The sequence below is a fragment of the Molothrus aeneus genome, chromosome 15 (genome assembly GCF_037042795.1).
Source record: "Molothrus aeneus isolate 106 chromosome 15, BPBGC_Maene_1.0, whole genome shotgun sequence".
NCBI lineage: Eukaryota > Metazoa > Chordata > Aves > Passeriformes > Icteridae > Molothrus > Molothrus aeneus.
The window spans coordinates 8,865,252-8,975,129 of record NC_089660.1 but is presented as its reverse complement, the minus strand read 5'-3'; the positions used below and the strand labels follow the sequence as shown (position 1 = coordinate 8,975,129).

The window sequence follows — 109,878 nt, the reverse complement described above, 5'->3', positions numbered from 1 at the left end:
GTGTCAGGAGGCAGAAGGGTGAGCTTGGACCTTTCCAAAGCCTCCCACCCCCAGTGCGTGGTATTTGATGTCCAAATGAGGCAGGAATTTCTGCTTCCAGGGGGTGAAGTCATCAGAGCAGAACCAGCTCAGAGCAGGGAGAACTGTGCAGTTATGTGCTGAATAGATCTCAGTAATGAAAAATTAAGTCAGTCTGTCCTACCAGATATGGATGTTGAGTTGGACACTACAGGCTAAGACTCGGTGTTGGAAAGGCTACCCACTCCTGGGATTTCTACAGGGAGTTTCTTTCCCCAAAATTATTCAATGATGTTGAGCCTAGCAACATATTGGAAAACCAGCTCACATGCACAGTGTTTAGGGACCCCAAATGAATTTACAAACCCTCTCTGGGAACTGGTCCAGTATGTAATTTCCTCCCTGACACTGGAACTTTGAGTAACATTAAGGAGTCTCACTGCACATTTATCAGCTTGGAATTTGGATACCACTGCTCTTGGGAAGTAGAACTGTTCTATAATAATATAGACCATAATTTTTGAAAATCTTTGTAATTAGGATGTGTACAGAAATGGCAGAATGAGTGACAAGGTATTTAGAGATCCTGTGCATGACACTACAGCCTAGATGATGACTCCTGAATAATTCTGTTCCAGCAAGGCATAATCTTCCACCTTTTAAATGCTCAGAAGTTGCCATTTGCAGTAGTTCTCAAACTCTTTGCTTCGTACTTACAAATTCATTTTGTGTTGTATTTTGCTTACTTATGGCATTGCTTTACTTGGATTTACTGAACTCACCCTTCCATATAGCAGGAAGCTGTTTGTGCTGTATCTTGTAATCTGTGTACTTGGGTTAATACTTCTTTTATTATTCACAGTTCCAGACATTCTGCTGGTGGAATGTACTGGTGGAAGCAATGCCTGAATTGAGGATGGAAATTGTCCTCTGAGTTATGAGAAACACACACAACCCAGCCCTGCCTTCTCAAGAAACTCCCTGACAGCTGTTGGAGCCTTGCTGTGCTGTCCCTCAGTGCCACACGCTGTGTTGAGAGAACTTTCTAAGAAATAAGTGACATATAGTAAATATCTCCTCTCTGAGCTTGCAGGAGCCTCAGGATCCTCCATGGCAGCAGAGCCCAAAGGTGATGTCCTGTGCTGTTCCTACCAGCTGGCTGAGACAGAAATCTGCTGTGATGTGCAAAAATATACAAAGGAGAGGATTCTGGTTTATAGCTGAAACCACAGCCTGCCACTGGAGGACATTTATTAGAAGTGACTCAGACATTGCTTGCCCTCCTCATTTTGAGTTGTCCCTTTCTCTGTAGTGGAGTTCATTGATTTCATCAGGGCTACTCACATCCTTAAGTACAAACAGTTCTAAGTGAGGGTGAGAGAATTGTACCTTAATCCCTAGACTGTTTCAGACCTTTTTGTCCATCCCCTAAAATTTTTCTCCCACCAGAGTAAAAAAAAAATTATTTGCATCAAAAGTCTTCATCTTAGATAAAAGATTTGAGTCACTGTTTAAAAAAATAAGTGACACTACCTCTCAAATAGCTGCAGATTTACTTTTCAGATATGCAATTTTCATTCTATTGAATTTTTTGACATATGGTTATGTAAAACATCTAAAGCAAACTCCATCCATTTACACCCTCCAGAAGGCAGCGACTTCAGGAGTTAATGTGGGATTATTTTTAGCATGTATTCAAGTTTATTCATGCTGAAAGGTAGTACTTATCTTTTGTAATTTTAGAGTAGTTATTTGAATAAAAACATGAGTATAATTCTATTTTAACTGTCATGTGACATCTGGGAACTGGTTCAAACCTCTCTCTCTTGAAGAGGTGGAAATCTCAGCAGTTTTTCCTTCCAACATCTCAGTGGTACACACAATACCTGTGTATGTGTTGAGACCTATGTCTGTAAATAATATGAGTAACAAAATATGAGTAATCTTCTATATGCTGAGAGAACATTATACCAGAAACAAAGAAAGCATCGACCAGAGAAAGTGCAATTTTCAGTGTTCTTTGTAGGAAAAGCTTGTTGAAGTTAAATTACCCCTTTGAGTACAAATTCCATGTTAAGCTGTCACTAGAGACACTGTTAGATAAAAATCTGTGGCTGAGTATTTTCCCTCTAGCTGGGTAAATATTTCTGTTAGCCAGCCAACTGAGCCCTTTTGCAAGTTCAGAGATGATCTGTGCAGAGGTTGAGAGTTTCTCATGTTTTGGGGTCACTCCTTATATAACTCTTATGCTGTTTCTACTCTCCAGTGGAATAATAAAACACAAGGGGGCTGCAAATCTAGTGTGTAATTTTGGTGGAAGGACTTGGACTGTTTGTCCAAGAGGACACACAGGGATTTGGCTGGGGCAGGCTAATGCAGAAGCAACAGCAGGAGGTCAACAAAATTTCACAAAATTTTATTTGTTCCAAGTTTGATTTACAGGAAGAGGAATATAAACCTCTTACTTAGAGATGATTGTGGGTCTGACACTGGGAAAAGCTTTGCAGTAAAAATAATAATTAAGTTACAATGATAACGAGGCTGTAGTCACACAATGCCAAGTGATCTTTTTGCCTTTGCAGGCGATGCACAATTGTACATTTTGATATTCAAGATAATCTGGGTTGTTCCCAGGCCTTGGGGCTTGCGTTGATAGGTCTGTGCTGTATCATCCTGCAGAAGAAAATATACCAATATTCACAGAATAATGCCTTCCACAGTCTCTTTCTCAAGCAAACATGCCATAAAAGTATTTGTGATACTGGGTCTGTTGACAGTGATGTTCAAAAAGTCATTTTATGATGTATTTTGTGGTTTATGGGTAAAACCTGACAAGAGAAAGGCTTGTAAAATCATGGTTCAGGCCTTGCTGCTTTGGTTGGGTACAGCTAACAGCTAGCCTGATAAGTTCCTGTTAGAAAGGACTTGTAACAGTGAAAATCTGCTTGGATATCAATCTATTCCTGTGGGAACCAATTTACACCTGTGAGAAGAAAGATTCTACCTGTGTGGAACACCTTTTTCCCAGGAGACAAGAGTGTAAACACCTCTGGAGAGGAAAGTTTTTGATGGACACATACAATAGTCATCACTAACCAATGAACTGAACTGCCATTAGTTTCTAACCAACTAGAATTAAGCATGATGCCTTAGAAAGCCATTAAAATATGAGCTGTGAAGAATAAAAAATGGATATTCTGGATGAAGAATTTTTCCATCCTTTTTTTTTCCATCCTTACTGTGACAGTATTTCTTCTACTGATCTATATTTCTATTCAGTGCATTTTGAAAGCATTTTCCAGCTCTGAGTCCCAGTGAACCAGCCCTGAATGTGCCCCTTCCCTCGATGATAAGTCTGAACCCTCAGGCAGTGTTTGTCACACAGCTCAGTCCATCAGTGGAGAGCAGATTCCTGCCAGTACCGTGGCACAGGAGTGAGGGAGTGTGCTCTGTTTTGCCCTCGCAGTAGCAGAGAAGTTCAACAGAGCCATTCCTGTAGGATGCCCCTGTTTCCTTCTAGCGTGAGCTGTGTGCGGGGCTGGGGTTCCTCTGACAAGGGAGGTTGGAGCTCAGCTCCTTCCCAAGGGCTGCACCCACCTCCTGTTGGGATCCCAGCCCCTACATGAGCCTTGAGGTCTTCTCAGCATCTGGTCTGACCCCCAACAGATGCTGGGCAGAGTGGGTGACTCCTTCAGCTCCCATAAAACATGAATTTGCCCTTAATTTCAGCTGCTTGAACCCACTGATGCCTGCAGATTTGGTGGCAAGGTGGAGAGGAAATAATAATTTTGTTCTCATGAGCTGCTAATTTTCACACTGAGTGTGTGTATCTTCTCCTAATCCTTTGCCTGAATAGAATATTTCCATCACTTGTTATTGGAACTAATTCCAGAAGACTGTAAAGAGATCCTGAGCTGAGTGATCTATTGTAATTCACTGAGAAACGACTCAGCAACCTACGTGGATACAAAAAGAACTGAAGTAAATCCCCTTTGTCTCAGTTACAGGTCTTTTCTCTTGAGTTTGGAATTTATTAGTGAGAAGAAGCTCCAAGAGATGCTCTGTCCCTCTTAGCATTGCTGCTGCTTATGAAATAAACTTTGGTAAAAGAGTTATTTAAATGAAGGAGCCACTTTGCATGGATGCTGTCAGCTTTGTTACCATTTCTGATCAAATTGGTCTAGTGGGAGGTGTCTTGGAACAGGATGATCTGTAAAATCCCTTCCAACCCAAACCATTCTAGGATTCTGTGTTCTTTAACACTCCTCTGTCCTACATCTCATTTGGAGAGTGGCCACTTGGGCAGGTTGCTCCTGGGAGTGTCAGGATCCAGCCCTCCAGGTTTTGCAGAGATGGATTGAAAGGAAACACCTCTGTGCCCAGCTGTCTCATCCCTGCTGCCAAGCCAGGACAAGCACTCCCCTGGCCATGGAGAGAAATCAGACCAGTATTTCTCCACTTCTTTTGGGAATACTCACTGGTACAATAAGATAGTGGAGTCTAATAACTCTTTGATGTAGTGAGAAACAGTTGTTATGTGCTTGTCTTCCTTGGGAAGGTGCCAGTGCCATCCCTCTTGCCCCTCCAGTGTCCAGAAATGCCCTTTCATCCTCAGACTGGAGGCACAAACAAAAGGGTCTGACACTGATCCATCCTCCCCAGGGGTGGTGTTCCACCCTCACTGGTCCACCCTGCCCAAAAGTCAGAGGAACACCCCAGTTATCAGAAGAGCTGCACTTTTGATACCTCCTTGAGAGCATCTCTGCCCTCCATCCACCCCTCCCCATGGCCCACCTGTGCCCTTGCTGGGAGCCCAGCCCTCCTGCATGACCCAGCAGGACCAGCAGAGCTCAGCAGCAGCCAGAACTTGATTTCTTTACCCCAGGCCTTCCCCATTTTGTTACTCTGTTCATCGCATCAGTAACTGATAAACTGAGGCAATCTCCTTCCTCCTCTTTCCACCTGCATCCTTCCTTTCCCTCAAGGGCTTCATCACTGCTCCTGCATCACAGAAATTGCTCTGCTCCTACTGTTGGTTTCTGCATTCAGTTTTTCTGCATTTCTGAAACAGAGTTTTGGGTGGAATTGCCTAAATCTGAAGAAACACCCCCATGAATCAGACCCATTTTATCCTTTTGATTGACTTCTCTTTATATACACTTGGTGGGAAGTGACATGGTGAGACAGATCCAAAAAGCCAGCAGTGACTTGTCCCCAGGGAAGCCCTGCTGCAGCTTGTGACTCACACACACTGGGCCCTGCCAACCCCTGCACTCCTTGCTGCTGACAGTTTTAAGTCTGTCAGTAGTGAAAGCAAGGCAGGAGCTTGTCCCTGACCCTGTTAAAAAAGTCTTAATACAAAAATTCATCCCTGGTGGGCTCCAAGCACATGGCAATTGGCAGGAGCTGCTGGCAGCAGGTGGATGGCAGCTCTGGGGCTTTGGAGACCTGTGTTACACATTGCTTTGGTTTTTAGCTTCAAGAATCAAGAGAACAGCCCAACATCTGCTTCTGCAGTGAAAATTATAGTAAGTTCCTGGCAGTGCCAGGGTGTTTCTAAATTGATTCTTACTCCCTCTGCCTTCTTGTGTGAAATAAATTGATATAATTTGTTTGTGGATTAGCATAAGGTGGCTTTAGAGATACACAAGGTCTTTGCCAGGCTTAATCCATTTACAGCTCGTGAGCAAATTGTTTAATTAGTGGGAAATATTTATACTAAGTGCATGTGGGAACTTCAGACAGGCTCTTACTGCAAGCTATGGGCAGCCCTGAAGAGCCCAGAATGAGCCCAGGATAAAGGGCCATGATGGATCAGGTCCTTCCTTGGACATTGTCTCTCCAGATGAGATCTGGTGTTTGATATGTCAGACACAGCTCCATATTCCAAAGGTCAGGGTGAAAAGGGGTTTTTCTCCACCTTCCTGGCAGTGCCTGCAGCGCAGGGCAGGAATGAGCCTGGGCTGGGCTGCGTGTGCTGGCTTGAGGAGGGGCAGAGCCCAGCAAGGCAGCCCTGGCTGGAGGAGCAGGGGCTCTGTGCTTTGGGCTGGCCTCAGTGGCTCCCAGTCTGGTGTCCCAGGGCCACACTGGGAGATGGAGGGAACTGGTCCCAGAGCCCTGGGGGGGCTCCAGCCTCACCCCATCCCCTCCAGCCTCCTGCCTGCATCTGAGACAGGACACAGGGGGATGTGGCAGGAAGGACCCCAAAGCAGTGATCCTGCAGGTGGTGTCTTTTCTTACCTCTACAAGACACCCAAACACTTGAGAAGATTTAGGGAAAATAGAGCTGTTTTATTTATTGACTTGCATCTTTGGTAAACTCAGAAAAACAAGGAAAAAACCTAGCTCTTGTTTTTTTAATCTCTGTATCTGGCTTTATTTATGCAATCCATCAAGAGGTATCTCATCAACAACATTATTTAAGCTGAAATAGGAGACTCACTATTAGACTTAAAAATTCATAGAATAAACAGGTTCTGACATTTAATTTGTTGTAGCCAGTAAAAGAATAAATTAACCAGCAAACATCATGCAGAAAATATTTAAGCAAAGTAGAAATCAGTGTTCTTTATATGGGAACTTAAACAAGAACCATATATTTTGTGTGTTCTGTTTATTTTTGTGTGGGGTAAGATGAAGTGTGCAGTTTGCATTGTTTGCTTAGGGAATAATTTAAGCATGGCTAAGAATGGAGCATGTGTCGAACAACTCTTTGGTCAGCAAACAGTGTAAGATATTTTTTATTAAACACAGCCCTGCCCTCCCCCTTTCCAGGGATGGATGAGAACAGCAGGCACATGAATTTTCCCCAGCAGCAGGACCAGGCTGAGCTGAGCAGGAAGAAATGGCTGCTTTGGTTCAGAGCTATGCAGGCATCAAAATGATTTGTGCTGTGAGGAAAAGAAATGAGGGGTAGAGCCAATGCAGCTGGGCTCCAGAAAAAGTAATGAATGGCAAATTAGTGAATGCCTGAGGTAGCATGCTCCAAGAGAAAGCAGAGTGGAACTGGGCTGGTGGATGCTAGGATTTCCATTAGTTTACCCAGACTCATCATTTCACTGAGTTGATTTTGGTACAGAAAGGACAATCATGTCTCATTTAGAGATCTACTGAAACCCATGAATGGCCAATGCAGAGAGAGGCCATGCAGGACAAGGTGTTCTCAGGGCAAACATGGCCAAAACTCAGGAAACAGCTGGCTGTGGTATCAAAGGGCAGCTTGGGGCTGGTGGGACTTCACCCTCTTCATCAGAGAGTGCTGGAACTGCCTGACTCCAGTGCTGCCTCCTCCTGCTCTGGCTCTTGCGCCAGAAAACACCCTGGCCTCAGTATCGGTGATAAATCAAACATCATGGTTATGGTTTTAAAAGCATCTTCTTTAAAACTTATGAATTGTTGAGAAAATATGTTATAAAAACAGGTAAGACTGCTGGAGGTAAACACACTGCTCTGATAATTTACTTCTGTTTATATTTCAGTAGCTTTTAAAAAATGTTAATAATGAAAACCACACTCATATAGTTGTGGTTCTTATTCAAAGGTATAAGCCTTGGAATTTTGCCTATTTTTCCCTGTTTTGCTTTCCCATCCCTCCATTTATTCACCTGCATCTCTCACTTGCTTCTGACCTGCAGAGATGAGCTCCCAGGGTGAGCTGGGCTCCTGGCTTTGCTGCCCTGCAAAGAATGACAAGACATGGCCAAAAGGTGTTTCCACACAGAGCAGAGCTACTTTGATTATTTCTAACTATGTTATTTCTAACATTTATTTAAATATGTTTCTCAGTGAAACTTCCGAGTTCAGGTGCAAATTAATGAATGTTCTCGATTTGGTCTAATGGGAGCTGTGGTACAGACAAGAGAGATGAGGCTGGGACTGAGCAGCCTGTGCTGGGATCCCAGGGTGGGGCAGCACATGCTGGAGGTTGTGCTGAGAGATTGGATTCAATTTGCTCTTCTGCACTGAGTGCTCTGAAATTGGGAGCTGGGTGAGCCACACCAAAGCAAAGAGGTGGCAGATGGGATGAGGGCAAGATGATTAATTGAAATATACCAAGCAGCCCTGTATTAGCTCCTGCTGCATGTTCTCAAGTGTGGGATTGTGAAGATCATCTCTGGTTTAGGGGCAAATCTGCTTCTCTGTGGTAGCAGTCCCACTGTGGCCTTCAGAGGCACCTGACTGTCCACAGTGCTTACCAGGCTGGGAAGTGAAAGTGGAAAAGAAAGGCAAAGAAAGGCAAAGAAAAAGAAAAGGATACACAAGAACAGAGTCTCCAACTCCCTGAAGCAGGCTGAGAAAGAGGGACGGGAGAAGAGGAGCTGCAGTAGGAAAGCATTAAATAGAGACCCAGACAGGCATAATGGTAGAGACAGACTTTTAAATCAGTAAGAAACTGTAAAGAAAAGCCTGTTCAATAAAAAAAACCTGCCATCAGTGAACCACAGGGACAGTATCCACTAAATGACATCATTTACCACTCTGCTTGTTATCACTCATTATGCTGCAGATCCTATTATCTGCTGCTTGATGTGAATCTGGCCCCCGCTGTGTCAGGCACAACACACAAAAGAGGGGAAAAATAATTTCTTGCCCCAAGGGGTTCATGGTGGAGAGTAAGGAGTATTCCTATGAAAGATTGCAGTATCAGTTCAGTGCTGGAGGTTCTGGAAGACAGTGACAGGTGGACAATAAGTTTCTCAGAGTTCAGAGTTTTACAACAAAAGCAAATTGTATATATGTAAAGTAGAAATTAAATTGTCTGAGTGCAAGAAAACCTTGGAGCTATGGCAGTTTCATTTTGTTGAAGGGAAGTGATACATTTAGTGGCATAGGGATGCTGGAGATTTCATTAGATCTTAGATTTTAGTAGGCTACAAATCTTCACAGCTCTAACTCCTGTGGGATTTGGGCTTTCATTTGGAACCCAACAATCCTTGGTAACCACTCTTGCTTTGATATGGTTGCTGCTTCTAATGAAGAATTCAAAAATTCAGCAAGTGATAAGTGCCATAAAATAGAAGAATTCAGGAAAAGTCTTGTTAATCAAAATGATCTCTTTTTAAATAGCTAATAGGAAAGCTTTATAACAGCACTGCAGTCTCAGGGAGCAGCAGGAGTCACCAAGAAGGATTGGCCAGAGGAGGCTGTAGTCAGCCCTGCAGTACCCACAGGCTGGCTGAATTTAGGATAAATAAGACTTACCCCCTCCTATGATGGACCTTGACTTGTCCTTTTTAGGAGGGGGTTTGAGGTTATGTTGTTGGTTTTAAGCAGAATTTGTTTGGGTTGTTTTTCTGTTGTTTTTTTTTTTTTTTTCTGTTGTTTTGGTTTTTTTTCCTTTGTTTTTTGCAGGGAGCTTCATTTCCAGTTAATAGGGATCTATTTGATGATAGCAGGGGAGTGAATTTGTGAAGGAATGATTGCCAGCAGATGGCTTGTAGCTACAGAAGGATGCATCCCAAGCCTGAGGTGTCCTTAATTACCCCAAGTGACAAAATTATCCTGAGACCCAGGAGAGTGGCCTTCTTCTAAATTCATCTACTGTGGTAAGTGGGGCTGGGTGTTCTTTGCAAGAATGGCAGGGTAAGAGACAAAGCTCAACAAATTTCAGGGTATAAATTAAACTCCACAAAGCCTTGTCAGGCTTCTCCATATGTAAATGTATGTTTAATTCATACATCTAATGGAACAAATTCAGGAATGTGTAACAACACAGGACTTGGCTGCCCTGGACTCTGCCACCAACTCCTGAAAGGAAATCCAAGCCTTAGGCTCTGCCATTTGCATATAAAATGTATTTTGGAGTTGACCACTGACTGGCTGTGAAGAAGGTGCAAATATTTCAGAGCACAGGATTTCAGTGGGAAATTCACACCAGGACTCTCCGGCCTGGACACAAGAAAATTCTTGCTCAGGAGAGAGAGGCTGAGGCCAGACTAAACCCCAGTGCTTTGTTTAGTCATAGGGACATTGCTCTGACTCTTTCCTCAATTTAGGGTTAATTTGATTTATTTTGAAGAAAGCACCTTTTTCCATAGAATTTACCATATTCCATTTATTTCCCAAAGTCCCCATCCAGTGCAGAAATTTCCTCCTTTGTTTCAGTGCATTCGACAATAGAAGAGAATTTTCCTCTCTCCACTGGCAGATTAACCATTATAGCTAGTGAAAAATACTGTCCAACAGGGGTAAGTCATCCCACTCAGATGGCTTTGACTTTGCCATGCCAATTACTAATTTCCATTAAATTCAAAATATGTTTTATGCTGATAAAGCTTCTTAAAGCAGTTTCTCTCAAACTGCATTAAAGAAAGTGGCGCTTACATAAGTCCTTTGGAATACCTAATGTGCCATGACTTTTGCTATAAATATGTGCCAGTTCATTATTTTCACTAAAGTTCACAAGTGGGTAGGTATAGATTACTTGACAGTTAAAAGGGAAAAACCTTGGATACTTGCACATGGTCTGGATAAGCTTCCAAAGCAATCTGCTGTTTTCAGTCCGGCCAAGTGGGTGATTATTTTCCTGGATTTCCTACTTTCTGTTTCCTCTTGGGTTTTTATATTTTTTATGCTGGCCAGTAATTTGCTGCCTGTAAAAGGGGCTTTACTGTTAGGATTCAAGTAGAAAACTCTCTCCCCAAAGTCCAAATAGGTTTTTCACACCAGGGAAGAACTTTAAAAAATGTGAGGCTGAGAAGAACTTTACAAAAAATGTGAAGATGGGGTGGGGAGGGAATGTGAGTGCTGGCAGCTGGCTGTGGGTAGAGCTGCCCCACAGCAAATCTCTGCTCTCTGGGACAGACTGGATTTATGGATTTATCTGCACAATGGAGCAGCATCTCACACAGTTTGCCCAAATTTGTCCTTGTTTGTCTCTGACTTCTCCCTTAAATCTCCTGCAGCCTCAAGGCGATGGGCTGCTGGTCCAGCCTCTACTGTGGGCTGAGAGAGGCTTTGGGGTGTTAGTCCACACTGTACATCACTTAATTAGCCGGGCTGCTAATTGATTCCCTGCTGCTCTCATTAACAGGTCCAAAAAAGCCAGTGGAGGGCTGTCAGTCTGCTGTGTTTTGGGCACCTTGGAGCAAATGCAGCGTGCCTGGCTGCTAATGAAGCTGCTGTCAGCTGAAGGACACTGTGCCTGCTGCTCTGGGGCTGAGCCATCAGCTCTGGGGCACTTTGCTTTTCCCTGTCATTTTCTCATACAGAAATTATTTCCAAGGTCTTGTGTTCTGTTATAAAAGTCTATAAAATCATCTTTCTCTGACAAAAATGATTCAATACTGTCCATGGTCTTCTCACCTCTTCCATGGTTCAGGAGGGTTCACAGCCATGCTGGATGTGACCTCCAGTTAATCCTGAAATTTTAGAGTGTAATATGTCCTTTATTTCTGAATACCAGAAAGGAATTTGCTAATTAGGGGGGAACCAAGGTCTCTCACATGGGGAACATTTTAAGAAATCAGAAGTGTCATTCTGCTATGACAAATGACACTTAACAATGATAAAATAACATTTCATAGCAGCAGAGGTTATTTGCTGCTGATATTGCAGGAGTCTGGAACTTTGAAGGACTCGAAAAGAAGGAAAAGTAAAGCATGATTCATTACTTAAAATAAGAGAGGGGTAGGAAGTGAAGGAGATGACATTCCCACCTCCACAGGGAGAGATGTCCAAAGACCAACCTGGAATGTCTGAAGGAGCAGCAGAGCTGATCCTGCCAAGTTGCAGTTTTCACACTAATTTCCATCACCACACCTTCCCTCCACTCTGAAATTGCCTTTGGGTCACTGAGCCCAGTTCACTGTGTATCTGGGTTAGGCTGAACAGGGAGATGTTAATTTTGGTGGGGAGAAGGAGGACCTAAGGCAAAGGCTTGTGGCACTGATAATTCACATCCTGGCTGTTTTGTACTGGTTTCTCAGTAAGGGCGAGCCCTGGGGATGTGACTCTGATTATCTGAATCAGGCAGCTCCAGATTACCTTAATGGGGTGCTGCCTTCATCTGGAGTGCTGTGCAGAAAGGGTGATTAACCACCCAGCCCAGATGGGATCAGCTCCAGCTGCTTGGGGAAATGCTGGGAGATGGCTTAGTCTGCTGTGAAACTGCACCAGGGCAGGCTGGAACAGCAGCATTTGCTCTTGATGGATGAGCCCTAATTTATTTCCACTGCAAGAGGCTTTGGTGACAAGTTTACCCTATAAATAATGCTTAAATTGGAATTTTGTTAAGTACCCTTCTCCTTTAGGGGAAAAAAAAATAATTGCTGCCTTCGTTGATTATTCCAGGTATTCAGTAAGCCATCCTCATGCCCAGTGCTATCAGTTATTTTATACAATATGTCTGTATTTTTGTATAATGTATGAATCTCTGTATCTATGTATTTATATATACACACATACATATATGTGTATATAGATATGTTTATCAGCAGAAAGATAATTCATGGAGTGATGCCTGATCCACTAAGTGGCACTTGATTTTGAGAGCAGCTCGCTGTGAAATATCTGCTTATATTTTAAAATATTTTTTCTACTAAAGACCTTTGCTCCTCTTTTGTAGCCTCACAAAGGATGTGTCAGCCAGCAGAAGATATCTCTGCTGAGATATCAGTAGAAGTTGGCTGATGTCTCAGATCCAGGCTTTTTGTCTTAAAAAAATTAGAAATATTAACATAAAATTGGGAAGTAAAAAGTGTGTCATTTAAACAAACTTTGTGGGGAGGATATTTGTTTAAGTTTGTCTTCAACACTTTAATAGACAGATTAGGAACCTTTCTGCTGAGGTTGAGAGCTTGCAGCATCCTGCCAAAAGCAGCATCACCTGTTTCACGAGTGGGGGTACTGCAAACTCTGTCAGGAAAAGCTGTTCAGAGGGATGTCACCGGGGTGTTTCAGCCAGGATGACACTGGGGGAGCAGGGTTAGTGCCATAACCAGGATTGTTTCCTGGGCCCTGCGGCCCCCTTTGCCCGAGGCTTGCCCCCGTCTGCAGCGCTCACACAGCGCTCACACACACAGCTCCTCCCCAGCTCTGCCAGCCTCTGGGATCAGTCTGCAGGGTCATCTCAGGGGTTCTGGCAGCTGCAGCACACACGGTGCCTTGCACTGAAGCAAGCCTGTCTGCTGTTCCCAGCCCGGGCTGTGTCTCCTCTTGGATCAGATCCAATGAATGCTGTTTGCCCTCAGAGAGAAGCACCAAGGGCTGGATGGGGATTTCCTGAGGAGCACCAGGAACTGGCAGCAACAATTGCTCAGCACCTCCTTAGAAGCCTGCCCAGTGCTTGGAGGATGTGGAGATGCACTTGGAGTGACAAAGGCACCCGTGGCAATGTGACATGGGGATGGCAAAAGTTCCCAGATACCTACTGGGAACTTACACTGGTGTGTCTATCCAGGCAGAGGGGAAAGCAGTGTGCTGATATTAACAGCCTTTAACTCAATTCTCAGTGTGAAATATTATTCATCATATTTACCTCAAAAAATCCCCTTCCAAACAATCAAAAAACCTTTGTAGGGAAACCAAGGAATTTCTAAGGGGATGTGGCAATAGGGCAAGGGGGAGTAGCTTCAACACTTCCTTCAAACAGAAAGGAATAGCTTTGGATTAGGTGTTAGGAAGAAATTCTTGCTTGTGAAGATGGTGAGACCCTGGCACAGCCTGCCCAGAGCAGCTGTGGCTGCCCCATCCCTGGAAGTGTCCAAGGCCAGGCTGGACAGGGCTTGGAGCAACCTGGGGCAGTGGAAGGTGTCCCTGCCCATGGCAGGGGGGTTAGAACAAGATGATCTTTCAGGTTCTTTCCTACCCCAACCACTCTCTGATTCTGCAGTTCTTTGAAGTACTGGTACTAAGAGAAGATGCTTGCAAAGGTTAAACAAGTGAGTTGTCCTGCCCTAGAGAGTCAAGGAAAATTCAGTTGGGTCATGATTGATTTTTGTCCATGGAAGAAGTCTGAGACAGACTCTGACAGAAACATTCTGTCCACTCAGACACCAGGGAAAGACTTGTTTCAGTCTCAGGGAAGTGACTGCACAGGACTCACAGCACTGAGGGCTTGAACTCCCTGATTCACTGCAGTTATCTAATGGGAAGAGTAACGTGAAAGGTGGGAAGGGTTCTCAATTATCTGTTTATACAACTAAAAACTGCAGTCCTGCCTCTCTGGAGCCCTGCTGCAATGAGACACTCACCAAGGAGCAAAGTGCAGAAGTTTTGGTTCAGCAGGTCCCATCATTGCCTGGTTAGAAGCCTGGAAAATCACAGGTTGCAGAAGCAGACTGCCTTAACCTAACTACAGATGTGCTCTGTAATTACTGGGCTGTTTATGTGCAGAGCCAAGTCTGCTGTGGGACACTTTTCTTGGCTGGAATCAATGAAAGAATCCAGCAGCCTCATTGACTGAGCAAATCAGGAGTCAGGTAAGCGCATTCTGTCAGCAGAAGGAGATTTTAATGCTAGGCTTTGGTCTATCATTAATTAAAATAAACATCTATTATTTGGTTTTGAGATTCTTTCCAAGAAGGAAAATAGAGTCTGGAAAGGTTTTCAGAGCTGATTACTTTGCACAGCCTGGACTGTGCTTGAGACAGGCACAAAGAGGATCTGGGGAAGGAAGACAAGGATGAGGAGGAACAAAAGGTGTTGAAATCAATGTCAGAAATTAGAGAAAGAACAGGCAGGGAGGGAACAGAAAAAGAAGCAGAACAAAGCCAAAGAAGACAGACAAAATGTGATTGATGGGGAGGGAGGGTGGCAAGAGACGGCTGAGTGACTGGAGGGGGTGAGAGCACAGGATGGAGCTGGGGAGGTGGCTCTGGGACATTGTCCCTGGGGTCTCTAAGGGCAGGCTGGGCAAGCCTTTGCCAGGCATGGTGTTGGTGTGGCCATTGCTCCCTGGGGTGGAGATGGATGAGAGGACCCTGGACTCCTCCAGCTCTGGCTGTGCTCAGGCATCCCCTGGCGCCCTGTGCCTGCCCTCCCCTCACCCAGAGAGGAGATTTCACGGGTCAGATCTTCTCCTGGGTCTCTCCAGTTCACACAGAGGCAGACAGATGCAGGAAGGGCTTGGAGACTCCTGCCTGGCCAACATCACCCTGAGCACACACACAGAGCCCAGGGCCAGCTGCAGCGTGTGCTGCTCTTGCCCTGCTGGGGTTCTCTGGCAGCAGACACCAGGTAAGCACATCCTTCTGCTGGGAGTGGAGCAGAAATCCCTGGCACCTCCATAAAACAAGTTCATAAAGCATCTGTGTGTGCAGGAGCTGTCAGGGGAGTGCTCCAACCCCAACCCTCATCCCTCAGAGGCTTCCTTCACTCAGCAAATGAGCTCTTGTGGTGGTTGCTGTGGTCCTGCAGGGACCTTGTGTCTTCTCCTGTGGCTGCAGGAGAGACAAGCCTGCACTTAACCATGGTTTCTGCTCTCTGTTTAGTTCCCAGCAGAATAAAGAGCTGCTCTTTTGTGGGAGGCATAAGGCAGATTTGAGGGCAGGAGGAAAATGTCACAGAGCTTCACACCATCTCTGTAGACACACACACACACACACACACAAAAAAAGCAACTCCCTAAAATCACAGTTTTTCTTATTGCTTGATGCTACACCTATAGAAATCTGAGGATAATCTACCATTGAAACCAGATTAAATACTGATACTGTAATTTTGGATTTTATACTGACCAATAATCAAGAGTAGACCATATGTAGAGAGTGCAAGTTCTGTAGGCAGAATTTTTTTTTAATTGATCTGGTATTACCAGAAAATTCTGAGGGCTTTTCACCATCCAAGTGCTTGTAAATAGGAACAGCAGCCTTCAAAACGAAATAGGAACAGAGAAGAGTTATTAAGAGCTTACCTGATGTGTGTCTCAGGCCATGGTGGGAGGGGAAGAAGCAGGGGTAGCACTGGTGAGCAGTGAGAGCAACACCTCAGCAAGGGCTCCATGCCTTGTGTGCTCTTCTGAAGGTGCCTCAGGCTGCTGTAACCTTTGTGCCTGCTGCCTGGGAGAGACAGGCAAGCTGGGAAATGGGAAATTCAGATGGGACCTTGGCCACCTCTGGGCAATTGAGGTAACCCAGAGGGAGATATTCCAGTTAATGGGATGGGCACAAGATGTCCTGAGAGTGTGAAGGGCTTGGCATGTTCAGGTGGTTGGAAGATTGGAGATCCTGTATCCAGGTGCAGATTTCAAGGACCCACAACCCCAGAATGGCAGGATATTTCATGCCTTCCAACTTCCACCTGCTCATTCTCATTCCTGAACCCCCTGGGACCCTCAAGCCCAGGGAATCCCATGCTGTGTATGCATCCATGTCACAACTGAGCACATTTCCAACATTTTCCACCGCTGCAGAAAAGCCTTCAGGGATGCCTTGAGATTCCCAGGTGAGTAAAATACAGCCTGAGCTGTGTGGCTCACATGCCATTTGATAAATTCTCAGATAAATTCCTTAGCAATATTTAATTCCCATGGTGTTTCTAGTCTTTGGTGTTGGAGCCAATGGGAAACAGTAGCAAAGAATCACCACAATATCAAATGTGACATCAGAGATGTGGCATTTCTTATGTGCTCTAAACGAGTGACTAATTTCAGAGCATTTGCTCAGATGTCCTGTTGATGGGGGAATGTTTTCCTTCCATAGGGAAGTCAAAATCTGCTGTCCTTGAGCTACAGACACCGCCTGTTTTCAAGAAGGTGTGAAACAGAAAAGAATAGAAAGATGCTCAGCACCTCCTACATGGTTCCCTGCTCTCCTTGAGCAACAGCACCGTGCAGGATGAGGCCCCGTGTTGGCACCAGTTTCTGAGTAAACTGCCTCTATAGAAATCAAGCATCTGTTTCTCTTAGCAACAGCTGCTTCTGCATGTAAGAGTGTGTTAGTGCATTTAAACACCTCATTATTAAATGGAGTTTGTCTGTGGGTTTGGAAGTGGTGAGGAAGGGGCTGGTACAGGTTACCTTTGGTGGGAGAGCACGATTCCTACATTCACCTGTGCAAGAGCATCCTCCGCAAAGCTCCAGTAAAACCTCCTGAAAACAGGGTGCTACGTCAGGCAGGGATGTGCCTGACACACAGAGAGGAGCAGAGGCTGAGCCCTGTGCCCTGCTGTGTGTCCTGCTCCTCCCAGCCAGCCAGGACAGACGGACACTGCGGAGAGCAAAGGGAAAGCACTGGCGGGGCAGTTCTCGTTGAGAACAACAGGATGCTGCTGCCAGGGTGCTCCTGCAGCCATTCCCAGCAGGTCCAGGGGCACGGAAATGCTTTGTGCCACAGTGCCTAGAGCAGCACAGGAGGAGCTGTGCCTTACCCTGCCACAGTGCCTAGAGCAGCACCAAGGAGCTGTGCCTTACCCTGCCACAGTGCCTAGAGCAGCACCAAGGAGCTGTGCCTTTACCTGCCACAGTGCCTAGAGCAGCACCAAGGAGCTGTGCCTTACCCTGCCATGGTGGCTGAAGCAGCACAGGAGGAGCTGTGCCTTACCCTGCCACAGTGCCTAGAGCAGCACCAAGGAGCTGTGCCTTACCCTGCCATGGTGGCTAAAGCAGCACCAAGGAGCTGTGCCTTACCCTGCCATGGTGGCTAAAGCAGCACCAAGGAGCTGTGCCTTTACCTGGCACGGTTGTGGCCATGATATTTTCTGAAAAATCCCTTTGCCAGGATTTTTCTCCAGAGAAGCTGAGAAACCTCAGAGGAAAAGAAAAACAATAATTATCTGCTGCTGTGCAATGCAACAGGTGCATCTTTGATTGGTCCTTCTTGGTTGTTTCTAATTAACGGCAAATCACAGTCCAGCTGGCTCGGACTCGCTGAGAGTCACAAGCTTCTGTCATTGATTCCTTTCTATTCCTTTCAAGCCTTCTGATGAAAACTTTTCTTCTATTCTTTTAGTATAGTTATAATATATAATTTTCTTTTAATATAATATATATAATAAAATAATAAATCAGCCTTCTGAAACATGGAGTCAAGATTCTCATCTCTTCCCTCGTCCTGGGACCCCTGTGTACACCATCACACATGTGAGCAGCACGAAGGAGCTGTGCCTTTTCCTGCACAGTGGCTGAAGCAGCACAGAGGAGCTGTGCCTTTCCCTGCACAGTGGCTGAAGCAGCATGAGAGGAGCTGTGCCTTTCCCTGCACAGTGGCTGAAGCAGCATGAGAGGAGCTGTGCCTTTCCCTGCACAGTGGCTAGAGCAGCACGAGAGGAGCTGTGCCTTTCCCTGCACAGTGGCTAGAGCAGCACGAGAGGAGCTGTGCCTTTCCCTGCACAGTGGCTAAAGCAGCACAGAGGAGCTGTGCCTTTCCCTGCACAGTGGCTGAAGCAGCATGAGAGGAGCTGTGCCTTTCCCTGCACAGTGGCTAAAGCAGCACAGAGGAGCTGTGCCTTTCCCTGCACAGTGGCTAGAGCAGCACAGAGGAGCTGTGCCTTTCCCTGCACAGTGGCTGAAGCAGCACAGAGGAGCTGTGCCTTTCCCTGCACAGTGGCTGAAGCAGCACAGAGGAGCTGTGCCTTTCCCTGCACAGTGGCTGAAGCAGCACAGAGGAGCTGTGCCTTTCCCTGCACAGTGGCTGAAGCAGCACAGAGGAGCTGTGCCTTTCCCTGCACAGTGGCTGAAGCAGCACAGAGGAGCTGTGCCTTTCCCTGCACAGTGGCTGAAGCAGCACAGAGGAGCTGTGCCTTTCCCTGCACAGTGGCTGAAGCAGCACAGAGGAGCTGTGCCTTTCCCTGCACAGTGGCTGAAGCAGCATGAGAGGAGCTGTGCCTTTCCCTGCACAGTGGCTGAAGCAGCACAGAGGAGCTGTGCCTTTCCCTGCACAGTGCCAGCTCCAGCGCTGTCGGGCAGGGTGGATGGGACTGAGCCAAGCTCTGCTCGCTCAGAGCCAGGGATGGAGCTCAGCATCTGCTCTGCCTCGTCTGCCGCCTGCATCCGCAGCAGGAAAATAAACACACCCTGGGGACAGGCTGGGTGTGGGACGGTGGGAGCTGCTCAGCAGGAGCAGCTTCAGCAAAAGCAGCTCCTGTTGGCAGAGCAGCCAGCCCAGCCAAAGGAAAGGCTGGAGAGCAGCCACAAAGCAGCCGTGGAAGCTTTTTCCTATTTAGCTGCGGGGATTTTGTTGCAAGTCTCTAGGAGACTTTTTCATTTCCTTTGGAAAATAGGCTGCAATCCCCCAGAGAAATGGCATGTGACAAGATTAGGGCAGGAATCACCGGTGAGATGAGCACCCAAAGTGAGCCAAAGGCTACATGAGCATGTTTCACTAAACGTTTCACTACAGGTGTGAATATTTCATTCTGCTGTGCTAAAGCATCTCTTGAAGTATCAGTATTCTCTCATTGGAAAAAAAAAAACCAAACCAATGAAATTCGGAGAATGCACAAGGTGAAAATTACACTGAGGTTCCTCTCAGGCTCTGAACTTCCTTGCATACAAGCTTTGTCCAAGTGGAATTTATAATTTTCTGCCATAGGAACACTAAATTCTTCTGACTCAGAAAGTTGTGCTGGAAGGAGTAAAAGTAATCAGACAGGACTGTTTGGTAGCTTATAGCAAACCCTAAAAGCTGGGCCAAGCTTGTAGCAAATTCAGCTAAGCAGATTAACATGTATGGGTCCTGCAAGCTGTCAGTCCCTTGGCCAGGATTTGTATCGGGCAATTTGGAACTCCTTGGAGAATCGCTCCTGGGTGTCACTGCCTGCTCACTCCAGATTCACTGAGCAGACAAACTTTGCTGCTCTTCTTGGGCTTTTGTACTTCAGCTAGTTTCCCTGAGAAGGGGGAAGGGAAACACATTTACGTATTGCCATGGTTGCAAAATCTGGCATTCCAAAGGCAAATCAGCTCCCTTTGTGTGTTATTGGGTCAGCTGTGGTGAAATGAGGGGCAAAGAATGTGTCTGAGCCCTTCAGCTTTTGAATGTTCAATGAGAGAAGCATTTAAATGGCAGCAGGAGGTCGGCTGTGATCTAGAAGAAAACATCTCCTTGATGCTCCCATCTCCTCAGCTGATAATAACCACTGTCACAGCTAAAGGTGACAGAAATTACATAAAGGCTACTGTTCCTGCACAAAACCAGCTGGTTTATTTTGGCAACCTTCATTGGTACAATTAGTGACCAAAGCCTGTGAGCCGAGCTTGGATGGAGGGGTGGGAGGGGGGAAGGTGTGCAGGCAGTGTTGGCATCTCCAGGTCACAGCAAGCAGCCCTAGGGGTGGGCTGGAAGGAGGGCATGCATGCAAACTCCTTAAATTCCTCCAGGCAAGTCTCCTCTGGAGAAATCTGGCACAACACGGGTGCTTTTAGAGGTGTTTTAGTCGTCTTGTAAAAACAGCACAATGGTGAATGCCTGGAGAGAGCAGCACCTCTGCTGTTTGGGAAGAGGTGGCAGCTGACTCCTGTGGCTTTCCTGCTCTCTGAGCTTTGCTCAGCAGGCAGCTGAGGGAACTTTCTGATACGGTTGCTGAAAGATCTTGCTTTTGCATGATGTTAAAAAGATAAGAAAAATTGCACCTCTCATGTACTCTGGCCTTATTGCTGTTTAAAACTGAATATTTGCTGGTTTTCTCTTCCAGTGCTAATCCTGTGCCTTGTTGCCGACTTCTGTCAAGCCCCTCTGATGGATGCCGTGGATCCTCTGCCCGGTACAGCAGGTGATAGCCAGGAAAGCACACTCCTGTGAGACCCTGCTCCAGAAAAATCCACCCGGAGGGCGCTGCCCTCTCTGCTGGCTGTCCACAGCCCTCCCCGAGGGTGGAGCACAGCTGGGATCATTGCTCCCACGTATCCATCTCCAATCACCCTCACTCTCTGCAGTGGGAAGGAGCTGATGTTGGAACCTATTTGCCTGGAAATGAGCTTTTCCTGAGCAGCCTAATGCTCAGCTTCTAGGTGAGCTACTATAAATGTGTTTATAATGATTTGCCTAATTACAAGTACTTTCACAAACGATTTTAGTAGCACTTACTGGGACTACAGTAACATCTGAGGTTGTAGTAATGAAGATGTAATGTGATAGCATGAAAACACCACCAAAAGGTTCATCTGAGAGGGATTAACAGCAAGATCCCAGTTGTGGGTGCTTAGTTAGGAGCCCTCAGTGCAAGGAACTGCTCTAAAGTGTGGACAGGCTAGAGCCATGGGGAGAAGGGAGATGGTAGGGGTGTAGAAAAGAGCAGGACACCAGGAAACCAGGAGCCTTTCTTAGAATCTTTGTCAGGGGTCATGGGCACTGACAGAAAGAAAACATTTTTTTTTTTTAAGTGACTGAATAAAGCACCCTGGTTTTCCCTGTCTTTTCCTCCTAAAATGACATGAGTAGAATAGAGAATAGAGACAGTGTCAGTCTAGAATGCAGAGCCCATGGAGGGGAGCTCTGTGCAGAAGGTGCAGAGGAACAGGTGTTGAGCATCACTGGGGCAGGGCACAGCCCCTTGCAGGTGCCCCTCCCCATCAGGTGAGAGTGGAGCTTTGTCCTCTGTGGGACACATTCAGAGGGACCATGGAAGGTGCAGAGGTGACATTAACCAGGCAATGAGGACATTTGGTCTCTGCCTGGGAGTACTTTTGTTTATAAATCTGTATCCACTTCCCAGGAAAATATTTTTGATGTTGACTTCAGACATCCTCTCTGGGAGACGGCCCAGCCTCCTGCCTTGCCCAAGAGACAATAGAAGGAAAACAAGCACAATAGGTGCATGTGCTAAACACTTTAATGAGCACTTCCACACCATTCTCCTGCATTTCCCCACATGCCCATGAGTCAATAAGCACCTCATGCAGCTTTCTAGATAGTGTGCAATAAACTGACAGAGCCACGGACCAGCCCCAACATCAGCTCTCGTTCGCTGAATAATTGATGGAGATGTGAACTGATTTTGTGCTGTGTGTGTTGTCTCAGTGACTATTCCCACTAATCCCTGTGCCTGTGTGAGCTTCCTACAATGAGATTATGCTTCAAATATTTCAGATACAATTATTCCCATTTGTGTAAGAGGCACTGTGACCATTTTTGCGCATGCTCAAATGCCCAGTAGATTGATCTGCACCTGCAAACAGAAAAGGGCCCTTGAATTTGTTGCCCTGTGGCTCTGGAGGATGTGTGCCTCTTGCTTTCTCTGGTTCATTTTGAATGGTAAGTTAATGATAGAGCACAAATCCCCAGTGATTATGCTCTGGTCTCCATTGTCACCCAACATAATGTCCTCCTGTGGCTCTTTGTGATGATGCTCTGTGATGCACAGAGCATTCAATAGGAAGTGCTGTAAGTTCTGTACTAGAAAATCAGCATTTATAGAAGTTACTTGGGACAATTTTATCTCCTGGAGACAGGGCTTTTAAATTATGACTAATACATGGTATCTGGGAGTCTTTCATCTCCAGCTCTCTCTCAGATATTTAGCCCAGATATACTTGCATTACTCCCAAACCACTCAGCCTTTCTATTTCAATGCTCACAAGAGAAATTTTTATGATTTATGTAAAAGGAAAATTATCAGGCTTCAGAAAATTTATTTATTTTTTAATATTGTTTCCATACAACTGGTGGCAGGATCTGGACTGAGGGATGTGGATAACAGAGGCTTGTAAAGCGAAAAGAGGTGAGCAGAGAGGATTTACTTCCCATTCATTTAGACATTAATAAATAATAAAAATGCTGGTTTGGGATGAAATTGTGCCTCCATGTCCACCAAGACCAGCTGTTTCAATGGAGTTGGTCTGACTCTGAGCTCTGTGTTGGTTGCACCAGCTCAGGACCTGTTCTGATCATTCCTGCCTCTCTGCTGACTCTCTCTGACAGTTTGCCAACAGCTTTTCAATTACCTGAGCCTGTGAAAAGCTCATGTAAGTATCTGATTTCATGTAGTGCTTTCCATCATGCTCTAGGTTACACTCAGTGCTCATTATCTTTGTATGTTTTGGAAGCATGTGACTACAAATATAACTTAGTGTGAGTATTCAGAATGAAGGTTTGTTGGGAATTTTTCAATGAAATAGTTTTGCAGAAGAAAAAGAGTTCTCAAACTGGCAATGCAGCACTAAAGCCAAAAATTGTACTGGGAAAGGTGATTGTGCAGGGTATTGGAGAATGGGATGCATTTTACAAACTGCTTTCAGTAAATACTCTTAACTGGACCTTTGCACACCTGGGTTGGAATCTGAATCAGCTGAACCTATTGGAACAATTTTATTATTGAAACAGGGATTTTAGCCTTAACGTCTCAGACCACACCCATGCTAATATAATCAGCAATGCTTCCTTGCTCTGGGCACCCTACTCTAGCAATATCCTTTCTCCTCCCCTCTGGCTATATTTCCTCTTGCACAGGCAACCCAAGACTGAGGGCAGAGATTTTCTGCCCTCAGTGGCTGCTGTGATGTGTCTGGTGCATTCTCAGCCATGTCCCACAGCCTGCTGGCCCGGCCTTGCTGCTTCTGATGCAGGGACTTCCATTATTTCTGCTGGGGAAAATGAAAACAAAAAATTGGGGAAGTCCTTAATTTCATCCCTCTGCCAAACCAGACCTTTCTGAGTGCTTTCGATGGTCCGAAGACTTTGGCAGAATGAAGCTGTTCCTCACTGCCTTTGTAGCTTTAATCACTGTTTTCCCTGTTGTTCATATGATGAACTCCAAACCATAGCTTGGTTGGCAGCTCAGTATCTCTTTAAATCACTACTGGTTTCTCCTATGTCATTAATATTTTATTTATGTTGTATTAAATTTCGCATCAGTCTCCATGCCAACAGTTCATGCCAGCAGCAATGTCTGACAGAATAATTTAAACCCTCAGAGATATGAGCAATTCCTTTTTGAAAAGCATCACAAAGTTGGATTCATTTTGTCCTTGTTTAGCAGTGTCAAAGAGTCAGGCCTGGACACAGAATCAGAGTGGCTGGGGTTGGAAGGGACCTTAAAGAACATCTCAGTCCAATCCCCTGCCATGGGCAGGGACACCTTCCACTGCCCCAGGCTCCTCCAAGACCCTTCCAACCTGGCCTTGGACACTGCCAGGGATGGGGCAGCCACAGCTGCTCTGGGCAAGCTGTGCCAGGGCCTCCCCACCCTCACAGGGGAGAATTTCCTTCTAATATCCCATCTAACCCTTCTCTCCTTCAGTTTGAAGCCATTCCTCCTTGTCCTAGCACTACCAGCCCTGTAAAACAGCCTCTCTCAGATTTCTTGCAGCCTCTTCAGATACTCAAAGGCCACAAAAAGACCACCCCAGAGCCTTCCCTCTCCACACTGAACAATCCCAATTTTCTCAGCTTTCCATGTTCCTCCTCTGGCCCACGTCTGTGGGGACACCAACAGGGGCATCTTCTCACAAAGGGGGAGCTGAGGACTAACACTCAACCTGGCACCAAATGTCATCTACAGCTGACACCAAATCCTCAGGGAAAGGCAGAGCCTTTTGCTAGACCAGATAATAATTCTGGGAAATCAGAAGGTTTTGAACAGAAATTCCTTTCCTCAGGACACTTGCAGACTCTTTCTTGTGGAGTTGTACTACTCTATACACCCCCCTTACTGCTCTCATTCCCATGTAAGTGCAATCCATGCAATTATTTTATTGCATATTTATTGTTCCCATCTGCTTGGCTGCTGCCAAGCAAATCTCTTTGATGCTGGCCTGGAGATAAAGCCACTGAGAGGGAAAACCAGCAGCCAGCTTAACTCCCCCTTAACCATGTGCAGTATGGTCTCAATTTGGATTAATTTATTTATTTATTGTCATTTCAGCCCTTAGCAGATCTCCAGTAAAGAGCAAGGAATGGTACTCAGTCCCAGAGGTTCAGCAAGAGCAGACAGCTCTTTTGGGACTGCAGGGCATCCATCCTGTCTTCTCTGGAATGTCACACCAGCAGCAAATGCAAAAACCAATACTAAAACAGTGAAAAATTGAGTAGAAATAAAAAAGAGTAAACTATTCATGTTTAAATAAGAGAAGAATATGTAGGAGAGTACAGCCAAAAATGGTTGGAGTCTCAAGGGAAAGAGCAGCAAAAAAATTTCAGTGTGTTTCTTCATCTTTTCATTCAAGGGACCCCTAAAGACTCGCTAATTGAAATGGAGAGTCTGGATAAAATAATGTGTAAATGGGGATAATGTAATGCCACACAGGGAAGATTTGACACAAAACACTTTAGACTCCTGGGGCCTGACAAATACAAATTTTCTCCCACCATATTCTCAAAATCCCAAATCTGCAAGACTTGGGGAACGCCATTAATCACAGGTGTAGCCAAAGGCAGAGATCCAGGAATCACAACTGCCTTCATAAGCCTCTGCACCAGAGGGGATTAGAGAGAAATGAGTTTACTGGAGGAACTGTGGAGTTAGCACATATCATCCCAAGGAGCAATTTGTCAATAAACAGCACATCTCTGCCAGTGGAGGGGAAGCAAAGAAAGACCCAGGCAACAACTGCAGCTTATAAACGTGGCTGTATTGATTTTCCATGCCAATTAATGCCAGCAAAGAATACATCCCTGGAGACCACACAGCACAAACTGTAGGCAAAATTGCTTCTCCTGAGACTGCAGCTGCCTTTGCAGCTTCATGGTATCAACCCTCCTTGTTTGCTTCTGCTTCTTTTATTAAAAATCCACAGTGGGAAAGAGATTGGTGCATCTTCCTGCCCTTGAAATGTAGTTGAGGGAATATCCATCTGTTTCAACAGGCCAAATCTATTCTCTGTCTTGTTATTTTTTGTGTTTTGTTTTGTTCTTTGTGAAATATAATGAATGGTCTTGCTTATTTCTCCCAACTAGCAATTACTTCAGAGATCAAATCACAAGCAGCCCTATAACCTTCTGACAAGGCAGGATTATGAAAGACCTGCAGAAGTGCCATGCAGACTCTGCTGTGAAATCTGACAATTTAAGAGGTTCCATCCTGGTCCAGACAGTGATGATTTTTGATACCCTTTTAAAATATCCTTCCTTTTTTTCTGCTCTGACGGCTATTGGAGAAATAAATGAAATCTGCAATCCTTTCTGCAGATGGGAGGGCATCTGACAATTCACTGGCTTGGATGGTGCTAACAGCCATCCTTTACATGTCTTGTCCTGGTTTAATAGGTGGTTGCAGCTGTGGGATCATTGCTATATTTCACAGTTCTGTTCTATTATTAGATATTGGAGGAATATGAGAACATGGATAGCTTGTGTTAAACTACCAGTTCCTGTATTTATTGGCACCACCTGGGAGATTAAAACAGCTGCTGTCACTCTGCAGAGTTATCTTCAAAGCAGAGGAGATATCATGAATACATGATCAAAGCACCCTCACTTTGTCCCATTGTGCAGTAATTACAGATGGAAATGTTCTCTGAAAAGGCAGCACCGGCTCTGGTAGAACAGCAGGCAGCAGCTTTGCCCTGATGTGGGAAAGCAAAGCCAGCCTTGGAGTCACAGAATATCCTGAGCTGGGAGGGACCCACAGGGATCACTGAGTGCAGCTCCTGACCCTGCACAGCACAACCCCACAGACCTCACCCTGTCCCTGGCAGGGTTGTCCAGGCACTCACTGAGCTCTGTCAGGCTTGGTGCAGTGACCACAGCCTGTTCCAGCACCCAGCCACCCTCTGGGTGAGGACACTCCACCTAAACCTCCCCTGACACAGCCTCATGCCAGTCCCTGACAGCTTCAGTGGTTCAGATGGGGGATGCTCCATGGCTGTGGTGGCCACAGCAGGAGAGTCAGCAGTGCCCTCCAGGGCATGTGAACACCTGGGGGGAGATGGGCTCCTTATTCACAGTGACCAGGGCCACATTTATAGAAAAACTCCTCCTGTGATCTTGTGGGATAATTTCAGCTCATTTTGGCACAGCTGTTGAGCAAAATCCTGCCTCTCCAGAGGTTGGCTGGAACCTCCATACTCTGCACCCAAGGGAAAACATATTTACCTTGAAAACAGCAAGGTGATCTGTCCTTTGGAGGAGGATGGAAAGGAACTGTTGGAGCTAGGATGGGGTATGAAATCTGTGGCAGAGCCACTGGCTCATGTTCCTTGCATGTGTGGGCAAAAGGGACTCGATAAATAATGCAGCAAATGCATAATAAATAATTTAGGCACCATGAGGCTTGGATGAGATACACAGGAACCCCTCCTAAATTTAAAGTGCCTCTCCCTTTTTGCGTGGCAGGATGGCATCAGCCCCTGGGACCTGTGTTGGTGGCATCCTGAACCTGCCAATGCCCACGGTGGCTCCAGTGCAGCGAGTGACACACACTGAAAGGCAGCAAAGGCCTGAGTGAGCAGTTTGAATGTTAATTTGCATTTATGTAAATTGCAGCTCTGTCAGGGGCTGCAGCCCAGCACAGGGTGATGTGCTGGAGGTGTGTGGGGTGGCTCTGGGTCAGTGAGTTTGTGCTGGGTCACCTCTGGCACCTGCCTGGTGCTGCAGTTCAAAGTCTGATGATAAGAGGCTGTTGTGGTTAATGATAAATCTGATCTTCCTCCTTCAAAAACTGTGGGAACTGCTGAGGGGATTGTGAAGCTGGAGGCCAGTGAGAGAAAAGCCAGACCAGGCAGGAGCTGGATCCCTGCAGCCCCTGGGTTCTAACGGAGCCCTCGGAATAATTATGAATAAAGCACTGTTTTCCAAATCACTTTCTAAAATAAACCATCCAGATGGCTGTAAGGGAAGACCTAGTCATCAGTCTGAGTAATGCTTATTTTGAGTACATTACCCATGAAGTGTGTACAGTTGTGCTGGATTGTGCACAGTGAGGCTCAAAGGGATGCAGAAGCAGGAATATCACAAGTGACAGACAGTGCTGGTCCCCACTGTCATTCTGGGCTTGGTCAGTGGGACCACCCTGAGAGCTGTTTCAGTGTCTCCCATGGAATGTGCAGAGAGGAAGAATGTCTTTTCTTTCCTGCAGCTTTATGGGTTCCTGGATCACTCAGAAATATGCAAGAGGAGATACTCAGGGCTAAGAAAAGGCAAATGTTCTCTCTGTCCTTTCTGGGAGAGGTGCACAGGATAGAGACATCTTCTGATAGCCTGTGTGAACAAGGGTATTGGGCTTTTCAGCCAGTGCTGGGATTCTTACCCCTCCTTTCCCCCAGGGTGTCCAATTCAATTTTGATAAAAATGAAATCTGAAAAGCAACACTGACACAGAAAGGCAAAACCCTGGTGCTGTGCTAGGGCTGCCTGTGCCTGCTGTAGCACAACAGAGCACAAATTCACTATAACCATAAATTCCCAGAGGTGTTTCCCAGCTAACACCCTGTTCAGTGCTGTACTGCAGCGCCTGGGCTGTGCAGAGCTGTGCTTGGTTGTTTTTTATGGGTGCACTCAGCAGGATGGCTGCCAGCAGCATTTGTGCCTGAGTGCTGAGGAATTGTCACCAGGGCTGCTGGAATTGTCACTGCCCTGAGCAAGACTGGAAGGGTCTTGCTGGCTTCTGCCCTTCCTCAAACCTTGAGTGAAAAGCTCTCCACAGGGGACACCCCATGGTGTTCTGGGGGCTGCTGGAAAGTGCCCCCAAGTACCAGGAGAGGTGCAGGGGCTGTGCAGAGCCCCCACCCCGCTGGGTCCCTTTCATGGGGCCCACCTGCACAAGGCAGAGCTTCAGCTGAGAAAAACACCACCTGAAACTCAGTTTGGCCACTGCACACTAATTTGCATCACCAGACTTTGTGCTAAATTGCAGCCTGAGTAATAGCAGCTGCTTTATTTATTTAATTTTCCTGAATGCAATTTTTATTAGCTGTGAAATCAAGCCCTTTCTGGAAGTATATGAGCAGAGCAGCCTTCATGTATAGGAAGATTATAATGGTATAGCAGAAAAACCAAACCATTGGAAGCTCTTGAGGCATAAATTCAAACCCTCATTAATCTCTGTGGGCTGCATCTCAAACCTGAATTTTTACAGAACGTGGGTGGTGTTTTCTAAGTGAGTTGCTGGAACTGGTTGGCTGAGAGGGTTGACTTAGATAACAATATGTTTCTGAACCACAGCCCTGTGCCTGAACAAGATGCAGGCTGTGGTTCAGGCTGAGCACGTCACATTCAGGGGGTGCCCATGGCATGGGGGTGGCTCCAGGCCCTGCAGCTCAGGGCTGTGGGAGCACTGGGAGCACTGGGACTGACACACAGAGCTGTTGATGGACTCATCCTGACTTTTCTGATCTTCACTAATTCAACAGTAGCCTGCTTTTCTGTCTGCTTTATTATTTTTTTCAAGAAACAGCTGAACTTCTTTATCTGGGCCAGCTCAGCTTTCTTGCTGTGAATACCCAATTTAAATTGACGTGTGGTGGATGTGTCATCCCATAATTCTGTGTCACTCCTGCCTTGCACCCCAGCCCCAGAGGAGTCCCTTTGGCATTGCTGGAGACCTGAGCACCAGGAATAAATTGATGCTGGCTTTGGGGAGCTGCTCTGGGCTCCTGAGCCTTGCCCTGGCTCTGGTGCCTCTGGGAGCACCCAGGTTTAAGCTGTTCTCACACAGCCAGGTCTGAGCCACTGCTGCACGACCAGCAAGAGATGAACTGCTGCACTTAGGGGATCCAGGCTGTGACTGGAGTGCTGTCTTTAATTAAGGACAGGCTTTGTGGCCTTACAAAAAGGAAGGCAACAAGAAAGGGCAACAAGAAAGAGGCTTAAGGGTCAATTCCAGCTCCAAGAAGGGTGAAAGCTGGAGGGATTCCCCTTCAGATTTTGGAAAAAACTGTCAGTCATTGTGCTGTCACAAACATCTTGGTACCTCAGATTTAAGAATTGTCCATGCTTTCTTAGAGATACTACTAAAACTGGAAGAATGGATTAAGGAAACCCTGCATGTGAGATGATAGCCAAAACAGGCATTTTTATTTTCTAATTTAAATTAGTTTGGTGTTGGTTTATGTAGGTACACATTGGAAAAGAACATAACCTTTATATTTTTAAATCAGTTCAAGTAGCAGAATCCCTATACTGGGGAAGTTCTGGCCACAGTAGGTCCTACACAAAAAATTCAGCTGAAGAGGGAATTTTCTTCTGGAGCTCTATATCTGTATTTTGTGCAGGTAAAAATCAGAGATACTGAAAGGTGTTGTCCTCTAGGAGACAGCAGACACTTTAACAAAAAAGAGTAAGACAGTAAAAAGCAGAAAACTTCTCTGAGTGCATCAAAGTCAGCTGAAGAAATATTGGCTTTCTAACAAGAAAACATCAGTTCATCATTTCTTTTTCTTAACAACAGCATTTAATAAGTGCCAGATCCTTGTGGCTCTATGGGCTGTTAAAACACGTAGATTATAATGAACTGGAGAAAAGCCCTGCAGAAAGAGGAGTTGTTTTTTTTTCCTGTAGCTTTGATTTTGCTGCGGAGCATCCCAGCGGCCGAGCTGCGGATTTCTTGGATTTCTTGTTCGTGAGCACAACCTGCTGGCTCCCACTGCAACCAGCAGCGAGAGACACGGCTCCATCCCCTCCCTTCTCTCCCATCCACAGCAGTTCGTGTTTGGGAGTGCTCTGGGCTGTGTTTTCCCCTCCTGAATGCACATGCCCGCTGAAATCCCCATGAGACATCCGCAGCTTATCCTAAAGCATGGAGAAAATAGAGAAACTCCTCACAGCTCTCTGCAGGTACAGGAGCTTTCAACTTTTACAGTTAAAAGCCAGGAAAAACTCCTGAAAAAAACCAATCAATCAAACAAACAAAGAAAGAGCAGTTTCTTCCTCTCAGAGCACCAGGTACCTGTGGGGCTGAGGGCTTCCTGCAGTCTGGGCATGAGCTGACATTACCAGGCACAATTGTTCCACCAGCTTATGATGCTGTCTCTGAGCCAAAGCCAGTGTTTGGGGTGGCTTTGGGCAGATTCTGCAGCTGTATCCTTGCTTTGTTTGTCCCCAGGGGTCAGCTCTGAGCCAGCACAGCTTGGGTAAAGGTGTTCATGCTGGTGGCTGTAACTCCAATTGAGAAAGGGCTGTTATTTTCTCTTATGCCTGCTGACACCCACTTTTCCCTCTCATTTAATTATATTTTTAGTTGGATCTCTCCCTCCTCATCATTTTCCCTTTAGGATGGGTGCAGAACATGAGCCCCTCACCCCCCAAAATTATTTTTTTTCTAAATATTTAAAGAAACTCAGCAGTAAAACTCAGAGAGCATGGACTGTAATTCACCCCAAAGGACAATGAGGCACAGGCAGGTGATGCACACCTCAGTCTCCATGCTACAGCTCAGCTGCCATGAGTGCAAAGTTCCTCCCTCATTCTCACTCCTCTCCTGCCTGCATTCACCTCTCTCACCTTGTTCTGCTCTGAAAGCAAAACCTGCTCTAGGTCTGTGGTCCAAGTCTGTGATATCATCCCTTCCATCCTGCCCTGGAGGACAGTGGCAGCAGTCCCTGCTGCTCTCTGCAGCCCCTGTGCCTGTGCTGGGCTCTGCCACCACACCCATGTCCCACGGGGATTCCTGTCACAGCAGGACAAGTGTGGCTCTGCTGTGATGCCTAGATGGCAGCAGGGGCCAGCCAGGTGCTCCCAGGTACACAACAAGCACTTCAGAATGTTGAACAAGCACAAAAGTCTCCCTCTGGTCGTGTCTCTTCACTCTGCAGTGAACGTTGCTTCTGCTCAGGTCTCTGTGATTCACTGCCTGCTGTGCTTTGGGCTCACTGAGGCTCACTGGGGTAGTGCTGCTGCACTGAGCTCTGCTCCAAGGTGGGCTTAGGGGCTGCCCCTCCAACCAGCCTGCTGGCCTCTCCTCACCCAAAGCCTTGCCTGAAATCTGGGACAAAAATCAAAGTCCCTAAACTATGGGCTCACTTGGCTGGCTGCAAATGGAGTTGGGAATACTCCTATTTCCAACTTCTGAGTGTGCTCTTCTGAGTGTCTTGCTGAAGCCCTGTCTGTCTGTCCTGGCTGGCTGCAGGAATGACTGACAGAACCAGTCAGTGCTGCTTCTGTACACACGAGCCCAACGAGCTGCTTTTTAGGATAAGCTCAGTTTTTTAATTGTGTTTGGGAATCATGGTGAAGATTTGGCCCAAAGCATGTTCTTGCACAGAGAGCACTTTTGCATCAAACCAGCTTTTTAATTTCATGGAAGCTTTCCTCTTCAAATGAAAACCTTAGAGTGAGTTCCTGCAATCCCTGCTGCAGTGCCTGCCATCAGAAGGGATGCTGGGAACAGGGCAGAGAGGTTTGGAGCCCTGCTCCAGGGGGAGAGCACAGTGCAGGATGCTCTCATTTGCAGGCCACAGGGACAGGTTTCCATCAGCTTGTTTTCAAAAGCAACTTGCTATGAGTCTGTGCCACCCACCTGGATGTACAAGGGAACAATTTCCATCTCCTGCTCCCTCCCACGTGGGCTGTGCTGAGCTGTCAAAGCTGGGCCCACCCCGGGGCAGCTGCTGGGGAAGAGCCTGGACTCAGGGCAGTGGCTTCACGCAGAAATTCATCTCCTCATCCCCATGCTTCTGCTATGTAAGCCTAATTAAAACCTTGCAGCACAATAATTAATCATTAGTAAGGGAATTAAATATTAGTCTGTATTATAGTAAACATTAGTTGCATATTAACAGGATCATTAGCTGTTCATTAACTGTTTAATCCCCTTTGTCACACTGCAGGTTTGTGTTAAATGTCTGTCTCAAATGACCTGAAGAGAGTGTCCTTTTACCTGCTGTAAAAGTCATCACAAATTTCAGAATCAGTTTAGTTATTTTGTTCCTTTGGTTGCAACTTCCCTTTCTATTTGCCTTTATTTAAATTCAACAATAGTGAAGGCATATTGATATAGAGCCACTAAAATCTCCCAGGGATTGAAGGGAGTGGCTTCCCAAAATTATATATGATCACTGAGGCAATAATTCTTTTTTTTTTTCCTGTTGCTCTTGTGCTGCTGGCATCAGGCATTGGCAGATCCTATCCCTCACTGACGAGTATATGCCCTACAAAGATGCAGAACAGGGACTAAGAGAGGGCAAAGCTGATGAGCATATTTTCATTCTAATAAGATTCAGAACCACAGCCCCATTTTTGGGCCCTTCCTTTCAGGTCATTAAGGCAAATCACTGAATTTCTCTGCATCTGCCTTCCTTCACTGGAAGCTAAGGCTATTTCATTTCCCCTGTGCAATAAAAATGCATAAAACTCCTCCTTTCTCAATAAAAAGGTCAGTTCCTTAAGGCTGTAGCTTGTGCAGGCTGCTGTCCAGCAGCAGGTGTGCTACCTGCAGGGTTCACAGCCCAGTCACAGCCAGGGTGCAAGGGGAGTATTGGGACCTGCTGCCTGCAGCCTCTGACACTGCAGTGGTGAGAGGTTTGTGGCCAAAGCAAGGGCAGAACTGTTTTTCAGGTCCCAGGGGAGGTATTTACAGTGTCTGGATAGAGGAAACACCCACCCTGCCCACCTGGGCACTGCCTGCCAGCCCTCCTGGGGCTGTGGTTCCCTTCCCTGCCTGTGGGTTACTCAGGGAGGTAACCCAGGGTTGCTCATCCTCAGCTGAGGATGAAATGCTCTGTTTGCCAGGCTCCTGGCAGGCAGCACAGGGGTTGTGTGGCAGGTGCAGGGCAGGTCCTGCCTCCTCCCAGGGCTGCAGCCAGACCTGGCCATGGTGCAGCAGAGATCTGCTCTCAGCTGCAGACGTGTTTGGAGCCCTGTCCACGCTGCTCAGCTCTCCTGCCTTTGTGGTGATGGACTGTGTCCTGGCTTGTCCTCACTGAGTGATCATTCATTTCTTGTATCTTTTAATTAGGGCAATTTCTTTTGGCCTGCTGGAAATGCTTTCCTCATGTAGATTAATTAAAAATAAAGCCTAGCTCTGACAATTTAATATGAGCTCTGGTCAGGATGCAGGCAGCCTTGTAAGCCATTATTCATTACACCATTCATATTCTTCATAATATTTACTTTTAAACCATGTTTTTTGGGAACCGAGGACAGTATTTGTTAGTCATCCTCCACAAGGTTACAGGCAGAATTAATCCAGCTGGAGAGCAAAGATGAGCATGAAGCATCACATCTGCCCTGTGGCTGCACAGCCCATCCAGCCCTTGCTGCTGCAGCAGGGCCAGGGTGCCAGGTGCCCCTGGGCAGCTCCTTTCTTCTGGGACCTGCCCCTTGGGGTCCCTGCTTAACACCAGGCACTTCAGCCCCGTGAAATATCAACTCCTGTTAATGCTTCCTGCTGTTGTTTCCTCTCTGTTGGCAGCAGCTGACTGGTTTGGCCTTTGCAAGGTGTGGAACAACCGTCTAGAGACTTGGGCAGTCAATAAATCAATAGTGGCTCGTGAATGACTTTGTTCTGATCCTCCTCAGGGTGTCTGTTTCAGTTCCAGTTTGATTGGCCTGTGGTATTTGCAGAATTGTGACCATCTTTTGGAGAATATTCACCTTTGTGTGGAGGAGTCCAGATTAGTTTCATTTTTATGGGACCTCTCTTATTTCCCATAAAAAGTTATAATTCTGTATCTACAAATAATTTGTGTAAAAAGTTCCATCCCTTCACAGTACGAATTTGTCCAAGGAATACCAAGTCCTACACTACAAAGCCAAAGGTCAGGGGTGTCACAGACTGGAGGAAATCCAACTCAGCTGATGTGACACTGCTCTGCCGGGAGGTCCCCTGGTGATGGGAAATGGGACAGGGGACCCACATGTCTCATGTCTCATCCAATCTGGCACTCACCCACCTTGATTTTTCCTCTTCAAACTCTCTAAGTTCTCTCAGGCTTCTCTTTCAGTGAAGCTTCTTAATTTTAATTTCTTATAAACTGACCTTGGAGAATAAACCCTGCTTCTGCCAACAGTCCATTAATACACAGTGAGCAACTTTCTTGGGTGTGTTACTGGGGCCAGATGAGAAAAGTGCTCTGATGTAGTGGGATTTTGCTTGTCATGAATATTTATATAAAGTCTCTGTACTTTGATACTTTCAAGAATGTAAATGCAAAAGGGTAGGAAGCAGATTTTTTTTTAACAATATTTTTAATATTTTAGTCTACTTTTGAAGCCCTGGAGAATACTGTGCTGTTTCTTGGCAGGTTCCTGAGTGAGAGCAGCATGCTAACTCCCTGTGGCAGGACTGCACTCTTTCACTTGCTTCCAGATGCTGGAAGGGCAGGAGCTGATGGGCACAGCTGCACCTCCACCTGGGACCCAAAAATGCACCAAAGTTATCCCCAGTATGGAGTTCTTTGTGCTGAGCAGAGCATGCATTGATTGCAATATTTAGCAGTAGAAGAATCTCCTGCAGGTGTTGCTGTACTGTAGATCAGGCATTTTGCTGAGCTGCGTTGGAATATACAAAACATAACTGCATCATAGCATTTCAACTCAACCCTTCTGCAGGACTTGCATTCAATATCATGAGAAATTTAAAATATGGTGGTCTTGTAAGTTCTACCTAGAACAATTTTCCTTAAATCCCTAAAACACTAAATGGGAAGGGTCAAGGGATACTTTGGTCAGGAGCCTGGTGTAGAGATGTAATCAGATTAAATTTTAAGATGGTGCTGTGACAACAGGGCTGGTTTTTCAAATGGAAAAAAAGTTCTACACAGTGGCTGGAAAGGTGGGGAGGGGACAAGTAGCATTGCCATGAAATACATTCCTTCCTCTTATGGAGAAAACTGGAAATATATTGGCAAAATTTGCTGTGGGAGACAGCCCAAAGTGCTGAGTAAATACCATTCCCTAGTTTCATTCATTTAAAATGTATTTTAGTTTAAGCATTGCATTTTGGCTCTTTCAGGCTTCAGAATGACTATGGTAAAATTACTTTGTATAATAATTTCATTGTTCACATATGGGAGAAAAACAAAAAAAAAAAAAAAGGCCATGTAATAGGTAGTCAAGTCAAAAGATCAAGCAAATATTTCACTCAGTGGACAACAAAATATTATGAGGTAATTTTATTTTTTTCCATTTTTAGGTAAAAATATTACAGTATACAAGATAATTTTATTAAAGGTAAAAATACAGTATTTTTTTCTCTAAACAGATCTACGTACAGTACACTTTTTTATTTTGTTTTCTTTTATTTTTGTACAAATATAACTATTATTCTAATAGGCTATATGTATTCTCATCTGGCACTTAAGAACTGATCACAGGTCACCTTCCGGCTCTGCTTGTTTGTCTCAGCTGAAACCTAGATGTCATGTTCATTTTATAGGTGTCTCATGTAAACAAACAGTCCAGTTCCATGGTTCCCAAGTAGTAAGGTGTGCTTTAAGTAGTTGAAATCATGTAGCCAACCATGAAAACCCAAGCCATCCATGTTTGCAGTTGTGTTGCACAGACTTAAACTTTCCTGTTGAAAAAGTGTGATCCTTCTATTACCACAGCCTTAGAACACTTTGAATCCCTTTCTCATCCTCTGTAAGAGCCAAAAACATGACAACAATTTCTACAATGATTTTTCCTTCATTTCCTCTTTTTTTTTTCTTTTGTTTTGGTCAGAATGTTCAATCGAAACTTTTTTGTACAAATTTCAAGGCTGGAAACTACTGGGCAATGTTCTTTGTGATCGATCTCTCCCTATGGCTTGCAGTTTGACCTCTGGAATCTGAAAGCTGAGCTCAGTGGCATCGCTGTCTCTGGATTAGTGTTGTTCTTTGAACTGAATACATTAGCACAAGCTGTTTTATCTCTGGGTATTCCTGGGAAGTGAGTTTCACATCATGACGAATATTTCAGTCCACTGTTGTCGGAGATGGGATCGACTAAAGATAAAAGAGAGGCTAAGTGCATACAAAGAGACCATATCCATCAGCAGACTAGCTAATACAGCTGGAAAAGGTGGACAGGAGTGTTTGGCTGGAAATCCTTTCATCAGGTTAAAGGATAATTTACCCCACAAGCTTGATTTCATTTTTCCAATGCTGTCAGTGTCTACTTCTTGTTCACTGCCTTGGTCACTTCAACAGATGATTTCTCATTAGCTTTTCATTAGCCACAGGGCTGAACAAAGTTATATTCAGGGTTGCCAAAGTTATATTCAGGGTTGCCAATGTAAACAGAAAATCTAAATAAAAGGAGAGTACACACCCAAGAATAGGAATTTAAAAATTTTTGCAGGGAATATGCTTGGCACATTTTTTCTTCAGGCTTCACCCATTCCTGGTCAGTACAGACTCTGTTGGTGTTAATGAGCACAGTTACATTGTCTTCTCTGGAGTCAGGTGAATGAAGATCAGGCATTCTTTTGCCTGTAATTGGAGGTGCCTTCTCTATGGTGCATCTGTTTCTGATGTTGAGGGGCATAGATTTTTACCATAAAGTCACTTTTGTATCAGAAAAGATTTAACTGGTCACTCACCAAGTGCAGGAGAAAAGCAAAGTGCTCCTACCAACATTTGCTTGTCAGCAAAATCTGAGTGTGCAGTACCCATCTTTCACGTGTTTTTTGCCCTCCTAAGATGCTGGTTGAGAATGAACAATGTTTAGAAAACAAGTTGTCTTTCTCTGTATTCACCATCAAATGTCCTTATTTAAGGTCTTCCCAAACTTGTCACTCAGCTGCTGTATTAGTTTTGCCAGCTCACCAGTAGCTTGGGACTTTTCCTCTAAGAGTTCATAGCGGAGACTGGAAATATCTTGTTTGATTTCTTTAAGTTCTCCTGAAAGAGGAAAATGTTCTTGTTAGCCATACTGAACCAAGTCAATAATCCCTATGGTTCCAAGACCTGAGAGATCAATAATTGCAGTGTGTTTGGGCAGGAATGTGTGTGGAGCTGCATTTGATCTCCCTGCATTACACATTTAATATCTGTAGTTACAAGGAATAACCTGTACTTGCAGTACTGGTATCAACAGCAACGGCAGATATGTGTGGAGAGTTCATGTTTCTTTCTCAAATTTGTTCTCTCTCCACAATCTGATCTCCAGCTACAGAGGGTATTTGCAGGAGGGTAGTTAAGAGGTGTTAGAGGTTCCTTTCCATCTGCACACAAATCCCACATGCCACCACAGCAATATCAATCTGGATCCCATTCAAACAGAGTCCTTGTGGCAGGCTTGGGCAGGGCAGTCAGAAAATGCTTCACCTAGACACCAGAGTAAGCTTGGGTGTTGGCAATACCCTGGTGGCAGAGCTACAGGGGTGAGCAGGGCAGGGTGAAGATCCTGTGAGATCTGTGCTCTGCTGAGGACAAACAAGGACCTGGAATTCCAAGGGCACAAGGGTGGCTCAGAGTCAGCACTGCTCACCTGAGTGTGAGCATGAGCAAGATCTCTCTACAGAGCATCTTAACTAAGCTCAACCCTCCTACTGGCCAGATCAGCAGCAATAACAGCTCATGCTCCTTAGGTGGGTCAGTTATAAAATTCCACTTGCCTTCATTGACCTCGTCATTCTCCCGGTCAACCTGAGCCTTCAGCACGTAGCGCTTGATCAGACGCTTCATTATCTTCTGGAAGGAGAACAGAAACACTCCTTCAGTGGGAGACTGTCCACATGCCAGACTTATTATGAGCAACCCAAACATCTGGTTTCACTAGGGATATTTTATTATTTTTTTCCCCCCATTTATTTTACATTTTATATCGTGAACATTGTGCTACAGTAGTTGATTGACAGTCACTCTATCACTCAGCACTTTGGGGATGCATGTGAATGTAGAGCATGTCCCACAGACAGAAAGAAAACACAGATGATCCAATAAAAAGCTAAGGAAATGGGTTCTTCCAAGAGCCTTCTTTTAGCATGTTGCTGTCTAATAGTACTTTACAGGAAGAAATAAGTGGTTAATTAATGATGTTAGCAAACTCACTCACAATGCAGCTGACCTGAGGTTCACAGAAAGACTTTGTTACCCTTGTCATTGGGTTTTAAAAAGAAAATAAATTTAGAGAAGGACAGAGAAAAGAGAGTCTGAAGAAAGGTGGGGAACTTGGCTTAAGGGAGAAAAGTTTCTTAAGGAAATGGTGGATTTTAAGAGACATATATGGTGAAAAATGTAAAGCCATGTAAATTTACAAAATGGAAGATGATTGTTAGTAAGGAAGAGTAAGTATGGGAATAGATGACAGTTATGGATGTGAGCTTGCAATGTGCTATTGTTCCAAGAATGCCTAAGCTCCATTTATCTAGAAGGAAAGTAACTTTGGCAGTTTTGGGCTGCACTCTGGGGTACAGCTGATAGCCTTGTCTTCACTTTAGAAAAGATACCCCAGTGAGGAAAAAAATCTCATAATAAAAACCTATAAAGGAAAAAAGGAATAAATATATATAAACATAAAAAGAACTGCTCTCTCAGAGACAGAGATTTACATACATCCTCTGCAAACACAAGAGAGCTCAGTGTCTTTGACCAGATGTCCAGTGTTAAAGGAGAAGCATCTCCCAGCATGGACTCCCTTCACAAAGCAATCACATCTCTGCTTGGAACATCTGAAAAATGCTACAAAGGGTGTGACATTAAGAAAACAGTACACCTGCTCTTTTTTCTGACTAGCCAAATAAGGATTATAGCAGTGCAAAAGGCTTGTGGAGATCAAAGAAGGATCCAGTCATTTGTATATGCCATGCAGCCATGGAATATGGGATGACTAAGACTGTCCTGTATGTCAGAGGCATCTGGCTAAGGCAGCAGAGATGAGGTACAGTGCACCTACGGTGTGCTGGAGATGGCCAAGGTAGTAGAATCCAGAGGGAGGTAGGGCTGTCACCTGAGAAAACATAAATGAAGTAATGTTTGGGGAAAGTAGGGAAATCCTGGATCCAAAAATAAGTAATTTTTTTCCAGAGCAGAAGTCAGAGGAGATTTAGACTAAAACAAGGAATCAGAACACAGGTTCTTATTACCTGGAAAAAAATGATACATAACCTCTCCTTACACCAGTTCCCATATTCTCTTTGATAAAGATATCATTTTTCCTAGACTAGTTTATTCCCAAATCATGGCAGCTGTACTGAATTGTTCCTCATGCTTTTCAAAATATTGCATGTTTAAATTCTGTATATTTTTGTTATCCCTCTAGAGCACTGTTCATACGTAGTCTTAAGCACACAGACTGCAGAGACTGCAGATACATCCCTCAATAAACACTGCTAAGCAAGAAGCAACTACTTCAAAGGTTTTCCCAGTTGTAGAAGAAAAGCTTTCCAGACAAATTATCACACTGCTCCTTTTTCTTTATGTTCAGACTATTACATTCTCCTTATATTATTTGGGCAATTTCTTTCTGCAGCAACCAAAATGTTCTAAGGTAGTTTGAAGACAAACCTGGCATTATTAAAACAAAATAACAGGTACTTATATTTTTTTTGTCTATTTTCACCTTTGGCTTTTTCAATATTGGAAATAAAAGTCCAATTTACCATAAACACTGGGTGGCCTCACTGAGAAATAATAGCTACAGGAAGAGAACCAGTCCAGCAGAGGCTGACACATCATCTGTGGGTTTGAATGGATGGGGATGTTTCAGAAGTGCTGAAATGCCACTTTGAGCAGGGCACAATCTCTCATCCCTTTTCCTTTGATAGAATCAAGCCAACTAAAGATGCCAGAGTGAATGCATCCCATTTCTAACTTAGATTTTTAGATACCCCTCCTATTTTGGTAGAAAAGCATGAAAAATTTTTAAAACCAGTAGAAATTTCTTACTGGTCTGCTGAACAGCTTGGGAGCCCATTGTGCTGGAAGCTGTACCAACACAAGACAAACCACTTCTGGAATTGCTCTTGCACATTTTAGCCAATTTAACTATTATTTTCCTCATCTCTTTAATGTCAGTCCTTTCAGACACAACACTTGCCATCAGATTCCTTTCCACTTTATGTTAAAAAAGAAGGCAAAAATCCTGTGGGCCACATTCTGTTTTGCCCTGGGACATGTTTGCACAAGAAATAACACATCTGCTGGCACCACACTGGAGCTGGACAGGCAGCTGTGGTACCCTGTGCCACCTCTGCAGCCACAGGGGGGTTCTGAACCGTAGCACATTGCAGGGTTAGCTGGGCAGGACGAGCCAGAGGAAGCACGTGCAAATGTCAATGCAGCAGCTGGAGAGGTGGCTGAGCCATGGGGGATGAAATGCCGTCAATGCAAGATGGGAGGAGTAAAGGTTGGGTGATGTGTGTTGAGTTAAACCCCCTCGGGAGGCATTAATTAGCATGACAAATGCTAACACCATGCGTGTTTCCATGGGGTACAGGCTGCCTTTGTTTCCCAAACACCCCAGCCCAGCCCTGAGGCAGTGCCCATGCCAGGACAGCATCGCCTGGGACAAGGCAAAGGTGGTTCCTGCAGGCAGGAGCTGGGCACTGGCAGAGCTCTCCCCTGGCTCCTGCTTTCATGCTCTGATTACCTGGTATCTCGTGGGCTTGGTGTAAACGTTCTTCCCAGAAAAACTCTCTGTGTTTTGAATGCTAGAGTGAAAACGAACTTTCTGAAATTATAAAACATCATGACATGATTAAATCAATGATAGCTTCTCATACCCAGACAGCCCCAAACCAAGCAGAGCTTTAGAAAAACAGTAGGAAATGGTTCTGTGTACAGTAGAGTAAAAGCCAGAACATTCAGGCCAAAAAAGGAAATTTTGGAAGACAGAAAAAAACCAAAAACCACACAAATTAATGGAAAAATCTGGATTCTAAGTTATCTAGACAGAAATGGTATTCACACACAAGTTTTAGACACCAAGGTGTAAAGAGGCACAAAATACTTTTATCTTAATGAGGCTGATGCTTATCAATTCAGAACACGAGATCACTACTTGTATTTGGAAGAACAGGATTGTGGTACAAAAACCAAATTCTGAAAGACAATTGATTTTCACAGGTCCCTTTAAAACAGCAGTACCCTTGTCTATTTCTTTCTGGTCAAGAAAAAGATGCATTTCTTAAACAGACAATTTCATTTTTATCAGAGGCATGACAGCTCTAGAAGCTTCCAAGAAGACTTTTCTGGACACTACACATAGAATTTGTTGGAGATTTCTTTGACTGTAATCCACCTCTGAGGTTTTTGATCCAATACTAACAAAAAAAAGTCATTTATTCAAGGAATAAATATCATAGACTTCTGCACCTATATGCAATTCTATGTAGAGGAGAGGCCCTGGATAAGGGCTTTTCTTCCATGGTTGAGCCAGAGATCCTGATTTATTTTTTATCTTTCAAATGAGGATGTTTATAATGATTGAAAATCTGAAATAATAGTGTAATATTTAAAAAATGTCTTTCTTACTCATCAGGCGTATCATGAACTTAGAGACTCTTGAAGATGATACGTGAACAAAATCAATAGGCAAGCAAGAAATGACTGATATTCTTAATTGTTTATGCTAAAGCCATGGAAAATATGAATTTTGCATGAGTTCCATGAAAAAGGGCAAGCCAGACACTTTCCCTCATCAGGCTTGGGGAAGCAGAGGCTTAGAGAAAATTTTATTACTTTGTTTTAGGCTTTGAAGCAGAAATTAAATTTCAAACAAAGCGAGCTTAGTGCAGTCTGATTCAAATAACATTTTAAAAGCATTTAAAAATCATTATTTGAAGGAGAAACACTTCTTTCATTTTGAGACTCCACTGTTCTAGTGGTTCTTCCAGTAATCAATAGCAGTGTTAAATGAATTTGTAGAATGCTTGTCTATCTCAGCAATGCTCCCCATGTTGATGGTTAAATTATTTGATAATACAGAGTAAACCCTGTGGACAGACTTCTCCCTTCAATTTAGGTGCTGGCAGAGAGTGGGTGAGCACCAGACCTGAGCAGATCTCTCAAACTCCTGGGAGGATGATCCTCTTTGGAGGCTGTGGGCTTTGCCTGGACCTGGATGGTTCACCATGAGCTGGATGGTTCACCATGAGCAGGATGGTTACCATGAGCTGGAGGGCTCACCATGAGCTGGATGGTTACCATGAGCAGGAGGGCTCACCATGAGCTGGAGGGCTCACCATGAGCTGGATGGTTCCCATGAGCTGGATGGTTACCATGAGCTGGAGGGCTCACCATGAGCTGGAGGGCTCACCATGAGCTGGATGGCTCACCATGAGCTGGATGGTCACCATGAGCTGGATGGCTCACCATGAGCTGGATGGCTCACCATGAGCTGGAGGGCTCACCATGAGCAGGAGGGCTCACCATGAGCTGGAGGGCTCACCATGAGCTGGATGGTCACCATGAGCTGGATGGCTCACCATGAGCTGGATGGCTCACCATGAGCTGGATGGTTATCATGAGCTGGATGGTTATCATGAGCTGGATGGTCACCATGAGCTGGATGGCTCACCATGAGCAGGAGGGCTCACCATGAGCAGGAGGGCTCACCATGAGCTGGAGGGCTCACCATGAGCTGGATGGTCACCATGAGCTGGAGGGCTCTGTTTGCTCCTCCAAGAGATCCAGGCAGATCTTAAAGCCTACATATCTCAAAGCCAAATTCTGCAAAGCCTCCTCCAGCTTCCCTTCCCTTCTCCTCAGTCTTCCTTCCAAGGTTACAGCTGAGGGTGGCCTGCACACATCTCAGCTGGAGAGTGCCACCCTGTTGTCCCCTCCCTGGCCAGTGCCACACAGCTCTGCTGGGAGAGCCTGGAACAATGGTCCTGAGCCAGACAAGTTGTGAACCTCTTTGTGCCTCTGCTTCTGCCCCTCTATCTGATCTTGCTTATTTGGCCTTGGAGTGCCTGCTTTTATAAAAGTTAAAAAGTGCCTGCTTTTACAAAAATTGCCCTTTCCCTGGTGCCTGGTGCAATGAGGCCACACCTTTGGGAGGGCCCTCTGCTTGCAATGTGATAGAACAACGTGCAGTGGTGAAGTCCTGTGAGGCTGTGCTGTCCCCACTGTCCCTGTGTACCATCCAGCCCCCTCCAGAAGCTCCCTGGCATGAATCCTTTCCACAAAGAAGCTGAAAAGTGCAGATAAAACATACCCGTTTTTTGGAGTTCAGCATCCCCATCTCAAGGTCATTTTCACAGTTTTTGGCCTTAGATTTGCAGAGTTTTATGAGGCACATTTTTATTCTCAGTATGAGATAATAAAATGATTTAGGGCTTGGCACTAGATTAAAAGGAGCAGGTAAAGTCCTTCCTTCATCAAAGTAGGATAGCCAGAGCTTGGCACGTGCGAACTTCCACTCCACATCTGCATCCTCCTTGGGAAGGGAAGAAGGAAAAACAAATCAACATCCAAATTAGTAAATAGGAAGGAATGTAGCTCTGACCAGGACAAACATACAGGTAGGAGTTAGCTGCAACCAAATTCTGCCTCCCAGAACAAGGCCCCTGCACAAAACATGTATTTGCAGGCTTCTCTGTGGTGATTTCAAAACAAGGAAAATTTAAACAAAATGGTGCATAAACAGAGTGTGTGTTCCAAATATTAGAATATTTCCTTGTATATCAAAGGGTTGTCTCAGTAACAATCTGGTTTTTTGCTATGCTGACAAATGAATGTGTCAGAACATAGAGACATGGAAAGCAGAAAAAATTTTTATGAGCACAACAACAGCAAAGACTGTCTGTGATGAACTGCAGTGCTCTGTGCCATCTGTTACCACTGCTCTGGCCAGGAATCCCCTTAGGGAGGCTCAGACACTGCTGGATGAGCATTCTTCTATCATCAGCTGATTTCCTCTTGGGTCCTGTCTGTATTCACCACCATGTATCCCTAAACACCTTAATTCTCCTACTGTTCACCTCCTGTCACTGATGAAGGTGGTGAAAACCTCATCATTCAGTGTCTGTGAATGTCCTTTATGAATTGTCAAAGCGGGCTAGGATCACTTCCAAGTAACAAGGGCAAGGTTAGTAAATATTTTATGGAGGAAATCATTCACTTGCCATTTATACAGGAGGATGATCAGGGCCATGAACCAGGAGCATTTATCAGGCAGAAGAAAGGATCAGATACAGCTGCTGTACCACTGTGTTCATTGTGCTTTACATGGAGGGCAGAAGCAGCAGCAGAGGTGTGGATCTGCCAGCTCCCTGTACTCGTGTACATCTGTGTTCTGCTGGAATTCATACCCTCTGATTATCCTGAACCTCTGGAACCTGCTCAGGAACTGCCATGACACCATGGAGATGAATTCTGCCACAGCTACAGCAATGTGTCTTCACCAGAGCAGCAGCATTCCCTTCTGCCATTTGCTGTTTTCATGGTTTGGGGTTGCACCTCACAGAATTCTTTAGGTGAATTACAGAACAAACCACTAATGAAGAGTTCTAATGCCTTTCTGTTAAGCAGTTAAAGGTATTACTGATGGGAGTAGTTCTGTTCTGTGGCTAGCAAAAGGATTTCTTTCCATAAATCCAGATTTGTCAGGAAGCACCAATACTTGAGGCATAAACACAGGAAAACCAGAAGCAGCAAAGAGAGATGTTAAATGGAAGGCAAGAAAATATGGTCTTGTCACTGCAGCTAACAGCAAACCATCTGCTCACTGACCATAATGGAATTTAATTCTTCAGTAATGTCCATCCCAGGACATTATTGACATTGCTCTGGTCAGACAAACACTTTGGCAATAGGGACTTCCTCTGCAGTCAGTCACCACCCCTGGGGATACTGAAAGATGTGTAGATGTGGCACCTGGGGACATGGTTTGGTGGTAGCCTTGGCCACCTGGGTGAACGCTCATGGAATTTTCCAACCTATATGGCTCAGATTCTACAACTCTCTTTAATCTTCACAGAGATTCACAGAGAGCTCTCGAAATCTCACACTAGTGAGTACTTAAATGAATTACTAGGAGAAGAACTAGTTTTTCTTCAATTAGAAGGATCTGGGCCAAACACTCACACTTGTTTTGTTTGCTGATAGTTACAAGAAATCTTTAACAAAATTTCCAAACTTTCCATGCCATCAAGAAGGATGACAAACCATTTTTCCAACAAAATGGTTTTCACAAAGTTTAAACTGGAAAGTTAATATAGGCCATCTCTTCAGATATTTTCAGAGACCTTTTTTTTTTAAGAGCATCTCTGTCTACTACAATAAACTGGAAAATGCAGTAAGAGGCTGAGACCACTTCTGAAGTAAAACTTGTTTCAGGTGAATAGGACTCAGGGAATTGCTTGATCCTATGTGATTAGAAACCTTTGGAGAAATGACTCTGCTTTCTGCAGTCCTGAAAGGTTCTGGGGCAGAGAGCATGTGTAAGATCTCTCTGACATTTAGACTCAGTTACAGCATGCACAGGATAGAGTTATATTTGTACTACAGTTCATGGATGAATCCAACATTACAGTGAGAAAATATTTTCAGCCCTGGCCTTTTTCAATGTCAGGTTTTGAGGGGAGATTAGGACAAGTAATTACTACAAACCCAACTGCAGAAGTTTGACATTTAACAAATCAGAAGTAAAAGGTGACTCACCATTAACATTATCCAAATAATGTATTTTTTTCTGCCTTTATTTAGATTAGCAGAGAGTTGTTTATGTCCAAAGCATTTAGCAAATCCACTCTGCTAATAGCCACACTACTGAACAGGGCTGGGTAAACCCTGCAAATGCCTTTCTGCAGAAACCTATTAATATTCCTTGAGGGCTCTGTTTATATGCTTCAAAAGATGTTTTCTGTAAATGTCCACAAAGTCATGTTTTGCAGACCCTAAAGACTTTTCAAAAAAATTGTGTCAAGTTTTATGCCTGGTAACTGGACAATATGGAATTTCTAAACATTTTCATGAATGCACATGTGTTTCATATCTACATGGGCTGGAGTGTTTAAGCAGTAGAGAACAGGGCAAAAAGTCAGAAGAAATATTACTCTGTCATAAGCAAGCAATGCAGCTAAGGCAACACACATGGATAAATTATCATAATCAAGAAAAGAAATAAAAGATATCAAAACCCACTTTTATTAAATACCTGTTAAGGAAGTTTGGTTTACTCACAGAGGGTCATTAAAAACAAGGAAGCTGAAATATTTATAGAAATGATTAATTGTTTAATATTCATTAAATCATAATTTGGGGACAGACTCAGCCTTAACTGTTGTACCACATATGATGTTTTCAGGATTCTAACCTTGGATGTAAAGTAAACTACAGCCTCCTTTGGTTTTTAGCATCTTCATTATCAGTAATAATTAAGTTTGTGTTTGTAATCTGATTTATCTTACCTCAATTTCCTGATAGGAGTTGTTGATCATGGCTATTAACATATTAAGCAGCACAACCACCATGGTCACGTTATATACTCCATAGAGTACATATCCAATATTCTCAATGAATTTATGGTCATACTTCAGCACCACAGATATCACTTCAGATAAGCCAAATATTGACCAGAATAAGGTTTTAAAACTTTCTTCTACCCTAAAAATAAAACAAACAATCTCTTAATAGAGTTGACACTGGGTTAGCCAGGCCACATGCTAATAATAAAAGCAGCAATCCACAAATATAAATATATCTTGGCACAGTTATTGCAACCCATTATCCATCACCCAGGGATGTGCCAAATCACATTTCCTGATTTGATAAAGAAATATGATTTCTGAAAGTTACAGAGTGCCCTGATTTGCTCCATCTGTTCTTATCAGGTGCATTACACTTGGGTTTTGTGTCCCTAATAGGGATGAAAAATCCATGGGCAACTTGCAGTTTGAAACTTTTTATATAGGGCTTTTGCTTCTACTCACTCACTCACTGTTGTTTCATCCCAAGAAGACAGAACCAAGTCTGACCTCCTTCTCTGCAGTTTCCAGGGCAGAAGAGAAGCATGTCTTTTACCCAGGAGAAAGGATTGAAAAGTTCTGCATTGTGGCATTAATATAAAGAACACAGAGTGCAAATATAGTCAGACCATAGTCTGATTTTCTTCCCACCCTGCTTTGGGACTCCAAACATGTCAGACACCCAAGCATTCGTAGGAAGAAATTGGATTTAAGGAGTGGTAGAAGATGTTGCAGAGAAGCATTTTGATTTGATTATTATCCTTGCTTGAAAGTAGAAAGGAGCAAGAGGAAAATTAAAAGTTTGAAACATAGGGAAAAGGGGAATAAGCCAGTGACAAAGAGAAGTGGGGCTGGAAAGAATGAAGCTGGACTAACAGGTCAGAAGGAGAGTCTGATACAAGGAGTTGGGGCAGTAACAAGGGAGGGGAGCAGCAACAACTGAAAAGGACAGAGGGAGGAGGAGGAGGAGGGATGCTGGCACATTTTGAAAGCATTTTGCCTAATATTTAACTTAGAAGGCATTTTGCCTTTGCTGAGCCTGTTAATTGCCTCCTTTCTCCTCCTGCCTGCCAGGAGGGAGCACCTTCAAATGAAACAATGCCATAAAAATTATTTTGATGAAATTTTTCTTACTAGGGTAGCATCTTACTAATCCTGCTAAATCTGTTTATAGAAACAGCTTATAGACACAAACCATGGCATATTCAACAGGAAAAATAAACATTACATCAATTCCAGTGTCAATTACACCATTCATAAAAGCAAGAGAAATTAATTTCAACTCTTTGAAAGGCTGGTGCAGAATTCCTGGACAGCTCCTTTCTGCTGCAGCAAACTGCTTTTTAATTATCATCATAATTTGTACTCCATAGCTCATTTACAAGTAGTAGTAAAACTGCAGTAAATAGTATAATATCTACTCTGTATATTGTTTTGTAGGGACTGACCTTGAGTGATGTTTCAAATAAATGTTGCACAAATAAATGTTCCCGGATCCCCAGAGTCACTGATGCCCACTCCCTGACCCTGCTGCTTTGCAGGGCTGCAGAGATACCCCTGGGGGGTTTCTGACCATGCTGCACTCAGGTGCCATCACTTTTCCGCCTGCTTTTCCTCTCCTGGAACACCCTGCTCTGTTCTCCTGCCCTCATCTGCAGCAGAGCTGACCTGGCATTATTGTGTCAGACTCCCTGCACTGTGCAGTGGCAATCTGGCCACTGCTCCTTCAATAGATGTTGTGCTTTCCAGTTTATTACACCAATGATCTTTGGCATTGGAACCCACCACCGAGGTGATTTCCCAGACTAATAAAAACCATAACTCCAGCCCTGAGCCCAGCTGCACCCTGCTATTAACTTTCCTTTTTAATTTAGAAAGGTTCCCTCAGTTTTCCACCCTGCTGGCAGGTTTTAATACAATGTGTCAGCTCTGCTCCTTTTCTGCAGCTTGAGCATTGACCTCTATACTCGAGCAGTGCCAGATTCTCCTTGAAAAGTAAATTGAGAGCTGTGAGCAGCCTTGACCACCCTGAGCCCCAGAGGTAAGGGTGGGGTGCCAGGTTCCTCTGTCATGTCCATAAACCTGATTTCCAGTGTCAGGCAAGGGACCAGTGCCCGTGGTGGTGGGACTGGGAGGCTGCTGGAGAGGCTGACCCAACCTGTAGCCCCAAAATGATGTTTAGCAGTGCCCCCAGGCAGATGCAGGTCTCTCTGTCAGAGGAAATGATTTAAGGAGACCTTGTACTAGTCCATCCCTACCCTTCACAAAGGCTGGATGACTCTTTCCTTCTCCCTTTTAGATCATTGCCAGGTTGCACGAGATTTGGCACAGGTTACAGGGAACATCAGTTGGGCTTTTTGTTTTGTTGGTTTTTTTTTTTTTTTTTCAAGAACATCTCACTAAAACATGAGAGGAGGACGTTGGGAGCCAAGTTCTCAGATTCCAAGATGCCAATGTGTCTCCTTGTTGCCAGCTAAGCAATTTACCCCCTTCCTGCAAGGTCAGCAGGTGTTTTATCCTTCTCAAAGGCAAACAAATGAAGGATTTAGGAAGTCAGGAGTCCTGCCCAGACTGACAGCTCCTGGCAGCCAGGGGGTCTGGCAGTGACAGATTGGCAGATGCTCCCTGTGGAGGTGGCTCTGCAGCAATCACCCTCTACTGTGCTAGAACTGACTGCACTGGGGAGACCACAGAGATAGTTTGTTTGTTTTTTTTCATTATGTTTATTGCAGTAAAATTTAAAGATTTTGCATTGAGGAAAGTGATGCTTCCTAACAGAGCATAGCCAATTATTTATTTGCAGATTTTCCTCACTTTTGTATACAGCAGTGTGCTGTTCATGAAAAAGGATCATGGCAAGGCTCTCATTTCATATCAGTCTTGTGCCCTCCTCTTTAAGAAACCTTAAGGCATCCTTTCAGATTTATCTCCTTAAATGAATTTGAGAACTAACTCTGCCAAAAAAGCAACACAGTCAATGCAATCTACAAAACTATCACATTTTGACAAAACAAAACAAGTAGAAAAAAGCCTCCAAGCCTCGAAGTAGCTTTGGCACTGAGCAGTGAGTCACATTCCCCTTTGGGGAGAGTGAGACAGAAAACCTTGCCTTGTAGCCTTCAGCCTGATTTCTGATGCAGAAAGCAAGATGAACACAATCAGCCTTGCCTCCATTTCGATTTTGTTTGCATAGCATGTTCTTAATTACAGGCTGTTTCAAGAGCTGTGTGCTGTACACAGCATCTGATAAACAGATAAACATAGCTGGTGTGGTGGCAACTGCTGTGGAAATGATCTGCTCTTCAGCATTGAAGAACTTCCAAAAATTTTTGAAAGTGTATTTAGTTGAATAATTTCTATATTTAACTAGTGTGGAGTAAAGACAACTGTATCCTTATTTCATTTGCTTCCAGAACATCAAAAGGAGAGAAATGACAGAAACTTTGTATAATAACCCAAAGCAGAGGCCACTGGGGTGCTGTGTGCTTGCTCTGTAGATGAACAGAGAAGAAATTGAGTACACAATTTCAAAATACAGTAGAAAGGGAGGGTGAAAGTTAAACCAAATATTCACTAACTATTATCATCAGAACTAAGCAAGCAATTCCCTCAGTGTACACTCTTTTTTCTGCTTACATACTGCCCTGGGAAGGTGTGCTTTTTTTAAATGTGTAAGTTGAAGAATTTTAGTGAGCAGCTGTTTGTCTAAGGCTTCCCACTGAGGCAATCCAGGGAGCTGCCAATGCTGTTTGGAACTGCCCACAGTCAATTATGGGCACAAATCCAGTGGGTCTTTTTCTGTCACAACTGTCCAAGTGACCTCTGAGAATCAGAGTTAAATATTCACATTTCTGACTGCAAAACTCGCTCTAAAATTTCACCCATCCTCATCAGAATTCACAAACACGCTCCAGGAGATGCTTTCTGTGATGTTGCTGCAGTCACAGAAGGGTTATGAGGACACCAAAGTAAGCATGACCCCTTTTTTCCCCAGGGATTTTTCAGGGAATGGACAGCTGCAGTAGCCAAGCTCTAATACTGAAATCTTCCTCCTTTCCATGAGTAAGCTGATGGCATCAGGAAACCACCACCTTCAGCAGGGCCAACAAGCAGCCACCCAAACTAGAGCAGGAAGGATTGCTACAACTGGTGTCTGCCCATCTGCCAAAACAACCTTGCAATTTTCCTATTAAAATTGTTTGAGGCTGTCTACCTCAGGCCTTCTAGTTTGCTGCATGGAATGTCTAAGAAGGATTTTTGGAATGAATGTAAATCTATTCTCTTTGTTTCACATGATGAAAGGGCTCGTTTCCACTGATCATCATTTGCCACTCCTGTGTGTTTAAATAATCAGAAGAAAGTAAGTATTTTTAAAGGCTCTTCCAAATTCTTGAAAGGAAAATTTATGCTCATGGAAGATTTGCTTTGTAAGAACATGAAGTTCCCCCAGGATAAGTAGTCAGCAGGCTGAAGTTAAGGAGGATGTCTCCCCAGCCCAAATATCCTTTGGGCATTCAAAGCAATCTTTACTCCAGTGAGCAGTCATCATTTTAGTGAATGTTTGATCATTATTTCAATCAAAAGACAGTAACTACTGTTGCAGTGCGTTTTGTTAAGTTATTAGGTTGGTTTGTTCCAATCCCCGTCTGTCTGAAAATGGTTCTGCCCCAGTTCTCCCTTCCCGCCTTTGGAGCTGTCTGTCTCCCTGGCTCCACCTCAGTGGACAATGTATCCCCTAAACTCCGCCCTGGTTTCCCTGGAAACCCTTGGATCTTTTCTTCTGACCCCTCCCCAGTGCCCCGCCAATCACTCTCACTCCCCACCCTTACTGCTAGAATGTTCCAGCAGGGGAGTTCGATGGTTGGCTGAGGAACCGGGGCCCCTCCCCAGAATGTTTCCCGTTGGTGCTGCTCATGTGTCAATCCCTCGGACCCCACTCCCCACTGCACCCCCATTGGCCCAATGCCTGGCACCTCCCTTGTTCTCCCTACTCCTTAAAACTTGCTGTCAGCCCCCCCTTTCTTCTCCTGTCGGTCCCTCCGGGATTCGTTAACGCCCCGATTAAGCCACAGTTGGAGTCCGCCCTTTTCTTTCCGCTGGCTGCAGCTTTTCCCAGACTCCGTCCTGCACAAGCTGTGCCTGCAGCCGCAAGCTGGGCACTGCCTTGGGCGCTATCCCGAAGGCAGCTGTCGGGAGAAGGGCCCCTCGTGCTGCTGGCAGTGCTGGAGCTAGCCGGACCTTGAGAATTCAGCACTGCTGCAAACTACTGGAAGATGCACTTAGATAATGAGTGCTAATAAGAGAGCTACTGGGCTGAGTTGCACCAGTGGCTGGAATTTGTCAGTGCTGTTCTCCAGGGGTGTGCTTGTGGGATGCCACAAGTGAGGGCTGCTGTGCCACCAGGCAGCCAGAGGTGATACAGCCTTGATTCTCATTAAAATCTTGTGCTTCAAGGGCATCTTCTTTTCAAATCTGAAGCAAGTCACATCCCACACACTCAGTTCTCTTCTCCCTAACTACTGAGCACAGATAAATGTAAATGCATCTGGTCTCATAAATCCTTCCACTAAAATGCACCCTGAGGCTCCAGGAGAGGTCTAGAATGCAAATTTGGCTCAACAGGGGAAAGTAAACATTGTGTTACATGTGGCACAAGAGGGTGGTGTGGTAAAACTGTAAGGCAACAGTAACTTGCAGGACAGAAATGATGCTGGAAAGGTAATTTCTCCAAGAGGAGTGATGAGCTTAGCCCCAGGCTCACGTGTAACACGTCCCAGGACTGACGCATCAAATGCAGCATCCAATGTCTGCTGTGCACACAGTCACCACTGTGGGCTCGGGCTCTATGGCTTTGGAGTGGTTTCCTGGAAGTCAGCTCACAGCAAGGGGAAAACATCATGCCAAGACAGGTGTGTGGGAAGGAAAACCTTCCCCACTGTGTCCCTAAAGCAAGTCAAGGTGGATTTGTGACACAAAACAGGCTGTCCCATGCTGTGCTGGTGCCACATTGCAGAGAGGGAGGAGGCTTTCCCCTGGATGCATGGGACACATCCCTCATACTCAACAGGACTGTCCTCTGCTCTGGAAACTCCTTTGGGACCTCAGCTGTCCCCTACAGAACTGGGACTTGTGTTCCTGGGTTCTGGAGAATCCAGACTGCATTTTGCCCTGCCACCAAAGTGTAGCCATGATATTTTCTGAAAAATCCCTTTGCTAGGATTTTTCTCCAGAGAAGCCTCAGAGGAAAAGAAAAACAATAATTATCTGCTGCTGTGGAATGCAACAGGTGCATCTTTGATTGGTCTCATGTGGTTGTTTCCAATTAAAGGCCAATCACAGCTGTCTCAGGCTCTCTGAGAGTCACAAGCTTTTGTTATCATTCCATTCTTTCTTTTCAAGCCTTCTGATGAAATCCTTTCTTCTATTTTTTTAGTATAGTTTTAATATATCAGTTTCTTTTAATATAATATATATCATAAAATAATAAATCAGCCTTCTGAAACACGGAGTCAAGATTCTTGTCTCTTCCCTCATCCTGGAACCCCTGTGAACATCACCACACCAAAGGGCTGTAAGTTCAAAAGCAGCCTCACCCTGAACCTCATTCCATTGGCATTTGCAACAACCTCCTTCTCTTCCCAACATCCCTGACAAGGTGAAGGAGGGACCCCGAGCACAGGCAGCTCTGCAGGGCTGGGAGTGCTGGCAGGGGAGCATGGCCAGGCAGAGCCACTGTGGGGAGCAGCCGGTGTGATGCTCTGTGCAGCTTTCAGATGGCTTCTGCTGAAAAGTTCCCAGCCAGGACTTGAGCCCCACATCCCAGGCACCCTGGGTGGTTTTGCTGTTTTGAGCACCATGGCCAGCAGCTGGCTCTGCAGAAGGGCACCCGATAATCACAGCTGCACTGAGATGATGTCCTAAAACAGGTCACACAATTACAGTTGGAAGGGACCCCCAAGGACCATTGAGTCCAGCTCTTAAATGAGTGGCCTCTATGGGAACTGAACCCACAATGTTGGCTCTCAGAGAAGAAAAAGCCTTCCTTATTTTATATACATTTCATCTCATAGGTTTAAGGACATTAATCTTAGGTTTAACTTCTCCACTGCTTCTCTTGACACATCGAACTGAACATCTCACAAAACATTTCCAGATGTTGATTTCCAGAAATAACCAGATCTGAACTGCTCCTCTCCCTACACTCAGGCCTAGAGCTGGCTGCCAGGGCTGCAGGCTGTGGTGAGACATAAACTTCAAGGAATTTAGAGATTTCAGAGGAGCCAAGATTTTAGTTAGAGATAAGCTTTATTGGAGTTAATTAAAATAAATGGGTAGGCCTTGATGAAGTTAAGAGTTAGTAGTTAACTAATAATTCATTGCTTGTCAACACAATGTTTGGTTAGCTGGGTTTATAATGAAGAATATAGAAACTGATAAATAGCTTTTAGGAACATAAGACAATTGTGGCCTCCTCTGTTCTGAAACCAATTGGAGACAGGGAATGGGAGTTCTACCAAGGGTTCATTTGTCATATTTGCATTGAAAAGGTAGAAAGGTCAGAATGAGGAAGACTTCATTTACTTCCTCATTTTGGGACCCCTCCCCATGAAAGGGACCACCGACCCATTTCAAGGAACAAACTTCACATGCTTAATGGCTTTTGAACTAATTACCATACGAAGCAGGGAATGGGATGTACCAAAGTGATGAATATGCATTTGTATTCTGGGTATTCAATACTTGTATAGATAAAAGGACTCTGTAATCACCTGTAAATTGCAGTGTGGATTTGGGAGCTATCCTACATTAAACACACACTTTCTAACTTTAAACTGTTAGAGACTCTTTGTCCGTCGCAGTTGGATATCGGTACTAGATCAACACCCATATTTTTTAATAAATCATTGGTACCAGTTTCCCTGTCAAAACCTGGGTGTGATTTCCCCCCAGAGCTGCAGCAGGAAGCCCCTGAGCAGAGGGCCAGGGGGGCCAGCCCTGCAGAGCAGCCTCGTCCCGCGGGTACTCACGTTGTAAACGCGGGGTTGTACTTTGCACCAAGGTAGTAAGAGTAAAGGTTGAACATCCCAATCATGAAGGCTAGGAACACCATGATGAAGATGACCATGAACTTGAAGATGTCCTTCACGGTCCTGCCCAGAGAGATCTGCAGGGGGCCGAAGCTTTCGTTGGCTGGAAGAATGTAAGCAATGCGGGAGAAGCTGAGTACCACAGCTATGGCATACAGGCCTTCTGAAATGATCTGGGGATCCGAGGGGAGCCACTTGTTCCTGGCTAAAACAATACATGTACACTGGGTGTTAGTAACAAAAAGGGTTAGGTGGAAGCTGCTATGATAAATGACCCTTTTCCAGACTCAGTCTTGCATTTGGGTGGGAGTTGAACAGGAAAAAAAAACAACTTTGGGTAACTGTACACTGGACCACAACATGCTGTACAAATATGGTGAATTAGTTGTATTTTTCACATGGTAAAGGCAGGAAATTGCCAAATCACTGGGATTTACTGAAGCCACACAGTGAAAAAAACCCAGCATGGCTTTAAACAAACTCGATTATTTTCTGTTTCCTAGTTGAATATTAACTGTGCTGTGCTTTCTCCATTTGAAGCTCTTGAGATGGAGAACCAAAACCACAACACAGTGGAGTACAGCTGTAGATTTGGATACAGGGCACTGTGTCAGTATTTGGAAAGGAAGCATTAGGGAGAACAAGATCTTCTATCCCCACCATTAGATAAGAAAGTTAGGATTTGTTCAGATAAAGCAGGTATAAACATTGTGTACCATTTTCATATTATCTCTATATTAAAACCGGTTTCTGAAGTCTAGTTACTCTAATATTTCTATTTTAGAAAGCCCCAAATATGCATAGTTTGCCTAAGCTGCTGAAATGTAAACATTTATATTAACATGGCTTATAAGCATCCTTGCATCCACTCAGGTTCTTGATGGAAAGATTGAGACTCACATTAAAACATGTGACATCTTCAGGGCCACAGCACTAAACTTAGGCATTATTTGCAGTAATCTGAACCAAAGGAAAAGCAGCAGATGGAGGAATTCACAGGATCTTGTTGGGATATTCTGTTCTGGACCCTTTGCACCTTTGTGTCATGAACTCACTTTAAATGCGTGAGCAGCAAGGCAGAGAGGGAAAAGCCACAACTCCATCTCCATGGCTCTTGGCTTGTGTGGGCAGGGAGGGGTGCAAGAGGCTGAGCTGGTGGGGCCCCCCAGGTCCTGTGGCCCTGGAACTGCTCTGGGTCAGGCCCGTGGCTCTGGGGCTGTGTGGGTCTAAGTGGAGGAAGTGCTGCCCCAGCTCTCCTCTCCTGCCCAAGTGCAGCACCAGAACAACCAGCAGAACACCTAGGGAGCCACTGGTGCCCCTTAGTGCCCAGTTCTGGAGCTTCTGCAGCCCCCTGTGAGCAAAAATCCCCATGGGTTTTGCCCAGGTGCCATCTAGAGCTGGTAGAGGTGTGCAATGTCTCCAGTCCCCACACGTGTGTGAAACTCTGTTCATTTCTGTATAGCAAAGGAAAACCATTTCAGCCATCCAAAAGAACATTTTCAAGGCACTGCTGTGGCTTGCATTTCCCAATGTCAGCACTTACAGATGATACAGGCTCTACAAAAATGTAGGTTTTGATGAGCAGCAGCTATTTTTATTGCTATTCTTATTTATTTTTGTAGAGGTGTTGGATGTAACAGAAATGCAGAGTTACTGCAGCCTCACATCCTGTGTTTGTTCACACATTTCCCTCCTCCCTCATTTGGAAAGCCAAGCAGATTAATTCATCTGTAATTTAAATTCTATTCTGCTCACTCAGAGTTCCTGATTACCTGTTGCTCAAGCTACATTTTCAGCATGTGATTGACCTGAATGTGGCTGTAGCACAAGAGCAGAGGCTGAATGAGGTTTGGGTCCTTTCTGACTGGTTAGGAAGATGGCTGGAATGGGTAGATCTAGGGAAAATAATTTGCTTTATTTGGAAGAAAACAATATAAATATCACAAAAAGAAAGCTGCTTTCAGTACTGCCACACATTAACTTAAAAGAACAGGAAATATTAGATAGCAAAAAGCATCTTACCATAGGTAAAGTAAGCAACTTCAGGGGGAAGGGTGACATTATTGAGGTCATCATCCTGAACGTACTGATCTACGTACTGTTGTGCCTCAGAGGCTTTAAGGAAAGCCATTAACCTGGCAGTGAACGATGCCACAAAGATGGACAGCATCCCAAAGTCCAGCAGGTTCCAGAGATGCACCACATATTCACGTGGACCCTCTTCCCAGATCTCCTTGCACTCTGACCATATCATACCTGTGGAGGGATCAGAGCATCTTTAACTGGCAAACACAGGAGGTGTTCCTCTATCCAGACAGATCTGTTTGCTTCCTGCTTGCAGTGGCTTTTAAGATCAAAGCAAAAGACTTTAATTAAACAAATGAATTGAGAATGGCTCATGTCATCTTTTCTTAAAAATTAATACAACCTTTTGTGCTTATGATGCAGAAATCTCAAAATGTCACTATGTAAGTCAATGGAAAAGCTGATTTCTGATGATGACTACAGAAAAAGCACCATTCGGAAATTCTGATGACACTAGAAAATTCTACTCCTGATGCAGTTGGAAAAAATGTAGATTTCCTGTCTTGTCCCCAGAATAACCTTCCTACACCGTGGCACTGAAGATGGCACTGCTTGCTCTGCTGCTCTTTTCCTCCTTCCCTAAGATAGTGGCTGTGTCCATTTTGAGAATGCAAACAGAACTGTTCAATAGTAAGTTTAGTATGATTAAAAAAGGGTAAGACAGAAATTCGTTCCTTACAATTTCATAAAGCTTTCTGTATTAAATAATGAATTTCCATATATTAAAGTCTGAACTACCACTTTGAAAACACTGAGTTTAGCCCAAATTTATGATTTCTGACAACAGACTTAAAAATAAACCTGCCAAACCCAGTGAATTCAAATATTTGACATCCATGTCCCACTGGGAAGAGCTGGAGTGGACAAGTGAATTCAGTCAAAGAACTCAGGTCAGATTCACCAATTTGCCCAACTTTCAATCCCAACAGGGCTCAAGGGCCGAAATCTTGCTCCTGAATAGCTAAATTGTTGGAATATTTAACCCACTGATAAATATTTCTTGCGCTCTACCCAGTCCTGTTTCCATAGCAGCAGCAAAATTCACATTTAATCAAGGAGGAGCAGCGCCTGCCAATTTCCATGTGACCTCCTGCAATCTTCTCCTCTCTGTGAACTCCTCTCATCCTCTCTGCTGGAAGCTCTCACGGTGTGGCATGTAAATGCTTTTGCTTGGCTCCTTCTGAAGCTCCTGGGGTGTCCCCAGGGGTGCACTGGGGTTACAGAGAGGGAAACAGGTCACTGGGAATTTAGCCTGAGGTGGAGGAGAGGAGAGCTGCTGCTCTCAGTCCTTGCGCATGGGGAAGGATTGAAAGAGAAAAAGGAAAGCTGAGCTCTCCACAGCACCATCAGCCAAGGTCACAGCGAGCCTGTGAGCTCCACAGCCCTGGGAACTCCCTGGAGATGTGCCCTGATTTAGGTCTGTCCTGGGAGAGAGCCTGAGACCTGCAGAATGCTGGGCAGAGGGCAGGAGAGGAGCCTCCCAGCTCTCCTCCTTCGTGGTGCTTGGCTGTGTAAAAGCAGGAGCTTCATCCCACACCATGAGTGAGATTTAATAATAAATAGCCTAAGGGAGAAGGTGGAAGAATTGGTTTCTCAGGAATTTTCCTGGAGCAAGGATGAAATATTAAAGACACATTTCCACCTCGAAAAAAAAGCATTCCAGAAATGATGGATGGGAGCCATTAGCCCTGTGCATTACATGTGTGCTTTATAAAGGTACTAAAGCACTTAAGGAAATGTCACATGCATGGTAGCATTGCCCAACCAAGCACTTGTTCACTGATGACCAGAAATGATTCCCATCCAAATTTATTTTTAATCTTGCTCACTTAGTATACCTAAGGGACAGATTAATGAAGAAGTGTCTAAAACTGAGGAGTCTGACTAAATAAGAACCCCTCTGTGAAAGTGACATGCTATTGGCCTATGATTTCCACTGTTCTTTTACCCAAATTTGTGGCAATCATTTTTTAAAAATGTCTGTTCAGGACAAGTAGAAAAGTTACAGTAATTACTTGATCAGTATTGCTGGGTAATTGTATATACATTGCGAGGGAGTAATTTAAAGCTCCTCTTTAGTAAAAGTATTGAGAAGAGAAAAGTCAGCTAAAATTCAGGGGATGGGACATAAGATGTGGTGTAAGAAATAAGGAGAAGTGAGTAGACAAAGCAGCTGTGCCAGGATTACATTGCAGTGTGGTGTTTCTGAGGCCCCCAATGGCTCTGGCAGGGGGTGTTTCCCTGAGTTTGATGCTCAGAGATGTGGGATGTGAGCAGCTCCTAGGCTCCTGCATGCCTCTTGTCCCCACAGCAGGGATAATCAGAAATGTCACCTTGATGGGCAGTTCTGGTTTCAGCAGGGGAAGGAGAGTCAAGATACAGGCACAGCCCATCTGGAAGAAAAATGGGAGTGTGCAAGAAGTGCTGTTCACCACCTGTGCACAAAAAGGAACAGTTTGTCAGATTTTTATATCCTCTGGCCTGGTACATAAATCAGGAGCAGCTGATGTTGCAGAGCTGCCTTTGAGCCTTCCTGGGTCCACCAAAGGCTGTTGGATTAAGAGATTAATAGTGCTCAGATTGCATCTACCCAGAGTTTAACTGCTACCCTGGCTGCTTTTGCAGTGAGGATTAGATATAAACCCTCTGCTTTCAGTGCACACTTCTGTCCATGCTGCTCATGAGGAAAATGCCAGCCTTCCTCATTTGAAGAGGAAGAGATGGGAAGTCCTGGCCACAGGGAAAAGGCAGCCAAGGCAAACAATGAGCCCTGGGTGCATGAGCCAAAATTGCTGTGCACACACACAAAGAGGATGCTGGTCTTGTTTAACCTCATGAGATCCCCACTATTCCTTAAACTTGTCTGGACAATTCATCCCATCCTTCAGGTGTGCCAGCCTCAGCATTTACCATCTGCCAGCTCACTAAGGCTGCACTTGAGCTCTCTGTCATTAATGTTGGTATTAAATAACACTGGTCCCTGTACAGACCCTGAGGGACACCACTTGTCACCAATGTCCATCAGTAGACTCTGAGCCACTGCCCACACAACCCTCAGCAGCTTTCTTGTACATCTATCAGTCCACCCATCAAATCCATCTGTCTGATTTAGAGAGAAGGATGTTGTGGGGATCCATGTCAAAGGCTTTCCAGAAGCCCAGTTAAATGGCATCTGCAGCTTGTCCTTGTGCACTTACACACTCACTCCATCAGAGAAGGACACTAGGTAGGTCTATGTTGGCCACTTCAATTATATTTTTACTTGCATATAGGTATTTATAATATCTGTAAGTTTTTAGCACCAAAAGCTGCTACTCTTAGTGCTTTTACAATCCTTGAAGTTCAGGGTCACACATGGGGCTCAACAAGTGCAGGTGTCTGCAGGTCATGTGCACCAAACTTTCACCTCAGTATTGCTGAAACATTACTTGAAGCTTTATGGAGGCAAGCAGGTAAAATGGCCAGAGAAGATTGTGAGTGCAGATGTAGGCAGTCATTAGAAAATCTCATTATATTCAGGAGTCTGTACAATGAATCACCTTTCTACTCCCAGAAAAGTGAAAACCTTCTCTTTAAATGAAATGTTTTCTTCATCTCTCAGGAACTCAACAAGCAGACAGATACCTACTGCCTATAAGAAAAGAATACCTAGTTTAAAATCTAATCATCCTGTCCAACTGCTTTAATATAATTTTAAAAATAAATCTTACAGTCTTACTCTATCCAGTCTGGCATCTATTCAGTATTTTCTAGCCTAATATCCTGTATGGGATTCTGATTATCACAGGGACAGGGAACAAAGAAACATTGGCCAGGAAGTCATCAGATAGAGCAGCCATATCCTATTTTTCAGGGGAATTTAATGCCATCAGTACTTATGGAACAGTGGAATTATTTGCTGCAAGAAGAGAATCAAAATCATGGTGGTGAACAAAAATAGATAGAGGAGAGGTAGACAGAGATTCTCCAGAGTTAATAAGCTTAATTTCCCAATAAATTCTCCTGAACTTGTTTAGATTAGTAGTTCAAATTAAGTGACCTGCCAGGAGTAAATGATGCCTGTAGGAAAAGTGAGACATCTGAATTTGTCTGAAACTCCTTAGAAATTTGACTTGTGGGTGTGGCACACTTTCACACTCAAAGGGTTCACCCACATGAATATTTACTTTGTAATTGCTGAATAACTTAATTTCTTTTCTAAGATTTGAGCACTGCACTGTCCTCTCTCCAGCAAAAATTTCATACTAAGGATTTCATAAAATCTAGCTCTTACTTGCCTAGAAGGTTTCATCACTAGACCTTGGAGTGCACTACAAGAAAAGCAAATGACATTATACTCATTTTGCAGACAAAGACACTGAGGTTCAGTGAATTACAGTAGGATCCCATGGCAGGGTAATAAATCAGCCAGACTCACCACACTTCTTTCTGCTCACTTTGTCCCAGAGTGAAGCCACAGGTTTCTATTATAATATTACCTTCTTTAAGATGCAATGATTAAACCAACAGAGATAAATAGGCAACATCTATAGCATTTATGATGAAAAGTGGAAAAAAATCAAGTAAATGAGAATTTGCTAAGCAACATTCAATGTTTTCAAAAGTGGTGGCCAAGGTCAAAGATTTCTTCACTCCTCTTTTCATCAAGTCTTGACATCAACCTCTAGACTCATAGTAAGTTGTTTCAGTTTTGGGGAGTTTTCTTGGTTTGGGCTTTTTGTTTGTTTAGCTTGGGGCTTTGTTGATTTTTTTGGGTTTTTTTGGGTGGGAGGGTTGGTTTTTTGTTTGTTTTTGTTTTGTATTATTTTTAAATTTTTCTTTGTCTTGCCACTGTGTATTATGCCATTCCTAATGATGTTGAATTTCCACAGAGCACTTGTGGACATTTTGGCTTTACTTACCCAATACCCACTTCATGATCAGCAATTCTGTCCATGAGAACTGGGTTGTTTTGACTCGGAATATTTGCTTTGGATGATCCGTGATGGTCTCGTTGGGGAGGTTTTTGACCCCTTCAAACCGATCGGAGGCGTTCACCACTAACAGTCCCAGGAAGATTGTGAAAGAAACTGCATGAGCCACAAACTTCATGAAAGGACTTCGAAGGGTACGTCCCAGCTGCAATGGAACATGCACAGTCAGAAGGTTTTTATTTACCCATCCCCAGCTAGCCTGCAAGCAAAGCTGAGTTAACAGAAGAAATGACAAGTGATGATTTTTGAGTGTATCCATAGCAAAAAAGAAGACAAAGCTGTCAGCATGGAAAAAAATTAGAAAAGATACATGAAATTTTTTGTAAGCTAACTACGTGCATAAGTAGATGTGTCTATGTGCCTTATTAAATTTCTGTAAAATTTTACCAATTATATTGACACTAATTGCTTTGCACCAATTAATGTAAGTTATTGTGATGTAGTTAATGACTTAAGATCATGCTTTGTTAAGAGTATATAAGCTGAAGAACATGCAGAATAAAAACTTTTTTCTTAGACACTGATCACACGTATGTATGTCACATCCAACCTAACAGTGACATTTAATGTGATGTCCTAGATGTTTTTCACTATAAAATTTGAAACCTTTTGCCCACGGTGAAAAGGATTCAGTAATTGATTCTGGATCATTAGCTAAATCGAGTTTAGATTTGTTCAAGTTGTTATTTGCCATTACTAGACATTATGCATTGGGTAATTTTCTATGCATGGCAATGTCTTACAGTGCCTCTTTAAACCCACATGTAATATCTAATTGCCCTGGCCATATGGTGAGTGGAAAATGAAGAGCCAGGACATTTATATGAGAGACATGTTTGTTTGTGTTATATGAATGCACTTGTGTGTCAATATAAATCCTAATGATGGACACAATTCTAGAACATCCTTATATGTTAGAATCTTTTATTAATGGTGAAATCTCGGTTCATTATCAATGTGTAAGAAACAGCCTTCTGTTTAAATACACTTTAGTAATGCTTTTCAAATGCTTTGCTATGATAGCCTTCTCTCATAATTAGTACCAAAGCTGGAGAATTACTCCCAGAATACAAGGATTTATTTTAATACACTAAGCCAAGAACAAGAGCAGCAGGTCTCTTCACTACAGATAATTGTTCTGCTCTTCTTGACAAGCTTTCTTGGTAAATGAATTTAAATATCACTCTTTAAATTTTAAATTTTCTGTGACCCAAGACAACATTACTCCAGAATGATGGAAAGAGTAGAAGCATTTTCAGGAGCACTAGGGCCAAAGTCTGTAGTGTTGGACACAACAGGGAGCAATGGAAGAGCTGGCCTGGATGGGGTCTTTCCAAACTCCCCTCAAAGCTAATTGGAATTTTTTTTTCAGTTTATTACTTATTGATTCCTTCCCTTTGATGCTAAGATAGCATCCATTTTTTCTTAATATCCACTGATTTGATAATAAAACTTCATAGGAAAAAGGACATAAAAAGGAAATTACTTGTTTTCATATTTATCTCCAATAGCAGATAAATTCCAAGGAGCCTTGGTCTCTGCTTATGGCAGAACATGAAATATTTCAAAAGCAGAGGTCTCTAGGTCTAGTAGAAATTCAAAGGAAGTACTAGAATTCAGGGCTTTATTTGTTTTTCTTATCAGAGTTTATAAAATGTCAATAAAATATTTTATAAAGTTGACAGAGTAGGAAATCCCATTGGAAAATGTGCCTGCTACTAAATACTGAAGAGACTTTCCATTTTTCTTGCTGCCTTGGTCCAGAAATGAGCCCCTGTCTCATACCTGGGCACCTGTGAGTCTCTGAAGACAGGCCTGATGTAAGTTAAATATCTTAACTGATTATTACGGTGGAAAAACAATTTCTTTGCCCAGTTGTGTAACATCAAGACTGGTCCATCAGTAAAAACCAAATAAAACACTTGGAAAGTTGACCAGGACAAAACTGGGCTGCTCAGAGTGGAGATGCTGCCTGTGTAGAATTTTCTGCAATAACACTGTGAGATGATAACAGGCCCTTGGATCAACCTGCAGCCCTTGAAATTAACAGTGATGATTTTGGGTGCGGCACCAATTCTTAGGGAAAAAATTGTGTTTGTGATTCAGTTATTTCTATCACAGGCCCCAATCAAAAATCAAGACTACATTGTTCTGATCAAGGCAAATCCATGCATTAAAAGACAATACCTGCCTGAAAGAAATTTCAATTGGGCTTTGTGCTAGAAGGTTACATGTGCTTTTTCAAAGTCTAGTGGGGTGAGAAGGAAGGAACATTGAAAAATGACAATGCATGAAAGGTTTAGGATAATGAAATCAAACCTGAAGAAAAGTTAAGTATCCCCCTCCCCCATTTTTAAATTTTAATACACCTACCTCAAGAAATTAAAACCAAGTAACTTTCTCAATAATTTCTTACTTCTGCTGTAAAACTGTTTTAGTTTTAGTGTGGGTTGCCTCAGTTTCTTTCCTCTTAGTTTTTATGTTTTTATTTTAAGTTCTCCACTTATTTCTAGTCTAACTGTTCTTCCCACCTATTGCGCCATATTCAAATGTGGCCTCTGTAATTCTGAGACTGCACCACAAATGTTGCTGTTGGCTGGTGTGCCAGCTCCCAACACATTCAACAGAGGTGGAGGAAATTAAACAGCTTCATAAATCCCTGCTAGACTGGGGTCTGATATGAAGGAACCAAGGTGGTAATTCCACACAGTAATTCCCTCTATGAGCCAGCCAAAAGCACCCACAGCACAGCCTGGATCTCACATGAACTTCTTGTGAGCACCTCTGAGTCCTGGCTGGTACCTATGAAAAATGAGGAGCTTTGTGTTTGCACAGACCTCGAGGAGATAAAGTTACATCCTCATATCCTCTAACACAAAGTGCTCCTCTTGGAGCTATTTTGGAGGAGACCAAGGCTTAAATGTGTTTTAGTATCTCAGATGTACTGAAGGACTTTTTCTGGTTGTATTAATATGTGTTTCAAATTATTGTCTTTCCTCAATACTAATTGATGGATCTATAACTACTTGAGTTTGATAAAGTTAGAAAGGATTCCTCACTGGTTTTTAGAGGAAGAAGATGCTTTCAGGACTGAATAAAATACCAGTGCCAGGGGTCATTTTTATCAAATTTAAGTACGTGTGACAAGCCTCCTGCAGAAGATATCTACCTTGTAAGGGATGATGTTGCTGGCTATTGCTGAATGTGAAATGATCTTCTCCCCTGCCACCCCTTTTTCTGTGGCAAGAGCTATTTATCACTCAGCCATACACCTATTTATCTCCACTTGTTTGAGCAGATTCTTTCAGGATGAAACTTCAACAGATTTCATACCACAAACCACTTGAGATTTTACCTAAATTAATGTTTGGCTCTGGTCCTTTGACCTCTAGGTCTCAACAAACTCTCTTCCTCCATCTGATCTCTATCTAGGTATACAGCAGTATTCCAGGTTTCACCATCTCTTCCCTCAAAACCATAAAGATTTTATGATTAAGTCCGGTCCTTGCTGCAACACTAAGAAGTTTCCTGGGGCTTGCCAGAGTTTCAGGCCCATGTGTCATAATAATGTTCCACTAACTAAAACCACCATAGTGCTCTATTAACTAAAACCACAATAATGCTGCATTAACTAAAACCACAACAATGCTCCACTAATTAAAACCACAAGCTCAGAAAGAAGGAGGAAAGGTAACAAAGGAGCCCTGAAGAAGGGAGGAACCCACAACAAAAAGTGCATGAAAAACCAAGAATTTAAACATCAGAGTTAACTAAAACAAAAATCTTCTCCTTTAGTTATTTCCAGTTTTGGTGTCTCTTCTATTTTTTTTTCATTACACTCCTATGTTGCTATGTCCTATACATTTCTTTCTCCTTTTGTTTTCCTGTCTCCCACTCCCTCACTCTCTTTGCCCACCACCCCACTTCTTTCCCTGCAAAGCTGAATCTCAAACCATGACAGTTCCATTTGTGTCTGTCAAGCAACGCCCCAAGCCTGCTCTCCCCTGGGGCAATCTTAGAGGATACCATGAATCACTTCCCAACATCTTGATGGAAAAATCTGGGGTTTCACTGCAGGCCCTGGGTAAAGTGCCTGTGAACAGCCCATCAGGAGTTTGTACCTTGCTGCAGGGAGCAATCCAGTAGGCTATGGCAAGGAAGGGCAGCCCGATGGAGACCCCAAAAACAGCCAAGAACTTCACAGCTATGGATTGCTGCCGGAGGCCTGAGAGGTTTTCGTACCACATGGTGAGCAGCTGCTGCTGGCAGTTGGGGTGAGCAACGAACTGCAAGAAAAGCAGAAACAGAGACATCAGTAGCATTGTCTGAAGAGGAAGAGATTTCAGGGGAAAACCTTCTGAACTTGCCTGTGGAACATGACAGGTCATGTCTTTGTTGTCCTACGGAAAAATAAATAGAAAACTGCAAACCAGGCGCACAGGAGACCCCCAGGTGGTGGCAGAACATGCATCACTTCTGCTCCTTGTCTTCTCTTCTCCTTGTCTTCTCTAGTGAAAAGCTATTTTTTGCATGACTAAAAAGCAGAATGTCTGAGCCAAACCCCAAAATCCATCAGTGGTCAGCACTGACAAAATGCCTCTGAGCAAGTTTCCTCTTGGAGTAAGACAGTGCACCCTGAGATTCAGAAAATACACAGAGAGGGGCTTGGAAGTCAAACTGAAAAACACTATGATGAATTTGCCAAGGCCATTGACACAGCAGCTTAACACAGCACTAATATTAAATTGTTCTATTCACTTTCTAAAGACCAAAATGGAGCCATTCTGCAGGGCTCTCCTGCAAATTATGAGATCTGGCTGGTATTTTGCTACTTTAAATGCTTTATCTCAGAGTACCTTTCAAAATATGACAGCTCATTCTTTACTGATAGGACAAAAAGACAAATTCAAAAGCAGCAGGGAAAGCTGTGATGCTCTGGTACAGAAAGTACCTGTTTTGTACCCTGTAACTGGGACTCTTCAGTTTACTGTTCAGAAGTAAAAGAAAGAGGCAAAAAAATTGTGAATAGCAGAAAAGTGAAAAGGACCATTTCTTAATGGCAAAATTACAGCACTACCAGATCCTACCTAACAGTTTTATAATAAAAGATGAAACTTCAGTTCATATTGCTCTTTGAGGTGATCAAATTTAGAATGTAGCTGTTTTAATCACAAAGAAGGATAATTAAAATGCAAAAGAATAGAAAGAAAAAATGAAAAATAAATATGCTGCTGGTGCAGCTGATTTCATAAGCAGAACTGAGAGTTTCATTTATTAGTTCTGTGGCTGAATAAATGTTCCTAGGAGGGAAATGTAAAATGCTCTGCTCTTTCAAAGAGTAGACCTTTCTGGAGGTGAAGGGGAGGAGGAAGGGGATCAGGAAAAAGGAGAGGAGGAAAGCAGAGGCTGCTGAGGGCTCGGGGGCCACAGGGACAGGGACAGGGACGGGGACCATGCCTGGCAGCCACCCCTTGCCCTGGATCACCCAGCTGGAGGATTTCAGCTGTCATCTGTCGTTTTCTTGGGACTGAAAAACAGAAAATTCGAACTGTGCTTTCATCTTCACTACCTGTGAACGATGATTGATTTGGGAACTTAATGGACTCTTTTTGAGATGTTTGCATAACAGAACTGTTACTGTTCAGGAGGAAATACAGTTGCACAGTAATTAGGATTGCTCTGCAGTAACACTTTTCCTTCATTAATAGCACATTAGCATCTGTTTAAAATATGCTTTTGAGATGAATTAGGCTTTGGAGTCTACATTTCTCAAAAAGAAGAAAAAAAAAAGAAAATGAGACTCTACCCCTTCCACTGAATAAATCAATCAGAACAAAGATAATTCATGGGTTCTTCTAACGTCCTTTGTCTTTAGAATTTTTCCCTGGAAATATTAACATTTAAATATGCTTTCTTTTAATCTGCTTTCATGAAAAAGAATGCTTTCAAAAAAAAGGTCATTATAAATCACGAGTCCTAGTCCTTCTGAGCATTTAAAGTGTAAGGTTGAGGTGATGACAGCAGTATTACAAGGAGGCATTTCCTAATGCCTGGTGTTTATGTTTGTCCTAATGCTGCTTGGGCTTGTTCTCTTCCTGGCAAATGGACAAAAAAAACAAAGTGGAAGGAAGCTCAGTAGAGAATCGATCCCTTTTGCAAATTTTATTTTCAGAGATCACGAATTCAACCACACTTGTAGTGACTCATGGGAAGGGAAATGACACTGGTGAATGTGCAGACTTCTGGGATGAAGGGCCCAAGCAATACCCAGACTTCCTCCTCCTGTTGCAATTGTTCAGGATTGATTCAAACAAAGAAATTCAGTTGTCCTTGGCAATGAGACAGTCAAAGACTTCTGGTTGGCATTTCAGAGACTTCATCAGACATTTTAATCTGTCCATTTTTTCAATGTGTCTGGAAACAGCTACAATAAAAATACAAGTATAGGAAAATTGAGAAGGAATTGCCATAAAACCCAGTTCAGTGGAACAATTTATTTTGTACAAGGCAATAAAGACAGGCAGAGTGCCATAGAGCCTAGATGGTGTTCATCTGTCATCTGTTTGGCCCAAATCCTCCCATTCCCCACACCACTCAGGATTTTCCATGGCTGGGTCCCCTCCTGGGTCAGGGGTCTCATCAGCCCTTCTGGACATCTCAGCCCTCACTCTAGACATGAGTGAGATAAAATACCAGGAAAGTGGTCTCTTTAACATGCAGGGCAAACAGAACATTCTAAACCAGTGATGCAACAGATTCAAAGGAGAAGAAGGAAAGGAAAGGCTGAAAAGCCTCATTGCCTGCTCCTCCTCTAACAAATGGGGTGCAATTACTAATAAACCCCCAAAACATGCTACTGGAACTAGGATACAGGGTAGGATGAAGAAACCACAAACCATACATCCCTTGAACAAACCCCAGTACCTTTGTAAACTCCCTAGAAATCATTGTCACTGAGCCCAGCACAATTGCTATACTAATCCATGCCCCTCTACTGTAAAAGCTACGCATTGGGGACAATACTGGAGCTATCTCCAGATAGGAAAATAAGCCCAGGGACCAGAAAAGTGTTAAAACCTCAAAAAAGCCTGGGGACCAGAGACACATGAAGGCCTCCACCCAGAGAGACATTATGAATTCAAGCAGCATGGCTACTGACTGCTTTATCCCATTACAAAATACAACAAAATGCAATCAGTACAGGCTTTTTCCACTTTCTCAAGCCCCATGTTGTGCACCAAGAGAGTTTTTGTCCTGGTTTGTGGCAAACGTGGGAAAAAACCTCCAAAGGACTTCCTCTAGAGAGCAAATTCAAACAGCCCCTACACGCCGCTGGTTTGGGAAAAGATTTCCTTGGGGAAAAGTGGAAAACTCTGTTTATTTAACAAGGAAAGTACTCACAAACATGAAAAGATTAATAATATTGAACAATGGAACCTCTTGTTGCTCTGAAGAGATGGCAAATTCAGAAAATCCTTCTGTGGATTGGAGAGAGAAAGAGTCTTGTTCATGGGTATGTCCTTGGTGTTTTCTTGGTCTCCCTGGGGCTCAGGTCTGATGTCCCAGCTGCAGTGCAGCCTGGATGATAGTCCTGGTGTTCCCAGACTGAGCAACAGCTGAACAGCTCCAAAAAACCTTCCAGCCTCAGCTAACTAAAAAAACCTAACTAAAGTCAAAGGCGAGTTCTCTCCTGCTCCCTGCCCATGCTGCAGACAACACAGACAACACACAGAGCTGAAGCTCTTTGTCTTTGAATACAGACACAAAAAATTCACTGCTTTTCCTTCTCCCCTCCTTTGCTCTTGGATCTAATTTTAAAGGCACAAAATTTGGTAAACAGGTGAATGGAGATATAATTCAGCATCATAAAGTCACCCCCGGACATCATCTTACTCTGATTATTACAAAAATGAGGGAAAAATAAGTTAAGGATCAGAGATGATAAGATGATAATAAGTTAAAGATCAGAGCATGAATGAGTTTTAATCTGTTAGTTGCTTACAGCAAGCAGTACAGTTTTCATTGTTTTCCCTATCAGATATTAATGAAACCCAGAGTGACCCCTTGGGCACTGCCAGCCTTCTCTCTGTTAACATTTCAGAAACTGGTCTTAGATCTCCTCAGAGATGTGCCATTTAACTTTCTCTCTTCCCTGAGATGGGCACTGACACCAAGGTAAAGATTACACTAATGCTTGGTTAGACACTCAGGCATGGAGAAGAACAGAGCTTGAGACAAAAGCTTCAAGGCAGAATGCTTCAAAGCATAATGACAAATGGTGATGTGTGATATTGAATTTCAGAGGACTGAATGCTGCAGTGCTTTTTCAATGTTCCCATTAAACGCTCTTTTCCTTTCCTCAGAGCTGGAAAACGAGGCGAGGAGGCTTTTAGGGACAAACCGTGGGTGCTCCTGAGCTGCAGACAAGAAAGAGCAGTGTGACCAGGGCTGTGCAGGAGGGCAGGAAATCTCTGATTGAAATGGAAGCACTGGCAGTGGAGGGGATTGCCTGGCTCCAAAACCAGCCACTTAAAAGCATTGAGTGCTTTATCTCCTGGGCAGAGTCACTAAGGTAATGCATCAGGATCTGCCAGCTCAAGCAAAATGTTTTGCAGTGCTTCTGCCTTCAGAAATCACCCCAGGGCCCTGGGTCCCAGTCCATGGCAGTGGATTTTCCTGGTACTCTGCATACCTCTTGATGTGGGAAGGAAATTGTTCTTCCCTCCAGCCCTATCACTCACACAGCTTTTTAAGTTAAAAAAGGCTAAAAAACCCCCATAATAAAATCACACAGCAATCAGCTCAAATAATAAAGCCACCAAAGCAGCATTTTTGAGAGGTAGTGGAAGACTCGGGTAAGTATTGACACCTCCAAAAGTCCCTGCCCTGTGCTACAGGGGATTAAATAAGAGACATGAATATTTATCTGGAATATGGAAAAAGTTTCTCGAAGAGTTCAGTGGGAATTGAAAGGACCCAAAAGAAGAGTTTTACATATAGGAATAAAGAAGGTTTTTCAGAGACCACTGTGGATACCACATTGAGTGATCACTTCTCCACATTTCTATTTAATTTGATGTGTGACAGCTCTCTCTGGTAGCTTAACATGCTATATGCATTGTGTGGAAACACTTCTGAGCTCTTATGACAGAATGAGAGTTTTTCCAATAGTTGCTCAAAAAAGCAAGTTTCACTCCAGAGATGATAAAGTACCTTTATATTTTATAAACATATAGAAACTTACTTCTGATAGAAAGCACTGCAATAGAAAGAGTTTTAATTTTTTAATTTTTATAATATTGAACAGAGAAAGTGTCTGTGAGAGGAGAGGAGAGGAGAGGAGAGGAGAGGAGAGGAGAGGAGAGGAGAGGAGAGGAGAGGAGAGGAGAGGAGAGGAGAGGAGAGGAGAGGAGAGGAGAGGAGAGGAGAGGAGAGGAGAGGAGAGGAGAGGAGAGGAGAGAGTCTCTATCTTGGACAGAAAAATGGTGTCAGCAGAAATAAGGAAACTTATGGCAAGACAGCTGAGAGACAGAGGTCAGCCTCAGGTGATTGGAATTAATCGTGCAGAAAGAAACCAGTATCTCTTTTATTACTGAAATAATTCCATTTCCCTTAAAAGTACAGAAATCTACCACAGAGGCACAAGAATGAACCAGTCAGACAGAATCATCTAACTTTGCTAATGTACCCTACACTGAATAGCCAGGGGCTCTGGCAGGAAGGCAAAGCTCATCAGTGGAGCAGTGAAGGCAGATAAAACCCTGCAGATCAGAACTAACGACATCAGCCTGGGACTGTAAAGTCCTGAGGTGCTCCTGTTGTGTCCTCTCTGCTTGTGCCTTCCCTGTCAGCCCCATGGCAAACTTCAGTGTGTTTAATCACTGAGTGAGAGCTAAAAAGGAGCTGCATAAATAGACTTTCAGGAGAACATTGGGGATGTCAAGAGACACTGGCAGGGGCAGGGATGAGCAATTTCTCTTTCTATCATGTAGCTGCATTCATGTCCTTGGAGCAACCTTGCTGGGTTCATTATTAAGCATTTATCTTTTGATGTAGCTCTTTGCCTCTGCAAACCTACATTTATTAACACATTTTAGGCTGCAGCACCTGCTCACAGGAACCCTGGGCTGGGTGTGCAATGCTTCAAATGCCAGAAATCTGAGGGAAAGTGCTGACTCAAATGAGCCATCCAAAGGGTTTCAATTGGCACCTTGTGCCCTGAATTACAAGTGGAAAAGAAGGGGGCATCAAATGGGTTGCACACATGGTTTTTCCCATTTTACCAGCCCTGCCCATGGCAGGAGGGTTGGACCTGAGTGATCCTTAAGGTCTCTTTCCAACCCAAACCAATCTGTGGTTCTGTGCTGTCAGGAGCAGAGGAGCAGGGATCCACACATTGGAAAATCAGGTGGGACCTGGACCACACCCATTGTGTGCTCTGGAAAGTTAAAAGCACATCAGAATAATCACAGAGATTTCCTGACACCTCCCAGACAAACACAGCCTCAGCTGAGCTTGCCATGCTCGTGCTCCCAGCAGGACCAAAGCCAGGGCTGCTCTGGAAGGGGAGTTGAGGTTTCCTTGGCAGCTTTGCTGTTCTTGAGCAAAACCAGAGGGAAGGAGGGAGGGAGGGAAAGCTGGGCTTGCTGCACAGGCAGTGCTGTGCTTCTCCCAGCAAAGCCTTCACCAAAGGAGCAATGAAATCATCCTTTCAAAGCAGGTTGCTGAATGCTGTGGGAGTATCAGCAAACATTGGCAGGGCTGGGAAAAACTCAGGGAAAGGTCAAAGCAGGATATTGCTGCTCTTCCCCTGAAGGGTCAAAAATACCCTGCCATTTCACCAAAGAGGATCAGATGAATTAAGAGATAAACATATCCCCACATGCAAATAAGAGGGAAAAAAAAAATCACTGAATGTATTAAAACAAAAAAAAAAGTTTCTTTGCTTTTATAACACTTCTCTCTTTTGAAGATTCCTTTGATATTTTAGGCATTTTTAAGACTTTAGGCCTAAATAAAGGGTCTGCATTTACACTGAATAAAATACTTTTCTTGAACTGAAGCATACCTTTTTGGGGGGGGGCAGGACAAAAGGTGGAAAATGTGTCAAAACATTTTTTTTATCCAGTAGAAAACCCGTTACAGATTTGTTTCACTTGATGCAGAGCAGAAGATGACAGAGCTCAGAGGGAATTACTGAAGTTTGCTGGAAAACACACAGAGCAGGGAAGCACAGGCAAAAGCCTTTCCTTATCTCTACTCTGTGAACTTCCAAGTGAACAAAGAGCCCTTTGTTTTGCAGAAACTATTCTGAGACCTTAGCAGAAGCAGGTGAGATATTCTATATATTATGTATTTATTTCATGCTCTGGAGTGTGAAAAAAAAAATGCCTTTAGCAAATGAATGTGCTATTGAATTCTGGCAGCTGAAATTGTCAGGGGGTAAATATGGCTGGAACTTGGTTCACTCCTTGCTGTTGTGGCTTCAAGAGAGGAAAATAAAACTGCAGAAAGTTTAAGAGAGAAATAGAAAAGTACATGCTCTACTGCTAATGAATTAGAAATAACAAGTAAAGTTCCATTCCAAAGGCCCATGCTGTGACACTGGGACCTCTTCACAAAAAAAGATCTGCTCTAATTATAGTTCAATTCTATCCATGGCCACGGGCCCTGCTTTAAAAACACTTTGCACCAGGCTAACCTTACAAGGAGGAGTAAAAACAGGTCCAGATTCCTTTGTCCTGATGCAAAAGAAAGATTTTCATGGATGAGAGAAAATTCAGCTGATCAGGCCTCATTTCAATGGGATCTAACCTCAGCATGAAAGGAAACAGTTCATGACAAAAGGTCCTCTGAGGTATTGCTCAGGCACCCAGAGAACAAGGAAATGTCCCTGCCCTGAGCATTGCAGCAGCTTTCCTCTGGCCCTGGGGTTCATTTGACTGTCTAATGGCATCACACAAATATTCATGAGGTTCTTGCTCATCCTGCGGATGAGCTTTGTGGCAGGCTTGGTGAATATTCAGACCTGCTGTCTGGAGTCTCACTTCAGTGTTTTTAAACCTGCAGCAAAGGGAAAGGTTTGTGTTCGTAAGCAAGGCCCAGATGAGCCAGGATTATCAGGAAAGAAAGCCCAAGTGATTGTGCAGCTTCAGCCTCTGAGTTACATTTAGGGAATAAACCCACAAGTATTTAGAACAGTTTTAGTAATAAGTTGCACCTTTGCAAAACCTTTCACATTGTTTCTTTCTAAACCAAAATATCTTTATTATTAGAGCCATTTGGCAGAGGGCAAATACACCAAAACCCAGGATACTCACACATTCCCCAGTTTTATTGAAATCCAATATCTGGATCTACTTGCTGGTTGACCTGAGTTATCCAGTACAAAATTATAATTTTGAACACTTAAAACCTTCACACAGGTCCAGTTTAGAGCCACATCTCATTCCTGTGACTCGTTCTGCTCTACAAAAACAGGAGTGTTTGGGGCAGATGTGCTCCCTGCCAAGTCAGAGAGTGCAGTAGCGGACGGGGCTCTCGCTTGGCAGGGGTGGCAGGGACAGAGGCAGGGCAGGGGACAGAGGCAGGGCAGGGGACAGAGGCAGCGCAGGGGACAGAGGCAGGGCAGGGACAGAGGCAGGGCAGGGACAGAGGCAGGACAGGGGACAGAGGCAGGGCAGGGGACAGAAGCAGGGCAGGGGACAGAAGCAGGGCAGGGACAGAAGCAGGGCAGGGGACAGAAGCAGGGCAGGGGACAGAGGCAGGGCAGGGGACAGAGGCAGGGCAGGGACAGAGGCAGGGCGGGGACAGAGGCAGGGCAGGGGACAGAGGCAGGGCAGGGACAGAGGCAGCGCAGGGGACAGAGGCAGGGCAGGGGACAGAGGCAGGGCAGGGACAGAGGCAGGGCAGTGAAGGCCACCCCAGAGCTGGTGTGGCTGCCCCAGAGCCCCCGTGTGCTCAGCTCTGCAAAGGGCAAGGCAGGGTCCTGCTGGGATGAGTGACAGGGGTGGAAACAGGCTTTGGTCAGGCTCAGCTTAAAAGCCCATAAAAACAAACTGGTCTAACAGAAAACAAAAATAAATAAAACTGCCAAGACCACAGCAAATGAAATTTGCCCATTGACACTAATGCTCTTGAGCACTGACTGGAAAGGCAAAATTAATGATAATAGTGGGACTTTTGTTGTTCTCCTGTTAATTTTAGACCATATGAAATGAAAAGGCAAGTCTGACATGTGTCATGTGTGTAACTAGAAAATGTAGAGTTTACACAAATGCTGTGATTGGTTCAGTTTAAACCTTGCTTTGCCTTTAAGTTTCTTTATAATTTGACTTTCCTGAGACAAAGACTGGGCTTTTTTGGGCTCAGCATTCTCCTCTAGGGTAGGAAATAAGGTGGTTGGCTCTTTGGAAAACTTCAGTTTCTTCTTCTAGCAGGCTGCATGTTTTCTGAAGAGATTTATTGTTACTGTCTGATTTCTCCTCTTTTTACATATATGAATAAATCTTATCACTGAATTATTTATCTGAAAACAAGATACTGAATTGCAAGGCCCAGCCTTTAACATTCCAGGATTTTCATATCTGTGCAAAATCAAAACCACTTGAAAATCTTTATCATTGAATTATTCATCTGAAAACATGCCACAGTAAACTACCAAACAACAATGCCCCTTTGGTATCTAAAAAAGCAGCCACAGAGGGCACAGAAGGAGAGATTTAAAACATTGTCTATGGGGATTTAGGCAAAGTCAAAATTGGAGTCAGCTAAGGTCAGGTTTGTAGCAAACCATATTAATTGCCTTTTTCTATGGGAATTTTATTATTAATTATTAATAAAGGTAATTTAAAGCCCTTTCACCAGTGATGTACATCCATACAATGGTTTTGATGTGTTCTTGTGCTCACTTGTCTGTATCTTGATGGACATTTAAGACCCTGTGACACTTTGCAAATGAAAATAATTAAGTCTGCATATTACAGTAAACTGGGAATATTGCAGACAATATTCAGGATGGAGAAATGATTCATTGAAACCTTAAGAGGATGGATGTATGTGCAGGAAATAACAAAATGAGATTCGTCAAGGAAAAGAAAAGAAATTAAAACATCTGGGAAAAAGGAAATAATCAGAGTCACAGATTTTAGTGGGAGGAAGGAACCTTGCTAATGAAATACTCAGATATAGAAATGCATTTTCTGGGGAAGGGAAGTAACTCCCTCCCTTTCCAATCTCTGTCAAAACATCTGCAACATGCAATTAAAACTCTAAAAAGAAAAATTACATGGATAAGCTTTAGAGTCCAGAATGACCACAGTGCTTCCACTGATATTAAACATTTTACATTATTCACTGGCTCCCCCCTGACAGAAGCAAGAGATACTTTTCTTCCCACCACCTCTGTCCAGGCCATCAATGACTTCACAGGACCTCAGTCACATATTCTTGAAACTAAAAAGTGGGAAAAAAAAAATTAATGAGGGATTGCAGAAACAAAAATGCAACTTTCTGAAAGCTCTTTTGATTGAGAAGTTCTTTCCTTGAGGCTTCTCATCAGGTGGTAAACCATAACCTTGTCCTGTTCCAGGCCATATCTGTGTCACTGGGGCACTGAAAGGTCAATGTTTGTCCTGTGAGAAATTCCTAAACGGAAGCTGTGGATGTGAATCATTCATCTGGGTTACCCAATTGTAGTTTTCCCTGGGTGTTCAGGCTGGTGTGCAGGTGTGGCTGTGCCCAGAATCCTGCAGGGTAACTGCAGATTGAGGGCAGAGAGATCTCACCCACCATGGCATGTGGCACAGAGACACCCCTTGCTCTCCCACTGCCACAACTTCTGGTCACTTCTGGGTCTCTCCTGCCCTCTGTTCCCCACCTTATTTTCCCATGAATAAATTTCCCTTATTTTCCCATATTTCCTGGGACAAATCCAAGCTGTCCCAGGTAACTTTCCTGAGGATGCTCCAGTGGAGCTTCTCTGGGGCAGTGTCTGTTACTGCACATTTGGGGGGCAAAGCCCTTCAGCACAGGCAGGGCTGGTTCTCCTGGCCTTCTCCAGCTCCCATCCAGGCTGTTGCAGCAGTTAATGAGAGCTGGGACTTCTCATGCCCTCAAGTATCTGAGACATGTGACCGACACAGTGAAAAGTTATAATCTAATGCTGCCATGAGTATTCTGTTCAGAGCATCCTCCATATGTTAATTATTAATAATATAGTTATGAAAAAAGTTCCTGTTCCAGCTCTCTCTTAAATAGGATTTACACAGCCATCTGGTGTTCTGTTTAATTCTTATTTTTTTTTCCCCAACCCAATTTGTGTGTCTTACTGTTAATTCAATTAAAACTCGTGAAAGAGGAAGGTGCTCTGGCTTTGTGGTGGTTATGGACAGAGCTGCTGAGGAGACAGAGGTGGGCACTCAACATGCACAATTAAAAGAATAGAGCAATGATAATTTTGCCACTGGGAAAGAAGGGAAATGAATGTCACCTCCTACAGAGGAGCAATAGCTGTACACCTACAGAGAAGCCACAGCTTTACACCTAAAGGTAAATGTGGACACAAGGCCCCTGCCAACATTAAAGAGAGACAAGAAAGGATCATATTGGTACAGACTAAAATGAGAACATAAAATATGTGCATCTGTGCAGCTGATATACAGCAGCAAAATGGTTTTATTGTAAGACATCAAAACTTTAATTTTCTCACCATTGGCTGTCCAAGGGTAGTTCCAGCCTCTGAACCTCTGCCTCTCAAAAGCAGGAATCAGATTCTGACTTAATTAGAAATGAGTTCACACAGAGAAAAAATGTGTGCTACACTTACATTTCAAGTACCTGGGTGTAAAAAAATTTGTTTGAATGTTTCAAGAAAAGGAAAAAAAATCATTACTATAAAATTTTCAATCAAGAGCACAGTAAGCTTTCAGATGTTGTAAACCTGCATGAGCAGCAGCTGAGGATATCTATGGCCACAGAGCTCATGGTGCTTGGGATCAGAACTTAGCAACTGAAGCGACTTTTGGTCATAATCCACCAAAACCACCTGTCCCACCTTAATGCTGCCTTTTATTTTGCCACTTCTGTGAGCAGCTGCTGGACCCCCCCCCAGAGTTTGCTTTCACTGAGAGAGCTCCCAGCCTCTGCTCCAGGGTCCAGGTGAACACCTGGGCTGCAGCAGCACCAAAGTGCTTGGCTGCTCCTCCTGCTCCCAGCCCTGCTCCTCCCCGTGCCCCAGACCCTGCAGAGCTGGAAGAGGAAGAAATCTCTTCTTGGCTGAAGTGAGCAGGTGCAAAGCATCACTAAATAAACCAGGGGAGACAATGGTAAATTTGCAACAATCCCCTAACATGGGCGAAAAGTTCAGTTCTTGGAATCCAGGACTCAGTAAATGCTTAAGTGTTTGAAAATTGTTTGTTTTGCTCTTGACAAACTGTCTCCATTTTAATAATTTTCAAGGAATCATTAAGACAGCTGATCTAAACAGAAAAATGCCTCTGGAAAACTTGGTCAGAGGACATTTGAGTTAATTTTTTTCCAAAAATCCTGGAGTACACAGTGATTATTCAGTTCTTTCAAAAACTGTGAAGAATAACAGCAATACACCATTTTTATAAAGACTTTATAAACTACTTTAATTTTGGGTTTCTCCTTGCTACAAAATATGTAAAAGCAGAGCTTCTTAATTCTTCAATTTATAGGAAGTCCTTGAATTAGAGCCTTAAGCTTCTCACCATCTTCTCACATGTGTTAGTAGGATGCTTTGCAGAAGAAAAGAAAAGGAAAAAAGAGACCAACAAGTGAAGCCTGTAATTGTTGATGCTTTCTTGAATGACTTTACAAGGTTCGTCTCAAACTTTGTGAATTAGGAAAAAAGATAAGGATCAATAAAACCATGTCCTTTCACTTGACCAGGGAATTGCTTTTTTGAAGTTGAAAATGAATGAGGTAACAGGGGACTTTGACTGGACAGAAGGAAAAATGGAGAGATATTTCCATTAATATGGAAAAAAACCTGCTGTAGGTACCAGCTGCAGGTTTACAGAGCAGAAGAGGAAAGAAGACTTCAGCTCTGATGTGAACACAACATTTTCCTTTGACACCATAACTGCAGTAACTGCACTGTGTGAGGACAGTGAAGTAACAAAGAAATTTGGAAGAACTAGGAAGATTTTAAAAGATTTTGCAAAGGCCTGATGAAACTCTGCAGATGCAATTGCTCTTCTGTCTGAGGTGGGAGTCCTTGACATCTTTCCCAGACTCTAGGAATACAAATGTGATGAAATACAGACTGCATCAGCAGCTGTAAAAGTAAAATAATGGATATTAAATAATAATTTTCAATGAGTTTCATGGTTCTCTGCAATTTTTCATCAAAGAAAGCCTATTGTAGGCACTAAGTATTAATATGGAAATGGGAATTAAGAAGCTAATGGTAGAAATAGATTTTTTAAACATCAAATATTTCTTAAAATTTCCCATGCGAGTGCAAATATTTAGTCTGGATATGAACTTAATGAAAAAATAACTCATAACCACTAACCCCTCTTTCTTTTTTTTCTTTGTCAGACCATTCTGAAGTCCCTGAAGCTGTTTTGTACAAAACTCCTGCCCAAGCAGGGTCATCCCAGAGCACATGGCACAGGATTATGTTGGGACAGTTCTTGAATATCCCCAGTGAGGGAGACTCCACACTCTCTGGCGATCTCTTCCAGTGCTTGGTCACATGAACAGTGAAGAAATTCTTCCTCTTATCCAGGTGGAACTTCCTGGGCATCAGTTCCTGTCTGGTGTCTCTTGTCCTGTGAGCTGGAGCACGGAGCAGAGCCTGGTGCATCCTCTGGACACTCCCTGCAGGCACTGACAGACATGGATGGGGAATCCTTTCAGGTGTGAGCAGGCACAGCTCCCTCAGCCTTTCCTTATGAGAAAGGTGCTCCAGTGCCTTAATTATCCTTGTTTTCTGCTGGACCCATTACAGGAGCTGCACATCTCTCTTGTACTGAGGAGCCCAGAACTGGACAAGGTCTAGTCATGATGAGTCATTAACTTTGGAAAAGTGACTGAAAATTTACACAATCTGTCCAAGAATCTGTTCATTAAATATGCATAATACTTCATCCTCCCTTTGACCCCTCTCTATGATAAGATTTCTTTAAAATGGAAATGGATTTCAAAGCACAGGATTTGTATACATAAACCTAAATATCTCTCCACTGAGTAACAAGCTTGCACCTGAAGTGCATTGCCTCTTAAGGAATTAATTACTGTGTTACCGTGACACAATGTCTTTGTTCAGCAAGTGTGACCATTTCCAGTCCATTATCACGTCACTGCCAAAGCCAAAGCCATTTATCTGAGTGTGTCTGTGTCTCCCACAGGCTGGACTGCCTTGTTTTGGAGTCAGCAGTTAAATACTCATCTTACACATAGACACACACCAGCTGCTGAAAGGAATGGGCTGAACGGTGCTGACCTGAGAGCCGTCCTGAGAATCCTGCAATTAGATTAACTGTTGTTACCAGTGTGCAACAAGTTGCTGTTCCACAAAGGATGCTCAGCTTTCCTGGGCTTAGGAAGATATTGGTACATGAAAAGGTCCACTGTACATGACCCCTGCTGGTGCTTTAGGTCAATGTTCATGCATTGTGAAAAGCTGCACATACAGACAGGGTAAGAAATGGGGGAATGTCCCTCTGGAACCAGGTAAGCCAGGATGGAAGTGCCCAGAGCAGCACAGCAGCTCCAGCTCGTGGTCTTGGTAGCAAAAGGACGACACAAAGTTTTAGGAGGATAAGTGAGCAAAGCAGCACAAGAGAATTCACACACTGAAAAGGCTCAAGGTGCCTTGCAGCTCAGAATGTTCTGTGATTCTGTGACTGATGATTCTCAGGTCATGGATCACTGGGCATTGTTCCATGATGAGGTACTATCTGTGTCTTAGATTAGCTCATTTTCTGAAAGAGCACCAGAGCAAGTTTGGCCTCCTGTTACCAAAGCAACAATTTCAATAACTAAGCTTGACCCAGCTTGTTGAACATCTGACTGAGAGGGAACTGAGATGTTCAGCTTGGTCTTGGTGATGGAACAAAGCAGAGACACAACATCCTAGGAGAGAACATTTGGCTCCATGCTACCTGCTCCTGCATGAAAGCATTTAATTTCAAATATGTTTTAAGATTCTCTTTAATTAATGGCTTTCATAACAGGAAAAGACCTTCTCCAACCAGCACAGTCAAGAGGCAAAATGGAGCAGGTGGTGGGTTTGGGAGGGGAATGAGAGAACAGATGTTAGCTCAAAAATTTGGAATGCTCTTCGAGTCCCGCAGCAGGAGCCCAGTTTCCATCAAAGCATATTGTAGGAGCAATTAATTGGGACCACCCAGGCCTAGAATTTGGCAGAATAACATTTTCCATTCACAAAACACACTTCTGTGAGGCTGACTAGTTGTTTCAAATACTTCTAGAAGAATTTCTTTTTCACTTTGCAGATAATCTTCTCCATATTAAAGCACGTGAAAAAATACAAATCAAGCCACAAGCTGCTAAAATTCTGGGGACAGTCCTGGTCCCATTGAAGTGTATCTTTTGTTTATTTTTCAGGTGACATCAAAGAAGCACAATTAAATGTGAAGGCACATGGGACCCAAGGGAAGAGCTTACCTTTTTGACCTCGTATTTAATAGCAAGTTTAATCCTGCTTAGACTCGGCCGGTGGTGCTCAGGGCACAAGTGGATGTTCACATCTCCATTCAGAATAGCCTCCACCTCTTCAGTGTCTCTGCACAGGTCCAGCACTCCCACAACAAAGTCCTTGCATTGCATAGATAACTTCCTATAGTCATTCTGAGGGAAAACAGAAAAAAAAGGTATTTAATTGTGTGCTGGAAAGCTGGGCTGCAAACAGCAAATGAAAAAAGGGAGAGAGAGCAATTGTGAGCAAGGTTACTTCTGCAAAACTGCTGCCTGGAAGAGTAAGAAAGCATTTGATTTACACAGCATGTTGATGGCTTTTCACAAAAGTACAGGAACTCCTCCAGACTTAATTAGCAATGTTTCTATCAGCAGCACAGTTTGCATGATAATAGAACGAGTTTTACAGAGCAAGTAAATAATTTCTAGGGAAATTTGGATTTTAAGCAATCAGTTGATGTCTGCTCTCTGTGTGGCGTATCTCTAGGAATGTAAAAATATGGCCAAGAAAAAGGTCCTGCTAACTGGGTAAAATATAAAGCAATTTTTTCAGTTTAGATTCTTTCCTAGTAATTCTTTCTTTCATAACTTTCAAGAAGTTTCAGACTGGTACAACAAGCTGGAGCATCACACAGAGATGTGTTCAAATGAATTATATAGTTGTAAAACCAACTTCAGCCTCAAACCTTAGAATTTAGTTAAACAGTCCTGAAAGAGCATCCAGATGAAAATTGTCACAACCCCTCTCCAAGAAATGGAACTTCAGAAACTCAACATGATTTCCTGTGAAATAATTTCACTTTGAGAACCCAAATTACACTTATGGGGGAGAAGATAACCTGTACCTGACTTGACAGAGGACTAGAAGAGCAATTTCCCTGCCCTAAATTAAATTGTGATTGATTTTCATATGCTGACACTTAAAAAATGAGGAGAGTGCCACCATCTGAGTAAATGTTGTAAATTAGAACACAATTAAGGCTACCATTCATATAATAACAAAATGGTGATATTAAAGGCTCCATGCAACAAATAGGAATAATAAGCATAAGACAAGCTCTAACTGATTTGAGAGGTCTTTTCAAATTAGGTTTGATGAGTTAATTAAATTCAGAACCTTATCTAATTAAGCCAGCAGCCAAAAGAAGAAGATAGTTAAACTTGTCTTTGATGAAGTGATAAGGGTAACCTGGCTTTGTGCTTCTGTGTTTTCTAAATTATCTATTCTATCATTTACACATAGCAACATATTAGCCTTCCTTGTTACACAATGATCTCAAAGCACTGTACAAACATTCATTAATTAGTTAGAACAGCACTGTCTAAAACACTTAATTAGAGGTGGCTTAACTTCTTTGGTCAGTTTTTCCCCTTCAGAACTGAGATGCTAATGATTTTAAATCATTGGTTCAATGACTTTGTCATAGATTTGAGGTTACTTCTACCATGAACGTGTGTGTGCGTGTCCCAACTTCACTTTTCATGCACGGGAAGAGCACAGAACAACTGAATGATCACAGAATAATAATCACAGGGAACCAGAAAGCCCCTCAGGGCTGCGGTGGGGCATTCTCACAGGGAGGGGAAGAAGCCATTTCTGATCTCAGTTTAGGAGAAGGGGCTGAAGACAGCTGGGGAGTAGCAGGGATTTTACTGCTGACACCTTCTGCAAGGTGAAATTTCTATGTTTAAGTCCTCTTACATATCAAAAAAGTTTAGATCTGAGTTCCTCTTTTTGTCCTTGAGTGCTGTAGTCAGACAGGTGTTCTAATTGTGTTGTTAATGGAGGGGAGCAAGAACTACAAATCTTCATTAAGAGGAGACATAAAGAGTACAACAAGAAGATCTTTATCTGGGTGAATGCCCCATCGCAGAAGCCGGGCCACCAAGACTTCCATAAATGTGCCAAACTAGAGCACTAAGATTTAAGATGTTCTTATGTCTCAGGCAAAAGCCGATGTTCCATTTACATCTAAATCTAGTACAAGAGCATTTTGTGGAGATAGAGAGGATTTGTGGAGTAAATGTTTTCAGATACAGGGTGAGGTAAAGTCTGAAATGTAAATGAAAGATAGATTTTACTTTATGGCTTCAAAGCACTCCTCTCACGTCAATTCCATGCTTTAATCTTCCCACACCAAGATGAATTTCAATAAATTGAAAGCTTACCTCTTCACTGAGAGTATAGATGGCCAAACAAAAATATCAGCCTCTAAATAAATACAGAAACAGTGAAGGACAGCAAATATGGATAGATCTGAAAACATGTGTAGGGTGGGAATGAAATGCCTTGCTGCCACAGGTAATGGAGATGCTTAATTAGCCCAGCAGCTTAAAAACAACCAAGGGTGAGAACTCTGCTGGGCTTTAATACCATACTCTATGTACTTTTTGCAAAGTTCACAAGCTTATCTCTTAACCAGCACATTTTAGGTAATTCTCATCACCACTTCCACATCATCTGAGCAACTAGTTTCTATTAGATTAGATTATTTCTCCCTCTTCTCCTTTCTTTAAAGAAAGATGTTTAGTAGCAACTAGGAAAGTGCTTCCAAAGCATCTGCAAATGGCAGGTTCCCAGCTGGCAAACTCTATCAAGACCCAACTTTATGCACATCTCCAACCTTAATGTTTTTACTGGTTTTGTACATTTGCAGAAACTATGGATGATTTCCTCATTCAAAGTTTTTTACTCCGATTTTTAAGTAGACACAAGCAGCCATACATCCTATCCAAGGTACAAACTGTAGAGAGAAAAATAAAATAAAATAAAATAAAATAAAATAAAATAAAATAAAATAAAATAAAATAAAATAAAATAAAATAAAATAAAATAAAATAAAATAAAATAAAATAAAATAATAAACTGCCCTACAGCAATTCTGCAGCCAGGCAGGCAGGCAGATTGCATCTCTCAGGAGACTGCTCATCTGTTAAAACAAGTCTCAAAGGTCACTGAACCTGCTGTGTCTTCTGATGATCCCTTTTACAAAATCATTTGTCATCTTTGTTCTGGCCTCCTTAATGCTCACAGTCATCATAGAAAAGCCTGATCACCCTGATGGCAAGAACACACTCAATGACTCTCCTCATGTCAAGGTATTTCTCTCAAGCACACATTATTCTTTACTTAAAAACTGAGATTAACAGAGGTCTGACAGCCAAGCCTCTTCTGATCCTGGCTTGCAAAGCACAGCTCTGGTGATGCAAGCAGAAATTCTGTACCTGCACCTAAAATCCTGAATTGTGAGTTCTGACGCACGGGAAAAATCCCAAGAAAGCCAAGAAGATTTATTTACAGGCAGCATCCAAGCTCTATTGGTGTTCATGCCAGCACTGTTTATTTCACACATTTGCCTGTATTTCATACATTTGGAAGCATCCAAGATGCTGCTTTCCCTGCAGGAAGGAAAGCTGGGACAGTGGATGGGAGGCTGCAGCCCAGGGCAGAGATTAGCCAGGGGTGGGAGGAGGTGAAGAAAAACAAGGATGCATTTCCAGATACTTCCAGAAATTGGTGAGCAATTACAGAACTTGGGGAAATGGCCTGAAGCTGTGTCAGGAGAGGTTTAGGTTGTATATTAGAAAAATCTTCACCCAGAGGGTGTCTGGGCACTGGAGAAAGCTCCCCAGGGCAATGGTCACAGCACCAAACCTGTCAGAGCTCAGGGAGCTCAACAGTCTCAGGAACATGATGGGATTCTTGGGGCTGCTCTGTGCAGGGCCAGGAGCTGGACTTTGATGATCTGTGTGGGTCCCTTCAAACTCAGAGCATTCTGTGATTCTCTGTGGTTCTTGTTACACCAAGGCTTTTGAAGATCACAGCCCTGAGGACTCCCATGACTCTGCCAGAGCACAGAGGGGCAGATGGCCACTGTGCCTCGGGGTGCAAAGGGACAGTCCCCACTTCACCACTGCCCTGCCAGCCAGGTCCAACCCCTAAATCAGGCACTTCATGGCCCTGCTGTCCAAATGAGTTTTGTGGAGAACCATCCTGGCTGCAAGCCTGGCCAGGCAGTGGGGTCAGACTTGTGCCACAACAGGAAACTCAGGGCTGGGGACACAAAACCCAGCTCAGTTCTCCTGGCAGGGCAGCAGAAGCACACACAGGTAATGACAGTAACCCACACTTTCCCAAGCTCCCCAGTTAGGTGCCATAGTATGAAAGTCTCAGGATTTAGAGGCTCATAAACCAGATGGATTTTTACACTAATGAAAAATTGCAGGTCACACATGAGAGATGCTGGGGCCTCATCCTGACAGGCTGAGTGCTGTCAAGCCTCAGGGAGGAAGATGAGGGATACAACCCAGTAGGCAAGAGAGCCAGTCTGTTTCAAATAACACATGGAAGAGACTTTTATTTCCAATAGAGGTAGTGAGCAGAGCAGGATCAGGATAATGCCTGAGAATGTTACAATATCATTTTTTAAAAACTAGAGTGTAATAAAAGGATTCCAAATTAGTAATTTCCTGCTTCTTCTAACACTGTTGTGCATGTGGAGTTAAAAATGTCTAATTTTGCTGTTTTGAAAAGGCTGATGGTACTTGTCATTCACTGCAATTTCTCCAAGTACCCTATTATTATCTGTTGATTATGTTCTAAATGAACTCTGTCATGTCTCCACATCTGTTCAAAACCAACCAGATATTTTCAGAAAAGAGCTGTTTCAGGTCAGAGGGATGGAGTTTGAGTAAAAAGTTAAGTGAAATGAGAAAAACTAAGACCAGGAACCTATCTGGCTTTTCTGGGTAGCATTAAATTTGCTGTGCAAATGAAAGCTGCAGGCACATTGCACAGAGTCTCTTTTTATGTTTCTCTGAGCTCTTGGCTCTTTGTATTTATTCTACATCACACATACACATATATCAAGGAGAGAAATACTGCATTGCTTAGATTAGCATTTTCAGAAGAGACAGCAGGAAAAAAATGGAGAGGCAATTCTGTAAATATGAACAGAAAACTCCCCCAAGTAAAAATTATTGTAGAAAGAAAATAAAGCTGGGAGAAAGGAGGGGGACAAAATGCTGAAATATTTCACGCAAGATTTGAAATGAAATTGTTAAATAAACCATCATGTCAAATATTCAAAATGCTTATAAATATTTGCCAATTAGACACCACATGAAATATGCACAAGCCTGCACTGAAAAGCTGTGGGGCAGATTTCCTTGTGGGTACTTACAGTGTCTTTGGCTGGCCATATGTTTGGGAGTGAAAAGAAGCACAAGGCCTGTGGCAGGAAAGGTGATGAGAGAAGATGCTGAGGAAGGGCCCTGCCCTGATCCTGGCCAGGATTTGCTTTGCTCTGAAATGCACTGAGCACCCTCCCAAAGAGCTTTGCCAGCTGCTGGCACTTTTGAATACAGTTGAGTGCATTCTTATTGTTTCCAGACTAAATGCCCACATGCACAGTCTATGCCAAGGCTGTACAGTTAATTCTCCAGAAAGCACATAAACATTGGTTTATGTTCTCTTGCTCCTTAAGTGGCAGCACATCAGAGAATTATTGGAGCTCTGGGTACATTGTGCCATAGCCGTGGGCATGTCTCTGAATTTAGAGCCCAGTGCTGGTTTAAAACATTTCCCCACTCAGGTGCAGGTTGCTAAATGTTTCTAGAGGTAGGAACAGATGCCTCAGTTCATTTTCAAAATGATCCAGACCTTGACTTCTTAATCTCCAGCGTGCATAATATAATAAGCAATCTGTTCATATACAAGAGTTTGACATTTCACAAGTGTGACTGTGTTGCTTTCCCAGCAATTTGGACCCTTCTAAATGGAGCCAAGATAAACGTGGCCATGGTTTGTCCTCTGAGCAGTGCCCGGTTGCAGCATGGCAGAGCAGAGGGGTCTCCAGGTAAAGGGGGATTTTAGACTCTGTCAGGAGACACCAAGAGATGTGGCCAATATAGGAGCCTAAGGACAAGGCAGTGTGTGTCTGTGTTGACATTATTCCTCTCCAAAGAAGCCCAGAAAACAATAGGATCATTTGACTGAGGACCAAAAATTTTCTGACTTTCAACAAGCCATGGAAATAACAACCCTTGCACCATTGCAAGGATTTCAATGGCAGTTGCTCTGACTGATTTACAATAAGACTATTTTTTTTTTTGATGTCTCTTTATTCTTCTCAGCTTTCTAGCTGCAATTCATCTATTCCTATGCACTGCAGAAGCTCATGTCTGAGACAGCATATCCCTCCACCAAGGGGATAGAGCATTCAGGAATCCATCAAACCACTGACTTTGGATTTCATCTTGTACCTATTGACTGGTAGATACATTAAATACTTCAAGAAGCTCGACAAGAGGGTGGTAGTAATTCTAGCTGTGGGGTTGAAAATCCTTTAGAATTGTTACCATGTTTTGCAGCATCATTTGCAGGTACAGGTATATGTTTAATCTTCAGCAATAACATTCCAAGAACTTTCAAGTGTGAATTGTCAAAAGCAGCAGAAAGGATAGGTTTGCACCTCCCTGTTTCCTTTCTACTCTTTTGTACTTTAGCTCTTTTCTGCTCTAGCAAATCTAGAAACTTACAAGCTCTTACAAATCTAAAAACTCTACCAATAATACCTTCTGGGAAATTATTAATATTTTTGATAAATGTAGCTTCAGTGGGACCAAAACTAATGAATAAATTTTGGAAGCTGTTTTTCCATCAATAAAAACATTAGAAAAGGAAAAATACTTTACTTTGACTTCCCCTTGGAACAATTCCTTTAAAAGGTGTCTGGATGGTTTTTAAAATCTAAAATTAATGGATGTATTATTTGGGGAAGCAAATGCAGGAATCAAAGACAATCCTTAAAAAAGTTAAGGACTGTGACTGAGCACAATTCCTGACTCTTCAAAGTTTTAGATTCCCTAGCATAAGAAATTTCAGAATCCACTCTCAGCCTTTTTTATTACTTCTATTGATTTTCTTTACTATCTGAAACTTGAAATAAGTTTCCTGTACATGTGAACTCCCTCTACACTGAAATTAATGGATGATTTTACTTATCAAAGTTCTCACCCTGAACAGAATACAGTCTTGCTTTTCATACCTAATGAGTTGCCAGAAAAACACTTCCATCTCCTCTACTCCTTTCCCCCAAAGTCACCTTCAGCCTGACAGGTACCATTACTGAGCATCCCTGTGCAGGAACAGCAGTGCTATTCAGCAGAGAGCTGCAACCCCCTTCCAAGTCTCTGAAAATGTTTGATTAACCTAGAACAGAAATTATATTGGTCTAAAATTTTTTTTTAAAAATGAGAATATTTAAAGTCTTAAGGTTAGCATAGCAGCTTTTCAACATAAGATGGCATTTGATGCTTGAGGTGCTTCTCTTTCCTATCACCTCAGCTTGTTTTCAAACACACATCACAAATTAGCCACAGCTTTTGATTCCTCAACTGAGTGAAAGGTGTTTTTTTCCTCCAGATTTTCCCTAGTTCATTTGAATGTTTATGCTGAAACACCTGTTTTCAGAAGATAAACTCTCAAGTCCCTGGATGTCTCATAAACAGGACAGAGGTATTAGAGAAATGTGCATGCCAAATGTGGGGAATACACAAATGTGGTCAAGGAGAGGGCCTGTCTCCAGTGTTCCTGTCAACAGCTTCTCTTTAAATGCAAAGTATGCATTTCAAAATAACACTCTGGTGGTTTTGTGGTTGGAGAAGAGTTTAGGATCTGCTGATGTCAACAGTAAAATCAAGCTCATGATGATGCAGTGCATTGCTCCAAATCCCTCTTCATGACATTCAAACATTTGTTCTCTCCTTGTGTGGGGATATGACACTGAGAATCACCTGGGAGAAAAGGCCATCCCCCCACCTCATCACAACCTCCTTTCAGGTCATTCTGCAGCTCTGATGTCAGAAATTTTTAAACGCACAAAGTTACCTCTGGGCCAAGCTTCTCATTTCTCATGCCATCCATACTTTTTCTCTCTGACATTTTCCCATGTATATTACATTTCTGATCTCTTTGTTGCAAGCTTCACTGGGGAAGATTTCTATTTCCTGTACAATTTGAGATGAAATAACTTCATTTCCCTAAAAGAATTAGCTGCTCTTCCTCAATTGTATGGCTCTTTTCAGCTCAGCTGCTTGAAATCTCTGTGTTTCCTGAAAATCAGATGGCAAACAACCAGGAGAAAATAATGTATTTAAATTCACAGTAATTGTTTGCTCATGACAGCTTCATTTATCCCTTAGGCTGAGGTAAATTTGGTACCTTCAACTTGCTTTAAAAATACATTTGTATGTTCAAAAGTGCTATGAGTCCCTTCTCTCACAGGAATTTTGGCTACAAGCAGGACATGCATATCAGGAAAAAGACTCCTCCTAAATCCATCCTGCAAATGAATGTTGACCTAATTGCAAGCCACTGCAAATGATATTAATAATTAAAATAACCTTATGTTTTCCAGGTCTCAAACAGCCAACTACCACAGTTCTCAATGCCCAGCAAGGAGAGCTTCTAATAAAACTGGTCACAAGCATCAAAGTGGGTGAAATTGTGGTTCCCACAGCACATCAGCAGCAACCAAGCACTTTGGAAAAACGTGATTCCAGCTGCTGAGTCCTGGCATAGGGCACTCTTGACTTTATGGAAATTCTCCTCTCTCTGAGAAGAGCAGACCTAGAAGTTGTGCTGCAGAACCTTCTTGAGCAGAAATATGAACATAAAATTGCATAATTATATCTCTTTGTTCTGAAATGAGTTCAGATCCTGGAGTTTGGACAGTGAGAATGAAATGACACCCAGTGGGTAATGAGCTGTTTCCATGTTGTACTGGTGACAATTTCCCTGCAACGAATTAAATTCCAGAAAATTGCCATTTTTGATCATGTGAATGCCACAAAACCATAGATACTACAGTACTTAGCACCATTTTAAAGCAATATGAAATTGTTTGTATACCATTACTGTTTATCCACAATTCTCTGAATTGTCTGCCTGGACTCAGTGAGGATAAGTTCATGACAATTATCTACAATAACAACAATTAACAACATAATGAGGGATAAACTAAATCACTTCCCATCTGCATCCTATTTGATGTCAGACTTGAGATCCCCAGAATGTGTTACTTCGTTTACATCCATTAATATGATATTGATTCCCTACAGTGCCTTGGATAAATGTACCTGACTCCATTCTCCCATCTGCTGATCTAACACCATTATTCTGTTCTGAGCACTCATCCTCATTATGCACATTTGCAGTTCCAGTAGATATCCCTTCCCAACGTGAATAATGAGCAGCACTCTTTGGAAAGCCATCATCTTGCTCATCACAAACCTCCCAGCTCCTAACTATTCCCAAACCCCAGTGCTGGTACCAGCTGGTTGGTTGGCCATTTGGTGGAACTAATTAAATGCAAAGTTTACCAATGTTGGATTGGAATGATATCACAGTAGTGATCACAGCCTTTTCTGCCTGTTTTCCAAAATAAGAATTGGATTTTGTCTTTCTGAAAAGTATCTTCATCTTTGGTGCTCTAAGCTTGACCACTCTTGGTACCACTCATTGATGAGGGGAGGAAGAAGGGGGATTGTGTTGCTGTGCCATTTTATATCAGTTAGTAAAACAGCAGGGCAACCCCGACGAAGGGAGAAATGATGAGGAGGACTCCATTGATATTCAAAGGCTAATTAATTACTTTATTATACTATATCACACTACATCTAAACTGAACCTGCACAAGCACTCAACTCTACTGAACAGAATCTTGTGACTCTGCTGACCAACAGTCTGCACACACACTTGGCCCTGACAGGCCAAGGAAACAAAACACCATCACTTGGGGTAAACAATCTCCATCTTGCATTCTACTTTTGCACAAACACAGGTGCAGCAAATGAGATAAGAATTGTTTCTTCTTTCTCTGAGGTTCCTCGCTGTGATTCCCAGAAAATATCCTTGGGAAGTTGTGCCTTGCTTTTCTCTGTGAAGAGAAATGCGGCCGCAAGTAAGTGTGCTGAGAAAATTCTCTTTGATGAGTGAGTGTGTAAGGGCAAGCTCAAAGTCAGAGGAGCTCTGAGCTCCCTGCAGAGGACCCAGTGACTGGGATGGAAAGGCCCAATGAGTCTTTCCTTTCAACAGCAGCTCAGGGCAGGAGGAACCCTCTCACTGCACTGCCATCAACAGCATGCACCACTTTGAGCACCAGGACTCATTTTGTCTTCCACGCTCAGTGGGCAAGAAAGGAAAACACTCTGTCACTGTTAGCTAAACACAGGCAAGTGGCCAAATCACTGTCCCTGCTCTCAGAGCTCCTGAGCAGCTGGCAGCAGGGCTGGCAGGGAATTTGGGATGCTCTGCAAGGGCTCCAGCCCAGCCACGGCACAGGGACAGGGCAGGCAGGGAACAGCAGGAGGTGGCACAGAGGGCTTTGTCTCACCTTTATTGCTTAGAGACTGGAGAGACAAAGGTTCATCCTGTGGGAGAATCCAGATCTTTGGGAGATTGTGCTAGGGATCAATCCCACCTAGTGATACACAGCCCACCACGCCTTGCTGTGATGGATCCGAAATGTGAGATGTTACTCCTCATTTGTATAAAGAGAGGAATCCATGAGCAGGGGTCAGCCTTGGATCAGACCTGCTGGTCACCCCACTGCTTCACTGCATGTCATTCTTTCAAAGGGTGAGGAAGAAATCATGGCTTCAACAAATCTGAAGACAATGGTCAATGGGTTTTGCCAGCTACTGAGTTTTTCTCCCATGTTAAAGCTGTTATAAAGATCAAAATGGGAGAATAATAAGATTGTGGTAAGCTGAACTTTTTACATTTAAATTTTGAAAGTATTTCTAAACTATTTTTATAGGGATTTTCCAGCTCCTCAGAAATGGGCTCTTGTTGGAGGATGGGCTGCTTATTTTTAAGGAAACACTGAAATCCCAGAGGAAAAATTACCTTAAAGCAATTTCAACTGGTTCCAGATTTTACACTTATTTCTCTACCTGGCTAAAGCATCACAGTGATTGGTTTAAAAGCTTTATATGTAAAAATGCTTCTGAATTGCTTGGCAGTGGTGAGGCAACTGCTGTGCTACTTCCTTATGTGACACTTTTCTATTGCTCTCTGCTTCCCAGATGTTTTCTCCCATTAATGATTATAAAAGGATTCCACGTGATTTTATATTTTTATGATCGTGTCTGTTGCTCACCTAAACTAAAATCCTGCTCCAGGGACGTGTTCAATCAAGCTGGAAGCAGTAAGATGTGAGTGCTGCAGTTGCAATCTTGCTCATCCTTAACTGAGTAGGACTAAAAACGACTTCCCAGGGAGCTGTAAAGAGTAATAAACATTGCACTGATGGTGTGCACACTGGCATTGCCAAAAAGCTCACTTGCAGGAGCATCACAGGAAACAAAAGTGTCCCAGCTACACTGTCTGGGAGAGTCAGATATTTCCAGGGCTGCATCTATCTTGCCATCCTCAAATGTTGAACGTTTCCTTCAAGTTTTTGAGATTTTTTAGGGGAGGCTTAATTCAACTTGAGGCAATTGAAGCATTAATTGAAATTTTCCATTTTCTTACACTGGTGCATTGTCTATGCTTTGATGTGGAGAAGGAAGAACCTTTTTTCCCTTTTCAGTCTTTCAAAAGAGAGAATGGGCTGGTTCCCCAGGAAGGTAAAGAAAAGTTTTTCCTGCATATAAAGTATTTTGATAACTTTAAAGAGGTTTTCTTTTTAGTTGGGAGATTTTAACAACAATGTCACTCCTAAGGTAGGTGAAATAACCTTGTGGGCAGTGGACATTATCCAATTTTATGTGACTGCTCAGTGGCTTGTGCTGCCAACAGAGTTACAACTTCCATGAAAAATGTTCTTCATTTTCCCAGGTACAGGTGTGGGTTGTAGATGACTGAGCTAAACCCTTCCCTGTGAATCACAGCACCTACTTCTCTGTGCTAACACACCTTCACACACAGAGGTACAAATCTGCATTTTTCAAGGCAGCTCCAGACATCCCAGCTTTGGCAATGGCTCTGCACCCCTCTGAAAAGCTTTGAAGATTTTTTTCTCATGCAACATTTTAAAACCATTTTTCTTGGGCAATATGCCAGGCAGAAAATTATTTAATCACAGAGCCTAAAAAGAGCACTTACCAAAACAACTCTCAAAATATAAAGGATATTTCTTAGTTTATAAATACGTAGAGAGCAACATAAGAGTCACAGATTTGGTGGGTTTTAAGGGCAGAAAGACTATATCTATCCTTTTTCCACAGCTTTTGCTACATATCCTTAGAAAAATGTAACCACAATGAATTAATTTAGCTATCAAGACAAAGCTGGTGTAGCAGCTATTAATAGTGAATTTGTCTCTGAAAAAGAACAGCATAGAGAATGAGTTCCTTCTGCACAGAATCCCACTCAGTGAGCCAAGCACTGATTTCACTAGAAGGCTTAAATCTATTCTCCTTCTCCCAGGCTATTTCCATTATCACTTTTAATTTCCTCTCTTATTTTAATACCTAATTTGTTCCAACAAGAAGTTAAACTTGTAACAATAGGAAATTTGTTTCCCTGCTTTACTGGGACTTGATTCTTTCCTGTACTATGAGTTGGGTAATTAATTGGTTGTACCTGTTTATGCATTTGCTTTGCACAAGTGAAAATTAAAATAAAAAAATCATAGGTTCTAAATGTGCATGCTTTCATGGCAGTGGGGAAAATTGGTTTATAGGTGAGAGGGGGAAAAAAGGATCAGTCCTTTTTAAAAGTTAAAAACCACCAAACCACATTCCTGACTCCATCCCTAAGAAAAAAATATTCTCACTGAAGATTGACCTGGAAAAATTAATATCCAAAAAAAAAATCATTTGGGAGTAGTGATGTTCCTATACTCATTTGTACTGGGATGCTTAATTTTCAAAACAGGCAGTAGGTAAGACTAAGAGCTGTGCAAGAGAAATAAAAACAGTAATAAAAGGCAATGAGTACATTCTGCCTACCAGACCAAATTTCTGAGGTTCCCTGCTGGCTTCTCTTCTTAAAACCCAGCAAAGTGAAACATGAGGAAAAAAAAAGAAAGCTGCTTAAGTAAAAAATCAATCTCTTTAAAATATGCAACTCCTGTCTGGAAGAAAAATAAAGGAACAGAATGTCTGAAAAATTAAATGAAAACTTAAACAAATGCCATATAAACACACTAAAGCCTTTAAGAGCAACTTGCTGAAATAATAAATATGAGTCATAAAAAGTAATCCCAAACATAACAGAAGCAAGATGTCTGCCAGAGAATATGTTGAGGGCAGAGATTAAGAAAAGATGAAAAGATCACTGAAGGAAGAATGGGTCAGAGCAGAGATATTAAGTGATGGACTTACAGGAATGTTCATGAGGATAATTACAGAGGTTCCCACGCCAGTTTCTGCTTTCAGTGGGAGAGGAGTTGCAGGCACCAGCTCCCATCAGTCAGTCCTGAGAGCAAACAAACCCCAGAGTCTGCCCAGCCTGGGTAGGAAGCAGAGTTTATAAGTACAGCCCTGCTGGTTTACAGTCTGAGGCTTTTCAAGTATTTTTCTCTTTCCAAGTTCACTGCTATTCTCCATTCTCTCAAAGGATGGAGGATACTATTTCACCCTTCAATGTTTTATGCCATTTTCCATCTTTTTGTCACTCATTTCAAAAGAGTCTAATAATAGATATTTTTTTAACTCCCTGCAGCATGGAGCCAGAAATACCAAGAAAATGGACTAAGTAATTTCTCTTTAAAAGTTTAAGTTAAGCATATCCTGTGAAGTTAACAATTTATAGTTAGGCAGAATAAAAGCTGGAGCTGACTTACTGAGGCAAGAGGAGAGCCAGATCATCCTAGCAAATCATAGAGTCTCAAGGGCTGTTTTGTTACTCTTCCAGCATCATGGGAACAGAGGGGTTTGAGGCTCAGCTGCTCTCCATCACTGCAGCCCCAGTGGAAGCAGAGGCAGCTCAGGCTCATCCTTGCAGTATCCACACACTGGACTTGCCCCACCAGCCTCCCATCCCACAGCCTCTCCCAGTTCCTGAGCCTGCACCTGATGCTCACCTGCACATGAGAGCAGGCTCACTGCCAGGACCTGCTTTTGGATCCCAAAAGCTTGTAGAGAAAGTGTTTTAGAGGGAAAAGAGACAGGAAGAAACACATAAGTGAGAAACAAAACATGTTTTGCTGTAGTAATTGCACTGACAATGTTGGTGGGAGCAGTAAACAAAGACCACACACCATATGTCTTCCAGGTGGTGATTTTGATCTTGCTTTTAGTAACATTTTAGTCAAGAGGAGCTGAGCTCTGATTTACTGCTTATGGTTGGTGAAATTTTTTCTAAGCCTCCTTTGCGAGTCTCTAATTTGATTTGTCTGGATTGCTAAATGGAATGATTTGCCTGATTTACTTCATCACAAGGATGCTTCCTGACACACACAAACATGTGGTCTAATTTGAGAGCATGCAAGGCTGTAAAACAGTCCTGGCTGTGGAGTGGGATCTCACCAGAAAAAGGAGTCCACAGTCACTGCTTTAGGAAAAGTAAACAGAGCTCTTGTTCTGGGTTTCACTCCATTTCCACACTGTGGACAGTAGTATTGAGCTGATGCTGCTGTTAAAGACAGTTGCAAAGGCATTTCCTGCAGGCTGCTTGCTAGAAATTCAATCTCCTAAGGCTTTTGATGGACATATAAAAACAATTCTGTTGACACTGCTTTTAATATTCCAGCCTTGGCAATGAGTCACCTGGCTGTGACCAGCTGGTAACTGCAGACATCTGCATATGCCCTCACACCGAGCTGCCACAAGGGAGATGGATTCCTCTGGACCAAAGGGGAGAGCAGTTCTCATCAGCCTGGCTCAGGGGTGGACGCCTGCTCCAGATGGACAAACCCTGGCTGTGTTATTCACACTGCAAGTGCCATCAGACTTATTTATATGAGCAAAACAGAATCCTCTGTAGATGGCACAAGGATTATTTGCTTTATGACTGAGGTGCAAGATCTGCAAGCTTTTAAAGAAATTGGAATGTACAGAGATTTTTTTTTTTGAATCAAAAGGGGAGAATGAGAGGAGAGAATTTTTCCTGTGTGGACTAGAGAGAACCTAGCTCTGCTAGGCTGACAATAAATGCTTTCTCCCTCAAAACAGCTTCACATATATATCATTAGCCTAATATCTGGTTTTGTCCCTTTGTGGAAAACTACAAAGCACTTTAACTTTGTCCTATAATTGTTTTAATTGTACTTTTGATTTTTGAATTGAGGTGCCCCTCAGTTTCCTACCCAGTTTTTCCTACACTCTGGAGAGGCAGGGTCACTTGGAACCCTTCAATCCACACGGGATCCTCTCTTTCTCTGTGTTTCCAAGGGTGATACAGAAGGGACCCATCCACTGGACTAAATGAGTCCCCCAATCTGTACTGCCTTTGCTCCAGTGGATGGTGGTTTGGTTTTTTAAAACACAAAATTAAAACTAGAAAGAAAGAGAAAGCAATGAACTGGTTCTTAATTTAGAGCTTTCAAGTGGGATACACAAAAATGACAAAGCACTGAATTAGGGTTATTCTTTTTCAACTTGGGCTGCCTCCACTACAGGAGAATATCATTGCTTAAAGACCTGCACACGTACACAGGGACTCTGATGTTTGCTTCTCTCCCTTCTGAAATCTGTCTCTTAGGGGTTTCCTACCCACCCCATTTCTACGTGTTCTGGTTCTATATTTTTCATTTTACTTTGGGGAAGGGGTCGTATTCATTTCTAGACTAATGGACTATAAATTTCATAGCAATTTCTTTTTCTACAATTAATAAGAAAAATTTTGGGTTTTGGCAACATTTTGCAAAGCTGTTTCATCAGCTTTGCAGCATATTACTGAATCTTAGCAATTTAGGGTGATAAAAATCTATTCATTTTCTGCCACAGTAAAAAAATGAAAGAATGGATAAACTGGCCTACCACAGGTAACCCAAGTTTTCTTCTTTAAAGTGGTCCATGTGGCAGTTTTGTTTCACATTTCTCTGCACAAAGAGGTAACTTGCTTAAAAAAAATTTAATGTTCTTTAAAAAATAGCACATGCATTGGCTTCTCATTTTGATGTGCTGAAAGGTGCTATTGCATAAGAGATTTGGGGCAGCAAGCAGCAGGAGAGAGGCACTGCATTTATATTTTAATTAGCTCATGCTAGCAGTTTCTTCAGAGGTTACTAAATTACTATTTGTCCACCTACATTATTAAAATTTTGTGTCTTTCCGTTTCAAGGACTCTTTGTACCTCCTGAAAACTGCATTTTTGCAATTGCACATAATTTTTAAATAATGTTCTTAAATAATCCTGAGTGATAATTTTATAAATCTCTTGAGTACCAATCTTAATTATAGAACTTTAGGAATCAAACATATTAAGTTTCTGGAAAATTCTATTTTAATCACAAAAAAGCCCTCTAGAACTTGTCTAATTTCATAAATTTTCTTCATTTGTGGGCTTCTTAAACATGTTTTCAGCAATTGTGTTCTTTCCTCAAAATAAATTCTTAAGTTGTCATGTTCTGTGAAAAACCCCCCACTGTTTTATTAATACCCTATTTCACATCACACTGATTATGTTAATAAGAATAAATATTTTTACATAAATACATACCTCTGGGGGTATTTTTTTTTTTTTTTTTGCTATAGTGAGAATAGATTAGAATCTCGAGAACTTTCTTATTTCTGGAAGAATTAATATAGCAAAGGAATGTGAAATCTTTGAAGCAAACTTATGGTATGGGTAGGTACTTCACTAACATTTATGGATGTGTGCTGCACAGACCTTTCCAACAAGACAATGAACTTGGAAAACCTGGAAATGCAGTCATTTGGCAAATGGTTTCTAATGTTTTGGGGTTTTTTCCTGGTATTGATTTGTTCACATCCATTTGCCAGTGCAAAGATATAACCACCATGGAGCTCTTCAATATTGGATTGTTGGTTTGCTCCTGGAGGATTCGTGCAAGAGAAGATTCTGGTAGAAATATATTTACTTTTCTGCAGCCAGACACTTATCAGGACTGACAGGCACACAATGCTTGAGGCTGCTCATGCTCCTCTCAATACACAGCTGTCTATGAAATGAAGCTGGAGCATTAATGAGATATTATTGTTGTTAAGTGTGGCCATGAGCCTCCAGTGCTTTCACACTGGAGCAACCCTCACTCAAGCCCTGGGATTCACTGAGCCCAAGGAGGTTGCTTCAGTCAGACTGATTCCAAATAAAACGTCCCCTTCAAATTATTGTGTCCTTGCATTCTGATGTACATGGGGAAAAAGAAATTGCAAAATTTTACCCTGATTTTATTGCCCAGAAGATCTCAGTGGTTTGGGAATTTTTTCCTGTTAGTTACTAAATGGTTGCAAAGCCCGAGATTTCTTCTTACTTTTAAATTGGGGAGCACAGATTCATAGAAGCATTTAGGTCGGAAAAGCCCTTTAAGATCCAGCTGTAAACTCAAGAGTGCCCAGGCCACCACTAAACCATGCCCCCAACTGACACATCTGCACATCTCTTAAATCCTTTCAGGGATGGTGACACAGCCACTTCTCTGGGAAGCCTCTTCCAGGGCTTGACCCCCTTCTCTGTGAAGAGATCTTTCCTGATATCCAGCCTAAACCTCCCATGGCACAACTTGAGGCTGTTTCTCTTGTTGCCTGTTATCTGGGAGAAAAGACCAACCCCCACCAGGCTACAACCCCCTTCAGGGAGCTGTAGAGACTGAGAAGGTCCCCCCTGAGCCCCCTTTTCTCCAGGCTGAGGCCCCCATCTCCCTCAGCTGCTCCTCATCAAACTTCTGCTCCAGACCCTTCCCCAGCTCTGTGCCCTTCTCTGAGCCTGTTCTAGAAATCCCAAACTCTTTCTTGGAGTGAGGGGCTCAAAACTGAACCTGGGTTTGAAGGCAGCCCCACCAGAGTCTGGTGCAGGGGGGAAGTCCTTTGTATTATAGAGCTACAAATCCTGAAACAGATGCTTTAACACATGAATAGTTTTCTTAATTAGAAATGATGGATTCCTGGTGAGCATCCTGCCCCAGTGTACTCACAATGTGGACTTCATTACCCCAGAGTCACTGATCCTGATTGTAGCAGCACAATAGCCATAAATCAGAAAAAAGGCTAATGTTGATGGCTGAGCCACTGAAAATGAGGGGTTTAATGACTAATTTATATTAGAAAGGGAGACAATGCTCTTTACATCATGTAAATGACATACAGAAATACTGCAAATGGCACTGAACATTTACAAACTCATTATGATAATGGAAATCTCAAATAACTTGTAAGAGAGTTCCACAAGCTCTACTCTTGAGTTTGGCATGATGATAAACTTCATAGCTATTTATTGATTGTTTCTCTTTTCCTTTTTCATGCAATTCATCATGCGTAGATGCAGCACCAAACCATTAAGATGCAATGCAGTTTAAATTATTTTACAGAGAACCAAATTTTCTTGATTTATACCTTTTATCATTGTAGCAGAACTAGATGTACTGGATTCTTAAAACAGTCTCTAGAACTCTGCCTCTAAAATAGATTGCTCAATTAAAAGACTTACCTTTCTTACAAAAAACGAGTCTCCATTTTTTGAACAATCTAATTTTTATTCCTGCTGCAAACTAGAGATTCTAAGCAATCACAGTGTGCAACACAGAAACTTAAGCTTCTGCTGTAATATGCAATGTTCAGTTCCAAGCATTTATTAACTGGAGAATGACAGTGATCTGAATCTATGCATAGCTAACACATCTGGCAGTCTCTGCCAGTCTTACTCCCCCACCTCTCAAACAGCAGCCCAAAATTTGATCAAACACGTAAACTACTCAACAGCCTGAGCACTCTCAGCCCAAGGAAAAAGGCACAGTGGTGAGTTACCTTAAATTCAGTTTCAATGTTGGCTAGCCTGGCCAGTTCATTGCTAAGCTCTAGAGCAGTAAGGACAGGGTCTTCACTGGACAGAGACAAATAAGCAGCACTGGCTAATCCCTTGTAGGCATTCATTCTTGAGCGAGAGTGGCTAAAGGAGTCTTTCCTCTGCTTTTCCATACATTCATTGCACTTGCAAAAATAGTCATGCGGCCTTTCAATCCGTGCACCTTTGAGAAGCAAGATGTGAACAATTTCATACTCCTGGCAGTGGGCAGCAAGTATGATGGGGGTAATGTCGTGGGAGAAGCGAGTTCCATCTTCGTCGTACGCGTAGAAGTCATCGTCCCTCAGCTCCTGCTCCAGGGGGCTGAGCGTGAGGCGCTGTCCCTGCGCGAAGGCCGGGTGGTTCAGGATCGCCTCCACAATGCGCACGTACCCTTTGCTGATGGCCAACAGAAGGGCATCCCCGACTCGGGCGAGGTTCTCCTTCTTGAGGAGCAGCTCTGTCACTTCCAGGTGCTCGTTCCCCACGGCCAGCTGGAGGGCATTCTGTCCCATGTAATCGACGCAGTTGAAGTTCAAGGTTTTGGATTCCTCCAGCATTTTCCGCACGACGGGAATGTTGCCATACTCTGCGGAGTCGAGGAAATGCTCCTCCTCGGCAGTGAGGCTGGTGCCTTTCTCGTTGAACATGTAGGCAGGGCCCCGGATGGCCTGGCGCCGGCCCTTCTCCCGAAGGGTGGCGTGCCTCCGATGCATGTCTTTAGAATTGCTGTGTCTCAACCTGCAGAAAACCAGAGAGGAATGTTGGTTATATCCCAGCATAGTCATCATTTCACAGAACCTGAAAGAAGGTTGGAAATGTGTCATTATGGCCACATCTGGCTAGCTTTTTATGGCCTGAGCCAGTTACTTAAAATCATTTCGGATATACGTGGAATAAAGATTAGCTTCTGAACAAAAGACAAGTGATTTGCTCACCCTGATTGCAACAAGGATGCTCAGGACATCCTTGACTTGATAAATAGGAAAGTAAATGCATAATTTTATAATATATATAATTTTTATATAATGTATTATTTTATATATATTATATAATTATATTATATATCATATCAATGATTATATATATTATTTTATATTTTTATATTTTATAATAGATATAATTTTACATTTGTATTGTTTAGAATTTCATTACATCATATTTAGGATTAGTATACACAAGACATTATTTTTCTGAACTATTCTTCTTGAATTTTGTCCTTGAGGGCACGAGCCCTAAAGAACGTTAGCAGGACTCTCCCTTGTCAATAGACCTTGGATCAGGCCAATAAACTATGTTCCATAAAGTTCATATGTTTCTAATTTTAAGCACATGGTAACAAGGATAATTATATTGCATATTCTGATAAGATTCAGCTGGTACAAGAAAACCACCTGTTCCCTTCTTTTTTTCAAGGTATATACTACCCTTTTTCTGTTTCCTGATGTAGAGAGTTCAATAATGAATTGTCTAATTTCTTACTGAACTACGGTTGGCCACTTCAAATACAAGTATCCAGATCCAGGGGAGAGTCTAAAAAACACAGGAATAACTCCTGATACAGTGTCACAGCAGTCCCCAGTAAGCATCTCTTAGAGAGCTACTGCAGAAATACAAGACACAGGTCTCTCATCACAAACAGAAGGCAGGAGAAAAAGAGTCATAAATTTCCTCCCTGGTTATGTGGCTGAAATGCCCTTCACTTGGAGCTGGTGAGATGAAGACAAACTATTCTTATTCCACCTTCTCTGGAAGTCCCAAAGAAAGCAATGTTATGTGCAGTTTGTCTCATGGATGAGAAAACACACTTTTGTATGAAATAAACATAAATCCTAAATGTATCTGTGCCTTTAAAACATTCATATTTTGCATTCACAGCTGTCTCAATGTTGCTCTTTTAAAAAATTTTATTGCAGCAGCCTTTCAAGACATTCACAGTGCCTTTTAGAGTCTAAGCATGTGGAGTTAATTGCCATCCAAAGCCCACAGAATGTGCAGCCTGAGTAAAAAGGTAAAAACAACACCTCTTTCACAGACTGCATTTGCACTCAGCCCAATGGCAAGTCCTAAATCACTTGGGTAAAATCTTCAGGAGCCTCTGAGCTGCAGTGGACAGATGTAACAAATAAGCAGGTGTTAATGCTCAGTGGGTGGCAACGGTTCATCCTTCCACACTCCATCTGTTCTCCAAGTCAGTGCTGACCTTCAGTCAATGAAAAGTTCATGTGTTTCTCTGAAAAAATACTACAGAAGTTGGAAAGTTCTGCAGTGAGTGACGAGAGGGAACTGAGCCAGGAGACAAAGTGGAGAAGGTACATTGCCTTCAAGAACAGGTAACAAAGGAGTGACAAAGGAACCAGCAAGAACCTGGCAAAACACAGGGTTATCAGAAACCCAAAATATCTAAAGATCCAGAACACTGAAATTGTCAAGGTTGCTGTTCTTATGGAACTAATATATACATATGTATCTATCATTTTAATTCATCACTTTTGTGCTGATATGGACTGAAGACTTTCAAACAAATTTTACAGCATTTTTTTTAAGAGTTACATTAAAATTTAAACAAATCCTAGGGAATCAATTATGTGACCACACAAGGTTGAAACAGATTCATAATTGAGAACCTCTCCCCTCAAGCTTTGATGCATAACTGTAACATCTTAATAAAAGCTAGTAGGAACTGAACATATCATCCCAGGCTCCATTGAGAGATAAAGTGCTGTATGAATCTTAAAACTATTTCCTTCCAGTGTGGTTTGAAGTTGAAGAAGCACACAGAGATGAGGTATACTAGAATAATGAAGGCAATATGGTTAAGTGAATGAATTCCCTAGACTGCATGAAATTTACTGTAAGAGAAAACAATAACAACTAAATAAATAAAGTATGCAATTAACATATTTGACAGGGATATAGAGTTCTCTGAAGCCAAAAAATGCCTGGGGTAAAATTTGGGACCCTCTGAAGTCAACATTATAGGTTTCATTGATTTCAGTGGAGTCCAAATTTTGGAAACATATATGCATCCACACTGATATTTTCCTCAGCAATTAGCTTTCATCTCAGAAGCAGTTCCAGTAAGGCTAGGAAGAGTAACACATGGTTAAAAAGAAGTGTTTAACCATATGCACAAATGCTTTTCTAAACGGGAGCTCCTGTCTTCAGCCACTCAGGACAGCATTTACATTTTAAACATGTAGTGGAACCTTGCTGAGTTCATGCAAGGACTGCACATGCAAAGAAACACTTCTGAGTTGTGACTTTGTTAAGTGGGGAGTTATAGAACCAGAAAGCACTTTAAAAATTTACAGCCTTGGGAGTCCCTGAGTGTTGAATTAAATATCTTAAAATGTTAAGCAACTTGAAAGGACAAGCAAGTGATGACTTAAACCATCATTCCTGGGATCAAGGGGAAACCAGTCCAGCCCAGGTAGGTGCTCAGTGATCACCCATGAGTGCAGCAGGATTGAACATGCCTGAATATTTTAGGAAAGTTAATTTTATTGGCTGTTTCAAGCTGGAGGAATTCCACTTGGATTTTTTGATATTCAAAACCCATGTATGGTAAGGCAACCTTATATTTGTTGTTACACTTAAGTGTCAGTGCTGGAAGCAGCTCAGAAATATCTATAATTTCCAATAGTGAGAAATCTATTAGATATTTTTCCTGATGTAGAAGTACAGTTCTTGATTTTTTTTTTTTTTTTGTTAGAAAACTTTTCTCTTCAGGTATGTTTTTACCTCTAAAGGACAACCCACATAGATGGGACAGATAGTCTTATAATCACACCCAAAGTAAACATAAACACACAAAATATTACTGTTGGCCTAGTTAAGATTTTTGCCTGAAAAAGAGGTTAGAGTTTGGCCTAGAGCTATTTCACACCTGTTTGTTGTATATGTGAAAACATGCCAGAAAAAGAGGACCTTCATTTCACTTTCTCCAATTCAGAGAGAACACTGGTTTCATACACAGTTTCTAACAACAGAAATTGCATCAGAAAAAGAGGAAACAGGAAAGAACACCTGCTCTTCACAGAGATAATGAGCACCCAATATTTATCTTGCCATAAATGTTCTGCAGGGATGTCCCCACAGCACAGAGCTGATCTCCACTCCCTGCAGCTAAGGGCAAGAGCACCAGCATCCAGAGGGCTTCCCCTCAGATGAATTATGACCCCCCCACCCCCTTGCTCATCAGCAAAGATCAATATCTCAGCTATCACACTTTATCACCTTTATAGAGAAGTAGAGATGAATAAAAAATTACACTTTGAATAATTTCATTAGACATGCTCAGCTGCCAAACCCCCTTCTGAAAAAAAGTTATAATTATGCTTGACCTGAGCACTGAATCATGACAAGAGAAGCAGTAGTGCAAAGAGCAAAGTATGCAGTACCTGAAGCTCTTGGAAATTGAACCCTACTGCAATGTCACGACTGTGCTCGACACCTTGTTCTGTTCTGCTTCTCAGCTCTGTGCAGGCAGATTTAGAACTAATCATATTTACTGAGCCTGTGTAGTGTGCTCACTTAATAAAAGTAATTGTGACTTGATTGCATTTATCTTATCATTTTTCTTCAAAGGTGCTTTGGATTGAAATGACTCTGTATTTGCATATTTTATTGAGACAGCTACTGATCAAACCCATCAGGCACTGCAGTTAAATACTGTGTTTTTCCAGGAAAGGATGCCAATACATGCAGTGCTCTTGGAGACAAAATGGTCCAGGAAAAGAAAATTAAAAATTTCAGAGCCTGAGTACTGCTTGCAGCAAAGCACATCCAGCTTTCCATGGCTGAGGGAGCCACAAGATGTCTGGACTCCTGTGGGGAGTGGAGAAGAATAGCTCTTTCTGAAAGGTGATTTAGCTGGTAACAAATCTTCCTCTGGGAGCATTTCAGTTTCTAATTAAAGTGACTGAGAGCAGGTCCTTGCAATTGGCTCTGACGGCACTGAGACACTCAGTGTCTGAGAGGGGAACATGGCACAATATGAGATTTGTTCTTAAAGTGGATGCATTAGAAACACACTGAAGCTGAAACTCTCCTTTTTTTTGCAGCCACACTCTCTTAACTGATCTGAGTGCTGACATGTAGGACAGGGTGGACATAACAAAGGAGTTGAGCTGCTTCACATGGAGCTTATTCCAGAAAATGGCCTCTCCTTGACCTTCCTTTCCACAGTGCTCCAGACTCTGCCATTCAACACCTTCTGCTGCCTCTCCAGTCCCACACAAAAACCTATGGAAGGGCAGGGCTACCACCTGGAGCTGGGGCTTGGAGAAAATGTTCAAAGACCCAAGTGCCTTAAAAGGCTGAATTGGAGTTTTTACACATGGCTTTGAACCAGAGCTTTAAAAGTGTGTAGGAGAGGCTGAATAGTACCTGCTTGAGTTTTTAAAACATCCAAAGTCTGTGAAAGGTATTGAAATCAATAGGTATTAGGAACTGCAGCAATTCTGGAATTCTCAGGTGATGTCAACCTTTACCTGTCTTTAAGCCTAGAAATTGAGCAGGACTTTTACAAAGGCAGCTTTAGGGACACTTGGTCTCTGACTACACTTTGGGTTTGCCTTCTCTGAGTGGGGAGAGGTTGGCAGGAGTCTCCCTGTGTCCTTTCAATGGCCCCCTTTGTCCAGAAACTACAGAAGAGACTTTGGATATGTGACCATTACTGTGCTCTATAAGCTGTGTAAGCACCCCTCAGAGCAGGCTTTGATGAGACCTTAACTCTGCCTTGTTCAAAAGAAAATTTCAGTTTCTGAAAGCCATTTTGAAAATACTGCCCTCAGTTCCTGCAGAGCCTCAGAAACTGTCTAATTGACACTTTATTTATTATTTTTCTTTCTACTTACATCAATACTTCTGAAAAGAATCAGGGCACATAAAGGCTGCAGCCTCCCTGAGGCCTCTTTGGAATTGACACAGCTCTTATATATCAAAGGACCATTTTTCTCTGTTAACCCTTGGTTCCACATAGAAAACCTGGCCAGGTAAGACATTCTATAAACATGAACAAAATAGAAGGAAATTGGGTTCTAAAAGCAAACACAAACTGATGTAGAAATCAATCAATTTAAAAGAATAATTCAAAATTTTCAGAGTAAAAATAGTAGAATGTTTAATCTTTTAATTAAAAATTGCAACTTATTTTGAAGCATACTCCAGACTTCAGGCAAGGAACACAGACTGAACACAACTGCATACATTTATTATCCTATATACAACAGGCTACCCTGGCATTCCAAATGCTGCACAGACTTGCATTGCCAGAGTCCTCTGATACCCCCTTTTCCTTCAAAATCTTAATCAGCCTTCAAAATCTTACCTTAAGTCAAGCTTTTTCTCCTGTAAGACAAGAATTTTAAGTATCTTTTCTCACATATTGCTGATTTACTATGTAAACAGACTCAGTAAAATTTGGGATGGCTGCTTTGATTGGCAGCAGCTTATTCTGAAGTTTTCTATGCTTTGAAAAGCTGAAGTGCCACTTTGTTTATTCTTGGATTGTGACCAACATTGAAAACCCCAATTCAATACCATCAGCAATGTGGTCATTCTCCTACATGTAAAGTTGAGTACATGTCTAGGATGTATTATTAGATTTTTTTTTTATTAATAGATTTTTAGATGTAATTAATAGAAAATTTTAGCCCATGCAGGCAGATTTAATTCATTTGCAGAGTAGCCCTACAAACCAGATGCAGGAAGTAATATCCTCTCCCCATCATTCCCACTGCTCATACAGATCAAAGAAAAATTTGGAAAGAGGTCTCTCTCCTTGTAGAATTACAGGAGCAGTCAGCAAAACCACACCTTTTCAAATCTTTTTAGGGAATGGCAGCATGAGAATGTTCAGGAAGACAAACCAGGCCTCTGGTGCTGTTAAAAAATGCTGATCAATGACACACATGAACACTTTTAACATCTTCGTGACGTGAAGCAAAAGCTCTGAGGACAATAGCCTAGAAACATTTAGGATGGACCACCAAATCTTTAACAGCATCTACATTTTCAAATCCTCCCTGGTCTCTGTTAGAAAAGAGGCAGCTCTGTCTTGTGGTTTGGAAAAAAAAAAAAGGATATGGAATTTGGTTTTCTACCAGCTATCTTGCAGAAAAAAACATCCGCTGCTTTTCAGCTGTCTCACCCTTCTCTTTCTTATAAACTAATCATCAGCATTTTCTTCCCCATCCCATAGAAATGTCGTGCACCAATACCAGACTTTCACAGCAGGAGAGACTGATAAATAATCACCTTTGCTCTTTTATTCAAATTCTTCTTGTGTTATAAAACGAGTACTAGGTTACTTTTTTCCCCTTCCTTCCTTGTTTTCCCTTAATCTCTGGTTGTGAAGTTGGCTAATTATTAAAAATTTATCACAGAACACTTGAGATAGATGTACCAAAATTAAGGCTATTTTTACATTCTCTCCCATTGTTCATTCATTAATAGGTTTGACCACCAAATGAACTGTCACAAGAAGAATGAGTTCTACTTTTTTTATTTTTAATCTGGCTTTAGGAACTAGGAATAATTCACCCTCACTGTTGAAGTGCTTCAAAACTCAGGCTTGGATCATACTAGAGAACACAACAGAGAAATACCTGTTCATTCATAAATTTTTACTAGTGATGAGAAAAACGAAAAATCTCCAATTGTTCAAGCAGGGGGCAGTGTAACGCTGATTTTCATCAAGCAGTTCCATTAAAAAGAGCAAGAAAAGCTTTGAAAAGAACTAGTAATCTCTGTTCTGGCTGCATGTCATTTTCCCCTACTGATGTACCCTTTTCAATGCTCACTTCGTAGTTATCTCAAGACAGGAAACAACGTGCAGAGAAGGACCCCTGACAACCATTAGACCTTGCAAGCTGCAACAGGCATGATACGGGCAGGATACAGTGTCCCCTTTCACTTTTTTTTTTAAATTTTATTTTTAATTTCACCTTGCCCAAACTGCTTTAACGAAAAACAAACCCTTAAACATTTCATCCAGCTACCAAAGAAGACAACAGCATGCCTCCAAACCATGTGCTGCTAGCAAACAACAAGCCCTTTGCATTACGCTGAAAGCAAGCACAAATTCCAAGGGTGAAAAGCCAAAACACTGGTGAAAAGCCAAACCACTCGTGAAAAGCCAAACCACCTGCACACCCATCCAACCCACCCTCGTCCCACCAGCCCATCCACAGGCTTGCAGGAGACCGAGTCACCCGGAGACCTCTCCAACCCCCACAAAACTTCCCGGTGCCTAAGTAAGGAGCGGCATTGCAGCGAGGAGCCGAGAGGAGAGGGGCAGGGGCACCATCCACCCATCCATCCATCCATCCATCCATCCACCCCCCCATCCCCGCTCAGCCTCTTACATGTGCGCGTCGGGCAGGCTCCGTTCAGCGGGCGGCGGTGGCCGCGGGGCGCTGGCCGCGGTGCCGCTCGGTCCTGCCGCTGTCCGCGGTGCTGCAGCCGCCGCCCAAGCCGCTCATCCTTATCCCACCCTCGGAGCTGCCGGGGCACGGCTCCCCGGGAGCGCCCGCGCTTCGCCTCCTGGAGGAAGAGCCGGCTGCGAGGCTGGCATGAGAGTGGCGTTGTCCTGCCCGTCTTCCCTCCCCCTGTTGGCACGCCGCTGTCCTCCCGGAGGTGTGGATTCGATGCTGGCTTGGGCGCGCCCCCTTCTCAAGCCCGGAGCCCAGGCGGGGCCAGAGAGCCTTCCCGGGGAGGGCAGGGCTGCCTGGGGCTGCCCAGCGGGCGGGGGGCTCCGCGGGGCTTTCCCCTCGCATGCCAGGCTCTGCCTCACCCCGCTGTGCCGCCCCGCTCCGCGAGGGGCTGGAGCCGCTTCTCCCCGTCTGCCATGCCCGCGCTGGGATAGTTTGATCCCTTACCTAGGAGAGCCTGGCTTTCAGGAAGTGGGGGAGAAGGGCTGTGTGTGTATGCGTGTGCTAGGAGAGGAGGGAAAGGAGAGTGAAACCAACACGCAAAAGAATCAGTCAGTTCAATCGCTCCCCTCCCTTGCGTGGCAGGGG

At 43.2% G+C, this 109,878-nt stretch overlaps 1 protein-coding gene across 1 annotated transcript; it reads right to left on the bottom strand.

The window, feature by feature from the left end:
• Positions 1-37,343: 37,343 nt before the first annotated feature.
• TRPC7 (transient receptor potential cation channel subfamily C member 7) lies at positions 37,344-109,620 on the bottom strand. The gene is made up of 13 exons (XM_066560071.1): positions 109,225-109,620; positions 100,816-101,593; positions 81,907-82,089; positions 66,366-66,530; positions 62,173-62,389; positions 57,209-57,442; positions 55,127-55,391; positions 47,043-47,238; positions 43,847-44,068; positions 41,279-41,359; positions 39,584-39,637; positions 38,304-38,379; positions 37,344-37,587 (listed from the first exon to the last, which is right to left on the bottom strand). Coding segments are annotated over exons 1-13 (2,616 nt in total). The 5' UTR covers positions 109,227-109,620; the 3' UTR covers positions 37,344-37,444.
• Positions 109,621-109,878: the final 258 nt, after the last annotated feature.

Coding starts and splice junctions, on each gene's coding strand:
- TRPC7 (XM_066560071.1), bottom strand. Junction 57,443..62,172: donor GATCATGAAGTGGGTATTGG/GTAAGTAAAGCC, acceptor ATCCCTCCACAG/GTATGATATGGTCAGAGTGC. Junction 44,069..47,042: donor ACTCCTATCAGGAAATTGAG/GTAAGATAAATC, acceptor TCCCTTCCCAAG/GAGGATGCAGATGTGGAGTG.